The sequence below is a fragment of the Sciurus vulgaris genome, assembly GCF_902686455.1.
Source record: "Sciurus vulgaris genome assembly, chromosome: 9".
Lineage (NCBI taxonomy): Eukaryota > Metazoa > Chordata > Mammalia > Rodentia > Sciuridae > Sciurus > Sciurus vulgaris.
Genome location: NC_136469.1, coordinates 107,981,966 through 108,126,144, shown reverse-complemented (window position 1 = coordinate 108,126,144; position 144,179 = coordinate 107,981,966). Strand labels below are relative to the sequence as shown.

The following is a 144,179-nucleotide window of genomic DNA, read 5'->3' as shown; positions in this document are numbered from 1 at the left end:
ACCAATAGCTAGCTAGGATGTTCACAGACTGACAAGGTAGGTTGTAAATTGGGAGGCAGGGAAATGACTGCAGCATAAAGGGCAGGGGAGCAGCTTTATATTATATTATAACTACCAAGTTCTCTTACTTGAGGTCTAGTGATCATCTATCTGTATTAAGAGCATGTTGCCTTGTTCGGGTGTATAAAATTGTGAGATTCCACTTTGCAAAGAGCAGCTTGCTTGTGATGTTCATCACTTTCAGGATTAATGCTTGCTCAATAATAAAATTGAGTTCTTTCTCTGCTATGTTTATGGAGAGGTTTTCTGGGTTGGCAAAAGACTGGGTTCAATTATATTTTGCCAATACATCTTTCTTTTTAATACATGGGTCAAGAAATACTTGAGCATTTATATTTATCAAGAGGAATCATGATGACTGTCAAAGAAGTTCTTGATTACTCCTTAACTCATGCTTTTATAGTTTTTTTTTTCTTTCCCACTTATAAAGCTGTAGTCACTGACAAGTGTACGATTTCGATAAAGCATTTTTCTGAAAGTGTTGGCAGAGAACTAAATCCATCAGAAACATTTGTTCTTTTGATAAAAAATTTTATAAGTGCATATGATGTGGGGCCCATTTGTTCTTTTGATAGAAACATTTTAAAATGCAGATGATATGGGGCCCACTGCATCACACTTGCCTGAAGAATTTTTTTCTTCTACCTTTGGGGTCAAATCCATATGTGTGCTAGGCCAGTACTACCACTGAGTTACACTCCCAGCCACACACAAGTAATATTTAAATTCAACTTCTGAATCCTCTTCCATTTGATCATCATTAAACAATGAAAACAATGCCTACTTCTTTGCGTTGCTGTGCGGAGAGTACTTTTTGATGTAATAAGTTATTCCACTTTTACTAAGACTGTACCATGACTTTGCTGTTGTTATTCATTTTGTTTCAGTCTTTGTAATCTGTGTTTATTAAAATTTCACCACATCTCTTGCTTTCAGTAAAGACATCTGCTTGCAATTTGCTTGTGAACGTGACTAGACTAAGTCACAGAAAAACTGTCAATTTAAAAAAATTTATAAAAATAAATTTAAATTGTTTTAAAAAGAAATGGCATTAATATTTACAATTCCCAAGAAACTACTTCAAGCCAATAAGAAAATATATTAAACCTATAAGAAAAATAGACCAATAATATGAACAGCCAATTTGTAGAAAAAGAAATCTCAATGGCTTAAAATATATGGAGAAAAATATGTGAATAACCCTACTAGTAATTAGTAGGTCAAATTAGAAACACATATTTCATCAGTCATGCTATCAAACATTATTAGATAAACATCAAGTGTTGAGTTTCATGTGACAAAATATTAACCTATATGAGTTCCCCTTAGTGGAAATGAAAAGAGATACTTTTAATAGTGTATAGTAAAATTAAATATTTATTTCTACATGAGCCAGCAATTCTTCTCCCTATCCAAACATACACAAGAGCTCAAAAGAGAATCTTCCAGAATGTTTACTGCAGGGTTGATTGGTTGAAAGAGAAAGTCAGAAACAATCTAAGTGTGAACCAGTTTCACTGTGCACTGATTACCATGTCAGCCCAGTGCACCTGGGCTACTATTATTACTCAGACAAGTTTGGTGAGATATAACACACACACACACACACACACACACACACACACACACTACAAAGAAGTAATAAAACTTCAAGTTTCATTACTTACAGATAGATAGTAAGGACCAACAAAAACCTAAGATTCATGATAAACTGATCACCTAAGAATCAGGAAAGCTGCCCAGGATGAATGGAGTCTTGTGTGCAAATGTCCCATTGACCCATTTGAGGAACCTGGGAAACAAACTGCATTGAGTTTATAACCTAAGGGCAACATGACACTTCGATCTAAAGTACTAAAGGACGTTATGTTCCAGGAGGGACAGAAACAGAGTGTGGGCTGTCCCATCCAGCTCTTACTTATCTCAGGATATTACATATCCAGTACATTTCTATAGCTATTCTTGAAATCTACAAGCAAGCAAGAAAGAAGAACTTGATGTGTTTCAGGTCACTAGGAAGACTGTCCTGCACCAAGTATCTCTAACTAGAATAGTTAAATAAAATGTTGTGAATATATTCTGTAGAATAGTATGCTGCAGAAGCAATCCAAAACATAGAATAGCATTTATATACTAAAGTGGATGGATCTTAAAAATACAATGTCAAGTGAAAAATTAAATGTAAAAATAGATCTGTAATACAACACAACACAGCATAAGCAGCAATATACAGATTAAAGCCTTCAGACTTCAGAGCCATATTTTCTAGGTGTGACTTCCTACTAGCTATGTAATCTTAGGCAAATCATACAATTTACCACTCCTTTCATCAGATTTCAAACCTCTAAATGTAGAAAATAAGAGGACCTGTACCATAAAATTTTTTCAATGGTTAAATGAGGTAAAAGAAAAACTTCAAAAAGTGCCTGGTACATATTGAGTTGAATATTCTTAGAATTGTAAGATATTAATTTTATTTTAATATATATCTAAAACATGTACATGCATCCAATGACACTGTATACTTTTTAAAAGATCCAAATAGTTTCCTAATGATATATGAAAGTGGCACTTCACTTAAAGTAAAGGTGGGATGGGTATAGTAACACAGCCACATCAATGTTTATAGCAGCTCAATTCACAATAGGTAGATTGTGGAACCAACCTAGGTGTCCTTCAACAGATGAATGGATAAGGAAACTGTGGTAAATATACATAATAGAATATTATTCAGCCATAAAGAAGAATAAAATCATGGCATTTGCAGGTAAATGTATGGAATTGGAGAATATCATGCTAAGTGAAATAAGTCAAACCCAAAACACCAAAGGCTGAATGTTTTTTCAATAAGTGCATGATTGACACATAACGGGGGTCAGGGGTGGGGAATAAGAAAAGAATGGAAGAACTTCAGATTATGTTGAGGGAAATGAGAGGGGGGAAGGGGCAGGGGTATGTAAGATGGTGGGATGGGACAGACATCATTACCCTGTGTACATGTATGATTACACAAATGGTGTACAACCATAGAAATGAAATGATGTACTCCATTTGTGTACAATGAATCAAAATGAAGTTCATAAAAATAAAAAAAACTAAATTAAGCAGGAAAATAAATGAAGTAAAATACAATCTAAGAAAGAAGATTTATAAGTACTAATGATGATATTAAAATCATCCCATGAATTGGATTCCCATGCCACTCCCTTTCTCCTGCTTGCCTGATTCCCAAACTGATTTCTGATTAGGTGTCTGTATTCGAAGGTGATAGACTGCCTTTGCAAATGTGTTTGCTCAAGATTTTTTTGAATTATGAAATATTAGCAACTCCAACAGTATTCTGCTTCTTTATCATGCTAAATGAACTAGGCCAATCCCAAAAAACCAAAGGCGGAATGTTTTCCATGATAAGTGGATGATGATATACAATGGGGGTGGGAGTGGGGAGTGAGAGAAGAAAGGAGGAACTTTAGATTACATAGAGGGAAATGAGGGGGGTATGAAAGATGGTGGAATGAGACAGACATCATAACCCTATGTACATGTATGATTACACGAATGGTATGAATCTACATCGTTTACAACCATAGAAATGAAATGATGTACCCCATTTGTGTACAATGAATCAAAATGTAGTCCGTAGAAAATAAAAAAAAATAATAAAAAATACAATAAATAGCACACATGCCAATGAATGATTTTAAGTCTTGATGTATAAATATAATATGTGGCATTTTTTCAAACAAAAGTAATCATTATCCCCAGTATTCATACAAGATAATACTTGGAGATCTATCCCAGTAAAAGCCAGTTCAATAATACCATAACAATAAAATGTTATTTTATACTGTGTTAAAGTTGTCAATATTAATAACCTCTTTTTATCTCAGTACTTCTTTGTATTTGTTGAAATTTCAAAAAATACATTTTCTATTTCTTCATTGCATAAATATGACTTGGTAATTAGGTTTACCTCATGTAATGTGTCAATTTTAATATGTAATGATATGGTTCAAATAATACTTATATACTAATTGCAATCACAAAAACAAGTATAGATGCTCCTAGACTTATGATGGGACTGCTTCCTGATAAATCCATTAGAAATTTGAAATACCATATATCAAAAATACATTTAGCATTGCCCAATCTAAATGACAACATAGTCTAGCAATGCAGAATGCTGCAGAGCATGAGTTAGTTGTTCATCCTCATGATCACATAGAAACTGAAGCTTGTGGCCCAGCATCTCTAAACAATATTCTCCTGCCTGGGAAAAGATCAAAATTTGAAATTCAAAGTACAGTTTGTATTCAATGCATTCATTTCAGCACCACGATGAAGTTAAAAATTATAAGTTGAGCTGTTATAAGTGAGAATCCATCTACAAAAAAGTAGTAACAATTTTTTTGGTTGAAATATTGAACTTTAGAATCCATCAAAACTGCTCTGGGCATTTCTCAACTTCTTTCATAATGGACAGTAAACTTAACATTAGGTATTGCTATGAGATTTAAATTAGGTACATGCTAATGTGAACCAGTTTCTCTGTGCACTGGTTACTGCCTTATCTGAGTCTGCTGAAAGAATAGACACACACTCAACAAGTTGCATGAAGTACATTTATTACCTACAGATGGGCATCAAGGGAATCATTATGAGCCGGTCCTACAAGGCCCAGAAAAGCTGCTCAGAGTGAATGGAATCTCATTTGTGTGTCCCACTACACTTTAGCTGAGGGACCCTGAAAAGCAGGCCATCCTAGGTTTTATACCCCAGGGCAATGTGAATTGCTATCATAAAGTGATGAAGGACATCATGCTTCTGAGGGAGGCTAGGAATGAAGCGCAAGCTGTTCTGGCTAGTTGCCCCTTATCTCAGGATGTTGCATTCCCTCCACTTTCTACAGTTATTCTGAGAACTTCAAGTGAGAAAGATGAGAAAACTGGGTGAGACAAAGGCCACTCGGAGAACTATGCTGCAGTTAATTAAGTGTGCAATGTGTATTATAAACAACTTGATGTTTACTAAGGTGCCATATCATGTATAAGACAAAATATTAAGCATAGCTTTATATTAAAATATGACAACAAGAGGAGTTTAGTTGTATTCAGTAAAGATTACATTTTTTATAGAAATGGAGAAAAATGTTTGCAGTTTCCTAGTGGTTTTCTTTTTTTTTTTTTTTTTTGATGTTAGCAGTTGACAGCTTGGTCTGTAAAAGCATTAATCAGAGCTTTGGGATTGACATTTCAGTACAAGATCTTCTCCTCACATCCCCTGGGGTAAACATTATTGCTGTTCAAAAAACATAATGACCATCACATCATCCTGCAAAAGAAAATAAATGAAATGACATGATTTTTTTTTCCCCCTGTTGAATTGTTTAATGCAGTTTACATTTGTATTCAGAACCAAGGTCAGAATTTCTGTAATCAGTATGGGTTTTTATCTTTCTTTTCTTTTTAATTGGTGAGCTTAGAAGTATTATCTTTTTCATAGAGCCTTTGTTTCATGTAAAAAAAAGGTTCAGGACAAAGGCTTATTTTTATGCACCTACTTGTTTATTATGCATATAAATTATTTTTCCATGTTATTTAATAAATCATATTGTTTGATGTTTACACAGTATATGTTATCTAAAGATCACAATTCATTTCTCAGGGAACTCAGAGGAAGTTACAGAACCTCCATGAAATAATATACCCAATATTTATGAATAATGACATTTTGAAAAAATACATAGTTGACATTTTTGAATTCCATTTTTGAAAGAATTAAGTCAAATACAATTTCAAGAGGTCAACAACTAGTTTCATATTACTGAAGCCAGATCTATATATCAAATTGGAGTGCATAGTGAATTTAGAAGAAATTGTTTGTGTTGCCAACATATGATGAAAGAGTCTTACCTTTCAATTGTCATCCAAAATATAACAGCCATCTGAATTCCTATCAATTACATAAGTCATCTGGGACCAACAGGGACAAATTAGAACTTAAATATATTTTACCTTATATTGTTTGGTTAAACAGTATGAATGTTGTAACCATATATTTTACTACTTGAAAAATACAGTGTTCTGAACAATTTTGAGAATAGAAGTTTACCCATTGCAAAACACAGTAAATTTTTTCAGGTAATCACATTTAATGTTTAATTAAGCTATTAAGGGAGAGTATGATATACTGCCAAAGAATACGGGTCTGACACCAGATACCTGGAACAGGATTCTGACACTATTACTGTAAATCATTTAATCCCATGTGCATTAGTTTTCTTAAATTTAAAGAAAGGATAATAACAGTTCACAACGGGATGGGTAATTGTGAGGATCGAGTGTAATAATACTGGTAAAGCACATGGAGGAGTGATAATATGCAATAAGCACCTAAAATAATTCTAAATATCAAAAGTCAATATCAAGAACCAAGTGGGATAAGTATTTAGAAAAATATTATATTTGGGTATACTAATATTTCATAAATCTATTTGACTATTTAAAAGATATCCATGAAAAAATATGTAAATATTTAATTCAAAAAGGATAAAAATACATTATTAACAGAAAATAGTAAACCTCCTTGATAAATAAAGCAATTTGTACTGAAAAAAAGTGAAAAAAGGTTTTATTGTTTTCAAAGTAGTTAAGATATAGGAAAATATAAGGTTGCATATAGGGAGTTTACAATGAAAATGACATTCTTTTATAATTTATAACATAAATTTATAAAAGTCATTATATAAATAATTTGAAAATATTTATCATGAGAAGAAACATATTTTTATTACTTGTCCTAAGAATATAATTTTCTAAATTTGCTTTTAGGTCAAAAAATGTTCTAGGCAAAATGATAGTATGACATAATCTATAACACTAAATTTTTAGACCATAAAAATACAAAAGTTGTTGTTAGGTATAATAGTAATTTCAGTTATTAAAATATTTGTGAAGTGTATTTGTTTTAGTAAGCTTTTTTGCTGATGTGACTGAAAGGATCTGACAAGCACAATTGTAGAAGAGAAAAGGTTTATTTGAGGGCTCAATGTTTCAGAGGTCTTAGTCCATAGAAGGTTGTTTCCATTCCTCAGGGCTCGAGGTGAGGTTGGAGAGGCAGGAGAGGGCGGCAGAGGGAAGCAGCTCACATCACAGTGATCAGAAAGCAGAGAGCATCTCCACTCTCCAGATACAAAATATATACCCCAAAGCCACACCCCAATTCCAATTTCCTCCAGCCACACCCTACCATTTCAGTTACCTCTTAGTTAATCCCTATCAGGGGATTAAATCACTGATTGGGTTAAGATTCTTACAAACCAATCATTTCTCCTCTGAAACTTCCTGCATTATCTCACAAATGAGCTTTTGGGGGACACCTCATCTCCAAACCACAACAGTATTATAGCAGGAACTATACTTATCCTGAATTATTAATCTAAAAAAGAATACAGTACAGACTATGTAATATGATCACAACAATGTAAAACAAATAAAATACATATAAACAAATGGCTGAGAGAAATACACCAAGATATAATTATAATTAAATGTTTTACAGATAAAAAATCTTTATAATTATATATATATCTCTATATGTTTCATAATTTATATATTGAGCAGATTATGTATAAAATGAGAAATAAAACTAGTTTGGAAAAAATAAGTAACAAACATTACTGAAAAGAGTATGTGAAATAAAATTTATTAAATGCTTTAGAAAAAATCCAGTTCTCATTTTAATTCTGCACATATATCTAATAAAATATCACGCCACAGTTTTAAAAACACATGCATTCATTTTTGTATGATCATAATGGATCCCATGGATTTTTTTAATTAAAATTAAAATTTTAAATTTAAATTTTATTTACTTGTTTATTTTTAACCCATTTTATTGACCTGGAAGTTGAGATTTAGAATAAAAGGATAATTGACTCCTTTTAATAAAAGGCTAATAACTCAACTCATAAAGGATAGAGCTGGAACACTGGTATTCTGATATTAAACATATGTTTCTTGCTTTGTATTTGTGAAATAACTTCTCTTTTTTTGCAAGAATTGGAGGAATATTCATGGATTTAAAAAAAAGAGTCATCCCCATTTTGTTATTCAGTTAAGGGGCCTTTATTGAACTTTCAACCTTTATTTGTTGTAGAATAAATACTGACTTGAAAATAGGAATGGCTTGAGCTGTTATGGTTTGGAAGTGTCCCCACAGGCTCCTGCGTTAAAGACTTACTCGCTTGATGGCACCCTTGGGTGGTGGTGAAACTTCAAGGAGTGGGGCCTAGTGGGAGGAAGCGATGTCACTGGGGCTTTCCCTGTAGGGGACATGAGATCCCAGTTCCTTTTTCTCTCTCTCTCCACCCACTTCTCTCTCTCTTCCTTTGCTTCTTGGCCACCACAAGGTGGGCAGCTTTGCTCTACCACAGGGGCTCCACATCATGATGTTCTGTCTCACCACAGGCCCAAAGCAATAGAGCCAAACCATCAGACAAAGTAAACCTTTCCTTGTAGGGTTTCTTCCATGTCCAGCATGGGTGAGGGAAAGGGTTTCTGTCAGAAGACTGTGTGGGATGTAGATTAATCGCTAAGAAGTGTATTTAATAAAATAAACGCAAGAGACAATTATCTTTTTAAATCGAAGAGGTTGTGACAGATTGAACCATGCTAAAATCTGACTTCTAACAACATGGAAGAGTCCACCTGCCCTTTATTTATAGTTGTACAGATAAAGTGGGACCAGGAGATGCTTCTGTGAGGAGCAGGATGGGGTGGAGTTAAGGAAGCCACTTACTTTAGCAGGTCATCCAAGTAGAATTAGCATTTTCTCAGTCGGTGGGTGAGTCACTCTGCACAGAAGTCACATGCCCCAGGCTATCTGAAACAGTCTCTCATGACTGCCAGTTCCTGGAAGTCAGACTTCCACATCCCATAGCTCAACCAAGTCTGATTCTGCTAGTCATGGATGGTTTCCCACATTTGCTCTTATTTAGTTGATTTTCTGAGGTATTTTGTCACAGACACAGAAATTTGAACTACATCAAATAAAGAATGAAATTACGGCATTTGCTGGTAAATGGATGGAATTGGAGAACATCATGCTAAGCAAAATAAGCCAAATCCAAAAAACCAAAGGCCAAATGGTTTCTCTGATATGTGGATGCTAATTCATAATAAGAAGGAGGAGGCACTAGGGAGGAATAGAGTTACTTTAGATTAGGTAGAGGGGCATGAAGGGAGGGGAAGGAGCATGGGGGTAGGAAGGATAATGGAGTGAAACAGACATTATTACCTTATGTACATATGTGACTACATGACCGATGTGATCCTATAATATGTATAATCCGAAAAATATGAAATTATACTCTCGTTTATGTATGGTTGATCAAAATGCATAAATGCATTGTACTGTCATGTATAACTAATTAGAACAAATAAAACAAAATTTGAAAATTGAAACAAGAAAAAAAAGATACCAGGCAGTGGGGTTGTTGCCATGACTACATCTAATGATGTGCTTCAAAATCTTTGAAATTGGTTTCCTGGAAGAGCTTGGAAAAGTTTGAATAGGCAGGTTGGAGAAAGCCTGGAATATATGGGCAGAACTTTAATGGGTGTTTCTGTTGGGGGCTCAGAGTCCAGAATGCTGAAAGAAACACAGAAAATAAAGGCCAGCCTCATGAGGTTTCAGATGGAAATAATGACTGTATTGGAACTGGACTAGAGACCACTTATGTTACATTTTGGCAAAGAACTCATCAACATTTTGTGCATGTCCTGGGCTTTGTTTAGTCTGAATACAAAGGTTATGACTAGCTTATCTGGAGGAAGAAATTTCAAGACAACACAGCTTTAAGGCAGTGGCGTGGGTATTAGTGGCTACTCTCAGTCAAATTTACTATGAGCATCAGGAACACAATTCAAAGCAGAAAGATTTGAGAAACTTGCAGTTTGGCTAGAAAGTGAGCAGTGTTTAAAGCTACTGTCAAAGAGGGTGCAGAGAAAAAAAAAATTCAAAAGTAGCCAAGTGCTTTGTACAGAGACAATAGGAAAGATGACTTGACAACATTTCAGGGATCAACAAAATCCCATCCAGGTATAGAAATATAAATTCATATAATGTATTTTCCTTTGAACAGAGAACTTCTGGGCACCTTGATGACTGTGTGTCCTAATGAATTGTTTCTCTGTGATGGATTTCCCTTGTTTAGCTGTCAATGCACTCAAGATTGTTGGAGCCATGGCTGGACCAGGGCCTTGGTAAAGCCATTGCAGCAGCAGAATTGGACATAGTCCACATGATGCTGATTTTTCAGTCATGCAGAATGCAAGATTTATGGGTTCAAACAGGCTTCCACTGAGGCTTCACAGGAAATCCCTGGAGGCCAGGTAGAATGTGACAGGATCAAAGTACCAGCAAGCAGCCCCTTATGGTGATGCATGAAACTGTGCAAGTGAAGCTAACATTACAGCGGACACCCCAGGGAGTTAGAGATGCCAAAGCAAGCGACGGGCAGTGAACAGCAAGTTCAAAAGAGTGGCCATGTGGGTTACAGTCAGCAAGGCCTTAGGGTAGGCTGCCCAGCACTTTGGAACCTATATTATGCCACCATGTGGCCCGGATACTGGACATAAAGCTACAGGAATTTTGAGGTGTTAGTCTTGCCATGGTCTGATCCCTCCTTTCTGTGCTGCTATCCTTCCTCTTGGAATGGAAATGTTTATCCTGAGTACTACCAGTACTGTCTTGAGAGTATATAACTTGTTTGATTTTCCCAGACACTCACAACATAGTTTGCCTTGAGTCTCAGAGGAGACTTTGGACTTGGACTTGGGTTTTTTTGGCAATGCTGGATCAGTTCAGAATTTGGGACTCTTGGAGAAAAAATTAAATGCATTTTACATTATGAGAAAGGAGTTTTGGAGGGCAAATGCAATTCATTATGGCTCAGAAGTGTTCCCGAGATGTTTATGTGTTAAAGTCTTAGTCCCCAGCTGATGGCCCTTTTGAGAGACAGTGGAACCTTTAGAACATGGAGCCTAGTGGGAAGAAGTTATATCATTGGAGGCTTGTCCTTGAAGGGGATGTGGGACTTTGGCCCCTTCTTCCCTTCCTCTCTCTCTCTCCTTCTTGGCTACCATGAGGTGAGCAGCTTGGCTCCACCACAGGCTCCCCACCATGATGTTCTATCTCTCCACATGCCTAAAAGCAACAGATCCAAATAATCAGAGACTGAAACCATGAACCAAAATGCATTTTTCTCCTTTAGGTTGATCCTTCAAGGGATTCTATCACAATCACAGAAAGTTGACTAATATACAACCATAAATCCATGAAGTGTGAAGTCATTAAGGTGAGTTTGAACTCATTATATAAACAAATATAGAAAATACCTTTAAAGATATGTGCCAAACACATGTAAGAAACGTCATCTTAAAAGCATATGCAGAGCTACAATTAAAAGGTAGCTGAAGTGTATATATACCACAGTTTCTTTATCCATTTATCTGTTGAAGGGCATCTAGGTTGGTTCCACAATTTAACTATTGTGAATTGAGCTGCTATTATTATGGTATTTGCAGATAAATGGATGGAATTGGAAAATATCATGCTAAGTGAAATAAGCCAATCCCAAAAAACCAAAGGCCGAATGTTTCTCTGATAAGTGGATGATGATATATAATGGGGGTGGGGGAGCAGGGGGTGAGAGAAGAATGGAGGAACTTTAAATTACGTAGAGGGAAATGAGAGGAAGAGGGGTATGAAAGATGGTGGAATGAGACAGACATCATTACCCTATGTACATATATGACTACATGAATGGTATGGAACTATATCGTGTACAACCATAGAAACAAAACGATGAACCCCATTTGTGTACAATGAATCAAAATGCAGTCTGTAAAAAATAAAAAACAAAATAAAAATCAAAAAGGTAGCCAAAGCACAAGAAACTCAACTTAGGGAGTCAGGGGAAGGCTTCATGGAGGGGTTAACCTAGGAATACCATTTTAATGAATTAAGAAGGTAAAGGAAGAATGCCACATATCAGTTTTCATTTTAGAGGAGCAGCCAGTAATCCTATAAACAGAACCACAGTGTGCTCAAAAGAGAGTAAATGCAGCTGGGAAATGATTTTGAAATATTTTAGGTGATTCAAATGAGATTAAAATATAAGGAGTAGGGGGAAAGAGTATCAAACAAAAAAAGGAAATCAGTTTCTACTTTTCATTACATCAAGCAGGCTAACATTGTTAACCCATTGTTTGCTGAACTCTGTGCTAGTTACAGTTTCCAGCAAGCAGAAAGAACAGATACAAACCCTGTGGCAATAGAGCTCAAGGTCAAGTGGGTAAACATAAATTTTAAAAATATATGATATATAATTTTAATTGCTAAGGAATATTTTGTGGAAGTGGCAGTGAACTAAGGCACTGTACTGGAGGTATGAGTGAATTTGAGTTCTGGCGTGTAGTTTTCAGTAGTTAGATTTAAGGTGAAGGTGATAGTTCACATGAAGCAAAGGATCTGCAGTTATAAGGCTGAGAGGTATACATGAACAAGGGGGTGGCTAGATCCATATAGGTAGAAAATTCAGGGGAGGTAAGGGGAGTTCAAGCTAGACAATCAGAAGTAACCAGATAACAGCCTTGTTGGGGGGTGTAGAGAGTTATTTTAAGGGGAAAGGAAGTCACATAAGGATTGTATAGCATGAAGAATGCATTTCGGACTGATTCCTCATTTATCAGCATGCAGAGTGGATTAAAGAAGACAAGTCCAAAGACAATGATACTGATTTGGTAGGTGTTGTAGTAAACAAGGAAAGCGATGCAGATGCGTCAAGTCGCTAGGGTCATTTGGAGTAGATAAATCAATTTCACTTAACCTCTCTGAGCTTCCCTTTGGTCTTCAAGCAAATAAAGATGTTAACCAGATGAACTGGAGCTACCTTTCTAATGGAAAAAATGACTCCAGAGTGTTAAGTTGATATAGTACACTAAAATGAGCATCCCATCCTTAGGAAGAGAATTCAGAGAGCATGCAGTAAAAATTTGATTTAATACATAGTATGAGAGTTCAGGATGCATGAATTTGAAAGAGAAAGATAAAAAGCAGCCACAAGAGAAAGAAAGGAAAACTAATAAACTGAAATGTCTATCTGCTGGGAACTGCTTCACACAGGCTTATTTGTGAGGATTCCTAGGGGAAGAGAACAAACTAGAAGAGTGTGAAATTTTCATCAGAAAGCTCCAAACCACATGAAAACTGCCTCCTTCTAAGTTTATGCACAAATTTCATACCAAACGGATTTCATTCACATTTGTGGAATGCTTTCTCCTTTGCCTGGTAACCTTTCATCAAAGCAAAAAGGGAGACCAGTTACAGGTCTAGAGAGGATTCTTTTCTCAAGGTCAATTTTTCAGCTCCTTTGCTCTTGTGTGTACAGTTTAACGAGGAGTGAAGATGTATGTATAATTGTTTGGCTGTCTTGTGTTAGTGTATGGAAATTCGAGCAAGGATTTCTTTTTTAATAGCATGTGAAAGAATATCCAGTGTTTTACTCGGCTTTCTTGTCGCTGTGACCAAAGAGACTTGACAAGAACAATGTGGAGGAGGAAAAGTTGATTTGGGGTTCATGGTTTCACAGGTCTCACTTCACAGATGGCTGACTCCATTGTTCTGGGCCTGCAGCAGAACATCTTGGTGGAAGGACGTGGCAGAGGAAAGTAGCTCAGGACATAGCCACCAGGAAGCAGAAAGACCTCTGTCCACCAGGGACAAAATATGCATACCCCCGCAGTGACCTGCTTCTTTTGGTCACACCCTACCTGCCTACAAATATGCCCACTTTATCCTTGTCAGTGAATTAATGCACTGATTAGGTCAAGGTTCTCTTAACCCAGTCATTTTACCTCTGAACTCTGAACTTCTGCACTTCCTTTCCTTGTCTCCTGTATGATCTAAACCATAATATCCAGGTTCCTTCAATTTTTAGCCATAATGGAGAAAGAACTGGATACAACTCCTCATCTGGCCTTATTATTGTATTCCATTCCCTCAATTCTATCTGCCTACATTTATGTTCTTTTCTCCCAAGGAGTCAATACACTTTGTTTCTACATGGTTGCCACAATTTTTTAATTTGAGTGCTCCTGGGGCCAGACAACCCCTGACTTGGGCACTCTTTTGTCTTCTGCACTTGTAATCCATAGTGTAGTTATGATTAGATATATGGGAATCATAAACTTGAAGGCTTTTGGAGAATCAAATAATCTAATATCTTTATGTTGTTGCTAAAGCAACTGAGTTGGAAGTTTTTTGCTTTCCCTACTTTCTCTTCCTGACCTTGAAAATAGGAAAGGGATGCAAAATACCAAGAATCATAATATTGAAGGTGTCTCCATCTATTTCATCCATCCCTCTAGTATTATGGATGCATCATCTTTTCCACCATTCTGAAGTCCATGCATAAAAATTCAATAGTATTTGTGTGAAATTTTCTAATTCACATTTTAGACTTTTCCTGAAATTTAGAATACTCTCTGCTCTTATCATCACAGAATTTTAACCTATGTAATTAAGGTGAAATCATTGATAAAAATTCAGAAATTTATCATTTTAATAAATATTATCATTATTTATGTCCCTATAAAACTTTATTATTTATTTTTCTGTGACTCCTCTAACATTAACACTCCTATGTCATTTCACTCCTAACTTCATTTGATACTATAACTCATCTTGATGCCAGGTCCCCAGTCTTCATTTTTGTATTACAAACATCTAACACAAAATAAGCAAGCAAATAAATAATTAAATAAGGGCTGGGTGGAGAATTGCAGGATGAATACATCTTCGTTTTTAAACTAAAAAGAAAGTGTCACCTCTATTAAAGGCAATTTTAAATAAGCATACATTGGTAGCTGTATCAAAGAATTGCCTTTAAGATATCCTAATTTTACAAGTTTTGTTGCTTAATGAAAGCTGAGAAAAATTGGAATGATTTATGCAACTTCCAAAACATTCAAAATTTAATTATACAAAACCAACAGATAGATAAAGCAGCAAAAGAGGCTAGATAATTAAAGTCATGTATCCTCTCATTTAATGATATAATAATAGTCTTAAGGAACATTAACTAGAACTCATCTCTCATACCCAACAAGAGAAATAATATATCTATCTGGGCTGTGCAAAGAATTTGTGTGAGTTTTCATTTGTGTAAGACAATAGTGAACATGGCCTTTAGCCACAATTATGTATACTAACTTAAATCCCTACATCTTCAACTACTTCTTATTCATTCAAATCTGAAATAAATTTTTCACACTGCAGAAAGAAGTATAGTGAAAGCAACTCTGGGCATCTCCCAACATTTGTCACATTGTAATTCCACGTCTTGATACACCAAATCATTGTTGTTACATAAAGAAAAAGAAATACTTTGTGACTCAGGAGGCAACAATTTGTTTCCTGGATTTGGTTTTAAAATGAGAGACCTTATAAAAATGATTATTAGGTCAGTGACTAGGACTGCCTAATATTTAAAAGAATACAATCTACATTCTGTAAACCAGAGTCAGAAATGAACCCTATTAGCACACTACCCTCCTTCGGATGTTTCCAGAAAAACTGTTCCTTGGATGCTTCTTTTTGTCAAGGCAGCATAAAAATCCCTATGTCCAGTTTGCAATGTGAAAAATCGATATTCCCTTTAGTTTTACACTTCCAGAGCCTACTTCTGCAGACATTATCTAGAAAAACATTTCTCAGAATGCATTCTGTGGAACACCAATTTGATTGGATTTTGTCTATCTTCAGAGGAGAGATATAGAATGTGGCATTTTCCAAATTTACTGACAGAAAATCTTTTCTCAACAACAAAACATCTCATAGGAATAATGTTGCCTTAAAATCACTTAGAAAAATCTCTTCCATGCCAATGGAACTAGAAGCAATAGAATGACAAATTATTAGTTGAGAAAACTGATGAGTTCAAAAGTGAGTCTTTTTTACAGAAAAAAATTCAAGTGATATAATTACTACTTAATACTGATAAATTTAATGCCAACTCAGTGTGTTAAGATTTGTCCTTTCTCTGTTCTGTATACTTATCTATCTATTCTCCTTTGGTGAAAACCCTGACTTCTAATAACATGACAGATTTCAATCATCTTCTCAGTCCTATAATGCACATAGCATAATTCCTACCTCTCTACCTTGAAAGGATATAGAAGCAAAGCAAACCCAGTCATAATGCCCATACCTCACAACTGTGTGATGGGTTCTATTTTTTTTTTTTTTTTTTTATCTTTTTGTAGTACAGGGTATTGAACCCAGGGGAACTTTACCACTGAGCTACATCTCCAGTCTCCTTTATTTACTTATTTACTTTTTTTAAAATCTTTATTTATTTATTTATTTATTTATTTATTTATTTATTTATTTATTTATTTATTTTGAGAGACAGGGTCTCACTAACTTGTCATCCTCCTGCCTCACCCTCCTAAGTTTCTGGCATTAGAGGACCTGGCTTATATGTTAGGTTTTAAATCTGGTTCTCCAAAAGCACACCAGGAATACTTGGAGAAAAGGTGATTTGAGGGAAAGCACTACATAATTCTAGAGTATTTTACTGTGCTAGAAAGTATATAATTGCTCAAAAATAAGGAGCCATATCTAAATGGCACAAGAGCCACTTTAATAAACCTCCCATTGACTGACCTGAGAAAATAAATAAGGATATTTCTGAACTATAACACATTGAAGGTAAAAGAATTCATGAGTCTCATATTGTGAGGGTGAATGTTATATGTCAGCTAGACATGGTCACAGGGTACCCAGGGTCAAACACAATTTGGGGTGGAGGTGAGGGACAGGGGTCATTGTTTCTGGATGATATACACATTTGAAACTGTATATTGAGTAAATCTCATCTCTCCCTAACGTAGATGAGCTTTTTTTTTTTTTTTTTTGCACGGTGCTGGGGATTGAACCCAGGGCCTTGCACTCTACCAACTGAGCTATTTCCCCAGCCCCCTGATGTAGATGAACTTTAGCCCATCAGCTGAAGATCTGAATGGAATGAAGAGTGGACCCTCCCACAAGTAAGAGGGACCTGCTCCCCTCTGACCACTTAAACTGGAGCTTTCTTTCTTTTGTCTTTTTTCCTGGTCCTCGAATTTGGTTCTTCGTTACACCAGTCAACCTTTGGACTGGTATTTATAACATTGACTCTCCTGGTTGTCAGGACTTAGAACTCATGTCAGCAGTAAAAATCAAGGAAATAATGAAATAAGGGAAAGATTTTCCTCACAATAGAATGTCAATTAACAATTATTAAAAAAAAGAAAAGAAAATGATGGAATTGGAAAAAAATACCATTATTCCACCATTGTAGTAAGAATAAATTCAAGCAAGAATATTATAGTGTTTTTCTATATTAACTATATTTTAATTCATCGTAAGGGAAACTGTGAATGATAATTGTCTTACAGAGTCTACACAAATATAAAGGATAAGAATCTGATCTAACTTTCCTATGTGCATATATGAATATATTATAGTGAATCTCACCTTTATGTAAATACACAGGCACTAACTAAAAACAAAACTGTAAGTAAATAGCAGAAAGATCAGTAGAGTAGAGGGAACAGAATAGTGGAAGGAAGGAGGGGAAGAAAAGGGGATGTATTGGGGACTGAATTAGAATTAATTATATTCAGTGCTTTTATAATTATCTCAAAATGAATCATACTGTCTTTTATAACTAAAAATATCCAATTAAAAGCATGTTTTTCTAGAAGAATTCTGTTAACTATCTGGTAGCAATGCTGATTTTTTTCCACTGAAAATATTCAGTATTTCATAATGTGACTTTTAACCAAATATTTAAATTAGATCGCTTATTCTCTACTGCTGTCTCTAATCTTCAGAGTCATTAACTCTTTTCTTGATAAATTCTAATATACCATATGTTCCTTCCAACTTTCACTTTTGTATCTTTTTAACCAACTGTGCTAGGAACAAAGTATAAAATTGACTATTTACCTACACATTTCATGATTCGTAATATTTCTATAGTTGTTTTGGTTACATATATCTTCATTAACCACCTGATATAAAGTACTATTACAATCATTTTGATTATTTAAAAACAGTTATATCTAATAAGTGGGTAAAAATCAATTAGGTAACTTATAAGAAACAATAGGAATCTTAACCTCCTAATTGCACTTTTGTGAATTTATCAGTAGTCTTCAATTTGAACATGTTTTATAATGCTGACTAAAAGGATCATGTATCTTTCTCATTCTAAGTTCATTCATAATATTTCAGCAGACTTTGTCTTCATAATGATTAATAACATTGTAATTCCATAATTGAGGTCTATTTTCTATTTTTTTATATCTTTTTCCTTTTTGAATTTCTAGGAAGATGTAAACATGCATTATAAACCCACAAGATACTTTTGATTTGAGATTTCAAAACTAAATATTGTAATGGAAAAAGCCAAATTAATTTGCAATTTTTTGGAATGTATAACTCACATTTATACATTTGTCTATCACATATACACATATATTATAGTTTTTTATATAAATTTTGAATGTTGTGATTAAAACCTTAGTGTAGTCAAGTTTCCTGTCATAATAAACCTCTATTTCATCAATACTTAAATATCTAATTTGAGATAGCTTTCAATGCTACAGATTTAAAGTGACATTTCAAAGAATGAAAAACGAAATTTAGCATGGATTTAACTGGACCAAATTATAACTGCTAAATCATTGCTTGATTTATCAAACTCACTTTTCTTCTCTGAAATAGGAATGTCAAACATGAATGCATTTGAAATTGATTCTCTGTAACTGAACATGTACTTTAGGAAACATCTACCTAGAGAACCTCATTTTCTTTTTGTAGATTATAGTAACAAGCATTATGTGATGTAGTTGTCAGAACTTGTCACTGCTTTAAAAAGTCCTGTGTTGAAGAAGAACAGAAAAACTGCTAACATTTTCTGTTATATCTACATATTCCCAAAGTCAACTGGATATGAATTTAGTCCTCCTTTTAAAAAGCAGTGTAAGCAGTTCTGTTCTTCATGATAAACCAATTATAGCAAATACAGCATATGTTTAATTCCTTGAAATTTGAATATATTCATCTTATAGACAGCACAAATGTAAGAAAATTTTGCCAGTTAGCTTGGTAAGGTACTTTAAGAACAAACCAGTCTTCTAAATCACCCCAAAGCAATTTTTTGAAAGGGAGAAATTGAAATGATATTATCACAGGTAACTATTGTATAATTAGAAACTGATTTCTGAATTGAAGACTCAGAATCATAGGAAACTTATTTCAAGACAATCAGCTTCTTCTATAAGAACATAAGATATGGATTAATTTTAAATAATACTGTAATATAAGGATGGGTTTATCTGGGATTACTTTATTGATTAATCACAATTAAGATTAGATAAACCAAGTCCTGAAAAGGGTAAATCAAGGAATTTGCCTAATTTACCTTTGATAAAGAATGGCTAACTGAGATCCTGCTATAAAAGGAATAAAATGAAAATTTTCACATAAAACCATGAATGGTTGAATGAATGAAGATGTTTGAGGAGTTTGTTTCACTTGAACAAAATATCTCATAAATTATTTTTGTCCCTATAATAATTACTTTTACACAATATTTTTATTTTGCTGAGTGTATTGACTTTATAAGAACATTAGACTTCATCTTAAGGTGATATTTGAACAGAGACCTAAAGACAAGAAAGAGACTAAGTATGAGGAGAACATTTTCAGGAAGAGAGCCTGCTAAGAGAAGACCTGGCTTGAGTGTGCATACTATGTTTGAGCAAATTACTAAAAAGCCAGTGTAACCAGGGTAGGTAGAATAAGGGAAGGAGTAGAAGTGGATGAGGACCGGAGGCAGCAAGGGACCAGTTCATGCAACTTTATAGGACATTTTAAGAATTTTGGACTTTTTTAACCTGAAAAAGATAGGAAATCACTAAATTGTTCCAAGCAGAGGATTGGAATGATCTGATTTACCTATATTTTAAAAAGATCTCTTTGAATGTGACCTGAAGGTAAGAATATTGAAGGGAAATTTAAGAGTCCATTTAATCCCAGAAAGACATGATAGGAGCTTGTTACTATGGGGAGAGTTTGGGATATACTAAGATGTTATAAACCTGATATAATTTTAGGTAGATTCAACAAGACTTGCTGACTGTGAAGTTTGTCTCAAAAGTAGAATTAAAGGACAATTCTAAGTTTTTTAACCTGAACAACTAACTTGAAGAAGAGTTAAATTACATTAAAATGGAGAAGGCTAAAGGAGGAGCATATCTGAGTAGAAGGAAATCAGAAGTTTGATGACGATTTATTTTTTAATTAATTAAATTTACTTTTCAGTACTAAATACTGAACTCTGGGTCTCACACATTCTAGGCAAACACCGAGATACATCCAAACCCTTTTTATTTTCCTTTGACCCAGGGTATCTCTAGGTTGCTTAGGCTGGCCTTGAACTTGCCATACTCCTGCCTCAGCCTCCCTCGTGGCTGGGATTACAGGTGGCCACCATGCCCAGTGGTGAAAATTTATGATTCCCATTGGCCAACCAAGTAAAGATGTTAAGTTGGAGGCTAGATTTGGGGTTCATGAAGGCGGTATATATCTTTAGATCTCATTTACCAGATGAAATCACCTAGGAAGAGAGTGAATTAGTAGAGAAAAGAATCTAAGGACTGAAATCCAAATACCATTCTCTATGCTCTAAAAATGTAATACAAGATGTGACTTCCTTTATCAGACCTATCAGGTCCCATACTGAAATGATTGAAAATAAAGACATAACTTTGAGATGAAAATAAAGGAACAGTGTTTGCATTTGCTATGAAATGCCATTCATCTTATTCTTCTTTTGGTTTTGTTTTGTTTCATTCTTTTCTTTAGGAATATAGAATATATTTTGGATGCCCAGAAAGAAAATAACTTTTAAAAGAAGTCTGGCTACCAGTTAAAAAGCTATTTAGGAATTTGTGTTATTGCCTGACTTCTGTCAATGACAAAGTCTTTGTCTGGAAGGCCTTGCAGAGGAAAGCAGTCCTCCCCGTCAGACGTGGGCCCAGTTGATGCACTGCAGTCTCTGTGGGAGTTGAAAGACTCAGGCCATTGTCATTGGTTAGATTCTTTCTAGTATCAGGAGTCCTAGTTCCAAAGCCTTCATAACTAAATCTCATTAAGTGGGCAGAGGTCAAGTGTCTCCGCTAAGGCCTCTGTCTTAGTCCATTTTCTGCTGTTATAATAGAATGTCTAAGACTGAGTAATTTACTTCTTATAGGTCTAGAAGCTGAGAGGTTGAATATCAAGGTACCGGCATCTGGTGAGGGCCTGCCTCAAGTCATGACATGACAAGGAGGCCTTAGGTGGAGAGAGCAAGCTGTAAACCCATGCTGCTCTTGATCTTCTGGCAAAGCGACTAATCCTATCCTGGGTTCCCTGCCCTGTGAGTTCATCAAACCCGAATTATATTCCAAAGGCCCTACCTCCAAATGCCACCAACATATAAATTTGAGGATTGAGTTTCTAACACAAGGACTATTGGGGACACATTCAAACCATAGTAGTCTCCTCAGGAGGGAGGAAGGCACAATCATTGAAGGCACTTTCCTCTACTTTTACTCAGATGTCAGTACTTTTCCACTCATGGCCCTTAATCATTGGCCCTCCCTCTAACCTCACAGTTCATAAAATTTCTGAAGCCTTTGTTCCAGGCTCCCTCAGTAACAAGAAGATTCCCACAGTTATGGTCATACACCAATGTGCCGTTCCATGTGGTAAAATGGAAGAGCGTGTAGATGATATCTTTTCCATTTAAGGCTCTGTTTTTACTACCATAGTAAGTATTAAAAGGCTTGACTCTTTCCTTTTTGGCTTATTACATTAATCAACTATCCCAACACCTGGAAGCTCAGTTGAACTGACAATGTAAATTATGCTTTTACATATTTTAGCGGAACAAATTCATTATGTTTTATACCAACCTTGTGTAATTTTAATTTATATTGAAGAATTGTTCTACATTTGACAGGTATTATGATTATGATTTTCTTTTCTTTTCTCTCTCTCTTTCTCTGCTATGCTGCAGGGTTGAACCACAGCCAGGCAAGCACTCCACCACTGACCTTCATCCCCAACCCAGATAGTATGATCTTCTTAGCAATTCTTGATGCTCAGATTGTTATTCTGAAAATCCTATAAATACCGTTAGTGGACAAAAACTGTTCTTCCCTCGTGTTAGTGCTTTCATATTCCCACTAATGACTTGGCGAATGAATGAATGAATGAGTAACTCTTCTAGCAACATTGCTAAATAATTATAGCCCCAATGAATTAATGGTACACTACAAAATTGGTGCTATGGTTTGAAAGTGTCCCCAAAAGCATGTGTTGGAAATCTAATCCCCAACCTTATATTGAAATTATAAAAGGGTGAGTTCAGCTCCTTCTCTTTCTCCCTCTCTCTTCTGCATACACCATAGGAAGATGTAGAAAGAGGATCATTATCAGATACTTTCCCCTTAGTCTTAGAATTCCTAGACTCCAGAGCAATGAGCCAATGCATTTCTGTTCATTACAAACTACCCAGTCTGTTAATATTTTTTATAGCAGCACAAACAAAAACACTTAGTATTGTAATTGTAAATTATCTGAATATAACACCAATTACTTAATTTCCTCAAACTTATTTTTATTGCTTGTTTAATGTTAAAATAGGTAAACAAAGTTTAATCTACATTAAAATATGTATTTTAACATAGAACATGTTTTAATTATTTCTTAAGAAAAAAATACTGAAAATTCTATACATTGCAATGCTATTTTGAATCTAGATATATAGAAAAATATTATTTATGGGTTATCATGGCAAGTGAGATCTTCATCAGAATTTCAACATTATTTAAATTGTCATTAATTATATTTTTAATAATAGGAGTCAAAGAACTGATATGGTTTAAACATGACAAGTACAGTTTGATGAAATTTGTGTGGAATGAAGTTAAGAAAGCTGGTTCAATTTTCATCTCATGAACTTGCTGACTGATGATTTTTATTAATATCCCTAAGTATGAGTCTCAAGATTGTTGTCTCTAAAATTAATCACAATATTATTATGGGAATCAATTAGCTGGTATAGTTTAAAATGACTATATATTGTGTTCTACTGCCCAATCCTGCAGTATTAGTTTTATTGCAATGTCAAATTTGCTAATGAATCATTTGAATGTATTACATGTAACAGGAAGTAGACCATGCCTGGGAATAGGAAGTAGACCATGCCTGGGGAAGTCTGATGCCTTCCCACCTTCAGTGTCTTTGCCCTTTGTTTTCTTAATTCTTATGAAGTTTATGACCACAGATAATCCTTTATCCGAAGAGCATTTGTTCTTGTGATTCTAGTCCATCTTCTCCATCCCCTCCCAAGAAACCTCTCCTTCGAAACTTCTTCCTCCTTCCTCACATCCCACAGGGTTAGATTATCTGAACTCGTCAAAGTGAGAGCTCACAAATCCAAGAAGAATAGTACTGTGGCAGAAAAAGGGATCAAATAAATATTTGGCCTTAATATACTACTTCTTTAACTTTCAGAGAATAATTAGCCCTTATTTCATTAACTGTGTGTACTGGTTAATTTGAATTGTCAACTTGATTGGATTAAGAGATGCCAAAGATTCTTTGTGTGTCAATGAGGGTGTGTCTAGGAATGATTGGCATGTGAAATAGAAAACTGAAGTGGAGAATCTCCCTAAATGTGGGCTGCATTGTCCAGTAGATTGGAGTTGTGGATGAAATGAAAATTGGAAGAACAAGGAGGCAGCAGCAGATGTAAGCTCGATTCTTCCAGAACGGGTTCTTGATTGCTGCTGTGATCACCTGAGGACATCAGACTCTCATTCCTTCACTCTTCCAAATCGGACTCTGCCAGTGATTCTCCAGAGAGCTTCCAGAAGCCTTCCGTCTTGGACTTGGGTAACATCATTAATCCCTCTTGTTCTGAGGAGCATCTCGGACTGCATGGCTACTGGTTCCTGCAGATTGCAACTATTGACACTTCTTGACTGTCTCTTAGCATTATGAAGATCAAATGAATTAAGTTTCCCTGCAGTATCTAGCAAACAGTAAGACCTATAGAACATAAGCCAATATTACAATTCAGATAAACTCTTCCATGTTAGCCCAAAGAAGGCAGTGAAGGCTTCTAAAAACCTCCTCTCCTTATTAGTAGAGTCTGAGTGCTTACCAGACCATTTCCAGAGATGAGATCTCCTCTCCATTGCTGAGTACAAAGTAATGCATAGAGGTCAGGATGGGGTAGGAGATTTCTTTAGTTGGGGAGGAGCTACATCTTTATAATTTGCTGAAATATTGTGATAGTCAGGTATAAAAATATAATGTTAAATTGCATAATTTTTAAAAAGTACATCCAAAGAAGAGATGGTAATAGTAGTCATTAATTTTGTTTATTAGGTGTTTTCAGTTCTCTAAAGTTAATCTTTCTACTGTTGGTATAGTGATGAGAAACACTAGAATTTTGCCCATTCCATTAACCTGAATTCCTGAGTGGTCACAATGAACGTGGATCCCAGACAACGGATGTGAGAAATAAACTCCTATTGCCCCAAGGGGGGGTTGCTTGTTGGCATTGCATAGCCTAGTCTATCTGTACTAATACAATGTTTGTACTCATTTTACAAATGAGAATACAGTATATCAGATGAAGTATGTTACCTGCTAATAGGCATGCAGCTTTTATATAATAGATAGCTGCATTAAATTTAGCTACCTGTAATTAACTCAGTGTGACTGAAACTTGGAGGCCAGCCTCCATCAATAACTGACGGCTGATTTAACACCCTCCTAATGTGGGAACTTACTCAGAGAGAGCTCCTGACAAGGGCAAGTACATTTCCCAGAAAAACTTACAGTGAAGAGATAAGCTAGGATAAAGAGAAGGAAAAACAGATTTGAAAAAGTAACTAATTATTACTCTGTTAAATGAAACTAATAAATATCAGCCAGTTCTCCTCCCTTTTCACAAGATCCAAATTCATTAATTTATGCAGTAATGAATACTGACATGTTCCAGAAACTCTCCTGTGGAAAATTTTGATAAGAAGCTCACACGTGGTTCCTGTCCTTAGGTAACCTAGGTCTTGACAGGATTCAGAATTAATAAAATACATATGGGAAAATTTCATAAATTCTAAAATCATATCCCTGAATAATATAAAAACCCTTTAAAGATAAAGGTATGTCTGTTGTTGTGAAGATATTTCTAAGAGAAGATAACAATAGCAAGAATGGGCAATAAAGAAAGTAATTAGAGGAAAAGAATGAGAGAACTTTAATTAAATGTAAAATCTTAAGGGAAAGTTGTTATGAGGTAAATATTATATGCTAGTTTTCTGTCTGGAAAATCAATACTTGTAACAAGAAAATTATATAGCAGCACATGTGTTATAAAGCAGAAAGCCTGGGATCTACTGACCAAGGTAATTAAAATTTGGCTTGACTCATTTGTATCTATTTATGTTATTATCTTTTTTTTTTACTATGTCACTTAATATGTTTTGTGATACAATATTTATCACAAAATATTTATTAGTTTCATTTAACAGAGGAATAATTAGTTATTTTTTCAAATCTGTTTTTCTTTCTCTTTATCCCAGTTTATCTCTTCACTGTAAGCTTTTCTGGGAAATGTCCTTACCCTTGTAAGACGTTATGACTGATTTCTCTAGCAAGTGCATTGTTCATTATAGACATTTAATGATAAACTACACCTGAATTAGGTTTTCTTGCTTTGAAGACCTAGAAATATCAGATATTTAAAAATAAAAACTTGGGCTGGGTTGTAGCTCAGTGGTAGAGTGCTTGCAGAGCATGTGTGAGGCACTGGGTTCGATTATCAGCACCACATATAAATAAATGAATAAAATAAAGGCCTGTCAACAACTTAAAAAATTTACAAAATTAAAAAAAAATAAAAACTTTTTATTAGTGTTTGGCCCCTTATATTTACATCTTAAAATATTAAGGGATGTGTAAAATATAGATAATGATGACTTAATGAATTAAATATTAACTGAGATCATCTCCAACTAATTATGAATAATTACTTTGTAGGTGTATACATTTCTGTGCAGAATCTTATGAAATATGTTTACTACATTAACAGACATTAGCTCTGACTTCTTTCCCACTTTTTTGTCTGGGTTTGGAACATCTTAACCTATATATATTAGTACTTCAGAAATTAAAATGAATTCAACAAAATTCATCAAGATATCTCTAAAATGGTGCATAAACCTTCTCCAGATAACTTGACTTTAAATATTGATTATTTTTATTTACTTTCTCTCTTCTGCTTCTTCCATCTATTAAACTGCATATTATAGAAATTCATGCCAACCTTTTTTTTATTTTATTTTCATTTCAACTTTATTTCCAATGGTTGTGATAGTTTAGGTCACCTTTTTCTTTTTCTAGTCTCCTCCTAACCACACTTTCTGAGATTCTGTCAACATAATTGGTGTTACATAGGTTACAGATTTGCTTTACAGAATATTTTGCAGATTAAGAATATGAGGAAAATTTGATTAATTAATTCATACATGGCCTTTAAGATCTGTGATTCAAGTTCATGGATATAATTGTTCCTTTCACCTGTTCCAAGCACTGAATAAACTGTACAGTTCATTCCTGTGTGTTGAAAGGTGACTGTTTAGAAATCGGAAAAAGTAAATTAGAAAAAATTGGACAAGAGAATGATTCACATGAAGATTTGCAGCTGTAGGGAAATCTAATTGGATGGAGAGGTTTTCCTAGCAGATGACATTGGTCTTCAGTGCTCCATTATTGAAAGGCTCGGCTACTCTCCCTCCTGTCAACTACTCTCCTCTCCTCCTCATCTTTATGTGTCTTAAATGAATAAATCGCTTTGGCTGTAGTTTCTATTCTGTCTCATTTTATGTTTGTACAAACATTATTCTTTTGCAGACATTTATTGAGTCCTATATGCACATCAGATCCTGTAAGTGCTGGGATACAATGGATAAATGGTATGGTCTCTGTCATGAATATTGCAATCCAACAAATAAATACTCTAAGATAACGTCCCATTTAAATTTAAGAAATAGTTGCCGTGGTGCAATAGGTGAAATCTCTAGTGGGAAAATCTGGTTTAATCTTTAAATAAGAGATTAAGAAAGTTTTCTCTGGGGAAACTGGCAAGCTGAGATGAAAAGAGTATTCAGTTTTACTAATGTGGATTCCTCTCAAAACTAAAGATTGTGGGGGATGATCCCCCAAATCAAGACTTTTTAAAGACAAAGAGAATTATTTTAAAAAGGAAGAACTGCCAGGCAAAGTGGCACATGCCTGTAATTCCAGCAACTAGGAAGTTGAGAAAGGAGGATTGCAAGTTTGAGGCCGGCCCAAACAACTTAGTGAGATCTGTTTCAAAAATAAATAAGTTAATAAAAATAATAAAAACTTTAAAAAATAAAAAAGAAAGAACTTGTTACTGCCATGTACAATTGGGGCTTAATTTTGCTGGGACCTTTTGAGAAAGGTGTGGAATGTCTCCTGTAATTTTTTATCTGAGATTTTATCTCAGGAAGAACCATTTTACCCAATGATTGAAAGTTCACTCAGAAATTTTTAACTGCCATTATTTCTAGACTGTACCTATGCATGCCAATCAGGCTTATACCTGCCTGATTACCATAACATTGTTTGGGGAAAGGCTCAGCGCAGAAAGTCAATTATACAAGTCACAACAGTGAGTTAAGAAACTGTCCTCTAGAAGGGATTCTGTATCAGTTTACATACATTCCCAGAATCCAGAACCAGATAGAGAGATATTGTCTAGAAATAATAAGTCAGCCTCAAGAGATGTTGGCCCACCCAGTACCACTAAAGAATACTTAATGTTCAAGAAATGGAACTTTCAGGCATCCAGAGAACCTGGAGAAAAATGGATAGAGATGAAGGTGGAGTAATGGGAGAAACAAAATGTGTAATGACATTAGTTTCGTATTCTATTACTGAAACAGTAGTAAAGCTCTAAAATGTGCTATACGAGACTTGTGATCTAAATTATGACCTAATTATATGAGGCTTGTGTTCTAAATTCTCCATACCTATTGAAAAAATAGCTAATTTTCTGTGTTTTCTTTAATTCACAGTCTTGATATTGAGAATTAGACTGCTAAGATTTTTTTTTACACAAAATAATATTACCCTAGATAGTAGATCCTGTCATAGTATAGTTGCCCTTGGTTCCTAATCAGCTATATTTGGAGAAGTCCAGGTAGTAACAAGAATTATAATGGCTATGATTGACATTAGATGTATCAATCATATTATAATAAGTACTATAATTGACACCCTAATATCAATTAAGACATTAATAGATTTCTGCATTCTTTTTACCAACTAGATAATAGAAAAATGTACTCCAACACATTCTTATCCAGTCTTCTCTCAAGGCAGAGAGGCACCGCCAATAAGCCATTTGTGCTATCTACATATTATATAGTCAAAGAAAGGGCTTAAATAGTCTATCACTGAAAGTAAGAAAAAGGCAAACATCAAAGCTACAGAATTTGGGAAATGATGAGCAAATTGTGTGGGCTGCTAACCTTTAGTTCTTGAGCCTGAACGGTGTGTAGAGGCCTCGGTGATGCACACCTCAATGGCTGGGAACCTAGTATAGCACCACTATTGAGATACTCAGGACTATTCTAACAGGTGACTTAATGACATCTCACTAACCTTGTTAAATCTTTCTTGGAGCTATGCTGCAGTCTTAGAATCTTCCTATCTGATTAATCCTTCCTCATTTCCTTCACAGATATTAGACACCCATCATGGTCTGTCTTCTCTGGCTCTGTTCCCTTATCCTTCTCTGGCAGTACCACCAATACATTTCTTGCATGCCTATCTCCATGTTGGCTTCTTCTTGAAGAACCTAAGTATCACACCATATGTTTTGTCCTGCACTTCACCACTGCATATGCACCAAGAAATGAATTCCTTTAAAGGATGAGTTTTGGGTATTTACTTCAAATAAGTCACATTTAAAAATGGATATAATATTCCTAGAGTTTGAAATGCAGGAATAAAAAGAAAAATATCAAGCCTTCTGATTTGATGAGTTTATCTTGCTACTCTTCATAACATCAATTGTATCTGAAATTGTTTGATCATTCTTAATTCTGAAAGTTGAATCTCATCACTCCAAGAATTTCTACACTAATTCTTAATACTAATGGATGCCATGCTATGTGTGGAAAAAGTCCCTGAAACAGAAATGAGTAACAGATGTTTTTTCAGGTATTGGAAAGATTCTTGATTTAGATTTTCAAAATGAGGTTCAAAGTACTTGTACTGTATCCAATTGTGCAGTAACTGGTAAATGGGAACTGAGTGGCACAGTTAATGTGACTGAACATTGAAGAGAGCTCTGTTTTTCTCTAACTGAACTTTTTATCTGGTTTTCTATGAAAATGCTAGGGTAATGATTACTATTAGTGGAAATATGAATATTGTTCATAGTCAGGATTTTATAAAACAGACAAACAGGAAGTATGGTTAAACCTGAAAATAGCGTATTCTTGCATAAGCATCCATTGAATTCAGTAGAACTTTTAGTGACGATAGTTCATATTCAAGAGTATTGAACATTTGAAATAATCACTGGAACAAGTCATGGAGTCAAAAAACCTGAGTCGAAGGATTTTGTTTGTTTATGGTAACTTATAACAACTAAGAGACATCGCCTGAGAAATCATATTCAGACTCTAATAAATTGGAATAGGAATTGAAACCACAGTGAGATTCTGCAGTACTTTGTGATTATGGCAAAGGTGTTATTTCCATTTTTGCTGCTTAATGGAAAATTTGGAGTAAGTGGAGTAGGTAAAGATTGTTTGTTACTTTTATGACTTTTTTAAGGCATTATTTCATTAATAGCTGTTCTCATCAGTTTTGAGGGTCTTTAGCTTCAATTTGTTACTATGCTAACGTACTTTTGAAATGATAGTACGTTTGTGTTTTAGGTATTTTGTAATTTGGAATAAAATATTGTTCTAAAACAATATGATTTAGAAAAATAATCCTTTATGTTTGTATTACTATTTGACATTGAGAGTTGCTGTTTCTAATGTGTCTGTTAATGCTTGTTAATTTATTTTGCTTCTAATAGAGTTAGCCACATTTTTCTTATCATTTCCATATAAATTCACGAAAGAAGAATGTCTACACACATACACTTAAGCATATGCATGCATACACACACTGTATTTAATTTAGAGTGAATATTAAATGAAAGAGTAAATAGTATACAGCAAAGAACATGGGTATAGATTTTGCCACTAAGATAATTCAAGTTCAAATCTTACTCTGCCATTTATTACCAACATGACCTGAGTAGATGTCTTTAGTACCAGAACTTTCAGTACCTAATTTTAGAATAATTATTTTCACAGAAGGACTTCTGAAATTAATGTAATGAAATAATGTAATAAGCATTGACACTATTTAAACCCACCCATGTTGACAAGTATCTTCTTCCCTGACCTGGTTCCATTTTTATTTTTGCCCTGTTACCATTCAGGAATTTTTCAAATAGTAGAATTGAAGCAACCATAAAAACAGTTCATAAGCCTTAAAACTGGCAATGAGAAAAAATGTGTTGCATAAAATTTCCTTGTGAGAAAAAAATTAAAGAGGGAGATTGTGTAAATATTGATACTCAACTTATAATTAATTTTTATAAATTACAGAAAATAATATTTGCTAGAACCCCTTTATAGGTAATGTTCTTTCATTACTTTACCTATTTTGAAACTTCTTCAATAATGGTAAAATTGCCTGAAAGAAATAATTAATAAATTGTTTTTGAACTGTTATTAAAGTGAAATATTAAAAGTACATTTATATATAGGCACATTTATTACTGTAACATTTCCTGTAAGTCCTCGAGCTACCAATATTATTTTAAATTGTCATACATCTGAGATGTCATATTAAATATTCAGCCTGTGCAAATGAAAATCTAGCACCAGGAAAAAATGCTCTCTGAAGCTATATCTTTGTGATTTCTGTGAGGCATTGCTAATCACAAAACTCTTGGAATGTCATTTTAGCAGTTCATAGTAATATGTAGCCAGTGATATTCTCTGTCAGCCATGAAAGCATTTTTGCTGAATTTTATTTGCTAGAATTTCATATAAGAACATATTGTCGATACATATTAATGCAATAGGGCTAGTTTTTCTTATTTTTATTTTCTTTATTTTAAAGGAAAATTCTATGAGAGTCATACTGAGTGTTTTTCAAAAAAGTTTATGTCAATTTTGCTCCTTAAAATGTTGAAACAATTGCCTATTAAATTTCTCTTGACTCTGGTGTCTTTCTTTCTTGATTCACACTGTCATTGTAGCTAATGTTGTCTTACCAATCTTGAATATTCCATGATGGCTTGTTAATAGTATTGTGTAATTGTCAAAGCATTTGCTGATGTCTCAAGTCCTTATTAGATATTTTATCTTTCTTAGCTTTTCAACTTTGGTTATACTAGATGTATTTTTAAATTTTTTATTATTTTGCAGATAATTTTTCTATTTTACTCTTAATGACTTGCCTGTCAATATCACCCAAGCGCTATCTTACTTTCTTACATGATCAGTCAACACTCCACTGGTGACACCAGAAGTATAGGAGTATTTCCCCACTCCTGAGAAATCCTCCAGCAGACCACACCAGCTTCAATTCAATTCTGATACAAGCTTCCTGGAGACAGTGCTCACTCTCACAAATAAATGGCTCAATCTCACCCAACTGCCCACTTTTCAAGACACCAGTTGTGAATAGTAAGTGATCAGCTATACCTCTGGCCTGCCGGCTATAAATCAGGGATCCCACTACCCCTTCCTAAGGTTCCAATAATTTGCTAAAACAGCTTTTGGAACTCAGAGAAATACTTTCCTTATGATTATTAGCTTATTAATATAGGATCTAATAGGATAAAAATGAACCAGATGACCAGATACACAGACCTACCTTAAGCATGCTGGAGAACACTTATGTTAGCCTACAAGCGGATAAAATCATCTCACACAAAGTCAGTTTTATAATAAAGGATTGAACACCTGGTATAATTTTTCAGAATACTGTCCTGAAAGAGAAAAATAAAATGTTTGAATAGATATATCCTCACAACATTGTAAAGTACAAAAATTCTCAGCTTAACTGTTGTTAGTTGACTGCTATCTGTTCAAAGGAAAGAAGAGTCTAAGCAGAAATAACAGCTTATGCCAATATTCTGTGAACACCTTGGGTCTTTAAAATGGCAGTAGACCAACTTGCAGATGTTGGCAGAGCCAAATATTATAAGGGTTTCTAGGAAATAGGCAACTGATTTAATTTATATTAAAAACAAAAGCAAAAAAATATTTCAAACTGCTTTGTGAGTTAATGATGGTAGAGAAAAAGGATGGAAGTGGAGAAGTTTATTGCTAAGCAGATTCAGGAGTTCAGGAGAAACAATGCAGATGATATTCCCTACTTTGGAGCAATAAAGTTGGAGAGAAATGAATTGGAAAAGTATAAAAAAATATATTAGCAGGCATGCACATGTACATTTCTCTCAAGATCTCGAAATAAATATTTCTTTAACTGTCTATAGTTGGGACTCATGTTTTTCAATTTGCTACCAGATCCATCAATTCACCAGTATGAGCGAGGATGCTTCAGAAATTATGTATTTAGGTAATTTATTGACCTAATAATTATTTAAATTGAGAGATCAATATATGTTCACCCATTTATGAAACCTGCATGTATTCAGCATAATTGGAGGGACAGTACAATATAAGTGTAGATTACAATAGCATTACTATTACTAAGGAATTCTGGACACTATCACTTAAGGTGCCTTAACTTATTTACATATTTTTAGTACATATTTTTAGTGATTGAACTCGGGCACTCCACCACTGAGCCACACTCACAGCCCTACTTTGTATTTTATTTAGAGACAGGGTCTCACGGAGTTGCCTTAGTGCCTTGCTTTTGCTGAGGCTGGCTTTGAACTCACGATCCTCCTGCTTCAACCTCCTGAGCTGCTGGGATTGCAGACATGACTTACCTTCTTCTATAGGAGAGAAATTGTTACCGCTTAATAAAGTGCCCCAAACTTACTGCATTAAACACCTACAGGAGTAAGCTCAATATTTGTAGATCAAGAATTCAGATGTGGCACAGTGGGAATGGTTTGTCTTGATTTCACCACATTTAGAGTATTGGTGGAGATGATTAGAAGGCTAGGGGCAGCTCAGTGCCTGGGGGCAGGAGTTTTCTGGGCATATCTTTGATCACAGGTTTAGTATTTGATTGTGACTATCAAATGGGACTTTTGTGGGCCTAATGGCTAAAACATTGACACATTGTTTCTCCATGTGACCTCTCTGCATGGACTGCATGGATTCTTTTGGGCTTCCTCATGGAAGGTTGGCTAGAGATAAGACCTAGTAATATAAAAAAAATAATGCAAAAGTTGTGTTACATTCGATAACTTCACCTTGGAACACTTGCTACATTGCTTCCATCAGAGTTGCAATCCCACTTGAATTATGAGGAAGTAGCCTAGGTCTGCTCTGTTAATGATAGGAAGGTCAAAGTCACATTATACAAACATATGCTTTGGGAAATAACCATAAAATAATTTCTGGACATCACAATCTACCTCACATCCAGTTCAGTAACTAACGGACTCAGAAAATATTATAGAGGCATCTTCACATGTATAACACTTTAGTTTAAATGCTACTTTAATTTTCTTCTTGATAGTTTAAGAAATTCAGGTCATGGTTGAAAACTATGCCATTTAAAAACCATTAAGAAACATACATATTTTAGAACACTAGAAAAAGCATTTCAGCTTCTTATTAGCTTTGCCTATGATGAATCACAACATGAATCAGCTTTACACTAGGAAGTCAGTACTGCTCAATAAACTAATCAATGAACTAAGCCTTGAGCATATGGTAAGCCCTTTACTCCCTCCAAGATATTTTAAGCTTCATCAAAATAGTTCAAACCAAATGCATATCCAAGAAATGATTTTTTTCCAATTCCTCTGAAAGCTCTCATAATATATTTGCACATATTCTTGAATGCTTGCTTTCTTAACTGTTCAATAAATCTACCAGAATTTATTGGAATTAGCTCCGAAAAACCCAGGAAACATAGTGCAATTGGCTCTTCATGATCACATATTTATTGACAAAGTTTAAAGGGGTGATAAAAATATTGGATTATGACCTACATATAGATCAGCACCAATGCACTCTTCTTCTAACATATGCTTAGCATGGTAGAATATGAAAGAGAAGGTTATGGGAGGTATATTCAAATAGGCATGCCTGTCTGTTAATAATAATTTGTTCAGGTAAGTGTGCTAAGCTATTCCCACCATTTACTTACTTTAATCTTGCAATATATATATATATATATTATATATATATAATATATATATATATATTTTAAGCAAATACATGTTTTGCTTTGTATTATTTTTTCAATAGATTAAGGGAAGAAATCCTGGGATAAGTCATCTAAGGTTTATATGGTAAATCAGCAGTAGTGTATGATCCATATTCATTTCATACATCCATTTTTGCACCTCCAGGGCTTGTGTCTGAGTTCCAGAGATGAAGACAGAGAAGCCAAAAGCCGACAGCTCTCTAGGATGATTTTATACATCATCCTAGTTTATTCCTTAAGAAAAATAACAAAGTCATGATGAAAACATCTCCCAGGCACTTTCTTACGTGTTGATAATGAGAGTGGATCTTAAGGTCACCTCTAAATTATTAAAAACTTTAGGAGACAAATATTCTTTTTGACTTTGCTTCCATAGTAGAGAAAGACGAGGGTTTCTGTGAAGGCCCCTGACAACACTTGGCAGTGTCTGCTGCACATTCTGTAAGGTCAGTGCTGTGTTGCCATCTATGCTTTACAGTTGACATGAACACAGCTTGGAGAGCTAAATCATTTTCCTAGAGTCACATGTTCAGCCACTAACAGAGCTGGGGCAGAAGCTGAGCTTCATAGACACTTTTTTAATTGCCACACAATACTGCTTTGTACTACTGTCCTGGATCATTGTTTCAAGAAATTTTCCTTTCTTAAGACATGCTTCACATACACTTTAGGAGAAGATGCTTCCAATTCGGACACCTGCAAGATGTCAAAGGTTTCCATAAAAGTTATCTTTATTAAATCATCTGAAGGATATATTAGTTTCAATGATTAAAGGGGAAAAAAGCAAGACTTAGAAATTAAATAATGTGTTCCTGGTCACATATAATGGAAAATTATTATTTGATTCTTCATAATTTCAAAGTTCCTTCTGTTTTTTGCTATACAGCAAGACTTGTGGTTTAAATAACTATAGTGACTATTTCTATTGCACACCACACATGTACACACACACACACACGCACACACACACACACAACACACACACACACACCTCTATGAACTGTAAGAAAACACATAAAGTACATGTATCATCTTAAACACTGCTATAAGCACATTGTTATGTAAAAGATCTAAAAATTTTTCATCTGGAAAAGCATAATTCCTGTACCCACTGAACAACTCATCATTTTATTCTCTTTAGAGCTCCTGGAAGCCACCATTCTGCTTTCTGTTTCTATGAGTTTGACTACTTTAGATCCATCATAAGTGGAATCACATAGTATTTGTCTTCTTAGGACTGACTTGTTTTACTTAGCATGATATCCTCAAGGTTCATCCATAGCATGTGCCAGGATTTCTTTCTTTTTTAAGACAAAATAATATTAAATTATATATATCGACCACATTGTATTTATCCATTCATCCCTTGATGAACATGTAGGTTGCCTCCACTTGAATACTGCGAATAATTCTCCAGTGAACATGGGTGTGCAAATACCTAAATATCTTTTGGAAATTCTGCTATATATATATTTGATTTTTGGATCATTGTGCAAGTAATTTTAATCAATAAAATAATTTAAAACACTAAGGCTGAAGACATCATTTGGAGGTTTCCTGTTTTTTCTTATCTCCTTCATCCTTGAAATCCTGTACTAGAACATTTACCCTGTGACATTTGGTTTTCAGCTATATGAATTAAGGTAGATAATTTATTTCTCTGATTTTCCAAGCCCTTATTTGAATCTTCTGTTTTCAATCCCATACTGGACAAGCAGGTTCTTCTGCCCCTGTCCTCTAATGTTAATGACTACAACAAAATATAATCATAGTAATGCTTTTGGATTTCTGCTGTAAGAAGAGTCTTGGTCTATGGAGATGCAGTTTTGTAGAGCTCTCACAAGAGCAGGTTCTCAGATGGACATGCCTGGGATTCATCCCACTTATACTACTCACTTCTTCTGGTCTTTGGGCGAGTATATCAATGACTCTGTGCCCCAGTCCCTTCTGTATAGACAGAAGATAATAGCAATAGCAATTTCTTAGGGTTATTGTAAGGATTAAATTAGTTGTTACTGAAGTTCTCATGAAAATAACCAGTAAATATTATGCATTGGCTACTACTACTTTTTCTTTTCATCATATTTTTATATTTCCTGTTCATTTCTTTTCATTTTTTTTCTTCTCAGAATCCCCTACCTCCCACAAGTTCTCTTAGAAAAGCATGTCTTTCCCCCACTATAATTAGTTCCACGTGTCACCTTCAATTTCCTGTACTACACTTACTTGTCAAAAGTAGTTTGAATTAGCCTATATAGTATTACAAATATTTATTTCACTACTTAAGAATACCATCAGTACATTTTTGATGTGTGCCTAGTAGAAGAAAAAGTAGGCCTAACACTCCATTATGTTGACTTAGGAACTGAATTTTTTAACAAGACTTCTAAAGCACAAGAAGTAAAATCAAGAATCAATAAATGAAATGGTATCAAACTAAAAAGCTTCTTCACAACAAAAGAAGCAATCAAGAATGTGAAGAGGGAGCCTACAAAAAGGGAGAAAAATCTTTGCCACCTGCCCCTGAGATAGGACATTAATCTCCAAGATATATAAAAAAACTCAAAAACTTGACACTAAAAAAGCAAATAACCCAACCAATAAAAGGGCAAAGGAACTGTATAGATCCTTCCCAGAAGAAGAAATGAATGACTAACAGATATTTGAAAAAATGTTCAACATCTCTAGCAATTAGAAATGCAAATTAAAATTACACAATTTAAATGTTCCACTGTTCTCCTGGGCCCATGACTGAAAATCATATCAAAAACTTAGTGAGGTGAGAATAAATTTTCCTGTGTTCCTCACTCAGGCTCAAGGAGACAAAGGCAGTGAGGACAGGAGGGATCATGCCACATGCAAAATATGGAGGTGGTTCTAATTCCTTTGTAATATTCCATAAGTCTGGGGTTTACATTATAAACAAAAAATGTATAAGCAAAATTTTGATCTTCCTATATATCATAGTGTATAGGTCACCTAGCTTTCTGGCTCACAATTTTGTCTGTTAATTGGAGTGCCTGATATCAGTCCCTCATATTTCATAGGCAATGCTAATATTCATCTGAAATATTAATACAATAAAGCTTATATAGTAAAACAATATACTAATATTAGTAATTAATATTAATGTAAAGAAAGGATTTCAAGTTTTACATTTTATAATGATAGATATCTTTTAAAAAGACAAAGAAAAAACTGAAATTTTAGAACAATGATTTAAAGGTCAGAAATTAAATGAAATTAAAATCCAAATCTGAATAGCAATGTAAGAAAATTGTAGTTGTGCCTTGAATTAATATTCAGATATTTGATTTATGGTAGATGTAAGTATATCATGACCAAACTAGCCTATTATATAATGTTAACTCAAAGAAGGTTGCATATTTTATTTAGTGTGTGCAATTTTTAACAAATTATTCTTAGTGATTATTTGAAATGTAAATTTTAATAATTGAAATGCACATACTGAAATGGAGAGGGAAAGCACATGAGTAATAGGCAAGGTGAATTAAATATTTATTCCAATGAAATTATTCATAAAAGGCTGTTTGGTTTTGGTGCTCTAAAAAGTGTTGGTAAATGCAAGATTATGGACATAATATTAATGAGGAAATCTATCACAAAGGAGAAAAAAATTTAAATTATTCTAATATTTACATTTACTACTTATCTTTTAAAGAATTTTGGGTCATCTTTAGTACTAAAGAATCTTGTGTCCTTCTCTAGATTGACCTCCTTTATCTACTTTAAATAACATTGAAATAAGTATGAAGAAGCATGTGTTTTCATTAACCCAACAGAAGTATAATAATTTTTCATACATTTTTAAAACGAAGGCATAGCTTTGATTACTATATTTTTTAAAGAAATTAAGAGTATGAAGTTCAGTAGAGAGCAATTAATTCCGCTACTTCATATGAAACTCTTCAACCAAGACCTTTTTCTTTCAAAGTTAAGTCTTAAAAATGTAAGAAAACGCATATTTAAAATATGGTCTTAGTAAAGTTTTTCTGGAACAGGCATTTTCTTTCTGTAATGTGTTAGAGAGTCAATGTGAAGGCATTACAGGTCATGTGATCCTGCTGCACATCCTGGGCTATGTTATGATAGCAAAAAAGCAGCCATAGTCAACATGTTAACGTGTCCGTGTCCCAATAACCACTGATATGACCATAGTCCATAGATCCCTTTACTAAAATGTCTATTTTGATTGGATATCAGGAGTACTTTTTAAAAAAGGACTTTTAGAATATGTGAAAGCAGAAAAAAAATCCACTCTGGAAAGAATAAGTAAAGGCTAAAAAAGATGGTGTACTTATGCTATTACTGAATAACATAGTATAGTAATTTTTTTGCTTTAAACGGAATGGAGTGGGTTGGTTTTCAGGTCCCCACTTCCCATTTGACAAGGAATTGCACATCTACTGGAATGAATATGAGCAACCACTTTGCCATTAGAGTAATTCTTTGTAACTGAAAGATAAGTCTCTTTACAGCTCAGACATACCTAAATTTGATTTTAGCTTACAGGTATATGCCCTGGGAATGTATGTGCTACACTGAGCAAAATTTTCCTATCTGCTAACAGAGTCCCTGTCTTTGAAGACTAAATAATTGATATCTAATTCATTTAAGGTTGCAGACAGAAATAGGACTCAAGAAACTGTGTGACTCCCCTCCTTCTATAGCTTTTTATGAAATCAGTATATGTGTTACTTTGGACCTTAACAAAGGATCACCAACTTTTACTTTAACATTGTACTTTAGAGTTAGGGAAGAGAGAAGTGGGAAGACTTAAAAAAAAAAAAAAATCTCATTTTCTTGATTTTCTGGCTTTCAATTTTCCTTTGGTAACTTTTTTTTCTCAAGTGAAACCAGACTTTCTCATAATATGAGTTATTTGCAATGTTCGGAGTGCTTTTCCTAATATATATTATTCTCGTTGATTTACCTGAATAAGATTATAGGACAGTTAATATTAGGAGGAAATCACAAATTGTTGGAATAATCTAGAAATTTATGGTCTGAGTAATGAAACTATAAATATTAATTATCTTTATTTAGCATCTTATAGTTCAATTCCTTTTTAAAACTCTATCAAGGACAAACTCTTACCTTAATTGCCTTAACTCAACAAAATGTGAAATAACACTAATCAGAAATTAACTTCAGTGTTAATGTCATAATCACACACTCTAAAACAATTCAGGAAGACAGCTGTATGTAAACTATCAAAAAGGACACATTTCAAAGAAAATGTAACATGTAAACTCTTTATTTCACAACAAGTTACTAGTTTAGTTTGTATTTAGGATCATGAATGTACAGAACACTTGAAAAAATTGAAATATTTTTGCCACACACTTACAAAAGCTTCTCAAAATCATGAAGCAGAACTAAAGTAGAAGCCATTTTCATCACAAACCGCAAAATTTTATTATGTGAAGTAACTACATACACTTAATGGATGCAAATAGCCGCTATTACAGCAATTTATTGAAATTGAAAATATTTCCATTTAAGTCAATAATGTCCTAAAAGTATGTTCATTATCCCTTTTTGCTTGGCTACATTTCAGTTATCACAGTATGTACTACTCAGAGTCAAAGGGTCCAGGTACATTCCATTGTCTAACAATAAAAAATTCATTTATTTATTAAGTCAAATATTTCAGAAATTGTTTGAGGATCAGAAATCAATTTGAATTTGTCTGGTATCACAGTGGCTTATTTATATTCATGCTTCTCTTCTCTTCCTCTCCTTGTCCATCATAACATATAGGTATATATGATATATATACATATATATATATGATGTGTATATGTGTGTGTCTTGGTTAGAAAAATGAGACTAGTTAAGAGAAAAACCTTTCAATAAGGAATAGATTTAATGAAAATATTAATCTGGACAGACCACCCATGATTTTCACTTCAGGAAAAAAAATAGATTCTTAAAATATAATTACTGGATTAAAATGCAATAGGAAACAAGATTGTAACACAACCAGAATTTCTTTGTAGCGCTTTCATGTCCTTTTACTCTCAGATAAGTATTAAAGAAAGGATTTCCCACACACACACCAGGTCTTTTGGTTAATATTGTTTATGAATCAAAACCTAATGTCTGTAACTTTTTTTTCTTAAGAAAGGCGATCTCTCCCTCTCTCCACTGAAAACTTCTGTCTTTGAGTACTAATCTTTTTTTTAACTTTTCTTTTCTTTCTTTCTTTTTTTTTTAAATTTGTTTTAGGTGGACACAATATCTTTATTTTATTTTGTGCTGAGGATCAAACCCAGGGCCTTGTGCATGCTAGGGGAGTACTCTACCACTGAGCCACAACCCCAGCCCCAAGTACTAATCTTCATCACCTCAGCTTCTATACTTAACTTCCTCATTTTTCTTACTCCCAAGATCATGCACCAATAAGATGAATGTTCTTCAGTTTTAATAATGGCTCTTTTGTATTCCAGTATCTCGGTACACTTTAATTAATAATATCTCATCTCCTGAAGTATGTATTCTTGCTTCTCTACCATAGGAAAAGGGCTGTATTTCCAGCCCTTCGAATGTCTCTATATGAATCTTAACCACCAATTAAAATGAAATTTTCATTTGTGCCTATGATTCTGTTTCTTTATCCAAGTTATCCTCTCACCTGGAATTTGTGATCTCTGTTTTCTCACCTATTAACATATCGAATCCCCTGTTTCTCATTTCTAAACATATATCCATGAAATCTTCCCAATGTAGTCCTCCTTTTCTTGAATTGTATAAATAATCTTTTATTTATTTGACTATCTGTTCCTTGAGAGTTCATCTTTATGTTTTTAAATTACAAAGAACATTACTTTATATAGAGTGCTACATAAATACTTAAATTGGATTACTTTACTTTCAAAATGCAAGCACAGAAAATCAGAGCCAACTTTATGTTTAAATGTGGTCAATGGTGTTTGGAAAGTCCATTAGGAATTTATTTAATAAAGACTTGTTAATGGTTTTCGCAACTTCATAGTGGCATGATAAACCCTTCCTAGCAGTAAAAGACAAAGAATGGTCAACAGAAACAGTACCAATTAGAGATGACCTTCATATAGCATGACACTGAGAAACTGAATAAATTTGATGACTTCAAAAAACATATTTGGTCAGAGATAATTTTCACAATGTCTGTAATGGGACAAATGCTAAACCATTAAAGTATCAATTGGGTCACGTTAACCCTGGTGCTGAGACCAATGCAATAATCATGAATGTGACTTCTTACTCCATTAAACTTTACAAGACTGAGAATAAGCACTGGCATGAAAATTGGATCATTGTAATGCATATATTTACTAATTTGCTGTGTTTATTCAAATACTAGCTGTTAGATTCAATTTTGCTCAAACAAATCATCCTATTTAAAGTTCTTCTATATAATAGAAGTATAGAATGCATTTAGTTATAATACATTGACTTGAAACACAATTTCAGCTTTATAGTTATGGGCCCGTTGGTGTGAGAGTACTACCAGTTATTCTTTGTGATCTTCGGTCATTGTCAAGAAAGCAGTCCTCAATTTTATCCTTGTTCTTAAGGAACGATCTGGTCTGTTTTATGACTACATAGATACCTGAATATGGAAACAAACTAAAGGCAAAAAATCCTGATCATCACTTCCTTATTTACCCATATTTACTGTGCTTTTGTCCAGAATTGATCCATTTTAAAAACATCTTAATGAAATCTATCTTTAACTTACAAGAAAACGCATTCAAAGAATTGTCTGATTTTTGCTTATATCAAAACTTTATATTTAGTTAAACTTCTGGGGAAAATGTTCCCTTTCCCTACTGAATTCTCAGAACTCTAAGTACCTGTATTGTTTTTATAAACAACTCAACACTGTAGTAATTAATTTCAAGTGAGTCTAATTCTGTCCATGCAGTTCAAGGATACATAAAAAGTTACCATGTTATTGTAAATCTAAATGGGGAAAAAATGTGCTAATTGCATTTCTTTTTCAGAACTTTTGCATCCTGGTCATATATTTAGAGGCTAGATCTACATGAATTTACATTTTTATAAAATGATTCTACTAAATCCTTCTGCTTCAGTTATCTTTCTCATCTGTTTTATCCACTGTTTTGCTATAAGTGTTAAAAACTTTTTCTTTTTTTCATCCAGGGAACACAAGTCCCAGTAAATCCAATAAATCTAGACATAAACCACCAGGAAAAAGAGAAAGACTTTTTCAAAAGGTATTTCCCAAAATGGTAAAATTAATACCTGAAAAAGAAAGAAACAAAAACTGGATCGCCTCCCATTTGAAAATAAGTTCTTTTGATTTCTTGTAAAAAGGGTCTAAATGCATTTTGACATTTTCAGTCTTAATTTTAGAAATAATCAGTTTGTATACCTCTTTTTCTGATCTGCATATTTAAATAAAACTGCTCAAAATAATAGTAGCTTTGAAAACAAAGGGCTTATTTTTATATACAAGGAATGTAAATAGAAAATCATCTTTTATATTTTCATCAATTTTATTCTCACTTTTAAATACTGTCAACATTTAAAGTCTAGTTAATAAAACACCAATGAGAAAATGAAGGCTATTTATATCAAGCATTTTAAGTACTTTAAAGTGTAGTCATGCTCAGATACAATTGAAAGAGCCCCAAAGTCAAAACTGCCCCATGATAATGAGCAAGCTGTAGCTTAAAACATGTGAACTAGCCATAAAAAATTTAATGAAGTATTTTATTTCTTCATGGATACTTTATTTTTCATTTATCCTGAAATGAATGTGCACGTTAGGACATCCGCCAATACTCAATATTATAAACCTGAATGCATGAATAATCTACAAATGAATATATACATAGCCAAAGTTTAATTGGCTTTCCATTAAAAAAAAAAAGGCCGTCTCAGTGGACATTTTCATTAATGTTCAGTTCCTGCTACTTTTCTCAGAGTAGAAAAGCAAAGCGAAAAAAAAAAAAAAAAATCAAATTCAGCCAGGTAATACCCAGTGAAATATATTTTGATTAAGAAGAAAAAATCCTATATGTTCCCAAAACATAAGTATAATCATGCCAGAGCCCCACTCACTGACCAAAAGGAGGAACCCCACATTACAAACTCATGTGTCAAATATGTAAGTGATAGCTTCATCATCAACTCTTTTCAGTCCTCGATCATAAAACTCTTAATTATGATTTTGCTCTTGGCATTATAAACATTTTTTAAAATTTATCTTCAAGAAGACTGTGGTAATTCTCCAGAAAATCAGGTTGTATTGAATATATATGGAGCTCATATAAGCAATTGATATGCTAAATGACTAACGAATATGATCATTGAAGCCTAACTTTAATTCCCTTCTTAACCAGAGATAGTTGACAAGTATTGATAGTCTTTACATAGAATGAGACCTTATCAGCACTTTTTCTGCTGCTGTCTGTAGAAATATAGACAGCTGCCACACTAATGTTCATTGAAAATGTCTCTAAAAATTCCACCTTCAACATGATTTTGAGGCTTGTCCCATTTTCTAGAAAAGAGAACAGAACCTTTTATAATGTAGTTGTGAAACTGTACCCAGAACTCAGGAGGAGGAAAAGGCCATTTGTGATACAGACCTAAAGCTGTTTCCCAGGTACATAAGGTCTAACAAATGTTAATACCATATATTCAAGAGCATACCCTCAATATGACTTGCAACTTAATTTGCTAAATAACTTATTAACCATTAAGAGTACATGCAACTACTCTTCCCTAATGCTTGTTGACTCAGGGACTGTAACACTCTTAGCACTTAAAGAAAACAATTATCATTTCCCTTTGCATTTAATTTTAGAGTGGGCAGATTTTAGCATTTCAGTGTTAACATCTTCATGCTTCATAAATATCATTAAGCAGAAAATAAAATGGATAAATGCAACATTTTTCCTGAAATTTTTTCACTTTGCTTTTCAAAAAATGGAGGCTCGTAGTTTCCATTCAAGTTTGCAAATCCTCAGACTAAATATAGTTGAAGTTCTGCTTAATATTGAATCAGGAAATGGACTGGATTAAAGGATAGATACTAACTGGTCATTTCATAAGTCATCTGTAATTGGCAACTAGCTTGATTTAATTATTTCAGATTGTATTCATAGATCATGATATCACTTTCCACCCCATAAATTTATGCAACTATAAGTTGTCAATTCACAATAAATAGTTTTTAAGAATTAAAAAATAATGTCTTCTGGGTAATGAAAACATCTTGGAAAGAAATCCAAGGAAATCATGGATTTGTTTTTAACAAAGTGTATCCCAAATGGGGCAGATAAATAAAAATCAAGAAAAAAAAATCAAGTAAGCAACTTTTTTGGCAAAAAAAGTTATTAAATATTAGGCATTAGTCCTCCATTACAATGATAGTTATAGTTAAGCAAAATACATATTAAATGTATTTCATCTTTAAAATATGTGTCATATAACTTATGAGGCATTCAGAATCTTAACAGGACACCTGTGAATTAAAAATACATATAATAATATTTTAACCTACTGGATCTGACAACTATAAATTTATGTAAATGAAACTAAAAGTGGTTATTTTATTTACCTATGAAGGTCTTAAAATAGTTACAATACTATTCAGATTTTAACCATTGGATTCTTCACATTTTAATTTGACCCTCATATTACTGAAGTACAGCAGATTACATCAGATTTAGTCAGATATCTTATGATTTTTTGTTTAGTAGTAGAATTTATAAGTAAAGATAGCCAACCCAGTAAACCAGATTGAACAGTGCAAAAGCTGTTGGGAAAAATATTCTTGAGTAGGAGTCAATTTTGGCAATGCGTATGTGAATCCTTCCTTCCCTCCAAGATCCTGTTCTGCAGTCTTCAAAGCAGCAGAAGAAGCTGGCGCAATCTTTTCCCTCCAAACACTGATACCCATAATCATCTTCTCCTTGCGGCAGAGAAATGCTATTCATTGGAATCAGAGTGGATCCAGCATGGAGACCAGGGGATAGCTGACAAAATAATAAATTAGTTTTTGAGACAAAAAAGTAGCATAAACCCAGATCAATTTGTTCCTTCAAGAAAAACTCTGGGAGACTTATAAGCAATACAAGTAATAGTGATTTTCAAAAATCAAGTATTTTCAATTTTAATGTATTTTTAGATTACAATTTACAACTGCAACATGTAACTTTCCTTACATTCCAAAGATTATGTACAATACAAATAACTTAAAAGTAAATATATATTTTATGCCTTTAGAAAGTTGGTCCACCAAAATATTGTCAACTTGAATCTAATACTTAAATTAGAATAAACCCTATATTTCTATGGTATGTTACACTAAAATATTTACAATGCAATATATGTTTGAAATATCTTGTTATTTATTTTTGTAATAATGAGAATAAATAACAAAGAAGACATTTTAAAAATGCAAAAAGCATAAGAAGTAAATGGACAAAAAAAAATTGAGAGTTTGTAGTGTATAAGTACAAAGCACTATATTTTGAAGAGATGTACAGAAGCTAAAAACCTAGATTTGGGAACAATTGGTGTTCAAAACTGGTCATTTTACCACTCTAGCTATCATCATAGCTCGAATTATATTAGCACCTAATTTTTGTGATGGCTATGATGAGTAAATTTCATAACTCCCATAGAATGATCAGTGCTTCATCTTACCTGGTAACAATAGCTACCACTATTATCAGGATTACTTGGAAAACATATCAAATTAACATTTCATAATGCCAGTATCTGAATAATACTTAGAGAGAAAAGTGTTTTTGAAAGTATCATAAATCAGGCAATACCAGAATATTATAGAGCAAGAAGGCAAGCACTTTAGAGTTGGACGGACTGAAATTCTAGCCTGGCTGAGCAGAGTTGTATAAACTTGAACAGGAAATACAATTGCTCTCTTGCCTGAGTCTTCTGCTGTGCAAAAGTCACAATAACAATACTGTAGCTCTGTTTGAGGATTAAATGAGATGATGCCCATCAAGCACCAAGCAAAATATGTGAAGCAGCAAGTGTTCAATTTTAAGCAGATAATAATTATTGTTGCTGTTACTGTTCTTTTCACCACTGACTCCCAGTAAGGGCGTATCATAATCAACTATAGAATATGTAACAAGACAAAAAGTGATAAGCAATAATAACAACAAAATCCTGAACTTAAAAGAGTTCCTGGAAAAAATTTAGTAAATTTTTGAATAAAAAAGCATGTAAAATATGCATGAAGACAGCAGTTTTAGTAACTGGTCATTCTGAACGTCTGCCTATTTCAAGGGTTATCTAAGTTGTAATCTAACAACTTATTATAATCAGTGGTTTTATTACCACAATGCTAAATAAAATGCCATTTTATAAAAATTATTTTAACTTGATCTTAATTCTTTCTAATGTGAATGTCTACCAAAATTATTTTAGTTTGAACTTTGAAAAAGATAACTCCCACAGCAAGACAAATTAAATACTTTATGGAAAAGAGTTTACAAATTAAACAAATATAAGAATTTCTTGAAATTTGGACCTATATTCAAAGTCATTCTATTTTTTTTTAAAGAAACAGAATCCAAGCCAGTAAATATTAAAAATTCATGATACTCAAAATGAAGCAAAAAACTGCATGTAGTGATATTTAAAAAAGATGGAAACATGCAGTCATAATATCCATATTGGAAACAAAATGTTCAGCTTGGAGATGAGCATCAATGGCCTAAACACAAATAAATTCATGACTGCACTTGGACATATTGTAATAAACAGAGGTGGCTTATTATGCAGGGTTAACGACAGTTCTTTTGAGGGTGAACCTTGTGGTACTTGACTAGACTCTAACATTTTTGTGGAGCACTAAAATTATGTAAAAAATGAGACCAATTGATATTCATTTCCTTGCCACTTAATACTTAAATAGCATATTTTCATATGCAAATCAGAGTGAAACCTAATTAAAATACAAGTTTGTTAGCCGACACTTTTAAGGTTTATACGGTTGAAGACATATTTCATATATCCCTATGTCACTCAGCACTGCCATAAACAGAAATATGGTGTCAGAAGATATCATTTATGCATGAGAGGAATGATCAAGGATGAAAGTGCAGAAAAATGGAGAAAATCTGCCAGCAGTTCAGTTTATGAATGGACTAATCTGGTGGTCACTGTTATGGAGATTCTCTTTTAATGATACTTGGACAATTTTCTTGTTTCTTGCTACTCCTTTCCTCCCTCCAAAAAACCAAATTGATAAATTAAAAGAAACTGTAGTTCAATTAATAATGAAAGTGAACAGAAATAGACTCTATCTAGGCAGAAAAAAATACCAAAGCTCTGACACAGTATCAATAAAATAAAATACTGCTGACACACAGACTTCTGAGTTGGAAACCACTGAATGATTAATGGGAAGAATATATACATTCCAAACTGCACTTTCTGAAGTACAACTACACTATCCTGGCTGCCCTCCAAGATAGCATACTTTGTAAAAATAAAAGTAAATCAGCTAAAGTGATATAAAAAGACACAACACACTGGAACAAGATTTTCTGTTAGTATTATTATAGCTTAGAGGATAGCCCTTGTTTTATTATTTTCACAGTCACTAAGATTAGAGTTAAAAATAATTTTCAGAAATTCATTCCATTCCCACTACTAAAGATACATACATCAAGTACAAGTTTACTATTATATTAATAATATACTGAAATATATTATTTCAGTATATTATTAAATAATATATAATTTTATCAGTATTAAATATACTGATAAAATAATATTTTCATCACCAAGACAAATGTCAAATAAAGATTAAGAACTAGATAAATCATCATTTAATATAAAATGCATACATTTAGTAGTATGGTTTAGATATGAGGACTCTCCCAAAAGCTCATGTGAATTTAGAGATAATGATTAGAGTATGAGAGGAGAAACCTAATAAGTGGATTAATTCCCTGATGGAATTAATAACTATAGGCAGGTAGAATATGGCCAGAGGAAGGTTACTGGGTGTGACTCCAGGGTCTGTATATGGTCCCTGGTGAGTATAGCTCTCTCTCTGCCTCCTGGCTTTTATGTTCTTAGTTGTTTTCCTCTTTCATGCCCTTTTTTTAAAAAATTATTTTATTTTTTTATTTTTACAGACTGCATTTTGATTCATTGTACACAAATGGGGTACATCATTTTGTTTCTGTTTGGATTCATACCATTTGTGTAATCATACATGTACTTAGGGTGATGATGTCTGTCTCAGTCCACTATTTTTCATAACCCTCCGTCTCTACGTAATCTAAAGTTCCTCCATACCCTTCTACTATGATGTTCTAGCTCACCTCAGGCCCAGCTATGGAGTAAGCACACCATGGACTGAAACACTGAAATAGTGAAACAAAATACATTTTTTCTTCCTCTAAATTGTTCTTGTCAGGTATTTGGTTCACAGTGATGCAAAGGCTAACTAAAACATAAAGTTATGTATTTATTTAATTACTATTTATACTATATGCTAATACCATGCATGTTATTAGTAATATAAACAGCAAATATTAGATAAATTTATTAATGTTATGAAATGCTAATATTACTCATTAATTCTCCTTGTAAAACATTATATGTGAGAATGCCAACCTAAGCACTGGTTTTCTCTACCTCTCTTTTATAAATCTTGTTTAAGCATCAGTCGGAATGTTCAAAATAATTATGAAATCCGTGTCAGTACTTAAAACAGGGGGTGGATTTTGGTGAGGGGGAGTAGTCAATCTGCCTGTTAGAGTTTGTGAAAGTCAAAGACCAAGGCCAATGGAAAAAAATATATCTAAGGTAAAGGCATCTCAGAAATGCCAAGGAAATGGAAACATGCATGTGGAAAATATTTTTTTCCCAAAACTCTAGAGATGTTCCCCTAAGGGAGAAAGAATGGCACATTAAATAGGATGGAAACATGGTGTCAGCTAAATGCCCATCCTGGATCAGCTGTGCTGATTTGAACCAGCCCTTGTACTGTGCATGCCCAGAAGTCGGAGGCTGGCAGATGGTGGTTTGCTCATTGTGGGAACCTCATAACTTTTTGGAGGACAATAATTAATAACATCCCACCATCTCAGGGAAGATTAGGACTCCTTTGGCGGTGTTGGAATGTTCCAGTAATGTCCTCATTGTCCTAATATTTATCATTTAGAGAATGTGTGTGTATATTTGGAAGCAATGAGATGGTATGCTCCCCAACACACACAAAAATGAAATCCGACAACTGGAAACGCGACACTTAGAAAACACACTTGCAGGGACCACTGGAGAATAATCATTAAGAACTTCTGAGGTAAACCAACAATGCAAAAGAAAAAAGTGATATGGAACTGTTAGATATACTGACTCATAAATCAGTAAACAAGAACATAATCCTTGTAATTAGTTCACTCAAAAGTACTTAAGCTGATAAATCCATTATAGGAAAAGCAAAGGGAGAACAGCTAGAAAATAAGACCTCTCAGAAATTCAACATGTTAGGATAAGTTTTAAAATACTCAAAAAAAAAAAAAATCTAAAATAAAATCTTGAGGAAATTCCCCATCCTATACAAGAAAAAAAAACCTTACTGAAAATAATGATACAAAGAAAATCTAGAATGTACAGTTAACCTAGGAAGTATAAAAGCATCTAACAATAGTTTTTAGAGGACAAAATAGAAACCTATTGGAACAAAGAATCAAAAAAATTCACAAAAATAGCAGAGAGGTCTATTAAATATTGAAGTAAAAAAAATATACTGATATTTAAGAAATATTTTACACCATGACAAACACAATGGAAAATGTTAAGAAAAGAAAAAGGTTTACCTACAAATGATAATCAGATTGGCAGTCACAAACATCAAGTCAAAGCTTAACGTTAAAAATTAACCAATATAGTACTATAAATCAAAAATAAAATACCGAGAGAATAAGGTAACGGTAGAAGAGCTAATTACTCTTTGATTTTTTTCTATTTTTGATACTTTAAATTTGGTATACCAAGAATTAAAAGCACAAAATAATCATCAGAGGAATGTGAAAACAGGGTTCATTCTGAGTTGGGACCAAGGCTGCTAGGTAGAGAATTTTATTCCTAATTGTACATTATTGATCCATTTATCTATCTGCTTCAACCATGTACTCATATTACTATTAGTTTAAAATTAGTTGTTTTTTAAATGAGTTTTCCTCAATGATCATTCTTGTTTCTTTCAGATGTAATAGTCAGTGGTGCTTTAAGTAGGAAGAAAAGCATGAAAGGAGTTTATGTGAAAGCCAAAATGGAAAGAAGAGCCGTTGGTGGTATCTAGACACCTGCAGAGAACATCATAAGACCATTGTCACAACTGACATTAAATGATGACCCTATCTGCTGAAAACGTCCCACCATCCACTGACTTTTTACAATTCCTTCAGCAACAATTTTGCTGTATTTCACATTTCACCAATATCACATAATCCCTCCTGGGAGCTTTGCCAAATGCCATTTCAGGGAAAAAATATGCAAAATTTGTGAAATTATAGATTGATGCGTTTTTTTGTGATTCTGATACATACTCTGAAAGGTGGATGTTTATTCATACAGATATGCATCAACTAAAGAAGAATATCTCTTCATTGCAGAGAAGAGTTTGTGAGGTGGGAGCTGGGAAGAAAATCTCTTTATATTTTATCTTCAACCTAATACTTAGGTTCTGGCTTTCAATAGTATAGTACTTCTTGAACTATTGTAATAGTCTCCAAATTTATTTTCCTGACTCATTTGCCATCCAAGTATATACTTTGTTACTTCTAATTTTCTTTCAAAAATATATATGTAAATATACTATCCTACTAAAACGATATGCGTGACTTACCAGTGCTGATAAGACAAAATCTACCTGCTTTGTATTGCACTGCAGGCTGCACAATCTGGCCCAAAACTACTTTTCTAACCTCAGCATGGATTAATTTATTTTCTAAGGTTCCCATTCTCTAAACCAGCTCTGTCCTGATAGAAATGTCCCGAATCCACTTTGTCCAAGAAAGCAGTCACCACATGTGACTACTGAGCACTTGGAATATGCCTAGTGCTACTAAGATACTGAATATTAAAATTTTACTTTAATTAACTTAAATCAACCTAGCCATATGTAGCTGGTAGGAACCAGATGAGCCATCAACGTTTGGGACATAAATGTCTACCTTTTGTTTTCATTCGTAAGCTACACTCAGCTCATATGGTTCTCTCTGTCTTCAATGTTATCCCTACTTGTTTCTTCTGAAAACTGTAACTTATTTTTCAAAAAATTACTTTAGTGATGTCATATGTTCTCTGAAATTTTCTCTACCAAACACACTTTGAAAGAATTAGTTTGCATGCTTTTGGAATGAATTATTTACACTTGAAATTAAAGGAAGCCTTCCTACTTCACTGTGACCCACATTGACATAAGCCTGTTTTCAACGCTGTGTGCCTGATAAATCGATGTTTCACAGACCGTATTACACGGTATCTCAAGACTGCCTGGGATGCTAGGTATTGGCTACATAGACCACGTTTTCAGTGCCTATGTCAACAAGAACAGCTCCTCAAAAAAAGTACATATATATATATATATATATTATTCTTTAGCTTATTTATATTCATTGTAAAAAATATTCTGCTTCTGAAACTGTATGAGGAAATACCCATTTCATTATTAATTCTCTAATAGCTTCTTTCTTTACTTTGGATTTTTATATTGCACTGTTATATATATTTCACTTTATTATCTTATATTTGAATTTCTATTTTCCCACAACAAGATTTAAAGATGTCCAAAAGCAGAGAACATATTTTTAAAAATTTCTATTTATTTATTTATTTAAGCTCTGCAGATTGGATCCAGGCACACTTTACCACTGGGCTACATCCCTATTTTTATTTCTTATTTTTAGACAGGATCTCACTAAGCTGCTGAGGGTCTCACTGACTTGCGGAGACTGGCCTCAAACTTTCGATGTTCCTGCCCCCGCCTGGCAAGGTGCTGAGATTACAATTGCACACCAGCACACCTGGCTCCAGAGAACACATTCTTGTCTCAAAATTACCTCATCCATGACTGAGGAAATACATTTCTATCATTTTATGTTTTAATAAAATTGAGACCCTAAAAATGATTTCTGTTCTCAAATGCGTATATCTAGTTCCCGATAGAGGAATAACAATATACCTAATCACATTCTTAATGAGTGGCAATGAAGAAAAAAAACATATATATTGGATGGGAATGTGGACCTAATCAAATGTCATTAATATGCACAATTAAGAAGGAAGAAGAAAACAGAGAGAGAAAGGAAGAGTGAAAGAAACCAGGTAGGACAAATAAAAGAAAGATTGAAAAATAGATGAAAACGAGAGTGACAAAAGAAGACAGAAGAAAGAGCTCATATGGAGAATAAAGTAGAAAACATCTTTATTAATTCATGTTTTTCTTAAAGGGTTCATAATTGCTAAAAATCTGTGGTGTTCAACTATAATCTCTACCTAAAGAAAGTAAATCAGGACTTTCTAGGATGCTTAGTTCTAAGCAGTTGAAGAGATGTCAAGAAGGGGACTTCAGTTCTGCTTATTATCTCGTCCTGACCATTGTTTCAAAGATTTGCAAAAAAAAAAAAAAAGGGGGGGGGGTAATTCTGAACTTCCAACTATTCAGAATTTTAAGCCTATTAAAGAAGATGTGTCATCCTCCACTTATCAGCGAGATCATTCATCCTTTGGCTTTCTGAGATTGGCTTATCTCACTTAGCACGATATTCTCCAATTTCATCCACTGAAGATGAAGGAGAAAGAGGCAGATAAAAAGAGGTGGTCAAAGCACAAGCAGGCATAAAGACAAGATGCTGCAGGACTCTGAGCCCAGGCTGCATGTTTAATTTTCCTGATTGAAAAAAAGAAACATGTGGATTCCACAAGACCCTTAAGTAGAATATATAAGATAACAACAAACAGAGTTGTCTATTCTTTTTTAAAAATGTAAATATATTTTTTATTTGTTCTTTTTAGGTATACATGACAGCAGCACAGTGACATTAATGTTTATAGCAGTTCAATTCACAACAGCTAAGATATGAAAACAAATTGGGTGCACTTCAACAGATGAAGAAATAAAGAAAATGTGGTCTATAGACAGTGGAATATTACTCAGCCATGAAGAAGAATTAAATTATGGCATTTGCCACCCAAGGGATGGACCTGGAGACTATCATGCTAAGTGAAATAAGCCAATCACAAAAACACAAAGGCTGTCTATTCTTTATAAAAGTACATTCTTATTTACCTGATTAGGAAGTCCATATGACTGAACATTGAACAAGGCAGGGAGGCAGACTTGATTACTAATCCTGGCCTTTCAAGCACAATTTAAGACTAAAAGAGCTCAGAAAGCACATAACTGCACAAAGAAAGAAAGACTAAGGAACTTCAGTTTGGATGACTGCAAAAAATATTTGTGTCACCTAGGCATTCAGTTATATCAGTTGAACTATTGCTGTTTGTCATCATTTAGTGGTTCAAAGCTGTCATTTAATTTCTATTCTTGGTTTTTCTATCTATAGAATTTTGCATCCTGGATTAAATTTTAAATAGTTGATAGATTTATTTTTTTCCTAAATAACTATACTAGAACAGGATCTATGAACTTAGGTCTGAATAACATCACAATTCTAACATTTGCTTTCCACTGTCTCAGCTCTTTGGAGTAATCGTGCTCTCTAGAACTATGCCATGATCTGCAGTCAACAGACCAGCAGCCACCCTACAGCACCCACTTTTCAGTTTTGTGTCGTTAGGTAATAAAATGACAGAACCCATGATCTGTCTTCTTAGAGTGAAATTAGAAAATCCATTTAAGAGTATACTTTGTCTGACTTTTATTATTAGTTTTTTTAAATTATGTCTTTATTTTTCCAGACTGCATTTTGATTCATTGTACACAAATGGAGTACTTCTTTTCATTTCTATGGTTGTACATGATGTAGATTCATACCATTCGTGTAATCATACATGTACATAGGGTAATGATGTCTGTCTCATTCCGCCATCTTTCATACCCCTGCACCCTCCTCCTTCTCATTTCCCTCTACCTAATCTAAAGTTCCTCCATTTTTCTCTCACCCCCGACTCCTCCAGTCCCATTATATATTATCATCCACTTATCAGGGAAAACTTTCAACTTTTGAGTTTTTGGGATTGGCTTATTTCACTTAGCATGATATTCTCCAATTCCATCCATTTATTTGCAAATGCCATATTATTATTATTATTTATAGTTGAATAATATTCCATTGTGTATATACACCACAGTTTCTTTATCCATTCATATGTCAAAGGGCATCTAGGTTGATTCCACAATCTAGCTATTGTGAACTGAGCTGCTATAAACATTGATGTGGCTGCGTTACTGTAGTATGTAGTGCTTTGGTTATAAACTGAGGTGTGGGATAACTGGGTCAAAATGAGGAATCTCCACACTGCTTTCCAGAGTGACTGCACCAATTTGCAACTCCACCAGCAATGTACAAGTGTGCCTTTTCCCCCACATCCACACCAACATCTATTGTTGTTATTTTTATTCTGAACCTTTTCAATCAAAATTTCCAGAACTAAAATTTTGAAGGTAGTAAACACACTATACAAAAAAAAAAAAAAAAAAAAAAATCTAACATGCTATCCAAATTAAATCTAGCCAGATTTAATTAAATCTGGCTTTAGTTAAAGGTACCTTCCTTTAAATAAAGGAAAACCTTCATTTTTCTTTACCTAACAAGTTAGCAATGAATTTTAAAGCTGACATTCTTGCTCTTTGGTGTGTTCCTTCAGGGACATCACTATGTTAAGCTAAAATGATGTAATCTTAAAGAATTACAGGCTCATCGCACAACGGAAATCCTCAAATTTGTATTGCCAGAAATGTGCTTTGCTTTTAGAATATTGTGGGAGTCTGAGAACAAAATATAACAGGGCTTGCCCCTTGGAATATAACATGAAAAGTAAATTATAATTTAAATGTATGGCAAAATTTCATAAAGAAACTAATAAAAACAAAGAGAGGAAAAATAAATCACTGAATCCTGACACTAACTAGGTACTATGGAAAACGCCATGCCTCACTGAATATACAACATGGCAGGCTTTTAACCTTGCACCCATCATAGCTGCTTTATACAGTTCTCCTTTATTTGTGTATTTTGGAACAAATCAGTTTTGAAAACACTTAATGAAATTAATGATGAAGCATCTTTTTGTTAATTTTGGAGAAATAAATGTCTACTTTTTGAATTTCCTGAGAATAGGGAAATATGAAGAAAGGGTTACAAGTTTGAGCTCTGGTACCAAAACAGACCTGAGTTTGAGTCTTGGATCTCTCACTTACTAAGCTGTCCTTCTGAAATCACTGAATTTATTCGTTATTTTATCTTCTGAGAATAAATGAAATCATGAAACACTTAGTGTTAGATATAACTTTCAGATTGATAATTGCCATTATATAAGGAAGTTATGATCAATTATCCAATACTTATGTATATTAGAATCAATAAAATAAATTTTAATATATGAACCAATATAGTATGAATTAAGGTAGATAATACATGATAGGAAAGGAGGATTAAGGGAGTGTAACTATGTAACAGTTTGAATTTATTTGAAATCCAAATTCTAACACAAAAATAGAATCGAGGACAAATCTTAAAAATTATTTTAGGTACCAAAAATATATGCCACTTGTGGAAGATGTTATCGTATTAGAAATTATTCTGCAAGGAGATACAATAGGAATATTGAGGAAATATAAATATAAAAATTGGCAGGCAATGTTGGGCTCTCCAGTTTCATCTTTCTGTGTATCTTGTGTCACAGTGCCGCAGACAATCCCTATTACCTTAAGCAAATAACCACACAAGTATTTGAAACAGCATCTCTGAGTAAATTGGCATTTATGAAAAAATTCTTTTGTGACATACCGAGGGCTTGTTTTTTAACTTCTTGTCTCTAGTAGTCTTTCCTTTTTTGTTGCTAGTAAAATAATGCAAAGTTCCATATTCCATCAAGGCTGCAAAAACAAAAATGAAACACACAGAAACAAAGAGATCCATCGCAGTCACGTAAGAAACCTTAGGTAAAGACTTCCTGGCAATTGTGCTGAGGGTTGTCATAGTCAAAACTGTAGTGATACCTATGGAGAGAGGAAAAAAATAGATTAAAAATAATTTAACTCTAGTTTTTCATCTGATCAGGCAACATTTTGAGCTTAAATAAACAATGGAAACAAAAGAATATGATTACCAGGGATTTACAGAAAGAATTACTGGTAACCATGGCTACGCTATGTTCAATGTGCTCTTTGTGTCTGTGAATTTGAGTCATTTAAATTACTGTGGACTGCAAATTGATGCCCAATATCCATCCGTCTCTTTCTCCATTGTAATAAAATACCAATTTTTTAACTAGTATGTGGTTGCCTGGAAGCACAACTTCGTTTGCCACCTTCTCAGCAGCAGAATATGACCACAGGCTAAGATCTAGCCAAGGGGAAACGAGTCCAGAATGAAAGCAGTCTAAAAGATGGCATCGATGAAGTGGGAAAGGCCTCTCTCTCCCTCTCTGAATGTGTTCTGAGGGAATGCAATGGCTGGAGAGCCTGCAAACATCTTAGACCAGTAAATGATCCTGGGAATTCAGATTACTCACAACTCAGAAGAAAGCTAGGAGCCTGCATGCATCCTACTTCCGTGTTCCATGTGACCTTGTCCTCCCTACCACTAGGCTTGCTCAGGGGCGTCACACACCGTTCTACCTAACTGAAGCAATAGCAGTTGAAGATTTTCTGCTATACGTGGTTGAAATCAATCCAAATGAACATACAGGCTTCTCATCTGATAAATTAACTTAAACCTACTTTTTAACCTCAGTGTTTAAGTATCTAGGCATAATTATACCGAGTGAATGCTTCAGAAGGACTGAGTAAAGATTTATATTTTTAAGAACTCAATATGTGTAACAGGGATGTGTCCAGGAGCCCTACCCCATTGTGTCTGTCTTTGGAAATGACTACCCCTTCTTACCCACTGGCCTTCTTGTGGTTCCTGCCATTAATCTTAGGTCACTGCTATAGTCTGCACATGAACTGTCCTCCCAAAGCTTCTGGGCTAATGCACGGGTGTTTGGAGGTGAAAGAACGGATTGTGAGAACTGTCACCTAATGGGTCGATCCTAGTCTGAATGGGCTGACTGGTAACTGTAGACAGGTGGTTTGTGACTGGAGGAGATGGGTCACTGGGAGTGAGACCTCAGAGGGTACATATTCCGTGTGGCCTCTTCTTTCTCTTTGCTTCCTGGATGCTATGAATGAAGCAACGCTCCTCCACCACATCTTCCCGCCATCATGTCCTGCCTCATCTTGGTCACCTAAATCACATGCCAGACCTCTTCTTGCCTAAACTGCTGTAATTCTCCTTCTTTAGCACACTATATATGGCTCTATGGTTGGAGCATGCCCATCTTTCTAGTTTTACCAGTTCTTAGACTTGGAAAAGAAAATGTCACAAGTGTGTTGGAAGCAAAGGCAGATTTACTCCTTGACTCCGCCTATTAGCTTTTCTGTCTTAAGGAAATTTCCTTACTCCTGTGCCTTTCACCTAAATACTAGCACAGTAATACCTTGCTTGATACCTATAATCAATACATTAAAAAGTAATTAATTTACTTATTCTTAAAATGGATACTTGTAACTGATTTTAAATCTTTATTCCTTTCTAATATTAGTATTTTAAACTATAGTTTCTAATTAAAGTACTGTGTCAGCCTCATACTTCATTAAGTCACTGTTCTAATGCCAGCTCTGCTGAAAGATTTTCCAGACACTGTACTGCATGATAGCAAACATTAGATCCACCTGTATCTCACATCATTTATAAGGTAGGTTCTATTAAAATTCAGTTTGAAATATTTTCTACTTCCCTTTGTGTCTTATTTGACCCAAGGTTATACAAAAGATCATTCTTTTTTAAATTTCAAAACTTTGAGGACATTATTAGTTACATTATGTTTGTTAACTTTAAATTTACTTCCATTTTTAAATTTATTTATTTTTTAAATTTTTGCAGACTGCATTTTGATTCATCGTACACAAATGGGTACAACTTTTCAGTTCTGTGATTGTGCACAATACAGATTTGCACCGTTCATGTAATCATACATGTACATAGGGTAATGTCTGTCTCATTCCACCATCTTTCATACTTCCATATTTGTTAGAAAATATATGCAGGAAAACTTGAATCTTTTCAATTATGCTGAAATCTTGTTAATGTTCCACATGCACTTAAAGATATTATATGTGCTGAAGTTAGGTGCTGTGCTCAGTATACATTGATCAGTTCAAGTAGTTGATAATCTCATTCAGATCTTCTATATCTTGAATGATTTTTTTCTTGTAGTTTTCACACTGAATGAGAAAGGGACTTTAAAATGTCCAATTAAGATTGCAAATATGTCCATTTCTCCCATTATTCCTGAGAGTTTTTGCTTCAATTATTTTGAAACCAAAACTGTATTTTAAATACTTTGTATAAGGTAATTGCTAAATATTTTCAAGAAATGCAAGTCTCCTATTTTCCTCAACTTCCACACTTTTTGGGAGGAAGGTATTAAATTACAAGATCCCCATAACCAGACAAAGGAAGATTTCTGTAACCATTTCTGGATTCCAAAATAAAGTCCCATCTCAATTTTAAAAACCTTAAAGTCAATGTGTGGATGTATTTTAATATCAATGATTATATTAAATGTTGCTTTAATAAAACACTATTACATTTCTGTTTAATAAGGTAAGGAATACCACAGTGCAATTTAGCTTTCAGAAATTTGTTTCTCCAATTTAGCAATTAATATCACAGTTATTAAATTGAGAAGACCATGATGGATTACCTATTAAACTATCTCTGAAATTTGATAATAACAAAATTTGGGGGATAATAAAAGCACAATAAGAAACCAATTCAGATATCATTGTTATTTTCTCCATGCCTTCCTCTGGTCAAGATCCTATGATAATCTTTCATCACAGATGGAAAAAAACCCAAGTTCCAAAAATGGTTCCCAAAGACTTAAATGATCCAAGCACTGTCTGTCCTCCAGTCTCACTTTCTGACACTATTCAGTCAGTTCTAGCCACAGCTGTCATCTTTCTGAACACCAAGTTTATCACGGCAAGGTCTTAGTGCCTGGATTTTTCTTCTACCAAATATCCACCAAGCCCTTCATCATTAGGGTTGCCACTCAAATGCCAACTCCACAGAAGACGCTTGGGACACCACATTTTGCTACAGCAAACGTGTCCACCCACATCTCTTGCCATTTTCTGACCATTTATTTCGCTTCTTTTCATAGCCTTTATCACTCACTGAAATGTAGCATTCTTTTCGTATTTTATCATTACCCTTTTCCACACTAAAAAGTCCCATGCACACGAACACTTTTTAACTTTTGTTTATTGTTAGCAGAGCAGCACCAAGAATGCTCCCTATTTCACAGAAAACATTCCATAAATGTTGAAATGCAATGTTGAGTAAATTACTGCAGGAAATTGTCCAACAACGAGATGTAAACATATGTATGAATACTTAAGAAATCGATTCTATGATTTTATAGGGCCCATAATTGTAAGAGGTCTACTTTAAGTTAGATCTACCTATGCCTATCTTGGCAATACACATGCTAGTATTGAAAAAATATGAATTCATTTAAAAACATAAAATTGGATTCGCTCTTTCATGGACTGGCATATAATTTTTTATACAAATCTACTAGAAATAATCCACTCAAATTCTCTTTGGAAAAATAATATAAAAATAAAAGCAAATATATTATGTTAACTTATAATTGTAGTAGCATATAAAGAACCTATAATAATACATAGACTTTAAAACAAAACAATTTGAAATAATTGAAATAAATAACGCTTATGAGTACATAGAGTCGCAAAGAAAATGCGTTTCTAGAGCTACTTGCTTCAGATATCATTGCTGCTACTTTTATGTGATTTAAAGTTCACTGTATTTTTTTTTTTTAATTTTTAAATTTTTTTTGGTACTAGGGTTTAAATTCAGGGGCACTCGAACACTGACTGAGCCACATCCTCAGCCCTATTTTGTATTTTATTTAGAGAGAGGGTCTCACTGAGTTGCTTAGCACCTCACTTTTGCTGAGGCTGGCTTTGTACTTGCAATTTTCCTACATCAGCCTCCTGAGTCGCTGGGATTACAGGCATGTGCCACTACACCTGAATGCAGTTCACTATATTTATTAATGGAATTATTTACCAGTTATTAGAAAAACCACATGAAAACTATTTTACCATTGAAATAGAAACTGTCTCAAATTTCTTTGTTTTTTAATACATAATTATCATCATAATTATTGATACACAATTAAGATTCATATCTTAGACTGATTTTGAAAATAAATTAATCAATTAGTAAATTTTCTTTGCGTATGAATACATGAATGTAGGTCATCACTTTCTTTTTTAAAAATAAGTGGTAATTAGTCACTGATTTCCCCATATGATTTGGTTATTGCAATAGATTGCTATAGAAAGAGAAAAAAATTTATTTTATCCAGTATGAATTACAAATTACTCTTTAAACAAACACCTTCAAATATTCACAGATTAATTGCACGTTTTATATACTACATAAGCTAGGAAATTTCCTATTCCTTTCAGGCACCTGCCCTTTGGAACAGTTGACTGTTTATTTGCAACACTATGAAAGGAAGGAATTTTAGAGCCATTCAAACATGCACTAGCAAATAAATAATGAATATTAGTGATAAAGTAAAACTTGATTAAAGTCTTGAAAACATTTACCAAAATGAGATTCAGATATTTTGTATGATTTTCATGTATAAATTATTATTGTGAATCTATATTTCCTTTGACCTCCTTTAGCATGTAAAATAAGGAATTTTATGAAATTTCAAGTTCTTTACTATTTTATTTTCCACTTGTCTTTCATACATTCCTTTCAACACGGTATTTCACTAGAATTTCTCTGCATTTTCCCCCTGATTATGATCTAAAGGAATATTTCTAGTATTTGTACCTGTAGATTATTATTTACCACAATGTTTTTAAAAGTCCTTTGAAAATATTTCATAATATTATATATCATACCCAGTGATGTTCTTGCAGGTACTGCATCTTTATTGATCCAAAAAGACACCCAAGAAAGAACAACTGTAAGAATGCAGGGAATGTAGGTCTGAATAGTGAAATATCCCATTCGTCTGCTCAGGTCAAAAAAAATCGTCATGATAATATAATCCCCTGGAAGAAAAATGCATGTTTTACTTTGGCTAGAAAATATATAAAAGTGTACATTTCAATTCATATACTTAAATGCCAAAGCCATTCTGTGCTAGCATCATTCACCAGTTTGTGTTTTCTCCTTACCAGAGATCGTGTGAGAGATTTCAGTTGTGTTCCGTAACCCTACAAAGGCAAACTGATATAATCTCCAGTATTTAGGATCAGCCACTTCCACAGAGGGCTTTTTCCACTTATACTCAATTTCATTTTTAGGATATCCATCTGGCAGGAAAATTAAAATAAAAAATACATAGATTAGCAAATTTCAAAGCTGCTAACATTGCAAAACCAACATTATCCAAAAACCAACTCTTGGAGATTCTTCCCTCATGTGTTTATTATAAGAGATGCCATATATAGAAAAAAATGAATGAAATATGCATGTTTAAAGCATAATCATGTTTAAAAGTTATTTCATCGTCTGTGTTAATGTCACAGCCAACTTATTTTTTAGCCCTTGGTATTTGGGAGTAGGGATACTTCTTCACATGAGTCCTATTTATTCAGCATTTTATATCACAGATTTATGTAAAGATTATATTGTATTAGAATTCACCCCACAAGACTGTCAAAACCAAAGCAAGGAGTTACCATGTTTTGAAAATGTTCTCAGGTCAAAACTGCCTGCAACTTAACCTTCTGGTTTCAACTTTTTATGTAATTGTTTCTTTTCTTTCTTTTCTTCTTTTCTTTTCTATTTTTTTTTTTTTTGTGGCCAAATTTGTTTCCCTATTTTTGATCACTTGTATGTTTTTTGAAATATTTTAATAATATGAAGTTTTAATTGCTTTAGTACAAGGGTTGCTTGACTATATTCTAAAAAACAGAATTCACAAATACTCTAATATTTCCAAAATAGTATATGATTTTGCAGGATATCCTATTGGTAATGCAATAAATTCACTTTCATCTCTGCTGACCTATTTAAGAAAGTTTTCCTTTTTGCTCTCCAGGGTTGTAGTTACATTGTTTTTCCATCCTTCCTATTCGTTATAATTACAGAGGAAATTGAGTGAAAAGTGATAATATATAAGAATGTGGGTATAAATAAACATGATTGTGTAGATATTTAGCCACTCTGATTTTAAAGACATTGACTTTACATTGGGGCTAAAGTAAAATTTTTCACACATCTTTGTTGTGAAATATTAGAGGTAGAGGCTAAATTTTCTATTGGTCCTGTATAGAATGCCTGAAAAAGATACTAAAGATGATTGCAGTGGGTCATTGTCACCCAATTGCATCTACAGGGATGGATTATTAATTGCCAGTAATGCAATCAAAGTGAAGGCAAAAATCACAAGATTTAAGAATGTCAACTAGGGGAGAGTGTACCAACTGCTACATCATCTAGTATTTACATGTCAACTCTTGCTTGACAATTTGTATTAATCAAGTCTCTTGCCCTGATTTGGCTATCTTATACATTGAGGAAGATATGAGATCATTAATATAAAAAGATGTGGTAATGAGATAAAATTCATGAAGATTATCCAAGAAAATCTTTAATAAAGGGCTACAAGAAATATTTAGAATTTACTAAAGTGGGGAAATACTTATGAATAAATACTTAGTTCATAGTCTACTGAGAATAGGTTCCAAAATGTAAACTGTGAAAAAAAAAATTCAATTGTGAAGGTAGGAAAATAGCATTAGATGATTTGTGGATATAAGCAATAGCATTTTTTAAAGTCATTTATATTGCCTAATTATTATCTAGATCAGTATTTTCCTAAGAATATATGAGAGGACAAATATATTAGTAAGTATAAAATAAAATTAATATTGCAATAAAAAATTATAACTATTTTTTCTTGGAATAAAATGTTAGGTTCAAGTTAGTTCTAACCACTGCTGTGTTTTGGTTTTTTTCCTTTAATTAAAGAAGTTCATCTCCAACTCATTAAAGTCTTTTCAAATATTTGCTTTTCATGTAGTAAATATTCTTTACCTAAACAATTTTTGAAACGCGTTTTAAAATCTAAGGCAGTAAATTTAAATGTTGCCTCCAGGAAAATGAATATACTTTGAATCAACTTTTTTTTCCTGACTCTGTAAAAACATTTGAATACAAACCTATCTTAAGTAACCCTTTATTTATTCAAGTTAAGAAAAATATACTTGAATACCCTAAAAGTTGTAAAGATAATTTAATAAAACATATATACATTCACTGCACATTTATTGTCAGTTTTTGATTTAAAAACAAGAAATTCATACATTATTTATAATTATTTTATCTGAGTTGAATATAATCTACTCTTCTAATAAATGTCCTTTTCCTCATTTTGTTTTGAATTTTTTAAAGAAACAAGGTTTGAGACTAAACTTGATGAAATTATCAAATATTTTCTGACTTACAACTTGAAAATTCCAGTGGACAAGAGTGTTCATCCATAGGAAAGTTATGAAGCTGAAGATAACATTCTGCGTTAATCGTCAATCTGTTTAGATGAAAAGATGAGTATTATATAAAGATAATTTTCAGTTGCTAAACTTTCTTATCTAATTATAAAACATGATTTTAGCCTACAGTAATGAAGTCTGATGGATTAGAATGTAATAATCATTTTAAAGTCTCAAATTCTTAAATGATGATATTATAACGTTTTTAGGTGAGTGTGAAAGTTCTAACATTCTCCTTTCCAGCCAACCATGTCACTTCTGTATATATTTTAATGAAATCTATTTCTACTTAAAAAATTCATACTTCACCATGTTTGTATAATTATATCAAAGTAGATTCAATTGTCATGTATAACCCAAAAGAACCCTATACCAAAATAATAGTGATTAAAAAAATTCATATTTCAGGATCTTCAAAAATACATATGCACTTTCCTGCACATGTATGCACACATCAGATTAACAAATTGTATGTGGTTAAGTGTTATGATTTTTTTCATCTTAATTTATCATGAATATTTTCCCATTAAGAATAATTTTTAATAAGCAGATATCTTCAAGGAAATGAACTAAATATATTTGAACCTTACACAGCAACCTTATACATCAATCATTTCTTAAAGAAGTTCTACTACTTTCTTGAGGATGTTTTACTAATAGAGGTTGTTTGAAATTCAGATTATAGAATTTTATAGCAAGATAGGATCCTAGAGAAAAATCTCAATAATTTGCATTACAGGTTACTTTTCACATAATAGTAACTCTGAGATTAAATTGTGCCAAAACATTTTGCCATTTTAGATTTTAGCAGAAGAAAAAGAGCTCCACATTTCCTAACTGCAAGTTTGAAGAAGGAGAAAATGCAAAAACTAATTAAATATTAGATTTGAAAATAAATTAGTGTAACTACAAAATTTTCAAACAGTATTACCTGAGAGTATATAGAACTCGTCCATCATTCCAAATTCGCAGCAGGCGATTAGGAGTTGTTATCCAGTGTGCATCTGATTTTCTTGAGTTTCTGAAAAAAGTGTCAGGAATCCAAATTTTTCCAACCATGTTACTGTTAAGCATGAGCACCTTCATGGTACTATTGAATCTCAAACGACTGTCGAACCAGGTTTGGGCAAAAATTATATCTATTGTGTACTCCTAAAGGATAAAAAGAGTAATAATAACATATTAATAAAGCCACTATTATAGGTGCTTGTTTTTCAAAGGTTTAAATTTTCACATTATAAGGTTCCTACAAATTAATAACACTTAAGTTCAATCTTTTTGGAGAAAAAAATGATGCATTTTCTTAACTCTTTCTTCCAATAATTTTTGTGAATCATATAAAATAAAATCCAAGACTTACAGCAATGTCTGCTGCCCAGTGTTGTTTTGTTTTCTTCTACTTTATAAATTCTATTCAAAGTTTTGTCTTCTTTATGATATAGGCATTAAAGGTAAAAGCAAATTCACACATTTATTTTAAAAAGCAAATTTATAGGACACTGGCCAGGTCCTGGAAGCCCAACAACAAGATCACTCACCAATAGCCACTGATGGCCTCTGATCATCTGCTGTTTGCCCACTTGCCCACCTTTTGCCTGCCCATTACCCACTGCCTGCCATTCACCAGCTGATTGCATGCCAATCACGTACCAATAGCCCATAGATAACCCACTGCCCTTTGCTGCCTGGAAGTCCATTGTCAGGGTACCTACAGGTTTGGTTATATGCAGCTGCCCCCATTCTGGGACACCAGCCAGGGCCTGGGAGTGCAGGGCCGAGGGGCTTGCAGTTTTGCTAACACTACTGCTGCCATCTCAAGGCACAGCCACCTTAGTCTGGGGACATTGTTCAGGTACTGGAGATATAATATTGGGGTACCTCAGGTCTGGTTGTTCCTGAGGTCTTTCTGGTGGGTGTGCTACTGGCCGCCATCTGGCTGTCCTCTGCAGGGTTGCATCAAACAAACCAACAATAGAGCCACAGACAATACAATAAAAGAAATGTCAGAGAAGGAATTCAGAAGCTACATAGTTAGACTTATCTTCAAAATAAAGAATGGTATCAGAGAGAAAATACAGGAAGTGAAAGATCACTTCAACAAAGAGGTGGAGATTATAAAAAGGAATCAAGCAGAAATCCCTGAAATGAAGGAAACAGTATACCAAAATAAAAGTTCAATGGGAAGTATCACCAACAGACTATATCACTTGGAAGACAGAATCTCAGGTAATGAAGACAAAATATATACTCTTGAAAATAAAGTCAACCATAGAGAAGATAGGAAGAAACCATGAACAAAACCTCCAAGAATAACATCAGGAGACCAGAATTATCAAAATAGATGAAGGCATGGAGTTATAAACCAAAGGAAAGTACAATCTTTTCAATGATATAATATCAGAAAATTTCCCAAATTGAAAGAATAAAATAGAAATTCAACTACAAGAGGCTTACAGGACCCCAAATGTACAAAATTACAGGAGACCCACACCAAGGCACATTGTAATGAAAATGACTAACATATATAATAAGGATAATTTTAATGACTGCAAGAGAAAAAATATCAAATTACGTATTAAGCTTCAGAATTGAAGATGAAATAAAAATCTCCCTTGTTAAAAGTTAAAAGAATTCACAACTAGAAAGCCTGCACTACAGAACATTCTCAGCAAAATATTCCATGAGGGGGGGGGGGGGGGAGAAAGAAAACCAGCAAAGGGAGGAACTACATGAAAGGAAGAGTCAATCAAAGGGGAAACTAAGTAAAGTTAAAGACCAAAAATAAACCCAAATGACCAGGAACACAAATCATATTTCAATAATAACCCAGAATGTTAATATCCTAAACTGATCAATTAAAATATACAGACTGGCAAATAGATTTTTTAAAAAGACCCAATAATATGCTGTCTTCAAGACATGCATCTCATAGGAAAAGACATCCACAGAGTGAAGGTGAAAAGATGGGAAAAAACATATCACTCACATGGGCTGTGTAAACAAGCAGGATTTTCCATCCTCATATCAGATAAAGTAGACTTCAAACCACAGTCAGAAGGGATAAAGAAGGACATTTAATACTGCTTAAGGGACTCATACATCAACAAGACATAAACAATCATGAATATATACGCCCCAAACAATGGAGAATTTATGTACATAAAACAAACCCTTCTCAATTTCAGGAATATAATAGACCACAACACAATACTACTGGGTGACTTTAACACACCTCTCTCACCACTGGATAGATCTTCCAAACAAACACTAAACAAATAAACTATAGAACTCAATAATATAATCAATAACTTAGACTTAATAGATATATAGAGAGTATTCCATCTATAAATGAGTGAATACACTTTTTTCTCAGCAGTACAAGAATCCTTCTCTAAAATAGAGCATATGGTATGCCACAAAGCATCTCTTACCAAATACAAAAAATTAGAGATACTACCCTGCATTCTATCAGATCATAACAGAATAAAAGTAGAAATCAATGATAAAATTAATAATAGAAGCTACTACAACACCTGGAGACTAAATAAAATGCTCTTGAATGATAAATAGTTAGCAGAAGAAATCAGGGGAAAAAAAATAGAGGTAAATGAGAACACTGATACAACATATCAAAATCTCTGGGACACTATGAGGGCAGTGCTAAGAGGAAAGTTCATTGCATTGAACTCATTCATTAAAAGAATAAAAGTCAATAAATAAGTGACCTAACATTACACCTCAAAGCCCTAGAAAAAGAAGAACAAATCAACAACAAAAGCAGTACAAGACAGAAAATAATTAAAACCCAGAGCTGAAATCAATGAAATTGAAACAAAAGACAAAAGAAGTGAAAGACCTATACAATGACAAATACAGAACACTAAAGAAACAAATTAAAGAAGAACTTAGAAGATGGAAAGCTCTCCCATGCTCTTGGGTAGGCAGAATTAATATTGTCAAAATGGCCATACTACCAAAGTGTTACACAAATTTGATGCAGTTCCTATTTAAAATCCCAATGACATTCTTCATAGAACTAAAAAAAGCAATTGTGAAATTCATTTGGGAAAATAAGAGATGCAGAATAGCCAAAGTAACCCTTAGTAAGAAGAGTGAAGCCAGTGGCATCATGATCCAGACCTTAAACTACACTACAGAGCTACAGTAACCAAAATGGCATGGTATTGGCACCAAAATAGACAGGTAGACCAATGGTACAGATTAGAAGACACAGAGACAAAGACACATAAAAACAGTTATCTCATCCCAGACAAAGGTGCCAAAAACATACATTGAAGAAAAGATAGCCTCTTCAACAAATGGTGCTGGAAAAATTGGAAATCTGCATGTAGCAAAATGAAATTAAACCTCTATCTGTTACCCTTCACAAAAATCAACTCAAAGTGGATCAAAGACTTAGGCCCTGGAACATAGACCCTGTGCCTAACAGAAGAAAAAGTAGGCTTAAATCTTCATCATGTCAGCTTAATACGTGACTTCCATAACAAGTCTCCTAAAGTGCAAGAAGTAAAATCAAGAATCAGTGAATGCATGAATTCATACTAAAAACCTTCTTCTTGGCAAAGGAAATAATTAAAAATGTGAAGAGAGAGCCTATAGAATGGAAGAAAATCTTTACTACACACAGCTCAGATAGAGCACTAATCTCCAAGACTTATAAAGTAACACCGTAAAAACAAACAACCCAATCAACAAATGGGCTAACGAACTGAACAGATACTTCACAGAAGAAATACAATCAAACAACAAATATATGAAAAATGTTCATCATCTCTCACAGTTAAATAAATGTAAATTGAAACTAAGATTTCATCTCACTCCAGTTAGAATGGTAATTATCAAGAATATAAGCAACAATAAGTTTTGGCAAAGATGTGGGGAAAAAGGTACACTCATACATTGCTGGTGGGAGTGCAAATTGGTGCAATCACTCTGGAAAACACTATGAAATTTCCTCAGAAAAAATTGGAATGGAACCACCATTTGACCCAGTTATCTCACTCCTTGGTATCTACCCAAAGGACTTAAAATCAGCATACTACAGTGACACAGCCACAGCACTGTTTACAGCAGCTCAATTCACAATAGCTAAACAATGGAACCAGCCTAGAGGCCCTTCAATAGGTGAATGGTTAAAAAAATATGGTATATATACAGAGTGGATTAGTACTTAGCCTTAAAGAAGAATGAAATTATGGCATTTGCAGGTAAATAGATGGGCTGGAGAATATCATGTAAGTGAAACAAGTGTGAAAAAACAAATGCCAAATCTTTTTTTCTGATAAGTGGACGCTGATCCATAATGAGGGTGTGGTAGGGAAGAATGAAGAAACTTTGGATTGGGCAGAGGGGAGTGAGGGAAGGGGAGGAGGTGGGGATGGGAAGGACAGTGGAATAGGATGGACATTATTACCTTACATATGCGTATATAAGGTATAAATTTTCAGCCAGAAAATTTATAATTTGCTTAACTGAAATAAAGAGATAAATTGAGAAGGAAACTGTATTTCATCAATGTTTTAAATGAGCAATGTTGCAATTTAGAAAAGCACATGTACACTGAAATCTAAAAAGAGCCCAGATATTATGTAATTGAAAAAGATATGTTATTTAAAATGGTATTATACATATTATATGTAATAATTTAAATATATAACGTATATAACTATGTTATAATATATGACCTATTATGGATGATTTCTCCATTTAATGATATAATGTGTGATTATCCACTATATTTAGCACCTATCGAATGTCGATTATTGTTTTGTATGGATGTAAAGACATGAAGTCTTTGTACACAAAAAATATTTGCATTGTGACCCTCATTAAATTTTATTTGGTTCTCATGCTGATAATTAAAAGGTTGCTTTTTTTATGTTAGTGTGACACAGAATCAAACTGTGCTGACAGTATTTTTGTAACCATGCAAGCTTTGTAAGCCATTGCCATAATCTTGTTGATGAACTGTTTGTAACATGAATAGAGACAAAAACATACGACATAGTAGAAGCTAATGAAGCAGATTTATCCAGTAGATGCTTAATTATCATACTGAGTAATATCAATGGAGCAGTATATAATGTGAGCATGCATTCAGTAGGGCCAATGGATCCCTATATACAAGATCAGTGGTGTAATTCCTCCTTGAAACTTGTTGGACTAATGTCATAATTCCTATTCTGTCCCCCATTCTCAGACTTGATGTCATTTAAAAATTTTTTTGAGTCAATTATGATTTATTTGAGTAGACTCTTCATCTGAAAGAAATTATTAACTCTTCAGAGTCTAACAGTGTGACCATGCTAATGCCAAGACTTTTGGTTTTAGTTGTAAGTGTGAATGAGAGACGACTCATTGTTATGGTTTAGACATGAGGTGTTTCCCAAAAGCTTATGTGTGAGACCATGCAAGAAAGTTTAGAGGTGAAATGATCAGATTATGAGAGCTTTAACCTTATCCATGCATTAATACACCAGTAGGGATTAACTGGATAGTAACTGTATGCAGGTAGGTGTGGTTGGAAGAGGTGGGTTTCTGGGGACATATCACTGGAGTTTATATTTTGTCCATGATGAAGGAAGCTCTTTCTGCTCCTTGATTGTCATGTCATGAGCTCTTTCTCTGTCACACTGTCCTTCGGTGATGTTCTACCATATTTCCAGCCACAGCAAGGGAGGCAGCCATTTATGGACTGAGAGACCTCTGAAACCATGAACCCCAAAGAAATGTTTCCTCTCCTAAAACTGTGCTTGTCAGATCTTTTGGTCACAGTGAAGAAAATGCTGACTAAAATATTCATTCTATTAAATACCCTGGAAAAAACAATTAGTAAATGTTATTTGGCAGAATTGTGTCATGCTTTTGGATGGTATTAAACAGCAGAAACTGCTTAAGACACCTGTCAGGATTATAATTTGGCAACTACCCAACATCGGCTGGTAGAAAAAGCTGCATGTTACTTGGTTGGCATACTTAGCTGCAGTATTCCTGACTAACAGGACATTAAAGGTGGCATCTGAAAACTGATTTATCTAGCGGTAGAACTTCACAAGCAGCCGTGGATACTACTTAGAAGCTATTACAATTTATTTGTTTTATGCATGCATGCATGTATGTATGTATGTTTTGCTGGAGATCTAACCTGGGGCCTTGCCCATACTATCATTTAGCTATTTTCCCAGCCCAGAACATTCTTCAAAACACTTAATTCTAAAAGTAGTCATCACTGTTGGAAGGGCTATGAGTCAAGTTTTCCTTAGCAATGCATCTTGAAGAAAAGTGAAGTTTTCTGCTCACAATTATTCCTTCAATGTAAGATTAAAAAGAGAAAGATACAGAGCATATGTCTTGATAATCCATCCTTCCTAAAGCCTCACAGAGGCTAATATACCCAAGCCCTTTTAAATGGCTAATCTTGAATAAATGCCTCCCTGAGATAAGAAGGTCAATCAAGTCTGTGCTATTTTATAAGTAATCAAAAAGTTCAACTTCATTTAATCATTGCATTAAGGGAAATTTCCAGAAAATGATCAAACTATGTTCTCATGTGTCATTTTTCTATTTAGAGGTTAAAATCGTCTTCATAATAAATAAGAAAAGAAAATATAAAATGGAACTTCTATTCACTCAGAATAACAAGTACAATAGCTCCTAGGATAAACGTTTTGAAATGAGGAACAGTGCATTTAATACTTGAGATCCAATGCACTTTATACACTTTATTTTATTTCCTTGCAAGTTAGTTGACAAAAATAGCATTAGTGCATGAATGTGAAAAGTGGGTCATCCTGACCTCTAACTTAATAAACTCAAACCGTAAGCACAGAAGAATGCATAGTGTCATCTTATTAATACATTGTCAGCTTTGCAACTATGCACTATATCTCACATTTAAAAGTATTAGTTAACTCAGTATTACAGTCTTTCTAGTAATGGAAGAAATTTGACCCAAAATACAAGATCTGCCTAGCTAACTAACATAGATGCACACTTTCATCATAAGGTTTGATTGATCCTGATCTGATTTTCCCACTTTGCATTAATCCCTCCCTAAAGTGTCTAATCACATGACAAAATTAGAATACTAGGCTAAATTATGGTTAGCAGGAAATTAGATTTTAAAATTAGAGCTCTGTATAGAAAAGTGTAGCTAATCCACAGCATAAGGAGTTTTAGGGGTAAATTTCCATAAATATCATCTCTACTTTGCTCAAGTATTTTAAAAACACCAGCTAATTGAGATCATCACAACATAGTAAGTAAAACAAACTTGGAGTTGTTCCATTTTTTGAAAGGAAAAACATTAAGAAGCAAAGAGGTTATAACTCACTGCTTAAATCTTTGGTCATACAGCAAATGCAAAAAAAAAAAATGATGAATCCTGGATTCAGCTACTAATTTTTTGGACTCAATTTAAAAAAGGAAAATCAAAAATTTTAGGCATTATAGTTTTACATAAAAGTGGGTTCATTTTGATCTTTCAAAAATATATTTAATACAGTTTTCTCCTTTTCAATTCCAACTATCCCTTTTCCTTCATCCCTCTCTCCCTGTCACCCCCTTCCTCTTCTCTATTCATCTTCCTTCTTTATGTTTACTTTTTAATTGATGCATCGTAGTTGTATATAAAATTGGAATCACTGTGGTATACTAATGCATGCACCGAGTGTGATTGGGTCAATTTTAGTCCCCAGTTCTTCCACTATTCCTCCCTTTCTCATTCCCCCTTGGTCTGTGGCTTCTGCTCTACTGATCTTCCTTCTATTTTCACAAGATCCCATTTTTTCACTCCTTTTTTCTCTTTAGTTTCTGAATATGAGAGAAAACATTCAACTCTTACTTTCTTAAGTCTGACTTATTACACTAAGCACAATGTCTCAAATTTCATCCACTTACCAACCAATGGCACAATTACATTCTTATTTATGGCTCTACTTTTGTTTCTATGAATGTAGATCAAAAATGCCATGGGTGCTAGAATACCATGGGTGCTTATCCATTAACTTGATCAGCAAGATCAGCAAGTGTTTTCTTATTTTGTTGGTCTAGTTACTTCTACATTGTGCTTGTCTTGCATGGATGACAATGGGACCTCTTGGTATGAATATACATATAAAAATTGGTATTCACAAAACTTAAGAAAGGTATATATAAAGTGAAATCAAAATATAGATTATTTTCAGTTATGACAAATTAAGACAGATTTCATGATGAAAATTGTATTTGACTAGAACCTTGAAGGACGTAGGAACATTCAGATACATGTCCTTAGATGGAAGCAGTCACATCCCTAGTTAGTGGGGGTGGTGGCAGCTAACCTATAGGTACCTTGATATTGGGCTTCTATTTTACAGCCAGTGTTCCACGATGAAAGCTGCCCCAACTAAAGATGGTGGTGGCCGCAGCAGCGGTAACCCAAGATGGCCATGCAGGTGACCTAGGAAGGAAATGACTGCTTTCAGAGATGGGGCTCAAGGGCAGGACATGTGGTGGCTTTGGGTGACTTTTAGATATGCAGTGCTGTGGTGGGCTCTGTTGCAGCAGGCTGTTGCCTCAAGGCCCTGTCTGTTGTCCTAGGGTGGGTGCTACCAAGTGGGGAAGAGGGTATGGCATGCTGCAGTCTCCCAAGATGGAGGCCAGCCTGAGGAGCCATGGGACCACAACACTGGCGCATTCCTCTCCTCCTTGCAGGGCCAGCTCCTGGAGCAGGAGACAGGTATTCTTCTCCCTGACATGCAACTTTTGTTAAACATTCTAAGCATATTGAGAAAACTACAGAACAGAGGGAAATTTTTCTTCATATTGTTTTTCATTGCAAAACCACATTTCTCCATCATGGTTCATACGACTGGCTGTAATATTTCATAGGTTGATCTATCTCTGTCTTTTTCTTACTCTTTCACTGTATGTCCTTTCCTCACTTCCTCCCAGAGCACACTCTCTCTCTATTTTGCTGCTTTCTAGATTTAAGGAGACAAAGCCTTAGGCATAACTTTTCTATATGATAGAAGAGTTTTTATTCATTTTACTGTATTAATAGGAAACAATCACTCCCTGCTAAATACATTAACTTGAAGAATTAGGACAGCAAAATCAACAGGAAATAAGATTTCTTTTCCATTCTAGATAACAGACCTACATCTGCTGCAAACAAGAAAGATTTGAGACTTCTTGGAAGTAATGAATTTCAAAATGTAAAGTAATGCAATTATACCTTAAAATTTTAGGTTTATTTTCTAAGTTTGTATATTTTAATAATTTTAATTTTTTATTTCTGCATGTTAAATTTTCTTTTGTCACTTTATATAAAATCTATTTCTTTTGACAGATCTTATTTTAAAATTATGAAATTTAGTTTCTTTTTTAGTCAACAGTAGCAGAGATAAAATTAAAAAACAGAAACGTAAAAAATTAGCTTCTAAATATTGAAAACTTATAAAAATAATAAACATCAGGAGAGAGGCGGAGAGGGGAAAGGGAGGTACTAGGAATCAAATTGGAGTAAATTATATTCCCTGCTTGTATAATTATGTCAAAATAAATCCAAATAATTTATTTATATCTAAATATATATGTATATGTATATATCTCTTTGTTTAAATTACATTTAAACATTTTATTTTTATTTCATGGACTTGTCATATTTATTTACCCTTTATGTTGTTGCAATTAGTGTATTTTGGCTTTTAAGTTAGAAAAGATAAGGCCTCCTTTCAGATAAGCATAAAGCCTATCAAGGAAGATGAGAAAAATAATTATACTAGACTAAATAAAAGGGAAAGGTCAGGAAAACATCTGTGCATAATTCCCTGCAGATTTTAAATTATACATGATGACCTAATGCTGTATTTAATTTTGTTTTTAATTAATTAATTTTAGTACTGGCAATTGAATCCAGGGGCACTTAACCGTGAGCTACATTCCCAGCCCTTTTTATTTTGTATTTTGAGAGACAGGGTCTCACTAGGATGCTTAGGGTCTAAGTGACTGAGATTGTCCTTGAACTTGTAATCCTTCATCAGGTTTCTGACTCATTGGGATTGCAGATGTGTGCTATGGTTATGGTATCCTGCAATGCTTATTTTCTAAAACAGAATTTCAGAAAAATAGTGTTTTTCTTGAATCCCATGAAAATAGAAGAGAGATCAGTGGAGTAGAGAAAGGGAATTATGAGGGAAGGAGAAGAGATGGGAAAAGGGAAGAATGGTGGAATGAATCTGATCAAACTTTCCTATGTACATATATGAATATACCACTGAATTTCACCTTTATGTATTTTCATAATCCATTAATTAAGAGAAAACTATAAATAAATACAAGAAAGATCAATAGAGGAAAGGAAACAGTGGGAGAGAGGTGGGGAGGGAAAAGGGAGGTACTAGGAACTGAATGGAATAAATTATGTTCCCTGCTTGTATAATTATGTCAAAATAAACCCCAATAATTTATTTATATGTAAATATATATATATACATATATTATGAAGTGATTAAAAATAAGAAATACATATTTACTGTAGGAAAAGTAGAAATTACATTTAGATAAAGGAAAAAAAATTAAAATATCCTGGAGTATCCAGTGGCCACTATTCTTACTACCCTTTTAAGTAATTTTATGTACACAGCTTTACCAAATGTTTTAATATTATATATATTGTTTTAAGACATTGCATCTTTCTATTTATTGTATTATGAATGTCATTCCACTTAATTACTTTTTAGATAAGCATAAATCTTACATAATATTAGAGGTTGTATTTGTACTATGATATATTTAACAACCTATTATTTAACATTTGATTGTTTCTAATTTGTTTGATTATGCCTGTTGTTTATTAAATCCTTTTAGCCACCCATAATTATTTCCTTAAGGTATCATATACATGCCTGAAAACTATGACGATGTCTATTTTGAATTTTTCTAGTAACAGTTTTCAAGACAGAGTCCCAATTTAGCCACAGTCTTGAGTCCTATGGGTTAGAGGATGCAGAATAGGCCTTCACAGCAAGGTCTTTCTGTTCTCTGGCTACAATTGAGGGAGAAAGTGGTGGCAGGATGAAAGCCTTGTTTATTTCAGCTTCTGACTTTTCATGCAGGTCAATTAAAGCCTGGTTTTAGCCTTGCTTTCAACTTTGCTGCTCCAAGTCACTACCTCATATGTCACGTGTTATAGTTGATTCAAACATATACTGTGATTTCTTATTTTTTAACCCCTGTGATTAAAATTGAATGACTTGAACTATGTGATAATTAGCAAGGACTTTCAATGCTGAACTGAGTTATTACATAACCTCTTTGTTCCATTTCTTAATATAAAATGAATTTATAGAAGGAGAGTGACAAGTTAACACTGCTAATAATATAAAAACAGTGCAAAAAATACACACCTAGGAAAAAGGAGTAGTGGCATGGCCTTAGATAACTTCAGACAACTAACATTTTGCCTCTTGGAGATTACAATCTAAAATTATGTATAGGTTCATGTATTAGTTGAATGTTGTAAACCAAATGCACTCTTAATGCATTCTTAATGCAACCATTCTCATATAGCAGTTAATATGGAGAGCTAGTATGTAAAGAAGGTAGCCCACATGATTCAATTTGAAGAATAGTGACCACATTTTCCCATTTATGATGTTACCTCTAAAATTAAAGTCTGAAAATTATGCAACTAAATTTCAGTTATTGAAATTAAATTTTAATTGATTCAATTTCTTCCTTTGCTATTCTTTCCATTATTTATCCTCCTCCTCCTTCTTCTTTCTCTTTATTTCTCACTTTTCATTAATTTATTTCTTCTTTGTCAGAAGTCTATTACATACAAAAGGAATTGATGGAATCATAACGCAAAATTTTCAAATCTTCATAATCTCAAATTATAGATCAGAAAATCATAAGTGTTTTCTTTAAAAGAAAAATCCAAATTCTCATACACCACTCCTGCAGATTTTGATTTAATATCTGAGGCAATAATCTGGATTTATAATTCTGAAAATGCCTATGAACAAATTTAATTAATTAAGCTTGCCAGCTGCTATGTTTTTCTTTTCTTTCTTTCTTCCTTTCTTTTTTCTTTTCTCTTCCTTCCTTCCTTTCTTTCTTTCTTTTTCTTTCATTTTTTCTTTTTTCCTTTCTTTCTTTTTTTTTTTTTTTTTTTGACATGGTCTTTCTATATTGCTTAGGACCTAAATTGCTGAGATTGGCCTCTAACTTGTGATCCTCCTTCCTCACCCTCTCAAACCACTGGGATTACAGACATATGCCACTGTGCCCTGACTGGCAACCACTATCTTAAACCATTTTTAACTATAAATTTAGAGGGAATTAGGGTTAAATGAATGTGACAATGATACATACAGATGGGAAGTATTTTTATGAGGAAGCATAATTGAGAGATACTATACTCAGTTTTTATCTCCACTTAGACAGTTAGTACATTTTTAGAAAGTTAACTTCCAACATTTACAATGCTTCAGTGGTAAGTCAGATTGGGAAAGACCATAGTAATGATCTTGCCTGTTTCCCACATTTTACCAGAGAGAGTGGGCGGGTGACATGGTCAGCACTGTACTTTAACAATTGGCTGACTCAGAACTGGGACATGGTTTGCTCACTCCATCCAATCACTGGTCTTTGCAATGTACACAATTTCTCACTACTGCACACACCTTTGAAACATTCAGCAATTGTCTCACTGATTGCTTGTCTAAAAGTTATTTAAAATTATGTACATAATTAAAAGACAATGCCGAATCCTTAAGTCCATGTGATTTAAAAAAAAAAAAATCTATATTTACAAAGGTTTTAAATAACTTACTAAAGTTTTAGATCTTCAGTTGGCAATGGATTTGAGTCAACATTGGTTGTTCCGCAGTTTAATTAAAATAGGAGATAGCTTGTTTGAATGTTTCAACTTTGGACATTATAATTGAAGTTCTGAAAAATTGCTTATGGAAATACGTTATGTATTATATATTATATAATGTAAAAATTATAACAAGTCTTGGAATTTCTAGTAGAAACACCCAGTATTGTGATATGCACAATGGGATCCAAACTACAGGACTGAGGTAAACGCAGGAAGTTGACTTCTAACAGCAGTGGCAACAATGCCCTCCCGGTAGCAACCTACTGACAATGTTGGGAAATTCTTGATTTTCTGAATTGAGATTATGGATAATGGTAAGAAATCCATAAATTAGAAATAAAATGAGTAATTGATAATATAAGCTATGAATTTCTTCTAAATGTATCATTTCAAATATAGGGTTCTCTTAAACTTAGGTAGGTTAGTTTAGGCAGCAACAAATAATGCAATTATGAATATAGAAACACTTTTCCTACAGAACATAGAGCAATTAATGTGGTTATCTAGCACTGAACCAAACTATCACAGATGTTGCACATCCATATGGAAATCACAGTTGTCAGTTGGTGATGAGGCTTTTGCAGGAAGAAGAATCTTAACCTGAATATGAAGAATCCACCATAGAGAATCCTTTATTGTGCTTTTAACTGGGGGTACATCTTGTAAGCAAGGACAGTTTCTATGTACATATGTGTTTGCTGTCTGTTTTAGTCAGCTTTGGGTTGCTTTGAACAAAATACCTGACAAAGCAACTTAAAGGGAAAGTTATTTGGGGATCATGGTTTCCAAGGTCTAAGTCCATAGACAGCCAACTTCATTGTTCTGGGTCCAAGGTGACTTAGAATATCATGGAAGGGGGATTGTGTGGCAGAGCAAAAGAAAGCTGTTCCCCATGTGGAATCCAGAAAGCAGAGAGAGAGGAGACAGGGAAAGGGCTGCAGGGAAGAATGGACTTTTCCTGGGCACACCCCCTGTGACTCACCTTTTCCAGCCATTCCCCACATTCCTACTGGGAGAACCGATTAGATTACAGCTCACACAATCTGATTATTTCACCTCTGAATAGTCCTGCATTAACACAGGAGTTTTTTTCTTTTTTTTTTTTGCTCTAGTGGGGATGGGGTGCACTTCAAAGCCAAACCAGAGCACTGCTATACTATATTTTATACTTAGGAAGTATGCTTCAAGCAGGTTGAATGCATTCATTCATTCAGATATTCCACAATGATAACAAGGATATAAATGTCAATAAAGTAGAAAATATGATAAAAAAAAAGAACTATGAAATAAGTAACCAAAACTCGTCATTAGGAAAATATGAATTTCATCTCTCTGGATTCCAAATTTATGTCTCATGGGGATAATCTGTGTTATAGTGAAAAGGTTCAAATTGTGAGATATGCGATCCAAATTTCTTACTTGCTGTATGACCTTGTAAGGTTATTTCCTTGTATCAATTAGAGTGGGGAAAAATCAGAATAGCATAAGATAGAACTTGAAAATGTGATCGTTTTGCAAAAACAATTTGATGGATGGACTCTAGAAAGCAAATGAGAATGCTGTGAGGAAAATTACTTTTAGCTTTATCTGCTTAAATGAAAGATTACCAAATGTATATTTGAATTTAATTAAAATCTTATGAAAACATTTCTAATTTAGTAAAAGTAGTAGACTCCAAGTGAATTTCATGCTTTTGCTTGTTTTTTTCTTGTCTAGAAATGAAGCACGTGGTGGTTTTTATTAACGCTTTTTGAATCCATGAATGTTCATCCCTTCTGTTATACATCTATGATGGTTAATTTTTGTGTATCACCATGGGGGTTCTGATACTCAGATATCTGGCCAAACACCACCCTAAATTTTTCTGTTAACGTATTTTTTTAACATATGATTAACATTTTTCATTCAGTGAGATGAAGCTTAAAATACTGACATCCCAAGAGGAAGAAAGATATTTGGACTTGCCAGCCTCCACCATATTACAGGAGCCAATTCTTTAAAATAGACCTAGCTACTCTCTCTTCCATCTGTCCATCTATCTTACTGGTTAAGTTTCTCTGGAGAATCCTGGCTAATATAAGTTTGTAAAGGTAGCTCCTATTGCAGATTTCAGAGTACTTATTTTATATATCTGGAAGCTGACCCTAACCTCTCTATTATGTTATAAATGTCTTATTGATATGAAGTTCATTTTTTTATCTCTCTATTTTTTGTGGGGCTTACTTGTTCTGTGGTTATACCATTTGATGTGTTCATCTTTGAAATTATATATGGAATATTGTAGAAAATATATCCAGTAAGAAATGTATGACAAAGTATGATGAAGAAAAGTAACACATAGTGTTTTAGAATTTTTAGCAAGAATTTTATATTCAGGAAAAGTAAGCTTCAGAATTGATGATGAAATAAAAACCTTCCATTACAAACAAAAGTTAAAAGAATTTACTACTAGCAATACAACACCACAGAACATTCTTCACAAAATATTCCATGAGGAGGAAATGGAAAACAACAATAAAAGAAAGGAAAGGGAGGAACTACGCTAAAGGAAAAGTCAAAGGAGATACCAAGTCAAGTTAAAAACCAAAAAAAAAAAAGCAAAATGACTAGGATTACAAATCATCTCAATAACCCTGAGTGTTAATAGCCTAAACTTATCAATCAAAAGGCACAGACTGGCAGATTAGATTTTAAAAAGACCCCAAAATATGCTGCCTTTAGGAATTTTCCAATTCATAGGAAAAGACATCCACAGACTGAAGGTGATGGGAAAAAACATATCACTCACATGGACTGTGTAAGCAAGCAAGGGTTTCCATCCTCATATCAGATAAACTGGACTTCAGGCCAAAATTAGTCAGAAGTGATAAAGAAGGACATTTCATACTGCTTAAGGGACTTATACATCAACAAGACATAACAATCATGAATATATATGCCCCAAGTAATGTACAATTTATGTTCATAAAACAAACCCTTCTTGATTTCAGGAATCTAATAGACCACAACACAATACTACAGGTGACTTTAATACACCTCTCTCACCACTGGATGGATCTTCCAAACACTAAACAAATAAACAATAGAACTCAATAATAAAATCAATAACTTAGACTTAACAGACATATATAGAACATTCCTTCCATCACTGAGCAAATACACTTTTTTCTCAGCAGCACAAGAATCCTTCTCTAAAATAGAGCATATGTTATGCCACAAAGCAATAAACTTAAAGACAAGAATCACATGATTATCTCAATATATGTAGAAAAGGCATTTGATAAAATACAACACTTCCTCATGTTCAAAACACTAGAAAGCTCTCGACACAGAGCCAGCCACAAGTCCCCAAGACAGCAGAGACCTCCGACCCGCAAGCAGCTTCTGGGACCAGGGCTGGGCAGCCAGAGACCTCTCCAGGCAGCCTTTCCCACCTCCAGCTGCAGGCTTTTTCCACGGGGTGATCCAAGATGGCAGACTAGAGGGAGACTGCATCTCCAGTTACTCCAGAATCCAGAATTCAAGAAGGGGAGGCATTGAGAGACTGGGACTAAAATAGAACCATGGGGTTAGTCTCCCCCACCTAGTGAAGATCAGTTGCGCAGCAGGCACGGATTTGAGCAGCTTATTAGAGTAGGACAGGGCAGATACAGTCTCCCCCAGGCAGCTCTGTGCACTCTGGCAGTGGGCTCCTTCCACAGGGACAGATTCTCCAGCCTCGCGGAGCAGGCCCCCCAGTAAGAGCCTTTATGCACAGAGGCAGTGTGGCCAGCTCCTGGCCGCCCGCAGGTTGCTTCAGAGACCAGCACAGGGCGCCAGGGACTTCTCCAAGCAGCCCAGCCCTCTCTGGCAGGAAGCACCTCTCTAGGCTAACTTCTCAGGGCAGACGGCCCAGTGAGAGCCTGTCTACACATGGCCAGCTACAAGTCCCCAAGCCAATTGAGACCTCTGACCTACAACCAGCCTCTGGGACCAGGGCTGGGCAGCAAGAGACCTCTCCAGGTCTCTCTCCCTGGAATCAGTAGTGGGCTAGGAGCAGGGTTCTTTGGAAGCACTACATTATCAAGTTAATCCAAGACTTCAGGCTACTGAAGGCTGGTAGGTGATACACTGGAAATCTACAGGGACACTATAAGCCAATAGAGGAAATCTACAATATCACAGAGTCCCACTGACATCTGACCAATATGAGAAAACAAGGGAAGAAAATGTCCCAAACAAACCTAGATACTATATCAATAAAACCCAGTGACAGCACAGCAGAAGAAATATCAGAAAGGGAGTTCAGAATGTACATAATTAAAACAATCAGGGAAGCAAACGAGGAGATGAAAGAACAAATGCAGGCATTAAATGAACACACCAATCAAGAGTTAAAAGAGCAAATTCGGGAAGCAAAAGAACATTTCAAAAAAGAGTTAGAGATACTGAAAAAAAACCAAACAGAAATCCTTGAAATGAAGGAAACAATAAACCAAGTGAAAAACACCATAGAAAGCATAACCAATAGGACAGATCACCTGGAAGACAGAACCTCAGATATTGAAGACAAAATATTTAATCTTGAAAACAAGGTTGACCAAACAGAAAAGATGGTAAGAAATCATGAACAGAATCTACATGAATTACGGGATATCATGAAGAGGCCAAATTTAAGAATTATTTGGATTGAGGAAGGCTTAGAGAAACAAACCAAAGGAAAGAACAATCTATTCAATGAAATAATATCAGAAAATTTCCCAAATCTGAAGAATGAAATGGAAATCCAAGTACAAGAGGCTTATAGGACTCCAAATATACAAAATTACAACAGAACTACACCAAGGCACATTATTATGAAAATACCCAACATACAAAATAAAGACAGAATTTTAAAGGCCGCAAGAGAAAAGAATCAGATTACATTCAGGAGGAAACCAATAAGAATATCAGCAGATTTTTCAATCCAGACCCTAAAAGCTAGAAGGGCCTAGAACAACATTTACCAAGCCCTGAAAGAAAATGGATGCCAACCAAGAATTTTATACCCAGCAAAACTTACTTTCAGATTTGACGATGAGATAAGATCCTTCCATGATAAACAAAAGCTAAAGGAATTTACAAAAAGAAAGCCAGCATTACAGAACATTCTCAGCAAAATATTCCATGAGGAAGAGTTGAAAAACAATGATATAAATCAGCAATGGGAGGAACTAGCCTAAAGGAATAGCCAAATAAAGGAGAAACCAAATCATGTCAAAAAACAAAAATGAGTCCAATGACTAGGAATACAAATCATATCACAATAATAGCCGTGAATATTAATGGCCTGAACTCATCAATCAAAAGACATAGACTGGCAGATTGGATTAAAAAGACAAATCCAACAATATGCTGCCTGCAAGAGACTCATCTCATAGAAAGAGATACCCATAGACTAAAGGTGAAAGGATGGGAAAAAACATACCATGCACACGACACAGCAAAAAAGCTGGAGTATCCATCCTTATTTCAGATAATGTGGACTTCAAGCCAAAACTAGTCAGAAGGGATAAAGAAGGACATTACATACTGCTTAAGGGAAGCATAAATCAGCAAGACATAACAATCATAAATATCTATGCCCTGAATATTGGCTCATCCATGTACATCAAACAAATCCTTGTCAATTCCAGAAATCAAATAGACCACAACACAATAATACTAGGTGATTTTAACACACCTCTCTCACCACTGGATAGATCGTCCAAACAAAAATTGAATAAAGAATCCATAGATCTCAATAACACAATCAACAATTTAGACTTAACCGACTTATATAGAATATACCATCCAATAAAGAATGAATACACTTTCTTCTCAGCAGCACATGGATCCTTCTCTAAAATAGACCATGTTTTATGGCACAAAGCTACTGTTAGCAAATACAAGAAGATAGAGATACTACCTTGTACTCTATCAGATCATAATGGACTGAAATTAGAAATAAATGACAAAATAAAAAACAGAAACTTCTCCAATACTTGGAGATTAAATAATACACTATTATATGATGAATGGATAACAGAAGACATCAGGAGGGAAATTAAAAAATTCTTAGAAGTAAATGAGAACAAAGACACATCATATCAAAATCTCTGGGACACTATGAAAGCAGTACTTAGAGGAAGATTTATTTCATGGGGTGCATTCAACAAAAGAAGTAGAAATCAACAAAGAAACGACTTAACACTACAGCTCAAAGCCCTAGAAAAAGAAGAGCACAGCAACACCAAAAGTAGTAGAAGACAGGAAATAGTTAAAATCAGAGCCGAAATCAATGAAACTGAAACAAAAGAAACAATCGGAAAAGTTAACAAAATAGTTGGTTCTTTGAAAAAATAAACAAAATTGATAAACCCTTAGCCACATTAACAAAGAGAAAGAGGGAGAAAACTCAAATTACTAAAATTCGGAAGCAATAAGGAAATATCACAATAGACACAAGTGAAATACAAAACATGATTAGAAGCTATTTTGAAAATCTATACTCCAAGAAAACAGAAAACCTCGAAGACATCAACAAGTTTCTAGAGACATATGAATTACCTAAACTGAAGGAGGAGGACATACACAACTTAAATAAATCAATTTCAAGCAATGAAATAGAAGAGGTCATCAAAAGCCTACCAACAAAGAAAAGTCTGGGACCAGATGGGTTCTCAGCCGAGTTCTACAAAACCTTTAAAGAGCTCATTCCAATACTTCTCAAATATTCCATAAAATAGAAGAGGAGGGAACCCTCCCAAACTCATTCTATGAAGCCAATATCACACTGATACCTAAACCAGACAGAGACACATCGAGGAAAGAAAATTTCAGACCAATATTCTTAATGAACATCAATGCAAAAATTCTCAACAAAATTTTAGCAAATCGCATACAAAAACATATTAAAAAGATAGTGCACCATGATCAAGTGGGTTTCATCCCAGGGATGCAAGGTTGGTTCAACATCAGGAAATCAATAAACGTAATTCACCATATCAACAGACTAAAAGTTAAGAATCACATGATTATTTCAATAGATGCAGAAAAAGCATTCGATAAAATACAGCATCCCTTCATGCTCAAAAACACTAGAAAAAATTGGGGTAGTGGGAACATTCCTTAACATTGTGAACGCAATCTACGCTAAGCCCATGGCCAATATCATTCTAAATGGTGAAAAACTGAAAGCATTCCCCCTAATAACTGGAACAAGGCAGGGATGCCCTCTCTCACCACTTCTATTCAACATTGTTCTTGAGACTCTAGCCAGAGCAATTAGACAAAAAAAAAGAAATTAAAGGTATACAAATTGGAAAAGAGGAACTCAAACTATCCCTGTTCGCTGATGACATGATTATATATTTAGAGGAACCTGGAAATTCCACCAGAAAACTCTTAGAACTCATAAGTGAGTTCAGTAAAGTAGCAGGTTACAAGATCAATGCTCATAAATCCAATGCATTTTTATACATAAGTGATGACTCTTCAGAAAGAGAAATTAGTAAAACTACCTCATTCACAATAGCATTGAAAAAAATAAAATACTTGGGAATCAATCTCACAAAAGAGGTGAAAGACCTCTACAATGAGAACTACAGAACACTAAAGAAAGAAATTAAAGAAAACCTTAGAAGATGGAATGATCTCCCATGTTCATGGATAGGCAGAATTAATATTGTCAAAATGGCCATACTACCAAAAGTGCTATACAGATTCAATGCAATTCCAATTAAAATCCCAATGATGTACCTTACAGAAATAGAGCAAGCAATAATGAAATTCATCTGGAAGAATAAGAAACCCAGAATAGCTAAAACAATCCTCAGTAGAAAGATCAAAGCAGGGGTATCGCAATACCAGAACTTCAACTCTATTACAAAGCAATCGTAACAAAAACAGCATGGTATTGGTACCAAAATAGACAGGTAGATCAATGGTACAGAATAGAGGACATGGACATAAACCCAAATAAATACAATTTTCTCATACTAGACAAAGGTGTCAAAAATATGCAATAGAGAAAAGATAGCCTCTTCAACAAATGGTGCTGGGAAAACTGGAAAACCATATGCAACAGAGTGAAATTAAACCCCTATCTCTCACCCTGCACAAAACTCAACTCAAAATGGATCAAGGATCTTGGAATCAGACCAGAGACCCTGCATCTTATAGAAGAAAAAGTAGGTCCAAACCTTCAACTTGTTGGCTTAGGATCAGACTTCCTTAACAGGACTCCCATAGCCCAAGAAATAAAAGCAAGAATCAACAACTGGGATAGATTCAAACTAAAAAGGTTTCTCACAGCAAAGGAAACTATCAGTAATGTGAAGAGAGAGCCTACAGAGTGGGAGAATATCTTTGCCACTCATACTTCAGATAGAGCGCTAATATCCCAAATCTATAAAGAACTCAAAAAACTCTACACAAAGAATACAAATAATCCAATCAATAAATGGGCTAAGGAAATGAACAGACACTTCACAGAAGAAGATGTACAAGCAATCAACAGATATATGAAAAAATGTTCAACATCTCTAGTAATAAGAGAAATGCAAATCAAAACTACCCTAAGATTTCATCTCACCCCAATTAGCGTGGCGATTATCAAGAACACAGCAACAATAGGTGTTGGCAAGGATGCGGGGAAAAAGGTACACTCATACATTGCTGGTAGGGTTGCAAATTAGTGCAGCCACTCTGGAAAGCAGTATGGAGATTCCTCAGAAAGCTTGGAATGGAATCACCATTTGACCCAGCTATCCCACTCCTTGGCCTATACCCAAAGGACTTAAAATCAGCATACTACAGAGATACAGCCACATCAATGTTCATAGCTGCTCAATTCACTATTGCCATATTGTGGAACCAACCTAGCTGCCCTTCAGTTGATGAATAGATAAAGAATCTGTGGCATATATATACAATGGAATATTACTCCGCCATGAATAATGACAAAATTATGGCATTTGCAGGCAAATGGATGAAATTGGAGGATATCATGCTAAGTGAGATAAGTCAATCTCAAAAAACTAAAGGACGAATGATCTCACTGATAAGCGATAAGGACATATAAGGGGGGGTAGGAGGGGTTAGCGTTAAGGTTAGGGTTAGGTTTAGGGTTAGGGATAAGGAGGGTGGTAAGAATGGAGGAATGAAGGACTGTATAGAGGGAAAAGAGGGGTGAGAGGGGTGAGGGGAAGGGAAAAAAATAACAGAATGAATCAAACAACATTGCCCTATGTAAATTTATGATTTTTAGTTAAAATTAAAAAAAAAAAAACACTAGAAAAATTAGGGATCATAGGAACATACCTCAACATTGTAAAAGCTATCTGTGTTAAGCCCAAGGTCAACATCATTCTAAATGGAGAAAAATTGAAAGCTTTCCCTCTCAAAATTGGAACAAGACAGGGATACCCTCTTTTACCACTTCTATTCAACATAGTCCTCAAAACTCTAGCCAGAGTCATCAGACAGATGAAAGAAATTAAAGGGATATGAATAGGAAAAGAAGAACTCAAACTATCATTATTTGCTGACAACATAAATCTATATTCAGAAGATCCAAAAATTCCACCAGAAAACTTTCAGAACTCATAAATAAATTCAGCAAAGCAACAGGATATAAAATCAATACCTGTAAATCAAGTACATTTCTATACATCAGTTATGAATCCACTTAAAGAGAATTTAGGGAAACTACTCCATTCACAATAGTCTCAAAAAAATAAAATAAAATACTTGGGAATCAATCTAACAAAAGAGATGAAAGACTTCTACAATGAAAAGTACAAAACATTAAAGAAAAAAATTAAAGAAGAATTTAGAAGATAGAAAGATCTCCCATGCGCTTGGGTAGGCAGAATTAATATTGTCAAAAACAGCCATACTACCAAAAGTGCTATACAGATTCATTGCAATTCCAATTAAAATCCCAATGTCATTCCTCATGGAAATCGAGAAAGCAATTATGAAACTCATTTGGAAAAATAAGAGACCCAGAATAGCCAAAGCAATCCTGAGCAAGAAGAGTGATGCCAGAGGCATCACAATACCAGACCTCAAACTGTACTACAGAGCTATAGTAACAAAAATGTCATGGTATTGGCACCAAGATAGACAGGTAGACCAATGGTACAGAATAGAGGACACAGAGACAAAGCTACATAAATACAGTTATCTCATCCCAAAGGTGCCAAAAACATACATTGGAGAAAAGAGCCTCTTCAACAAATGGTGCTGAGAAAACTGGAAATCTATAAGCTGCAAAATAAAATTAAATCCTTAGGTGTCACCCTGTACAAAACTCGCCTCACAGTGGATTAAGGACCTAGGAATTAAACCAGAGATCCTGCACCTAATAGAAGAAAAATCAGGCCCAAATATTCATCAAGTCAACTTAGTACCTGACTTCCTTATCAGGACTCCTAAAGCCATAAGAAATAAACCCAATAATCAACAAATGGGATGAATTCAAACTAAAATCTTTTTCTCAGCAAAGAAAACAATCAATAATGTGGAGAGAGAGCCTACAGAGTGGAAGAAAATCTTTACTACATACTGAGGTATAGCACTATTCTCCAGAATATATAAAGAACACAAAAAAATTAACACCAAAAAATCAAATAACCTAGTCAATACGTGGGCTAAGGAACTGAGCAGACACTTTATAGAAGGTATGCAATTGATCAACAAATATATGAAAAAATGTTCAACATCTCTAGAAATTAGAGAAATGAAAAACAAAACTAAGATATCATTTCACTCCAGTCAGAATTGCAGTTATCATGAATACAGGCAAAATTAGTGTTGATGAGGATGTGTGGGAAAAGGTACACTCATACATTGCTGGTTAGGAGTGCATATTAGTTCAACCACTCTGGAAAACACTATGGAAATTACTTAGAAAACTTGGAATGGAACCATCATTTGACTCAGTCATCCCATTCCTCCATCTATACCCAAAAGACTTAGAATCTGCATACTACAGTGATGCAGTCACATCAATGTTTATAGAAGCTCAGTTCACAATATCTAAGCTATGGAACAAACCTAGATGCCCTTCAATAGATTGATGGATCAAGAAACTGTGGCATAAATACACAATGGAATATCACTGAGCTCCAGTCTTAAGGGAGAATATAATCATGGAATTTGCAGATGAATGGATGGAGTTGGAGAATATCAAGCTAAGGGAAATAAACCAATCCCATAAAACCAAAGTCCAAATGTTTTCTGGGGCAGCAGAGTGGGAAAAATGGTGGAATGAGATTGACATCATTAACTTAGGTACTTGTATGGTCACATGTATGGTATGGATTCTACATCATGTACAACCAGAGAAATGAAGAGTTGTTCTCCATGCATGTACAATGAATCAAAATTCATTCTGCTGTCATGTATAACTAATTAGAACAAATAAAAATTAAAATATAAAAGTGTGTCTCTTATAAATTATGTTTCAAAAAAGTTGCATGTCTGTGTTTATTATCAAAATGAGACAGAAAAAGTAAGATAAAGTACAAATACTTGAATGTTAGTCTTCAACATTTTCAAATAGCTTCCTTAACTTTACTTCCTCCCAACCCAAATCAACTTTTATTGTTTGGTCATTCCATTTAAATGAATACAAAACAAAAAACTACTACCGAGAAAAATCCTTTATTACCATTCAATAATGAATAATGTTTGTGACTTTTGTAACTCTACATATACTTATTTTGTGCCTTTTGAAAGGAGCAATTGTATTTTTCTTTTCAGCTAAAAGGAGTCTGAAAAGGGTTATTTTTGTTAAATATTTATTTTGTTAAATATTTATATTTAAGCCAGTATATATTTATATATAGTTATATTATAGCCAGTATAAATTTATTTCATTTATTTACTAAAATTACTCATGTTTGTAGCCCTTTTTTGCAGGCAGTTATTTTAGAGGATAGCCCAGCTGGTTCTCTGTAACTTTTTAAATTATCCTCCTCATAGCTGGTACCCCTGTTTCTCAGTCCTATTTGTCTCCTTTACCAAGACCAATCAGCATTTCTAGCAGAAAGAATCTATCCGGCTTCAGAGGCAAATTCTAGGACTATGTGACATATCACTTTTATAATTAGAATGGCGTGAATTAAGTTCTGCATATGTGAACTGAGCTCTCATTCTTCATCAATTTTTATAAGTTGTTTCTCTCATTTCTCGTTTTCAAAGTTCCTGTATTAGTCATCTCTTCAATGTAGTTGTAAGGTTTACCAGTTCCTATAAGTAAACCCACATCTAAATCATATCTGGAATTTTCCATTATAGCTATATTTGTACTTACTAATCTTGTGCTATAGCCTCTTTTAGATACCCATAATATCATCTTGAACTTCCTAGTGCTGTCATAGATCTTGACTTACCTTGAAGAATCTTTATAACCCTTGAATGTTGTACTTGCTAATAAGTAGTTAAGTTTCTATGGTGAGACAAGTACTAAAAAGGCTAAAACATAACTCTCAACTTGTAAAGTTAAGAGATTAAAACATGCTTCTAGTCTAACTTAATACTACTAACACACTCTTGCCCCCAGTTGTAATTACTTATGTTTTCTACTTACATGTAAGATAGATTCAATTGGAATGTATTTAAAGTTGAACTCCTTGATTCAGTTTTTTTCAGTGCATGCTATTTATTTTGACTATAAATTCTTAAAATGAGGATTAAAGAAATGATCTATTTATTGACTGATTCACCCATCATTTAAGATGTAATTATTGAATATATTTTTGATAGGAACAGTGAGACTGAAAACGTCAATGTAACTCTGAAACAGGAAAGAAAAACAGATCTTATTGTAGAATAATGTTTCAGGTTTATAAGTAATTTATACAAATGTTATTTTATACAGCCCAGCTTCAAAAGAAGCACCCATCTTGCAACAAAGTAAACTTTGGCTATTTTAAAAAAGAAAACAGTTAAGCCAATACATTATTTTTTTTTCCTTCCAGTTACTTAAATTGTATGAATGGTTAATGAGAGAAAAAAAAAAAATACTACTCTCCTGCTTGCTTAATTATGCTCGAGTTTGCTTGCTTGATTACATTCACATTCAAAGCAATTTTGTTCATTTTATGAAAAGTGAATTCTAATTTTCCTGCATTGTTTAGTTAAAATAGTCTTTCATGTGAGCTTCTTATTAATCCCTTCTATGACAATGCTTTTCTTTAATAAACACTATAACTGTTACATAGGGTTTCTCTAACTTGTTTTACTATCACTATTTTCAATAGCAATTTCATTTAATTAGCTTTTTTTAAAAGTATCACTGTCCAAGGTTACAAGTGTGTAATTTGCCCTACTGGGAAAGCAAAACCTTTACTAGCATGAATCTTTTATAGAGGAGGAATATCATAGAAGCCTCTAGGTACCCATTCATGTCGAAGAGTTTCCAGATTACTGATACAACTTTGAATCTTATTTCTGTCTATTTTAATGACTACATTTTATATTTAATAAATTTTGGAAAACTGAAAAGAAAATCTCAAAACAAAAAGAAAGGCAATCAGGAAAATTCAATAGGCTTATCTTCTCCAGGTATTCGTTACCTAGAATCAGAATATTTTAGGATTCTTTTCAAGAGAAAAATTAACATATAATTAATGCATTACCTTAGGAAACTCTTTTTTGCATGATGTTCAAAATTTAGCATTATTACACACAGATACATAAAATGTTTTCTCTTTATAAAAATCAACAGATCATATAGGAATTTGGGGCAAAGCTCACATTAAAAATCTCATTGAAACTTTACCCTTTGTTTCTTGTTGGCATTGTTGTCTTCATTTTCTTGCCAAATCTGCTGTTTAATTTACTACCTCAGCTCTCATATCCTTAAACGGATGGGTTCCTAAGGCTTGCTACACATCCCTTTTTTCTCTTTCTTTTTTGTTAAGGCTTCTTTCCCCCAAATTGCAGACGTTTAGCAAATCTTTTACAAAGATTTATTTCAGCCCCATCTTTCCACAGTATGAGCCCTAATTTAAGAGCAACTTTTGGGCTAGACTGTCAGGATATCCCAACATCTTCTCAAAATCAATCTATCCACAGCCAATTCCTGTTCATTTGCATTATGGTGACAAAGATGTCAGTTACGGTATGGTCCAGATGCTGTCACATAGCCATCAGTGCAAATAGCTGTTAAAGTGAATGCCAGTTACATACATGAACATCATGTTTAAGAAGAGAAAAATGGAGTGTGGCTGTATTACTAGAGGAATAAGGAGAGACAGGCAGAGGTTAGCATATTAGGACGGTTTTCAAGGTATAAAGTGATTAAGTCCAGCAATAAAGAGATAATTTGACTCTTGTAATAAGTAAATAAACCAAGTGAGGAAGAAAATCAGCAAAATGTCAGAGAATTATCTTTGAATGTCTTATAGCCTGAATTGTGTTATCCCCCAAATCCACACATTGGAGCCCTAATGTTCAATATCTCAGAATGCCACTGAATTTGGAGATAGGGTCTTATAAGAAATGATTATTTTATTTTTTAAAATTTTTAAATATTTTTATTTGTTCTAATTTGTTGCACCTGACAGTAGAATGTATTTATACATTTTATAGATCATACATAAATGGAGTATAATTTCTCATTTTTCTGATTATACATATTGTAGGATCACATCAGTCATGCAGTCATATACATACATGAGATAATAATGTCTGTTTCACTCTAGTATCATTCCTATCCACATACACTTCCCCTCCCTTCACTACCCTCTACCTAATATAAAGTGACTCTATTCTTCCCTATCCCCACCCACTTATTGTGAATTAGCATCTGCATACCAGAGAAAACATTAGACCTTTGGTTTTTTGGTTTTGGCTTCTTTTGCTTAGCATGATGTTCTCCAATTTCATCCATTTACCAGCAAACTCCATAATTTCATTCTTCTTTAAAGCTGAGTAACATTTCATCGTATATATATATATATATATATATATATATATATATATATATATATACACACATACACACACACACACACATACCATATTTTCTTTATCCATTCATCTGTTGACGGGCATCTAGGTTGGTTCCATAGTTTAGCTATGATGAATTGAGTTGCTATAAATATTGATATGGCTGCATCACTGTAGTATGCTGATTTTAACTCCTTTGGGTATAAACTGAGGAGTGGGATAACTGGGTCAAATGGTGGATCCCTTCCATATTTTCTGAGGACTCTCCATACTGCGTTCCAAAATGGTTGCACCATTTTGCATTCCCACCAGCAATGATTATTTTAAAATGAGGCCTCTTCAATTTGACTTGTAATAAGAAGAGAAAATTTGATACAAAGAGATATCAGGGATAAAAAATCCCACAGGAAAAACCATGTGAGGACACCGTGAGGGGACCATGTAACAAGCAATGAGAGAGGCCAGCCATCACTCTGAGCTGTTGCTTCAATCTCACAGTCTTTGCTACTTTGTTAAGGCAACTCTAGCAGATTAATAATACCCACAGTAAAAATCAAAGGAGATAGTATAGTATAACATTATACATAGTATAACACATTGAGTCTATTAAATAGGACCCAATAATTTGAATCACGAAAAGGGAATAATAGGAATTGAAATTGAACATTATACAGTCTATTTTTTCTGTTGTTTACATTAAATTATGTCCTTCAAATAGTATCACAAATAGTAATAGAACATTATGTATAAAAGAACATGAATAGCACACTTTACTGTTTTCCTTCTTAAATGGCCCTCCCTTGACATTTTCTCGTAGTCTTTATTTCTTTTATTCTCTGTACCTTTTCCACCCCAAATCAGTTTTTTTAAGTTTTAACACAACACATGATAATCATACATAGTTATGAGCTACGTGATGAGCTATTTGATGACTGAATATTTATATAAAATTTATCATGATCATAAGATTTCCATCTCCTTAAACATTTATCATCTCCTTAAACATTTATCTTCTCCTTATACTGAGAACCTTTGAACTCTTCTAGTGCCTTATGAAATGTATCATAATTTGTTGTAAACTGTAGCCATCCCTTGCTGCATGACACTAGAACTTATTCCTCTTATCTGTCTACTCCTGTACTCTTATCCTCTTCTAGGCCAAGATTTTTGAATTATTTGTTCATAAAATTAAATCCACAATCCTACTCCCTCCTCAGCACCCTTAAGCCAGTTTCTGATTACATAACTGTCCTAGCAGGACCCATCTGTATCTTCAGTGCTCTGGTGGCACTAAGAGTCAATATGGGACCAGTTCTGAGGGTGGAAGATGATGATCAGTTTGACTGTTTTCTTTTCCCTACCTTCACCATTTGTAATGGTTAATTTGGATTGTCAACTTGGATTAAGAGATGCAGAAGATTAAGAGACTTCTGGGTGTGTCAATGAGGGTGCATCTAGGAATGATTGGCATGTGGGAGAGTGAAATGAAGTGGAGACTTTCCCTAAGCATGGACAGCACCATTTGATAGGTTGAAAGCTTGGGTGGAATGAAAATTGGAAGAACAAGGAAGCAGCAGTGGATGCAAGCTCAATTCTACTTGAACAGGTGCTTTTTTTTTTTTTTTTTTTTTTGGTACTGGGGATTGAACTCAGGGGCACTCAACCACTGAGCCACATCCCCAGCCCTATTTTGTATTTTATTTAGAAACAGGGTCTCACTTAGTTGCTTAGTGCCTCGCTATTGCTGAGGCTGGCTTTGACTTTGGACTCATGATCCTCCTGCCTCAGCCTCCAGAGCTGTTGGAATTACAGGCGTGCACCACCAGCCCAGCTTGAATGGGTTCTTGACTGCTGCTGTGATCACCTGAGAATATCAGACTCTCGCTCCTTCACTTTTCCAAAGTGGACTCTGCCAGTATTCTCCAGGGAGTTTCCAGAACTCATACTATTCAATCTCATACTGGGGTAGCATCATTGATCCCTCTTGTTCAAAGACTTGAGCATCTTGGACTGATTCCTCCAGCTTTCTGCCTGTAGATGGCCATTGTGGACTATCCAGCATCTGATTTTGTAAGCCAATCTAATAAATTTCCTTTTTATAATTGTACTTTCTGTTGATTCGGTTCCTCTAGAGAACCCTGACTAACACACCATTTTAACAAGTTTCATCTAACAGAGATAATTACCACTAATTGTTAATGCCAGTAGGCCTAATTTAATCTATTTCTCATTGAATTTAAGGTACATGGGCAATTCGTTATTATTCCTCTATTCTTCAACTTTTTTAATCCCTCAGATTATGATACATCTTCTCTTCGTTCTTCTACTCTTCTGACTTTCCTGAATATGCCCCCTTTCCGAACTTCTCTTTCTTCCACCTGTATTTTACATACATTGATCTCATTATGCAGTCTGATCCTCAGACCTGTGCTTTTCTTAATCTAATTATCCTCTTGAATTATCCACATATTCTTGTGATTTTAAGATAAATTGTATGCTGGTTGCCCCATTTTCCTTCCTGATTTATGTTGATAATCAGTTCTAGCATCTTCCCTGAAGAGTAGGCTTATCATACAAATCACTGCTGGACAACTCCTCCTGAATGTGCCTATTGCATTTTGGGCCTGGATTTCCTGTCTCAAATAACATCACTACCATCTTCAAAATCATCCAGCTTTATATCTTGCGGTCAGCCCAAGTACAACCATTGAGTCATCAAATCTAAAAATTCACCTAATATTTCTTAAATGTGTTATTGTCTGCTTTAGCTTAAATGTTACTGTTTAAAGCCTTGGAGATCTATTGCCCAGACTAATGCAGCAACCTCTTAACTGGTGTCTCTAATTCTTATCTTGGTCTTTTATATCCATCTTCTATACTGTTATGAGTAACATAATGAGAATATCAATCTGCCCACAACAGTTGCCTGCTGAAAGCTTCCGGACATTTCTCTTACTCCAAAAGATACAGTGCATACAAATAATAACACAATGCATGAATTTCCTATTATTATGGTTTACAAGATCATACTAAAGAAGGCCCTTAATTTTTTCAGTCTGAGTTCCTTTATATTTCAGTTAACACCACATTTGTGGAAGTTCTCCTCATCTTTTTAGGCTGTTCCATTTCTCTGATTTTGGGCACTCTGCTTTCTCTGTCATGAAGTCCCTCTCCACCTCAACTGACTGGTTTTTTCTCAGGCCTTTGAATTTTCTTTTTCCAGGTTTCTTCAGAGATCCATTCTTGACAGACCAGTGACAATCATCTGTGTCCTAGAATAGTCTTACTAAATTTAGAACACTGGAAGAACAAGCTAGATTTTGTGATGGGCTGATAGATCTGGCTCCATGAGAATGTTACAGGCCAGACTATGAGGGAATTGACTAAACAGACTCCATTTTGCTCTGACACTCCACGTTATGTAGGAAATAAGTTTCTCCCATGGGAACACCTCGCTTCTGTGCCCACCATCAGTTACTTGGTGTGACGTGTTTAACAATATAAAACAACAATTACTATGTAATGAAAAATTGCTCTCTTTTGATCTCTATTGCTCCTAACCAATGTATCATGTAAGCTAATTGTGTGGTTATTAGTAATCATTCTTTAGTTTGTACCTAGGTGACCCCCTCCCCCCTCCCCCCTCTGTCGATGATCTCATGATGTTAATGTGTAATTTCAAATCATAGCACCAGACACTTAGGATTGATGTGATTTTTGGTTCTTATACCTATGGTCAGGGCTATTCTCCCAATAGTCATATTTTTTTGGGCATTGTGTGAGACCGTCAGCCGGCTGGCTTAATAAAGACTCTCAAATTTGGACTTCTCAGTGGTGATCAGTGTATTCTTAAGTTGCGCCCCATAACGGTTTTTAGATAAGGGATATGTTAGTTCCAATTGCCAATACCCACCACAGAGTATTTGCATATGTTGATCTGAATTTATTCTGTATTATCTATCAAAAATTATATATTTATTGTATTATGAAGGCATACAGTCAAGATATCTATATTTTAATATGAATTACTCACCATATTTATGGGGTCAACTGGTCCAATGCTGTTTACATAAACATCAGTTTCTATTACTGTGGGCCTCACTGCAAAACACCATGAAGAGAATATTATCAGAAATTATCTTAAAGAAATCATCATTTTAAATAAATCCTAAAAAGTCAGTTTTGTTATTTCAATCATAAAATATTCCTTATGATTAAATGTAGACACATGGTCCATTTCAAAAACATAAAGTTTTTCAGTTCAAATATCAATGATTCATCTAAAAATTAATGTTTTTAACTAAAAAGTTCCAATGTGAAAATAATTTAGATATTTAAAATATCTAAATCTGTAACCTAAGATAAGGTGTCCAGTGTAAAATATAATTTAGATATTTAGAGCTACCTAAAATAAGAGAGCTAATTCAACAAAATATTTGCTAGATAATTAACTTGTAGAATTTTGGAATTAGGATGTATGCTAGAGTCTAAATAGTACATAACTCTACCTGTTGCCTACCAGTAATGTTCTGCTAAATGCTTAATGAACTTGCTGTCAGAGAGGAGAAAAATGCACTAATTTGTAGCTTGTGCTGATTTCAAAGTTGCAAATACTCCCACAATGTCTGATTAAACATACCAATGTGAAATCACTGAATTCAAAACTGGACTAATATGTTGTATCTATTGTGAACCAGTATGAGCCAATTCTAGCACACATTGGAACTTGTAATATAGCTATTAGGATTAGAGGACATAATGTCTATTAAGAAAGTACCTCCAGATCTGACTCAAAGGAACTTAATAAACATTTGTGCATACTCCTTTCCTCTCTTCCTTGTTAGCAACATTCCTTTAAGACTGGTGAATGCCAGCTTCAAGTTTCCAATGTAAGACATCTATCTACTTAATTCTCACAGTTATTGTATAGACATCCCTATGGACCTTATTTATTATGCATTGTATGTAACCATTAGTATTTTTCCAGTTAGTCTTTAAAAAGTACATTCAATATTTTTATATTTTATCAAAATGTGTTGAACTCATCAGCTTTGTAAACATAAATCAAATGATATAATTAACAACTATCCACAGCAGTGCCTTATTTGATGATGAATTAGATGTCCCAATTCCCTTTTGGTATTTCCTTTAATGAGATTTTGGGTTTTGTTATGGTTTACAAGCAAGTTGTCCTCCAAAGTCTCATGTGTGAGACAAAGCATTAATCCACTGATATGGTTTAACTGGGTGATAATAGGTAGGATGCGGTTGAAAGAGGTAAGTCACTGGGTGTATGCCTTTGGGGTATATATCTTATCCCTGGTGAGTAGAGCTCTCTGCCCACCTTGGGGTCCAAGGAACACAGTCAACCATCTATGGACTGAGACCTCTGAAGCCATGAGTCCAAAATAAACATTTCCTCTTTTACATTGTTCTTTTCAGGTCTTTTGGTCACAGTGCTGAAAAGACTGACTAAAACAGCTTCCTTTAATGAAATCTACCAGAGCATGGTGATTTAGATAATACAAATAAAAGTAGGCTATGTAATTTATAGAGGATTTTACAATTTAACTTAGGTTGATGATATTTTTTGAGATGAGTTGTTTTAATTATTTGCCATTTATTTCTGACAAGTTATACATTTTGGCCAATTAATATCATATAATTAAGCTAATTACAGCTAGTGTTTTTTTTCCAAAAGCCAATTAACAATAATACAATAGTATTTTTAATTCCATTTACAAAGCAATTATAACTGGTGTAAGCACATAACCATTCTTACATAGATTTTTTTTCAATTATACCGATGAATCAACAGATATTAAGTAAGCTCCTGACTTTATTGCACAGTACTCAGGACTGTTTATACTGAGAAATAAATGATTCTTGAGAAAATTTTTTAGTTAAAGGACATGCTTGTCACATTTGCAATGCAGAAAGTTTTGAGTATATTAGTTATCCTACTTTCCTGATATCAAAATTTCTTAACCAACTATAGGATGAATATATCTGGCCTTAGCATATGAGCTACATGGCGATGGGGACATAATCAACATGAAGCAACTGCACCTGGGATGGGACAGTAAGTTCAAGGTAGAGCACAGCTATCAACAAAGAAGATACTTCATTAGCAACCTTTAAATAATATATATTTTCAAAGTATGAATTTTGTAGTTATTTTGTAGCTCATTTTACAATTTTATGCTTCTGATGTTTGATCTAGTACTTTAATTTGCATGCCCATAAATTGAAGAAGAATAAAGCCAAAAGTGAAACAAACTATCTCAGATTAATCTTAAAACTACAGCTGATGATTATATGTGACAAAATGTGTAATTAAGAGAAAACCAACAGAAATCCGTAACTGCTCCTTCATAATGAGTCATTACCACTTCGATTGACTAATGCTATGAATAATACTATGGATAAAACTAAAATTAAAACTTCTTAGAAGGTGAGAAAATACCTTTTCTTAGTATGATGCTTTTCATTTTTTTTAAGTACAAAGTTTGTTCAACCTCAGCATCTTCATGATGCTCAAAAAGGAAAAACACCGCATTTCAATATGAAACTTGAAAAATGCAACTGAAAAGGAATTGTCATTCCAGAACTATTTAATGATGTCTTGAAAGTAGGCATAGATTATCTTCAATTCATTAATACACACTAAGATCCAACATCTTACTTTGCATTAGTGTAACAATGAGTCAGAAACCCATGTACTGTTACAGTGGATTATATTTTTTTAATATATAAAAGGCAGGTAGAGATGACATTGGGTTATTTTTGCAAGGCCTCTTTCTGTGTAGTGATTTAAGTACTTTGCTTTAAGTAGACCACCAGAATATAAGTAGGTAAACTCCCAGGGAGTTTACAAAGATTCAAAGTAACTTGAGCAGCCGCAGAATAGGAAGAGGAAGAAAAATTTAAATATCTAAAAAGAAGAAAAATGTGAGACCAATAAAATTTCCACATTTGTTTACTAGGTAACTAAGGCAAAACTGAGTACAGTCAACCATTGATGTGAATAATTGGTTTATCAATAAGAAAATATAAACTAAAATGAAATACTCAAAATATTTTTTCCTCAATTGATTTTAACCATGTTTTCTTAGTCACCATACCCCAAGCTTCTTAAGAAATTTTCAACTGGTTATGTAGATTTTGGTAACATTTATGTTTTAAAATCAATGAAATCAATTAATATCTCTAATCCTGAGGAGCAGTTTTACAGGGTTTTTCTTTCACCTTCTCATGCAAGAATAGTCATTAAAAATAAATAAAACAATAGCCCCACTGATATAGATATTAGAGTTATTTCTTCAATGTATGTTATTCCATTCAACTGATATATTGAGAGAGATTATTTAATATCTTTCAATTCTTAAAATGTCTCAGTCTGGTTTAGTTATCAGAATTATACTGGCTTAGTGAAATGAGTTGGGAATCTCTATTTTTCTATTACTAAAAATTATTTTATAAGATTTATATTACTTCTTTCTAACATATCTGATAAAATTCACTAGTGAAGAAAAAAGGTGTAATGACTATTTCTGAACTATTTCAGGACTAAAGCATTCTGAAAATACATTCTAGGGTAAATGGAAATTGGACATGAGTATTCAATGGTAGTAAATATAACAATATCATCTTTCTGGTTTTGATGGTTGTGCTACACTTATATGAGGTTAAAATAAACAAATTTAAAATAGATATAATAACAATAAAAGTTATCTTGAAAATTCCCCAAATATTTAGAAATTAAGCAAGTATTTAAAATAATCCATTGGTCAGGAAGAAATTTAAGGAAATAACTTTTTCAAAATAAAAAAGAATGAAAACCAAGTTATGAGATAGTAAAACTGACCAAAAATAAATAAACAAATTAATAAAAAAAGGTAGAAGAAATATTTATTTTCTTAAAGAAAGCTTGCATTTATTAAGAAAATTGAATTTATAACCTAACATCTTCCAACAAAGAAAACTCCAGGCCCACATCACAGTTTACAATCATCTCATTGGACTGGAGAGAAACACTGGAGTAAGGGCTGGAAGGAAACAAGACATTTAGTTGAACTTTCAACAGGCAACTTCCCCTGAAGGTATTTGCTAATCCCTAAAGTGTTCATGTGGATGAGGTGATGCCCACAAACCAAACACAAGCTGTTGCTAAGCATTTACAATAACGTGGGGGAATTTCAGCTATTTCAGGAACCACCAAGGTGCAAGGCTTCTGGTACCAACCTTAAACTCACAGTTGAGACAACTCAAATAATTATTCCTCAGGAGAAGGGAAGCTTTAGAAAGAGCATGTTCTCCAGTCGCAACACAATTAAATTACATATCAACGATAAAATATGACAAATAAAAGTCCAGTTATTAAAACTAAGCAATATTTATGTAACTAATCCATGTCCCCAAGAATAAATTACAAAGGAATAAAATATGAATAGTTAAAGCAGTGCTTAAGGAAATTTTTACAAATTTCTTACACCCCATCTCCAAATATTCTTCCAAAAACATACAAAACAACAAAAATGGAAAAATAGTAGTGGACAAAAATTATGTCCTCAGCATGGTTTGAAGGCAGAAAGTCCAAATATCCAAAAGACCATACAAAAGTGAAAAAAAAAGAAAGAAAATCAAATACTAGCAAGAACTCTGTCTATTCTACAGTACCACTTTTTCATCAACACTGTAGACTGAAATAAAGTGTATAGAAGAGAGAAAAAGGGAGTCAGCAACAAGCTTGTGATAGATCTAAAAGGACCACTGAAGAGAATAAGCATGTCACCAATTTGAAAATATCTGGAAATGTGTTCCAAGACCAGAACAAGAACTAAGAGAAAAGAAGTCTCTAAACATATGTGATGTGAAAAAGTAGTCTTCAAAACAAGTTGTTTCAATATGATGTTGGTAATAGGTTTGCCATATATATTATTATATTGAGGTATGTCCTTCTATATCTAAGTTGTTCAGAACTTTTACAATGAAGGGATGTTGAATTATATAAAATGCTTTTTCTGCATCTATTGAGAGGATCATGGGACACTTTAGTCTTGATCCTATTTATGTGATGTATTACTTTTATTGATTTGCATATGTTAAACTATACTGAAATCCCTGGAATAAAATCAACTTGATCATGGCATGTGATCTTTTCAATATAATGTTGAATATGCAACATTTTGTTGAAGATTGTTCCATCTATGCTGATTAGGGATATTGGTCTACAGTTTTCCTTTACTATTTTGTACTTGCCAGGGTTTAATACTAGTTAATGTTGGCCTTATAGGATGGGTTTGGAAGGGTCCCCTCTCTTTCATTTCTAGGAAATAATTTGAGGAGCAATATATTAGATTTTCATTAAACATTTGGTTAAATTCAGTGGTAAAGACATCTAGTCTGAGTTTTTTGTTATTGTTATTAGGAGACTTTTTATTACTCATTCAAAGTCTTTGTTATTGATCTATTTAGGTATTTGATTTTCAAAGGCCCTATGCATCCAGGAATCTCCATTTCTTCTAGATTTTCCAAATTATTAGCATATAATTTTTCCAAGTAATACCTAATGATTCCTTGAACTTTTCTTGTACCAGTTGTAATGATGTCTCATTTTTCATCTCTAATATTATTTATTTGAGTCTTCTCTCTATTTTTGGTTAGTCTCAATAAAAATTTGCCTGTTTTTTTGTTTTTGTTTTTGTTTTTTTCCCCAGTGATGTGCATCAAACTCAGAGCCTTGGATATATCTGGCAAATGCCCTACCACTGAGCCACATTCCCAGACCCAATTTTCTTTATCTTTTCAAAGAACTCACTCATTGTTTCATTGTTCCTTTTTGTGTTCTTTTAGTCTCTATTTTATTTATTTCTGCTCTGCTCTTTGTTACTTATTCTCTTATGTTTATTTTGGGTTTTGCTTGTTCTTGCTTTTCTAAGACTTGACATATATTCATTAGGCTATTTATTTGAAATCTTTCTGTTTTTTGATGTAGGCACTCACTGCTATAAACTTCCCTCTTAGCACTGTTGTTTATGTACCATACAGGTTTTGGAATAAAGGAAAATGGATGAAACTGGAAGGTATCCTGTTAAGCACAAACTACTACCTACAAGTAGAAAAGGGATTACTAGAGTCTAATCCTAGGTATTAGGGGGACAGCAGAAGTCAAATGGGGAGAGAGACAGAAGGAAGAGGAAGAGAGGAGATGAAGAGTGATGGACATAATGCACAGTGCATTCATGTATGAAAATACAACAGCAAATCCCACTAATATATGCAATTAATATGTGAGCACTTATAATAAAAACTATTTGTTCCTCAGCAGAGAAATATCAAAAAGAAAAATATAAATCCACTTTAGAAAATGGATGGTAATGGGAAAAAGAAGCAAAGAGAGGTGGATTTTATGCCCCTGCAAAAATATGATGTCTACCCCACTAGAGAACAAGCACCACCACAGTAACATATCCATTCAAAGTATCTGGGTTTTGTTATTATAACATAAGAGGACAATCAATCAACTGATAATCTGATAAAGCACCTACAAACCACAATATAAATGATAACACTATTATTGCAAAATAACAAAACTAGATCCAACACAAATCAGTGGTAGAAAAATTCCCAAAACACATTTCTCAACCGCATCCTATGGTAAACTACTTCAAATAGTTAAATGTATTCAAACATGTACTTAGGTACAGGAAAAAAATAACTTCAACTTAAGTTTGGAAAGCAAGAAAGAAGCATGCACTCCCTGACCTCTTAAACAAAAAGGCAGAAATGAATAGAAAATTGATTAAACTTAGGAAAGAAATGGAAGAGAAAGATAAAATTACAGATGACCAACAATCAATACACTAAAAAATTTAGTAATAGGCACAAAAAAAATCCAAAATACATAAATGTGAAAAACAGAAGTCAGAAGACCAGAGAACAAGTGGTGCAAATACAAGTAAGAGTGTGATTAGCATAGTTTTTAGTGGAATTCACGAAGGAAACCAATATTGTAACTAATATTCTACACTGTAATGTAGAATAAATCAATAAATCTATAAGTAAACCTTTCCCAGAGTAGAAAGAAAACCTAAAATTGCATTATGAAAAGAATTATCAGAAATTTGGGAAAAAAATTAACCAAGCTGAACAACTTTGAAACATATAACTGTAAAACTCTTCAGTTTATATATAAAGAAAAATCCCAAAGGTAACAGAGCTAAAGAATTGGATAGGTATCAGACTTCTCAAAATTATTCAACAAAGCAAGTCACCAGTGAAATAACCTATTGAAAACAAATTCAATGATAAAAAACATGAACCAAGGATTTTGTATCCAGCCAATTTGTCCTTCAAGGATCAAGTTAACAGAAAAAATAAATTTTCAGCATATAAAAACAACTTGAAAAATCTAATCAAGGTAGAAATGACCAGAAGAACTTTAGGAAACAAAGACTAATGAGAAAAAATTTAAACCTATTGACAAGAGATTAAAACATAAATATTACAAGATGTATCCCCACAAGTTATAAATTCGATTTGCAAATATGTATTCCAAGAGAGAACAAGAAAATATGCAAGAGAACTATTAATAAATATTATTATTGGCACTAAAAATATCCATTTATCCATTTATATATATGCTATTGTTATGGTTTGAATCTGGAATGTTCCCCAAAGGCTCCTGTGTTGAACACTTGATCATCAATGCAGCTATGCTCAGAGGTGGGGCTTCTGGGAAGTGATTGGATCATGAAGGTTCTGACCATAGCAGTAGATCAGTCCATGACAGGTTAGTAATTTGACATCATTTGTGGTAGGTGTCGAAACATGTAGGAGGTGGGGCGTAGGTGAGGAAATAGGTCACTAGGGATATTCCCTGGAAGGGTACATTTTGTCCCCATCTCTTTTCTTTCTCTTTTTGCGTCTCAGTTACAAGTTAAGAAGCTTTTCCTCCATACCCTTACATCATGATCTGCCTCATCTCAAGCCCAAAGTAAAGGAACCAGCTGACCACGGACTGAAACTTCTGAAACCATGAGTTAAAATAAAACATTTCCTCCTTTACCTTGTCAGGTATTTTGTTCACAGCAACAAAAACTAACAGAGGTATGACAATATATTTTTGAAAACTCAGAGAATTAATAATTAACAATAAAAAGTAAGTATTAGAATATAAAATGAACATTTATCAATCAATAGTCCTTGACATATGGACAAGAAAACATTACTTTTAGTGGCAAAAGCAAAATTTAATACTTGAGAATATCATGCTAAATGAAATAAGCCAATCCCCAAAAACCAAAGACTGAATGTTTTCTCTGATAAGTGGGCGAATCAAAATGCATTCTGCTATCATGTATAACTAAATAGAACAAACAATAAAAAATTAAAGAATACATTTAAGAAATGTAAGAATCTGTGTGAATAAATCTTTTAAACACTGCTAAAAAACACAAAGTAAATATGAAGAAAGGTAGTAAATATGAAGAAAGATAGTAAATATGGAAAAACAGTCTTAGTTCTTATATCAGACAACGCAATGTTATAAAGATGTCTGTCATCCCAAAGTTGATTTTTCAAAATATAATACAATTCCAATAAAGATACTTTATTCTAAGGAACTAAACGTGGTATAAAAATAATAATAAATAAAAATAAAAGTTGGTATACAAAAATACACCAGGATAGCCAGAATAAAACTAAAAAAGAAAATACACCATTGAATCTCTACCACTAAATATGGTGTCACAAATAACTCATTAAAATATCAAATAACACAGGGTAAGATTGACTTTTTAATAAATGATGCTGAGTCAACAGAGTAATCATTTGGAAAGGATAAAATTAGATTTGTATTTCACATTGAGCACAGTAATAGATTCCAAATAGATCATGGAACAAAAAATAAAAGCATATAAATACTAGAAAGGAACATGGATGAATCCCTTTTTAAACTCAGTATAGGGAATGATTTTTAATATGACTAAATATCCAAAACAATAAAAGATTGACAAGTCTGAATAAATAATAATAGAAAAATTACAACAAAAACCTACTATAAACAACACCAAAAGAAAACTGATAAACTAATGGAAAATATTTGCACACTATATCACAAAATAAGGTCAAGCAATCCTATATTGTTTTCTAAGGTTGCTGTTGAGAATTATCAAAAATTGGTGGATCAAAACTACACCAATTTGTTCTTCCATAGTTCTGGATACCAAAACCCAAAATCAAGGTGTTGACAGACTGCACTCCCTTTAAAGGCTTTCGGAGAAAATCTGTTCCTTGTCTATTCCAATTGCTTGTAGTTGCACCAATTCCATTTCTCTGCAGTCCACTTTTATATCTCCTCCTCTATGTGTCTGTCTTTGTGCATCTCTTTCGTTCCTTTATGTATTCTATCTGATAAAGATTCTTGTAATTGGACTTGGGACCCACTAGGTAATTTTGAGCGATATCCTAATCTCAAAGTCTTTAATTCCATTATATCTGCAAAGATCATCTTTCCAACTAAAGTTACATGCATTCTGGGGATTATGACTTGGCATCTTTTATGGTGCCCACTACATTCCCTTATGTATGTATATAAAAAAAAAAAAAAAAAAAAAACAAACTCTTAAAAGTTAGGGATTAAAAACCCAAATATCCATTTAAAAATAGGAAATAAAAATAAACCTAAAATTTCCAACAGTGATATTACATTGAAACTCAAACATAGAGCATTCTCTCTCACTTATAATTAAAGAAAACACAAATTAAAACAGCAATGAGAAACCACTTCTTAGCTATCAGGATTGCCCAAACTAAAAGTTAGGCTATCCTGATGTAAGGACTACTAGGGAACAGGACTCCTCATGTATTACTGATAGAAATTAAAAATGGCGTAAGTCTTTCGGAAAAGAAGTTGTCAAATAATACTGAGAAAAACTAAATATGCATATATATTTTGACAGATCTCCACTGTCTAGAATTTCACCATGAATTAATTGATCAATAACATGAAAACATATACATACTTTCTTGGTATTTGAAAACTATTGGAAAAAATCATTCATAGAAGAATGATTGAATAAGTCATAATTCCACTACAATGCATATATCAAAAAATAAAGATCTAAGTGAAAATCAGTAAAATGCAAAATAATAGTCTGCCTTTCATGTAAGCTAAAGGGTAAATAAGAAAATAGAGCTGTATTTGTTTGTTTGTGCAAATGAATACACAGAAGACTACAACCAAATGACCTTAGTTAGCTCTATAGAAATGGAAACAAGGCAGAATTTAAGTTAGGATAGAGACATTCCACAGATTATATATTCACTTATGATTGTGACTATAAGAACCATGATAATTCCCCATGCACATAAAAATAATTTAAAATAACCACAATGTGGGATGAGCTGAAAATTGAATATCACCAGAAACACTTGGATCAAACTGTGTTAAAAATGAGGAACATAATAACACTGGAGGAAAGTTGAAGAAAGACTAACCTAATTAAATTTGGGAAATAGTATTCTGATTATATTCTGCAAAACAAAAGACAAGAAGAATTGTATATAAATATTTTATTTATTATTTAATTTGCTTTCATAGATATGTACAATATACACAGATACATTAAGTTCTAAAACTACATTATGTATTTACTAGAATTGAGCAAATAGGATACATGAGAGTCAAGTTCTCATGTTGGAAAAGGGGAGTTACAAATAAGGAAAAAATGAAGGCTGGAATGAATCGTGTGGTGTTTAACATGGAATCAGAGTTATCAGTTCAAATTCATGATTCATGGTGTACGTTCAAAGAAAAGAGAATTATAGATGCATGTGGATGTGTGTAGAGCACATTTTATTACGTAATTCTATCCACCGAGAAGGTCACAAAGCAATGACACTCAGTTTTAATGAGTGTAACAAGCTCCTAGATCTTGAATTCTAAATATCATTCTTAAATTGGGGGGACAGAGTCTGAGTATTCTAGGAGGAATCGTGAGCTCTATTGATGGGTCCAGATGGACCTGGAGTGTCTGATGTATTAGAAAGAAAGCGGGAACTTATAAAATAATGGGATTTGTGCAAGGACATAGGAACTAAATTGTAAGAGGCTCCAGTGGCTAAATCTCTAATAATGCATAACAAATAAATGATGAGATTAATGGCTTATAAATTATAAAATAAACAAGTGTCTCTGAGTTTGTACTGATGCCAGTAAGTGAATAAACAAGTAAATGGAGGAGAAAGAACAACTCTGTCTTATGGCAGAAGTACAATTAACACACACAGAAGGAATGATGGCAATCAGCACAACAATAAAGGTCACATATAGGATTCACTGGTGGACACTAGAGCATTCGCCAAGAGTACACTGAGAAACATTTGCATAGTTAAAACACGTTAAAAAACCAAAAAGGTGAAAATAAGTACTTTCCAGTTGAGAAATTCAGAAGAAGCCATCCATAAACACATAAGCAAGTTAACATCACAAGTACTAAAATATTTTAACACATGGACCTACTGCAGTAACACTCTGAAAGGGCAGAATATCACAACTGTATTCTTGGTAAAAGGCATAATCTCACCCTAATACTAAAAACTTCAGGAAAATTCAAATTCAGAGGCACTCAACTGACCAGTACACTTCAAAATTACATTAGTCATGAAAGAAACAGAAAAGTTAAGGGGATATGGGAATTTCATGTACAGACACCACATTACTAAGTATAGAATTTATTTTCAAATAAAATCACTTAAACAGGGGCTGGGGAGATAGTTCAGTCGGTGGAGTGCTTGCCTTGCAAACACAATGCCCTGAGTTCGATTCCCCAGCACCGCAAAAAAAAAAAAAAAAAATCACTTAACAATCTAGTGAAACATAAAATTAAGTGAAAAGAGATTAGCATAATAAATCAAACATCATAAAACAATGAAATTTAAGAAAATAGTTTAACACAGAAAATTGACAAAGTCAAAATTGATTCTGTGACAATACTAAGATTAGGAAAAATCAAGATTAATGCACAAATGATGGAACAGATTACTAATAACAGATAACAAAGGGAAAACTCAAAATTAAAACTATCACAACAGATAACATAAAACAATTCAGTACTAGAAAATTTGAAATTTTAGGTTAAATTCCCTGTGAAGTTCAACTTATCAAAATTGAGAAAAGAAGAATAGTAAGCTCACATATATTTACATCTACTTAAAACACTGAAAAGTTAAAATTCTTTCCCCAAAATCACTCTAAGCCAACATGAATGTGACAAAGAATTCTTTTAAATATTCAAGAAAGAAATAGAATCCATCTTAGATCAATTCAGGGATAAAAAAGGAAGAAACACATAACTCATTAGTAGATGCTAGGACAATCTGATTCCTTAACTGAAAACACATTACAGAAGTAAAAGTACAGTCAATATCCCTCACAAACATATAGAATTCCAAAGTAAAATTTTGACAAATTGAACCTACTGATAAATTTTAAAGGTAACTATATCAGAATCAAATGTGATTTATGAAAGGAAGAAAAACTTTAAAAAAATTATTTCATAAGTAGTAAATAGAAATAACATGCAAAATATGAACAATATGATTGCTTCAATATTTGAATGAAAAGTATTTAAAACATGAGGGTTTGGAGTGGAGGGACACTAACAAAATAAGAACAGAAAGTAATCACCAAAGGATGGTTTTAAAAAGAAGCCCACAGCAAACATCATACTGACTAGTAAAATATGGATTGCTTTCTCTGGTATAAGAAACGAAAATATTCAACCTTGTACTTTAATCTTACTCAGAACAGTATGGCATGAAAATGTATGATTTTTAAATAAAGAAGTAAAATATTCATTACTTGCAAAAATAATCACTATTTTCTATCTTACATAAAAGCAAGAGGAAGAGCTGGGCAAGGTGGCAAAGGTTTATAATCCCCAGCTACCCCAGAGGCTGAAGCCTGAAGCAGGAGGTTCACTAGTTCAAGGTCAGCCTGGGAAATTTAGCAGACCTCTCTCAAAATGAAATTTAAAAAGAATCTGGGATGTACTCAGAAGTACAACATTCCTGGGTTCAATCCCTAGAACAACAACAACAAAAAAGAAAGAAATCCAGAGGAACCTAACAATAAGTAACTAAAATTAATAAACTTAGCAAGGCTTTTGGGAACAGAGTAAATATGAAAATAGTCTACTGTAATCATGAATACTGAAAACTAAAAATTAGAATAAACCTTTTTTAAAAAATACATTCATTCTTGCATCAAAATTTCCAAATATATAGAATTAAATCTAACAAAAACGATAACATGTATTTATGAGAAAATAATTTAGAAAAGTAAACATATTAATAGAGAAAAATACAGTGTTCTGGAATTTGACATGGTAAGAGTTCAGTATAGTAAAGATTTCAATTTTCTTTTGTTGACTACAAATGTAATCCAATCGCAAAAAAATCTTTGTTCATTTATGTTTGTCTGTTATAAACCATTATAGTTGGAAAGTTACAAATTAATCATGCTACTGAATTTTTACCAAATCACAAGGAACCAAGAGTAATGGTCTTGAATAACTAGTCGATTACTTCCACTTAGGGTGTCATTAAGACAGTGTTAATCAAAATAGCATAGCGGCTGGGTGTGGTGGTACACACTTGTAATCCTCAAAAGAGGCCCCAAGTCAACATAAAAGTTAAAAAGGATTGGCAAAGCACTTCTGTGTTCAATTTTCAGTACCAAAAAAAAAAATAAACAAACAAAGCCCACAAGAATGTGACATTGGCACAAAACTAGAATTCCCAATTATTTTCAAATATGTTTATGAAATACTGCTCAGTCTTTCAGGTCACTTTATAAAAACTCTGAAGTAGTACTTTTAAGACAATAGTTGTAAAAAAAAATTACAAAATAAATATTTGTCTTTTGTCTCACCTCAGACTGTGAACTTCTAAAATAGTGACTATTTCAACCAATAACCCTCAAACCCAACATGGACTCTGACATACACCAGATATTTAAAATAATTTAAGATAAATGTTTGAAATAGCATCAGTGAAAATATTTTTCATATTCTCCAAAATCCCAAAAGGAAAACAAACTTACCTCCTATGTCTGGACGAAGTTTATTGTCATAGCCCTGAAGCAATGAGTTGAGAATTTGTGTGATATCTCCTTCATGTATTTTTGGTGCCAAGACCCATGTTTTGTTCACTGTTAAATCCTCATCATCTTCGTCATCTGCTTTATCAACACTAAATAATTCAAAGAAAAATTGGGGTGATAGAAATTGTAATCAAAAATTTTATATAAAGAATAGTTTAAGATTATTATAACAGCATAAGGAAGTAGTAATGGGGAAAAGAACATTACATAAATATTGCTTCCAGTAGGACTAGTGCTTTTATCTTGAGAGATATCTGATATAATAATACTTGAAAATTAACAATTTGGGGCCAGAAATATAATGTACAATATTGATTTCAATGTTATTATTTAATAAAGTGAATCTTGACTACTCCCCAAATTACTATTAAAATTCATACAAACTACAGGCTAAAAATGTGAATGGTGACCCCTAGATTTGTGTACTACCTTTAAACTACCACACCCCAAAACAAAGAGTAAAAAGTAAAAATTACAGGACAAGTCATAATAGCCTACTAGAAAATATATAAAAATGCATGTGTATAAAATATTAAGGAAAAATGTAGGAGGAAATATTTGAAGAAAGACAAGGAAAAGCATTATACACTCTCATGTTCCTCTCCTTTAGTTTAAATGGAAGAAAAAAAAAACGAGATATCTTATTCCAAGAACTTTGTCAAAGATTATGTGATCATCAAGTCACGAGTGGATGACTCACCCTCTGCACATATTTTCTTAAGGACAGGAAGAACATATTTATCAAATTATAAGATTAGAAGGAGGAACCAAGAGATCCAATTACCCCCTGCCTTTATTTTGTAATTGAGAAAACTGAAGACCAAAGGACAAATCTAAAATTGAAAATAAATGTTACTCCCCAGTTAATATTCCCTGCCACACCTGTGTGCTTAACAAGTGTAAAGATTCAGCTTAATTCTGACTTGTGGTACAAATATACAGTAATGTAGATATTCATCTAGGAGTCATAAAATGTAGCAAAGTTTTTTTTTTTTTTTAAACACACTAGTAATCTCACCCTCGTCTGAGGAATATCATCATCCTAGACTTAAATTTTTAGTAAGTTTCTAGTGCTCCAGTGAAAAGGGTTCCAAAAGACTAAATGTGAACATAGGGAGAATAAGTAAATCTGTATTCTACTAGGTTGTTTACATACATTTGGGAGATATATTCCAGGATATATTCCCATAGTAAATATCCCACACTTTATCTTAATATCTTTAGTTGGTCTTCTATACTATCCATTCAGATCTCTTCTGATGTGGACCTGTTGATGTGGACCTCTTACCAAATGCAGCCCCATCTCCTTTGATCCTTAATGGATATTGCTATAACTTGGATCTTAAATGTCCCCCAAAGGTTCATATGTTAAGACTTGGTCCCCAGCCTGTGGCACTACTGGCAGGTGGTGGAAGCTAAAAAGGTATGGTCTAGTGGGAGGATGTGTAGGTAATTGAAAACATGCCCCTGAAGGGGATGGTGGGACTTCCTTCTCTCCTTCTTCCTCTCTTTGCTTCCAGGCTGCAATGAAGCATGAAGCTTGCTGCCATGTCACTAGCCCAAAAGTAATGCGGTCAACTGATCATGAACTGTAACCTTCCCAACTGTGAGCCCAATAAACCTTCTCTGTGTGTAAGTTGATTATCTCAGATATTTAAGTAATGACAAGCTGTCTAACCCACGTATTAACAAAGTAATTAAAACATAATTTTAAAGAATTTACTCTCATTTCATCTTTACGATAATTCTATTGATAATTATTATCAACAAATAAGGGTATGTCTTATTTTTTCCATGTCAGTCTTGTCCAGGAATTATACTTCTCACCCCACTAACTTCTAACTGGGTGGTGTTACCTATAATGCCCTTTTCTGTAGGATTGTTCATCCTTGACCTGTTTAATTCAGGTGTGTAACTGGGGTGAGCTTTGACTTATGGAAAATAAGTGACACATGTCACTACCACGTAGAAGGTTTAGTGTATTGTAGTTGATTGTGTCTCTTTTGTCCTTCTACCTAAAGACCAATGATGCTGAAAGGTTACTCCATTATTTCACTCCTAGAGTAAGGGTGACATGAACAGTCCCAGGTGAACCACAATGAACATGTAGCCTGAATGAGAAATAAATATTTAGGGTTACAAGTCGCTGAAGCTTGGGAGTTGTTTGTTATCACAGTTTAACAGCCTCTGTACAGTCCCTTTTATTTTCATCTAGTGATTGATAAAACAAAATGACAGTTTTTAAGTAAGACATACCTTTATTCAACTACACCAAAATTTCATCATTTCCCCCCACCAACGCCACATGAATTAAACAGATAACCTTGGTAAAACCTCTCCTAAGATATAATTCCAGTAACGAGGATGTGCTTGTTATCCAACCTCAGGAAAGCTCTCTGGTACCGCCCAATGCTAACCATCAAGAGCCAGCGTCTTTCATATGATTATATTCCATGGCTTTACAGATAAGGAAACAATCTATGAGAAGGTATTTAACCTGAACAAAGTAACATTGCTAATATAGCAGGTCTGGTTTTCTGACACTTGTCATACACAATGAAAATGTAATACTGTTTCAATGTAAGGAAAATTTATAAATGAGCATGAAGACTTTGACCTCACTCTTCTAAGGATGCACTAACTGTTAAAAACAGTGCAAAGATCAACTTTGGTCTCATATTTAGTTAAGACCTTTACTTAAGTTTTCTCTTACAGGAATTCATTTGATGTATTTAACTTGGTGAAGCATATACTATTGAAACATTATATGATTTTCTTCAAAAATTTCTTATTATTTTCCCTACATATAACAGTAAATATACATACATATAAAACAGTAAATATATGTATATATATGCATGTATGCATACATATATATGTATAGCATATATAAACCAAAACATTGAAAATACTGAACTATTAAGAATCCCTGCTGGTGTGTTTTCTTAACTAATTAGCTTTGTTGACAATAACCCAAATTTTAGGTTTCCATTCAGCCCTGAATCCCAGTTTTATAGAATGAAATATCTGATGAACACAGGCAGGTCATGGCACATATAAAAAGTTGATTTTTTTTTTTAAACTACATATAGTCAAATGGAAATTTCAAGGAAAAATATTTTTTTTTCTATTTTGTACAACAGCAATACAACAAACCACAAGCTTATAATGATTTATATTCTCCTTTTCCCAGATAGCAGCAGTAACATGAAAACTGTCAGTAATAATATCACAAAGCCATCTTTCCTCATTTTTGCCAATAACAGAAAATTTCATTTTAATTTATCTACAACTTCCCTCTAAGCAATCAAAATTACCCTCAGAATATTTAATTACTTTAAGTACCCTATTATTGTTATTGTTATTATTATTATTATTATTATTGTGGTTAAATAGTACTTATAAATTCTGTTAGAGCACAGCTTATACCTTGATCTCTTTTAGAGGGCTGGGAGGTTTTTATAACTTTTAATATTTTGGATAACTATTCACTTGATAGGAACAGGTATAATTTTTTTCTTCTTTTAAATAAATTAAATTAGTATTATTGCTTCCTAAATGGAAATACTTTTAGATTCTTGATAATGTGAATTTACAAAGTGATGTCTTCACTGTTGTTATACTGTATGTCTGCAATGTACCATTAAGGACCTAGTATGTTTCAGAAATTGTGTGTCAGTTTCTTTTCACATATTATGATATTTAATCCACATTAATTCCATGAAATAAACACTTATATATGTATCTATTTTATGGATGAGAAAAGATAACAATTTCCATGATATACGACTGTCAAATAATACAATAAAGATTTAGAACAAGATTGCTTTAATTTGAAGACACATTTCTCTTCCCTTTGGAGCTTCCCTGGTACCATCTCATGTCATCTTTACTAAATAATCCAGAGGGTGGATTTTGTATTTCAATTCAAAGGAACACAGAAACTGTCATGGTATGTAATTGGGAATTACTTGGATTGTGTGTGACTAGAATGCTCAGTCTCCCAGCCCTTGAGTTCTGGGAAGGTAGAATAGTCATCTCAATGAATCACACTTCTGATGAAGACTTTCTAATGCAGTCAGTCTCTGACCCAGCATTTTAATTCACTTATGGAAAATTACCATGTATTAAAAATGCATGAAATGCTGGGAATACAAAGGCAAATAATACTGTATTCGACTTAAATGATCATATTTTCTAATAAAGGAAAAAAATTATTCAAACAATAGAGAAAACATCATACACAATGAGAAAACATCATACCATCACATTAACAATTTAATGTGATGGCAAAATTTTTAAACAATAAGAGTATGATTTCAAAAAATGACACATTCACATAACAGAATGTACACATCCATTCGAGTGGTGGTAAGAGTCTGTAAAAACATAAAATTATGTTCATAAGTTAATACTGCATGAAAAATAACAAAATAATCTGTTTCTTTCATCTATGTATAAAATATCTTTAAATGTTTGATGTGAAAACAGTATGATGTACAGACATTATGAAAAATTTATTTTTTTCTGTATGTTAATAGTATCCAACAATTTTCCTGGATTCATTTTATAATATAAATACAATATATAATATAAATATAATATAAATAATTTGACAGGAATGCCTACCTTAAAATAAATTGCCTCTTTTTGTATATCAGAAAGTACTCTGAAATAAATGTCTAATCATACAAAATAAATAATTAAATAGAGACTTTTATGGAGAGAGACAGAGCATTATACCCTGTCAAGAAAATTATCATGGCAGCCCTGAAAATTCTCCACTCAGTTCTCTGGACTGGGAACATTAGCTGCCTGCCAGCCTGGCTGCCAGTACTCAGGATTGGCAGAGTCTGTACAGAGCCAAGCTGCCCCAGGCTGCTTTCCGGCAATAACTGAATGTGAAGGGAGCATAGTGCAGATCCATTCCTGAGTAGGGGCTCCTCTAAAAGTCTGCTTGCCTTGGAGGAACCCCACTAGCCTGGCAAGACTTTCTTAGAAGGGCACTGCACTCTGAGACTCTCAACACAAACTCCTTCTTCCCCCTCTACTTTCATAGATGTCAGACATGCATGTTTACCAAAGCTTCTCTTCTCTCAAGCCTGCTCCCCCTTCCTCTGTCTACTTTTCCTAGACATTTTTTTTTAAAAAATCCCTTGCATGTCTAATTTCATGTTGACATCCGTTTCTTAAAGGCCTCTGCTTCTACATTCTGACATTATAACCTGTAACGACTTATTAAAGAAAGTTTTGAGTCACATATATAATTGTTTACTTCTTTTTGTCTTAGATATTACTCTAACACATCATACAACATCAAACAATTTTTTTTTCAGATGATATAAGAAACTATTGCATGTGAAAAGTACTTTTTTTTTTTTCTTTTGGTACCAAGGATTGATCCCAGGGGTGCTTAACCACTGAGCAACATCCCCAGCCTTTATCATTTTTATTTATTTATTTATTTATTTATTATTTATTTATTTATTTATTTATTTATTTACTTGTTTATTTATTTATTTTAGACAGGGTCTTACTAAGTTTCTTAGGGGCTTGCTAAGTTGCTGAGGCTGGTTTTGAACTGGCGATGCTCATGCCTTGGCCTCCCTAGTCACTGGGATGTAAAAAGTACTTTAATGACTATATTATTCTTATGTAACAAAGTTTTGAGTTAATACTAAGAGATGACTACATAAAGACAAAACATGAAGAGGACTATGCCATACTAACATGAAGAAGAACCATCTTTAGTGCTAGAAGGAAAATATGTCTAAAGCAAGTCAATCAATTACTATAGACCATTTTTCATGCATAAGATAAATATTCACCAAAGTTTGGCTCAATCAATGCTTTATAACTGTTGTCCTAGAATAGTTTTTAATAGAACCTTCTCACCACAAAATGACCTACTTTGTATGATAAATTATATAGTCACCCTGTATATAGTTCACATAAAAGTGACTGCAAATATTCTGATTCTGACACTTGAGGGATCCTCTTCCATTAATCTGCTAATAAATCTGAGATGAAACCCAGAGTAGCTTAATGAATTGTCTAAGGAATCTGACTAAACCCGGAAGGAATACTGATAGAATTTTTCCTCCATAGTTTGAGAAAACATCTTATAATTGCAAGTGAAATGCACTGAGGATGCCATTCATATATTTAACTGGAAAAAAAGAACAATTGCTGCTTCTTGTACTGAGTAGATACATGGTAAAAGAGGACTGAGGAAAAATATAATATGTACCTTGTGACTTTTTACCCACATTTTGACATTTTTATATTAATTGTTCATTATATCATCAAGGGAAAACTTTTTCTTTGCTTATTACAAAGAAAATATCAAATTTGTTTCTTTACATTTTTAGTCTTTGAAGTTACCCTACTTTTATTCTCTAAAAATTGATGTTAATAAATATTAATAACAAGATCATCAGTTAACTCACTTAGTACTGACGTAATAGCTACATACACTTGGACAAGGAATCTGAATCTTACACTTCTTACACTTAGAAAATAAATAAATATAGTCACAGAAATCATGATTACCACTATCACTCTTATTTTAATGCCATCGAATATAATTAATTAACTAGGATATTTTGCTACTACTATCATTTTAATATTAATAGACAACCAGATTGCTTTGATATCATCATTACTGTTTGTTATTTGCTTGAGAAAAAGCACACATAAGTGGTTATACTGGGAACAAAAGTATGGATATAATCTTGAATTTGCTATTTTCTATAGAGTTTAAATTGTTAACATTCACACTAAGCATCTCTAGGAACATACAATGTTCTAAGTGCTCACAGGATTAGAACCTGTTGTGGCCTACTGTTTACATAAAAAGTAAATAAATAAGGAAACTGGAATTCTGAACAGGTAAATTATTTCAGTTAGGTCTCACAACTACTTAATGACAAAATAAGTTTCACATAACTATCATATTACATAAAGAATGAATATAATTAAGTAATTCAGATGTATCAATGATTATACTTACCAGGTTCCTTACTAGTTACTTGGAAGAATATCTTCTAGTTAAATGTGCTTGTGTAGGTTGTAGCAGAAAGAGGTTACTATGTAACATTGTAGGAACTCCAAAACAGTAGTTGATGCAATCATCAACTGCCTATGAAACCAACTCCCAGTATAAAGAGTAAAAATCTCTACATTTCTCTCCCTTTCCAAATGATTATAAACTGTTGCAATGAATATGGTGCAGTGTTATAGTAAATCTAATACTTAAGTGTCAGTAGTTAATTAGTACATTTCTTGATATTCGTGTGGATCCCTAAATGACACAAATATACATATAACAATAGTAAATTATTAAGGCATAGTCACATAATTCATTTGTCCAATCTAATGGATATGAAATAGTACCTAATTTTTATATCATCACATTTCCTTGATTGTCAGCAAAACAATACTGATAATAATTTGTGAGTACAGAATAATGCTAAATGAATAGCACCTACTTGTATATATTGGTCATTGGACTTATGTGAATTATATTCCACTTAGTTTTTTTTCTTATTTTATTAAATTTTATTCAACTTCATTTGAAAATATCTATTAGGTGATTATTGTGTACCATGCATTTTCCTGCATGTTGAGGATACAAAGGTGAATAAAACAATCCCCAGAGGAAAGTTCATAGATAGAAGATGAAGGCTTAAACTCTATATTAATATTAATCTTTTAATGATAGTGTGATAGCGTGTCATAAGTCATTAAATATCTTTGAGACAGTTTTATCATTCAACTTTTAGAACTTAGAGCTTTGTAAATCCTTAGATGGTGAACAAATATCAAAAGCTTTTGTAACAGGTAATTTAGGACTTCATTCTGAAAATGGTAAAGTGGACATGTTATCATTTCTTTCTCAGAAATCAACCAAAAGTAGCAAAGAGAGAGAAAATAAAGTCCCAATTACCATCATTGATAAACAAGAAAAACAAGAAAATCCGAATCGCAAAGTTAATGGGATGGCTTTGATATTTGAGGGAGCCAGAAGAATGGCCCTTTCTGAAGTTAGGGGCATAGTTTTGAACAAAGTAAAAAAAGAAAGAAAGAAAAAGAAAAGATGCATGTTTTGCAGATGTGGGTCTTTTCTAAAACCAGCTTGCTAGAAACAAAACAAAGTGAAATGAAAGCCAAAGTCAATCTGCTGAGATTGAAGGAAGAATAACCCAGAATAATATGTCTATATGTGCACACAGCTGTGTTTTTCATTGAAGAAGAAAGTTTCTGCATTTCAAGTAGTCCTATAGCTGTCTATCTTGGCTACTTAAACATTGAGGTGTTGTAGGAAGAGTTTGGGAGTATGCGATAATTAATGTAATCAAGGGAAATGTTTTGTAAAAGGTAATTGTTAACTTGAGGGAATATTTTAAATTTAAAAACTTAACGTCCTATACTACACAAAAAGAACTTACTTTGGACTATATGAATGTAGTCATTATAAATGTAAACATCAAATGTGACTTGATCAAAATCATATTGTCTATCTTGAGATAGATATTTCTGATTTCAGAAAGTATTTCTGAAAATACTTTCCAGTTAATCTGTATATGATCATTAAAAACAAAAGTGATTCATAAAATCATGAGCAAGAAATGGACCAAAATATTTTGTCTCAAGGTTCCAGTAGCTCTGTGCTTTCTTGTCTCAAATGGCTAGTTTTATAGACACTTGTGAGTATAATTTCCTATTTTACTTTAATTTGAATTTATCTAAAAACAACCCTCAAGCATGTGCCCTGTTTGTAGCCTGAGGGACCCATATCTCAGGCTAACTTGTTCAGAATAAGGTAGATACATTATCCCCTAAGTGAGCCAGTCATTTACTCCTGCCCCTGGAGAATTTTAACCAAGCAATGCAGAAACTGCTAGTCTGTAGTGCAATTCAGTTAAAGGCTTTACTGAAGAAGGAAAATGCAGGTATTTCTGCTACCTGGACCTCAGGACTTTCCTGTCCCCAACTTCCCTGATGCTTGGTTGATCAATCCTTCACTGGAGCTCAGATGATACCCTGTAGTCAGTCATTCATGTATTCGTTTATTTAGTTATTTTGCTTAAGCACAATTCTATTATTTAGGATAAAAAGAATCTTATACTACAAAAGATCTTGATAAATAGACTTAGAAAAGGGAAGATATATGTCGCTTGTTTCATTTTATATTGGTAGGGAAGAGGCAAGATGACCAGGGAGAATATTCCTCCACTCACCATCAACTGCCTGAATTCAACATATAGTGAGGCACAGTTCTTCAGCAGAAAGTAACCTTGTCTACCAACAAACAACATTTTAAAGGAATAGGTTTTATTAACTGAAAGTATAGTTTATCAAGAACATTATTACTACTTCCAATTTACATAAAAGCTCATAAGATCATAACTGAAAACTAAATGAACACTTGGTCTTACTATGCTCAACTGAATTAAGCTCAGGATGGCCAATATTTTTAATGCAGTTATTAGGTATATGAATTTATTTTGCTATGCTGAATACCTCCTTTTATTATTATCTAACCTTGGAAACATTTTTAAATAAGATTTTGTAAGTCAAACAAAATAACTTGACATAATTTTAAACAATAATTTTTCCAAGTTTGTCACGAGGCTGGATGCAAAAAGAAAGATGGAGGAAGGATGATGGTACTTGATCACCTGGTTCATCTCTTCAGTTCCAGTGTAACCACTTTAATATCATTATTTTGAGTATGATTTCACAATCATCCACTGCTACCCTCTGCCTTCTTGAATATGGTTTCCTTATTTTTCATTAATTAGAATTTATTATAGCTCATCATTTCTCAGCTAAATTTTAAATATGTGTTATGTAGTATGAATAAAAGGATTGTTATATGTTTCCCTGATAATACATGATAACAATGTGTATAATAAAATGTTTTAACCCGATTGTACAAGTTGCTATTTAGTAGCTCAATGCAGTGGTTCTAAATTTCACACACACACATATATGAACAATATATACATGTACACCCTTCTCATTGTCAGTTACTTCCTTTGTTCCCATTCTTTTCTTCCATCTTTCCTTCCTTCCTCCCCTCATTCCTTCTTTCCTCTCCTTCTTTCTTTCAATCTCCCCTTCTGTGTCTCATAGGAGGAAATATGACCATGATCCAAAATTGTACAGTTTGGATCATTGAATAGAAATGACAGTCCCCTTGGCATTGGGTCTGAAATATCAGCCATCCTAACCTATTTTAATTTATGTTGTCTAGATATACTGTACTCTTATTAATTTGTTTTCAAACTACAAAATTCTTATGTTTTACAATCTTTCCAATTGGGCAATATTTCTACTAAAGGTTTTGACCTTCAAATGATTTGTAATTATGATCACTATTTTGTTAATTGAGCTATCATTGGAATCTATTCTACAGGTGGTGATAGAATTTAATTTTAACAAGAAAGAATAGTAATAAAATAAAAATTTAATTCCATATTTGTTAAAATATTGATGTATGATAAAGAAATACTAATGCTAGGAAAAACAGGACTCTAAACAACATAATGGAAATCCAATAGGTTTCCTAGGCACATTCTGAGCATTTGTTAAATATTTAAATATATATAAGAAGTATCATTAGAAAAGTTTCTTTTTCATTCCATTTGAAATACTTGGGGAAGATTCCCAATGGAAGATGATGATAATAGTGCAATGAAAAAAATACTCAGAATCATATAATATTGGAAAAACAGATGGAAAAAAGAAATGAGTTTATACATTTTTCATATGTGTCTCCTAAGTAGGAAACCAAGTTGGTCCTCCTTTCTCAACTAAGTTAAGCTCAGGATGGCCAATATTTTAAAGTTAAAGATTATTAAGTAAATGAACTTTACTTACATTAAGTTCTTATACAAAGAAACAATTTGCCTACCAGGGTTAAGTCAATTTCTAAGATGTTCTGCTCTGTCAATGTATGTAAGATTTCAGTAGTTAATTTAGATATATCACCAAATCATTTTGTGAAAAGTGATATTTTGTTAAATCTCTTCAACTGAAAAACAATTTTGTTCAGTTTAACTTGCTTAATGCGGTCCAGGCATGCATTTATCAAGTAGAAGCTAAATGTGGAAATTCTGCCATCACTGATCTTAAATTTGTTTAAAATGAAAGAAATTCACTCTTTCACAATAATCTTAAAAAAAAAAAAAAAAAAAAAAAGCTTTTTTCTAGGGTTCTCAACACATTGTGTTAGTTTTCACCATGATCCATGAATGTGAGAATTTTCTTTTGTTTTCTGATGCTACATCGTGCCTAGAAAAGTGCCTGGCACAAAGTGGGCACACAATTATTTGTTGCAGAAATGAGTAAATGAACATGTATCCTGTAAATTTTGTAAGTGAAGATAACTGAATTCCTGAGAAGTTTAAGTGACTTGCACAAATTCTTACTTCTAGTTAATTGGCATAGGTAGGATAGACTAAGAAGATCCAGCGCATTGCTTCGTAGTTAACTATTTATTTATTTATTTATGAACAACTCTAAGCTAATGTAAGGCAGGGCCTAGGGCATTACATATATCACTAGCACCCACCTGACCCAATGTCTAACACACTCTAAGGGTCTAATAATATTTTAAAACTCACAGAACAAGTGAATGAATGGAAAAGATATGAGAACTCATGGTGCTATTTTCAGGTAAAATTAAGGTGAATCTAAAACACAGGAAATTTTATCTATAGGGTAAAACAGGAGAATTATGATAGCTAATGTTACATAAAACTATTTAATTTCTTATTTTCTGATATTAGTACTAATTCATCATAATTAAAACATAAGTAAAAACAACTGATTTATTTCACAAATGAAATACAATTTATGAGTTAATGTAACAAGGAAGATATGAGTCTTACGTGAAGAAAACTAAATGAGTCAACTGAAGAATATAATGACACAAAAAGTGAAGACAAAGTAAATATGTGGCTATAAGTTGTTATAAATTTCTCATTCCCAAATTGTTTAATTCAGTTTTAACCAGAATCCTATATTTTATAACAGTTTAAAATCTATTTAAGTATAACAATCAATATGACAGTTTATAGGAAAAAAAAAAATTGGTAGATGATGGCATTTGTACTGCCAGAGTTTATATATACTATGGTTAAAACCTTTTTATATATACCACATACTATAGTTAAAACTGTACTGTAACAAAACAAAGATATCAGTGAGAGCCACACATGGTAGTTAGTGTAGGTCTGCAATCCCAGGCATTCAGAAGGCTGAGGCAGGAAGATCAGCCCAGGTGTCTTAGTGAAACCCTGTCTCAATATTAAAAAATAAAAAGGACTGGGGATATACCTTAGTTGAACCCCCTGGTTTCTATCTCCAGTAACACCAAAAAAAAAAAAAAAAAAAAAAAAAAAAAATCAATGAGAACAAAATTAAGTATCAAAATCAGATTCCACAGCTGAATTATTCAGTAAATTTATTGAAATACTGATTAATTCAGAAGAAATCAAAATAATATTCCTAACTCACACAGTATAATGAAGAACAAGATACAATAAAGTATAAAATAATTAAAGAAGGTATTGAAAATGGTTTTTGTCTTTTGGGGTGAGGAGACCATGAGAGGTAATGGATAACCACAGTAGGAACAGAAAAAAAATTTAAAAGAATTTATGAATGTCATGGGTCACTTTAGACAATGTTAGAGACAAAACATCAACTGACAGATATTTATAATATAGTTAGTATACAATAGTTCAGAGGGGAAAAAGCAAAAAATACATTACATTTTGCTAACATTTACTGCTTGCAAGAGAAAATAAATAAAAATGTGACAAAAAATTTACTCATAGTGACAAAATTCTGTGACCCAATTTTAACCACATTGACAAAATATTTAAAGATTTATTACATTAAGGAGTGATAATGATATGAATGAATGCCACTTTATAGCTATTAATAGAATGTGAGACTGGCTTTATGATAAGTAATTGGACAATATTGATACATATTTTGAAACAAAAGGCATGTATAGACATACACACAATTTTCACACCAGACAAAATGCAAGAGAGATAATCTATTATGGAATGATTTCATAAATTATACCTCTATAAAGCAGAATGTTGCACCATCATTAAAAAGGAGGTTAAAAAAAGGCATTTACTTCTAGAAATGTATCTATAATTTTAGCACAGTGTTTCATTGGTTTCAAAAAGGATTTGGTGAAATTCCTAAGCCTAATGGAGCATAGATCATCTAGTTAGACATAAGAATGTAAAATTCTATTCACTAATAAAAAAGGGATTGTGTAATACCAAAGTAGTATTTTTTAAATTAATAGATAAAGTGGCATATACTTAAATCATAAAAAGAATTATTAAAATGTTTTTCTAAATGCCTTTGGTTATAGATTTGAAACATTTGAAGTCTATTAATTGATCCTTAGTATACCAACAAGTGCTACTAATAAAACAACACTCTTTGCCAAATTCTGAATTTTTGTTTTTGTTTTATTTACTTTGTTTGGCAGGTCAACTTTACTATTTAAAGTGGAGTGTAGAAAACTAGCAACCATGCATTCCATGACTAATCTTCAGGGGTATGGTGAATATCCAGGGATAATAAATGTTCTTTTGGAATCACTTACATATGAATATTTTTAGAGGAAGAGAAAAAAATTTTTCATTATAGTATATTTTTTAAAATCATCTGTGTCCTGTTTTTCTATTTTTAGTTTGTATCCATATAGCCTACTAGCACATAAATTAGATTAAGAAATGATTCAACCTTTCATGACATTCACATTTTGTAAATCTTTGATACATTTATGCACCAGATAAATGTTTTAAGGCTGCTAAAATTTTTGCAAAGTGAAATAATCATATTGAAACTTTAAGTTATGAAATACATAACAAAACCTTAAAAGTGAAAAAGATGGAAATTAATACCTCTGAATATAGAAGCATATTTTTTCCTCAGAATCTTAAAAATCAGACTGAAATATTTTCATTAACATAAGATCCTTTTGGACCATTCACTTGAAAAAGGAGAGAATAAAAATAAGTGCAAAAGAAACAATCAACCTTTCCTTCTAATCTATTCCAGTTACTACCACAACTGATTTTTCAAAAAAAATTATTACTAAGGAAATTTCAGAAATAAATATATGTTCATAAGTCACCTGCACCCAATAAAAACATCATAGAATACAGAGATATGAGTAGCACTGAAATCCAATCCAGCCAACATGGCTACTTCACTAATCATAAAGCTATTTTGTGTAATAAGTACTCCTTACTCCAGACATTGTGCTATATGCTGAAAAATAATTTTATAATGGTACATGTCAAGGATGGTTGAGAGGTGAGCATGTTCCTGTACTTAGGCAATTCACATATTGTATAATTATAAATGATGGTCCTAAAAATCTACCCAACGATTAACTTGGAGACCAGATCAATTCTAGAGGAGGGTTTGTTTATTTGTTTTGGTATTCTGGGTATCAAGCACAGGGTCTTATACATGCTAGACAAGTGCTTTACCATTGAACTACATACCCAATCCCATTCTACCAGTCTTAATGCTATCTGGAGAACCAAATCCAACCAATGTTAAAATGTTTGTATTAAACCAAATGTATTTTGATAATAGATTTTCTGATCTGCCCACTCCATCTACACACTGAAGAGCAGGATCTATCTAATTTAATTCCATATCCCTATGGCTTCACATAGTCTCCATTACTTTGTCACTCAAAATTTGTCTAAAACTAAACAGAAATTTTAAAATTTTATAATACATATTTCTGGGGAGAAAAGGATTGCCACAGTTCAAAATTTACCTATTAAACTAAATTATATACCCTTTAGTAGGATGTCACTATTTTAATGCCACAAGATAGATGGCCAGAGAAGAAAGCTTTCAAAAAACGAACGAACTATGAAACCAGACCAGTGGTCACAGTTATGTTATCTGTCTCTCTACACCCTTCACTAATAGTCCCTTGAACTTGTGCATATGACAACTGACAGCATATAATCTTTTCCCAGAGTTGCATTGATGGCAACCTCCTTAGTATGTTCACTGCACCTCATCTAGAGCTCTGAGTAGTGGTTACAACACTTTATCTCTTTTACTTCTTTCTATTAATGAACCATCTCAACATAAACTACCAGTTAAGTTTACCAGAAGCAAGGTCTCAGATTTCTCTGTCCTGTGCTTCCTACATATATATATGTATGTATCACATATCCTGAGCTTCTTACAAATATGTATATATATATGTATATGTGTGTGTATGTATCACATATATATTCTATTTATTTATATATATATATATATATATATATATATATATATCCTATTTGTACTTCACCAACACAAAGGGCAAGGACTTTATCTTGCTTTACACTTCATCTGCAGGTCCTCAGACCCTGATTACATACAAATGCTGAGTAAATAGTTGCTGAATGAATGATGTTTTTAATGTATGTTCACAGAATGTATTAGCAGCTAAGACTATTTTCTGAAACAGGACTTGAGTTTGCCAAACTATTTTAGTACTGAGACAATTCAATTCTGAGACGTTTAAAAATAGAAAGAAAATTATAAATTTATCTGCCTGCTACAGGGTACAAGAAACTGCTATCCGGCTTCTGTTTGAATAGACCTAGTGATTAGGCATCCATTATCTTGTTAAAGGACCTCTACATGGCATGAAAATCTGCCTTCGAGTAATATTCACTACTTGGTTATGGTATAACTGCACAACTATGCATCATAAATTCAACTGTGGTTTTGTATAAAATCCTTGAAAATAAAGTAGCCATTACTCAACAAAACTTATCCACACACAAAAAATTCTTGCTTTTAATTCTTTATCCTATTATCATCTTTTCTTGATCAAGGAGTTCAGGGTGTTGAAGTTTTTCCTAAAATAATTTCTCTAGCAGTGCACATGATATCCCAGAAAGTACATAATACATGAAGAGTAGATTTTTCTACTTACTGTGCTTCTCTCATTGAAAGGACAATTACACTATCTTTCTTTTCTTTTTCAGCCTTCCCCAGAATGGCCTTTCTTTCTCTTACCCTCTGTCCTCACTATGTCTCTTCTTTCCTCCTTCCTTCTCTTTCTTTCCCTTCCCCTTTATCCACAGTTGCTTTGATTTATATTGTATTTGTAATCTGAGTGGTTTGACATTTAAGAATGCAGGCTTTAGCTGAGTGTGGTGTCACATGCCTGTAATCCCAGCAGCTCAGGAGACTGAGGTAGGAAGATAGGGAGTTCAAAGCCAGCCTAAGCAAAAGTGAGGTGCTAGGCAACTCAGTGAGACCCTCTCTCTAAATAAAAAAGACAATATAGGGCTGGGGATGTGGTTCAATGATTGAGTACCCCTGAGTTCAATCCCCAATAATCCCCCCCAAAAATATTTTTAAAATAATGCAAGCTTTAGACATAGAACATTTGTATTTGAGTTTTGAATCCAACACTTACCACCAAAATGACTATTAATAAGTTTGCAAAAAATCTCCGTGCCTGTTTTTCCATTTGTAAAATGGGCAAGTAACAGTATCTAAACTTTATTCTCCTTTCCTGTTTAACTGGCAATTTAATTCAATATCATCATCTAGGCTGGATATTTGTCATCAGAATTTTGGAGACATTTTCTCCATAGTCTTCTGATACAGCTGATGAGAAATATTATGGCTCTTCAGTTTTCTTTTCTTGATCGTGATTTGCTCTCTCAACTTCCTCTAGTCTCAAAAATTTAAATCCTGGGGCTATGTTTACTTATTTTGATTAAAAGTTTTTTGTTGTTGTTGTCGTTGTTTTTATTAAAACTGGAAATGTAGATCTTAGCAGATAGACAGGCTCCGTATGAGTAATATTCCTGTCTATTGTATTCACCACTATAAACTTACCATATTACTCTATGTTCCATATGCAGCAGGTATTCAATAAACATTTGTTAAATAATGAATAGGTGATCTTTCCCAAACCTAAAAGGTATTGAATTACACACAAGGATCTAAAGACTTTATTCTACTGGATTTAAAATTCCTTTAACAAGGATCAATAATACTGTGATTTACTGTGATTTTGCAGAATAGATGTTATTCTGTCTTTCTCAGACAAAATAGTAAGTGCTAGGTTCTTTGCACAAATTTTCTTTCTTGGTCTTAAAATAATCTAGAAATAGAGATGACAAATGAAAACTCTCTGTCTCAAAGATTTGTCTGAAATTATTCCAATAGGAAATGGCAAAGCTGAAAATATAATTTAAATTTGATGGTAAAATCCACTTGGGGCCAGCCCATGTGAATCAGTCTCCTACCTTCTGCATTTATACCCATTCCACCTCTTGCCTCGTGACAGTCATGGACTGTAAGTGATGACATTTTCTCAAGATCTCAACAGCCACTTTTCAACTTTCTATCCTTCCTCATCTATCCTCTTTGGGCCTCCATCTTCATTCTTATATCCCAAAGCAATTTTAATCGCATTTAAGAAACTATAAAATATTGTATTCTTCTATTTAACGTTTGAATGAAATGTCAAACACTTCCTTTTATTACTTAGTCAAATGTGCATGTCATAGTATAGAATGGGATGGAATTGAAGAAGGGTATTGTTTGTATAACCTAAAAAGACTCTACACACAAGGGACTTGTCAATTATGACCTTTGCACTTTATCTTCTAAATCACGCTGTCTCTCAGTTCTTTAAATATGTAATTAACATGGAGCATCATTATTTTTTTTTTCTCAAGCTTTCTTGGTTATCTTCAGTATGTTATTAGAAAATTAAACCAAAAATCTAGACAACTAAAGAAAACTCTTTCATTCACTACCATGCCCATAGAAATAACTTTAAAGTATATTTTAAATGCAATTATATTTGAATATTTTCATTTGGGAAACTTAATGCTACATTGTATGATTATTGACCCATGGAAAATTTTTTTATATAAAAATGAGTTATTTTCCTTGAGCTTTACTCAGAATACAACTTGTTGGTCAAGGCTTATCACAGTTTGTATTTCAGAACAGATAAAATCACAAGGTGCTTTTTCAAGTCCTTTTGAAAACCTGATTATAGCTAGATTTTTTTCAACATTATAAAGAAGCTAAAGGAAGCTGAGTAAATTTAAACCAACTTGAACAGAGACCACAGGGTTTCCTAGTGAATGAAACACAGGATCCATAACTACAGCTTTTAGTTATAAAACAAGGATCAGTGTTTACAGTTTACCAATACAAAAATCAATACAATATTTCTCCTTTATGCTGTTAATGAAAACTAATAAAGAGAGAAGGTATTAATGAAAGGTTTTAGCAAAATTTTTAATGAAAACTAATAAGAGGAGAAGGTTTTGCTTCTGATTAGATATAAGAAACAATAGGGAATGGAGATGTGGTTCAGTGATAGAGTGCTTGCCCAACATGCAGAAGAAAGAAAGAAAGAAAGAAAGAAAGAAAGAAAGAAAGAAAGAAAGAAAGAAAGAAAGAAAGAAAGAAAGAAAGAAAGAAAGAGAGAGAGAGAGAAAGGAGGGAGGGAGGGAAGGAAGGAAGGAAGGAAGGAAGGAAGGAAGGAAGGAAGGAAGGGAAGGAAGAAAGGAAGAAAGGAAGAAAGAAAGAGAAAGAAAGACAGATGGAAGGAAAGAAAGTTAGATAGGCATGGTGGTGCCTCATCATAATCACAGCTACTTGGAGGGCTGAGGCAGGATCATAAGTTTGAGGTTAGCCTGTGCAAATTAGTAAGATTCTGTCTTGAAATTAAACAAAGAACTGGGGATGTGACTCAGTGGTAGAGTACTTGTATAGCACGCACTTGTAGGAGATTCTGGGTTTGATCCCCAACAGAACAACAACAAAAGCTGGCTAACAGTGGTAATCCCAGCTACTTGGGAGATTGAGACTGAAGGATTGAAAGTTCAAGATTAGCCTGGGCAATTTAGTGAAACACTGTCTCAAAATTAAACAAAAAAACAAAAAGGGCTGGGGACATGACTCAGTGGTAGAACCCCAAGTACCACACACACACACACACACACACACACACACACACACACACAAAAGCTTCAAATTTGGTAAATTCCAAAATAGATGATTTGAGATGATTATGAAGATTAATTTATTTATTCTGACATCAAAATACTTTCAAACAAAACTACCTGCGGTCAGTTTTTCAAAGAGCCCTCAGAATGAGAAAGAGAAGAGTAAATATGATCATACATGGTTTATGCATTTAACATCAATTATCTCTAAGTAAGTATTAAAAGCAAGAAAAGTTCAGCACAACTTTAGCTACTTTAAAAATGGAAGTCATAAACTTTCATGAGGCTCTAAGAGCTAATTATAACAACAGATTTGTTTTTAATGTATATTCACTGAGTGGAATAATACAGATTATCTGTACTATTATGATAAAATGAATTATTTATCAATTTAGCTGTATAGCATTTACTCATACACATGGTAAAAAAAGTATATGGCACCCACATTGACAAATTTCCCTTTTGGGAACTACTAAGAAAAACTGGTGAAGCAACCCTTGAGTCATTTTATGTGTCAATTCAAATCTTATATGCATTGAATGTCAATACTGGAAACAATCATAAATGCCTACTGCTATCCTTCATTTTTTAGATTAAGCAACTGAATCCAGACAGGTTAAAGATGCTCGACATGTATGATTGTGTGTTTAGATTGCTAAACCTGTGCTTTGTCCACCACACTATTGAGTTCTTTAACTCTGAGAAACTGGAGTTCAGGAGCCAATTGCAATTACTATAACATAAATAACCTCAAAAACAAAATACACCTATTTAAAGGATATCTTGAATGGACAACATGCTTTTTACTATGTACTTTGCCTATAAGGTTGAAAGAGAAAGTTGTCCTTACAACTACAGAGGAGTATACAGGTTGTTACTTCAGAAAACCACTAGGTAAATTTGCTTTTACTCTTGTAATACTATGAAGATATGTGTTCTACTTAAATATCTTCTATAAAATTCTGTAATATATCCAAAGAAATAAGCCAATATGATACAACATATACAAGGAATAATTCATTGATAAGCACATTTGTTATGATATAGAATATTTGCCATTCTTAGGGAAATGAATAAATAAAATGAAACTGTGAAACCAGAAAAAAACAAATGACAAAAATTTTCTGGCAAGACTGAAATTACTCATACTTTAATCCAATCTCAATTTTCTTAGAGAAAATAAATTTGTTCTATCTGCTGGTAATGGCAAAAGAAAATACTCACTCTAGCTATACAATAAAATTATGATAATAATTCATTTTAGCAATGCTACAGTTTTTAAGGCACGTTTCTATCTTCATAGTTCTTTACTCAAGTTCTAAAAAGAATTATATAATACTATAATGCATCTTTAAAAATGCACTTATTTAAAATGAGTTACATGATTTGGGTAGTGTGGCCCAGACATATATAGCACCTACATTTTTTAATCAATATATTTTAATTCATTTCACCCTTTATTCTTTCACATGATCTAGGCATGATATCTGAGCATTTTATTTTCCTACCAGAATGATTTCAAAGTTTCATTGAAAGGTACTGCCGCCCAATCTTATTCCTCTAAGGCTGGAGGCTTGTGATTGGTAATATCATGCACACATACAGCCAAGATACTCATTATCACCTTACGTTTCGCTAGTGGACAGTCAACCAAAATAAAAACCACTCAAAACCGGTTTCAATAAAATACATAGGGTCATTTCTGTCTTAGAAATTGCACATTTTCAACCTTGATAGAGATTTTAGCCAGATTTATAATCTTGTAAAACACTGGTTTATTCCAGAAAGTTACTAAAGAATAGGAGGGAAAAAACCCCACTGTATTAGTATAAAGAAAAGCATCCAACAAACCATGCATGCTGTTAATAAGAAGTTTGTGAGATAGCTCTGTCTTTAAAATGCAGAATCATCCAGAAAGTTCATCAATGGCATTCATTCACTAAATTTAGTAGCAAAGTCATTTCTACTCTCCTACAACCCTTCCCAGTAACTGAACCTTCACTAGTTTGTACTCTGCTTGAAGTAAGAAAGCAACTGAACTGATCTCAATGCTTCAGAAATAACCTAATTTCATGCTGGGAATGAATAGATACAATGGGAAAATAAAGTGATGGTAAATAGTACACAAGTTCCTCAGGAAATGAAATTTATTTAGAATGATTTAAAGAAAGGGAAACACGGGGGGAAGATTTAGATATCAAAGAATAGTTTTGAGTTTTTTAATTTACTCACCAGTTTCCCAAATGCAGGGTCAATAATAAGAACATCAACCTCACCCCTCTACTTTGACTCCACAGAAGAAAAGGGGAGAAGAGAAAAGCATTCCAAGAACCCATCGGGATCTCTGTTTCTGTTGGTACTGCACGAGCCCAATCTCCAAACCAGGACTTTGCCTCCCACCTCAGCAGCAGCCCAGCGAGTAGGAGCAGGGAGTGTGTGGAATGGCAATACACCTCCTAACCAGGTAGGATGCGACTCCCAGCGGAACTAAGCAGGCAAGCCAATCAAATCCAGAGGATGCTGGCATAAATTATCTTAAAAAGAGTTGGACCAATCAGCGGCCCAAGGAGGCGGGGCTTCTCCTACTAGAAACCGAGCCCAGTAGGGAAAAGGGCTCCGTTTTTCTAAAAGAAAATAAACCTCTACTTCCTCCCAGTCGCAGAGAAACGTTTGAGTGGCCTTGACAGATCCGCTCCCTAGGGAAAGACTGCCTCCCTCTCCTCCACGTCCCGCCCCCGGCCTTCCCTCCTGTCTCAGGGAAAATGCCTCTTTTCCTCCCCTGGGTTTGGCTTCCGAATCTGTTTTTCAAGGGAGACCAGGGAGAAGCAGGCAGCTTCTGTTTTCCCCCAGGCCCCGGAGAATTCTGTTCATTTTGGTTAATTATCTTTTGTTTATTTTGAAGGTGAGCGGTGCCTCGTTTCTCTTTGCACACCTCCTACCTGACCCAGTGCTCTGCACAAAAGAGCTCCCGGGAGATGCTGAATCTGTGACCGAATGAATGAAGGAGCGGGTTCGTCACATTCCGGGTAACAATATTTCCTCTCCTCTCCCCGCCTTTCCAGCGAGAGGGTTTACAGTCAGCTTCTCCCGCCAGGCACCAAAGACGACACTAATGAAGAATGGCAGGCAAGAACGATCTCATTTCAAAACACAAAAACACAACTCTGACTGTGGAAAGGTTCCCTTAGCCTCAGGAGGGTGGTCCTTGTTCTCTTCTTCCTCCCCAGTTGCCTTTGCATTTACTGAGCTCTAGTGTGTGGCACCTAACTTCAGAGGGTCTGCTCTGAGTTCCCAGCAGAGCCTCAGAGTTGCCAAGGCAACCAGAAAGCCTCTGGCAGCTGGAACAACTGTACCAGCGAAGACGGTGGTGGTGGAGAAGCAGGCTTGGTGCCCAGCCATCTTCTGCCTTTACGCCTTGCTAAATCCCTGCTTCCCACGGAAGTCGCCTGAGGTTGGGGTCTTTCGCTGCCTCATTAATCACTCCACAACCACCTGGAATTGGCCAGATTCAGGGCTGAACTGAAATTTATCACCTAGTTACTTGAGAATATTTGTCTCCCAGCAAACAGTTCAAGCCAGAAGTAACAGTGTTTGTGCATAGCGGTAAGGGAACTGTTGCTACACTACTCACTGAAATCTCTTAAAGGAACTGAATGGGAATAACAAGGTTAGGGTTTCTTTTTCTTTCTTTCTTTCTCTTTCTTTCTTTTCTTTCTTTCTTTCTTTCTTTCTTTCTTTCTTTTCTTTCTTTCTTTCTTTCTTTCTCTTTTCTTTCTTTCTTTCTTTCTCTTTCTTTCTTTCTTTCTCTTTCCCTCCCTCCCTCCCTCCCTCCCTCCCTCCCTCCCTCCCTCCCTCCCTCCCTCCCTTCCTTCCTTCCTTCCTTCCTTCCTTCCTTCCTTCCTTCCTTCCTTCCTTCCTTCCTTCCTTCCTTCCTTCCTTCCTTCCTTTTTCTTTCTTTTCTTTTATTTCTTGCCTGGAATAACAGATGTTTTGCAGGGTTACACTTTTCTGTCCTCTCGGGTTCACCATCCTTTTACTTTTCTGAAAATTCCTGTTGAACCTCCTTGTTTCTGTTCTCCCATTTCACATTAATTAAGCAGCATCTTTCTCCTCCATAAAGCATGTTAATCAAAGCAGCACATATCAAATTACTTATATAACAGTAAAGGTCCATTTTAATAGACTGTGATAAATAAATTTAGGTTATTTAGGTAAAAGTTAATGTAAATGTAAGTCCTGAGTTTTGGGTTTTCTTTTTTTTTTTTTTCCCTATTTCAATTAAAAATGTGCTTTGGAAAATTATTTAAATGTTTCATTGGATGCACACACTAATTCACTGATCTGATAAACAACTCAGTAGGAATTAATTCACTTGAAGTACCTTGTGAATAATAAATATTTGTCTAATTACCCCATGCATTTTCCAAAAATTAGGTAAGGGTTTGTCACATATTGATGGGAATATAATAGCAGCTTATGTTATAAAACAGTGTTGATAGTCCTCCCATCAATAACTCTTAAGGAGGTTTTGCTCTTACTCTTCTCAAATGTAACTGAAAGATGTGAAGAACAGTTAAAAGAAAGTAATGAAGAAGAAAGGTGAAGGATATGTTCTTAGGTAGTAACAAACCACCTTCTTATTCTCATAGAAGATAAAGAACTGGAAAAAGAAAACTTCCCTGTATTTTCCAAAAATCTTTATTATTTTTCTAATTTCGTGCCGAAATATTTTCCAATATTTTTATTCATGTACATTTACTTGATTTTTTAGTCCTATGTCTCTTCATCTGATATATATTTTTCTTTCTTACATGTTTTCTTAGAAATGGATCCTACTCTGCTGTCACAGTTAATTTCCCTATAAACTGTGTACAAGGGATCTAATCTTTCTGGAACCTGATAAAAGCAATGATACTTTGTATATCAGCCATATCTCGATTCTAATAGTCTGTCCCCTTTGATTTGACAAACCAGCTATATTTGTGGGATGGAATGGAATAGAAATTGGAGAACCTACATACTGTATGTTTGAATAAAACAAATAAGGAACATTGTGTTGAATCAAACAAACCAGCGTTTCATAGGAGCACATATCTAGGGAAACATATCCGGTATCTTACAAGATTCTAGATTGGAATTACAAAAGTTGTTAAGTAGGTAAGGAACTGGAGAAAGTTCTCTGACTTCCATTGTGCAAGTAGTTTTCACCTGGAGACCATTTGGCACTTTGGTAATGTCTGGAGGTATTTTTCAGTTGTCACAATTTTGGGGTGGAGTAAGCTACGGATATCTAGCAAATAAAGGCAAAGGTCATGGTTATATAACCATAAATTCACAGAAAAGTTCTCCTACAATGAAGAATTACTGTCAAACACAATATTGCCACCACCAAGAAGCCCTCTGACATGAGTAAAGAGATTAGATAGGCAAATTCCTTCACAGGTAACTATTTTTTTTTTCTTTTTTTTTTAACTATCATTGAACTTTCTCTTACCTCTTCCTTTGGATGACTGGGGTGCTACCAATTATCAAATGCCTCTGTATCTAACTTTAATAACTATCAATTCACAGTGCACATCAATATTTTTTTCTCAAAGTTTCTCAGAAATCAACTTAGAATATTATACTTGGGCTGCATACTAAAATGCAGGTTCATGGGTTTTATTCTGGATCTCATGAATGAAAATTTTTATCAAGAATCTCTGGAAATTTCCATGCATCAGAGCTTGAGGACCATTGTCCCACCATCATCTTTCAAAATAACCATCAAGACAGCTGATCCTGAATGTGCAACCCTGGTCCCAGTAAACCCTAATCCAAGCTTCAGCATGATTTTCATTTGAAAATGTATTAAGAAACTGTGATGTCAGTCACCATTCCTGACATAAGAAATACAAGGGTAACCAAGAATTACTGCTTTGTACCATTGTTTCTTCATCTAAAATAGAAGATAAGAATTCTATTTTGCCAGTAGAGTTGTTTTAAGGATTTAATGAATTAATGCAGGGAGATTACTTAAAATAGTACCTGAATGATAGAGATTACTAAAAGACATTATTGTTTCTATCATGTAGATGATAGATTTCAAATCTAAATAACTCAACCAACCCCTAGTACAATACAGTTTTAAAATGTGCATTCTAATACAGAGGATAGAAGGAACAGACTTTCTCATTCCACCCTCAATATTACCCAAATATCTGGCTTCTTCAGGGAAAGGGAACATTCTGAATTATGATCTGATAGCTCAATATGTCCTGATGTACTTTTCTTCTGATCTTTAGGATCTTAAACTTCTCACTCAATATCCTTTTTGTTTTATCACATGCTACTCCCTTAGCCTAGGGACCCTTCCCTCTTCATCACCTGCCTAATCATTTCTCATTCTTTTTGATGGTCAACAGATATGTGGAAAAACTTCTCAACACTTCTAGCAATTAGAGAAATGCAAAAATTACAACTACACTGAGATTTCATGTCACTCCAGTCAGAATGACAACAATCAAGAATATGAGTCACAATAAATGTTGATTAGGATGTGGGGAAAGAGTATACTCATACATTGTTGGTAAGGCTGCAAATTGGTGCAACCACTCTGGAAAGCAGTATGGAAATTCCTCAGAAAACTTGGAATGGAATCACCATTTGACCCAGTTGTCTCACTCCTTGGTATATACCCAAAGGACTTAAACTCATTATTCTAGTGATACAGCCACATCAATGTTTATAGCAGCTCAACTCACAATAGCTAAGTTATGAAGCCAATCTAGGTGCCTTTCAACAGTTGAGTGAATAAAGAAAATGTGGTCTATATACACAATGAAATATTACTTAGCCACAAAAAGACATTGTGACTTTTGCTGGTAAATGGATGGATCTGAAGACTATTATGCTAAGTGAAAAAAGTCAATCCCCAAAAAACCAAAGGTCAAATGTTCTCTCTGATATGTGAATACTAACACACAACAAGGGGAGGAGAGAACACAAATTCAGTAGATTAGACAAAAGAGAATGAAGGGAATTAAGGCGGGACAGAAACAGGAAAGAGTGGAATACATCTAATATAACTTTCCTATGTACATATATGAATACACCACAGTGAATCTCCACATCCTGTACAACCACAAGACTGGGATCCTAATTAGAATAAGATTACTCCATGTTTGTATAAATATGTCAAAATATACTCCATTGTGATGTCTAACTAAAATGAACAAATTTTTAAAAGTTTAGGGTCATTGTTTTCTAAGAAGTTTTTATTAATTGATTACTATATACAAGTTCATAGTACAGGCATGACCTGTAATAATAGTTACTATTTTTTGAATGCTAATAATTATGTATCATCAGGTATGGTGCTTGACTGTCCTAGATTGTGGTACATGTAGTAGTCTGTCCCAAAGCAATTGTTTCATATCTGTATCATAAAAAATTACATTTTCAGAAATTACTGTTTTTCTATCCAAAATGCCAGTTTTGTTTTTGAATTTCATATATGAAGGATTGATACTGCTTATCAAACATGATACCATATTATGTGTTATGATTATGTGCAGATTTGATTAATATTTTTCTCTCTCTAGAATGTAACCCCATGAACACAGGCACTTCACTTTTATTTCTTTTCATTTTTACTATGAACCTATTGTCCAAAGCAATGGTTTATATGTAACAGGAATTCAATATATATCTCTATAATGGTAAGAATTCAATGCACAATTAAATGAATAAGCAAATGAAAGATTTTAATCCTCTTCTATATTTCTGTAGCTATGGAGAGATCTCTATTCCTAATCTTAGGTCTTAAGTGCCTATCTCCAAGTAGGCAAATTCCAGATCTTGCTTCTTGATTTATTCCTTCTCATCAGACTACAAGGATTACTTTTCTGACTTATATGTGTATCTAAGACCCAAATTAACAAACTATGCTACTTCAGTTTATGCAAACAGTTTATTATTTGAGTCAAATGGGGTCAACATACAGAGATTTCAAAAGACTGAAGGTGTCTACTCCGTCTGTGTCAATCTGTTCAGTCTTCTTAATCCTGCACCTGTCCTCCAGAAAACAGTCAAGATGAGTCCAGAAGATGGTGCTTGATGCTCGATAGCAATGGATCTGTAGCTTCTGACCCACTAGCCACCTGAACCAATACAAACAAAACAAAACCACACACAAAAAAAAAGAAAAAAGAAAAGTAAAAAAACTAGAATGACCTAAGGGAAAGAAGCTACAGAACATCCATCATTGCTTAACATCAAAGACCAGATTCTGGACTCCTATTGGCTGTACTCTGGAGGTCAGGGTAAGATCTATAATTACCATTGTAATTCATGATTCTGTCACTAATCATCTCCATTTTTTCCTTTCTACTGATTTTCTGACCAACACACAAGTATGCTCTTATGTCTAACATTAAAATATACATATGCCCTATTAGCCTCCTTGACCTCCCTGTCTTCCATGCCTTTAGTTTCATCTTCTTTTATAGCCATCCTTCTCTGCTTCTTTACCTCTTAGTCCTTCTCCAAACTCTTTGCTCTGGCATTTGCTCCTTTGCCATGAATGCTGCCAAGTTGCTAAACCCAGTGGAAGTTTTTAATTCTCACCTTGTGAGATCCCTCATCTGCCTTTGTTCCAGTAGACCATCCCCTCTTTTTCAAATGCTCCTGTATATTTTGATTAGCCATTAGCTATTTTTTTCAGACTTCTTTATATGCTTGTTTTATCTTTCTAAACTCAATATTTTGTGTTTCTCACATATCAGTTTATTTTCTTTTGTATTACACTGTCACCTTTGGCAACCCCATCTATTCCCGAATCTTTATGAATCATTGTAAAAGCTTAAGCGTATCTGCTCAAATCAAACTGGAAGTCAAGGAATGTCTCTGGGCTTCAGGCAATTTATACCAGTCAATTAGTCAATGCAGAGACCTCAAAGTTATTTTCCTTGACATGTATATTTTCTACTCTATTACCAAGTATTTTCAATATTTTCAAATATTATCTTTGATCTCTCCAGTGTAAATGGATTATAGTAACCATGGACTCATGAGTAAGATAGGCTGTGTTTAAATCCAAGATCTTCTACTTCACTGTGTATTGATAGAAAACTCACTTCTCTTTGTAATAGCTTAATTTCCATATGGTTTCTGTGAAAATTGAATTATTAATGTATATAAAATACTTAGAATAGTGCCTGACACATACTAAACGCTAATATTAACCATTCTATTTTAATTGTCTTCTTTCTAACTCTACTACCAATTAATCCAAGTGGGCATCATCCCTCACTTTGACTGCTTGTTATGGTTTACTAGGTGTCCCCCTAAAGCTTGTGTGTGAGTAATGCAAGAAAGAAAAAATGATTGGGCTTTGAATTTTTTAACCTAATCAGTGCAGTAATCCCTTAAGAAGGATTAATTTGGCCATAACTCTAGGCAGAAAGGGTGTGGTTGGAGGAAGTGGGTCCCTGGGGACATGCCTTTGGGGTTTATATTTTGGCCTGGTGAGGAGACCATCTCCTCTCCCCCTCTCTCTTTCTCATTCCTGAACCACTTTTCTAGACCACACTCTTCCACCATGATATTCTGCCTTGCTTCAGGCCCCAAGGAATGGAGTCAGCCTTCTATAGACTGAGACCTCTGTGAGACCTCTAAAGCCATGAACCCCTCAAAAACTTCCTCTTCTAATTGTTCTTGTCAGGTTATCTGGTCACAGCAGTGACCAATACTGCTACACTGCTACAATCACTTTCCATTTCCAATGTTGTCTATCTCTTATTTATTCTTTTCAAAACAGTGAGGATGATCTTTTACAAAATGACAACCTAAAACAACGTTCTGCTTAAATCACTCAGTGACTTCCTATTGCACTTAGAACAAAATGAAATACCACTTACCTGATTTTTTTCTACCTTCCAGCTTCTGATCCCTTCCTCTCTCCTGCTTCATCCTCATAACTCTCTCTTCTCCAGGTGTTCCAGACAGGATGCCTTCCTTCAGTTTCTTCGCTGCCATGCCTCATCTTTCCTTATGGATTTGCAGACAGTTCCTCTCTGCCTGAAACACTTCACCCACTCTCTCATCCTTCATTTGGTGATCTTCTTGTTTGCTCTTCAGTCTCAGCCTAACTGGCACTTCTCAAAGAAGCCTTGGTTTCCCAATTGAAATCAACTCCCCAATTATAACTTAGAATAGCACTCAGCACATTTCCTTCCTGACACTAGTTCTATTTTATAATTACTGATTTAATTAATATAAGAAATACAGAAGCACCTGGACTTCAAGCAGTCTTTTACATATCTAAGATATGAAAATAAACAAGAAAGACATTCTATTGCATCCTATTGAACTTTTTATAATATAAATTGTTTTTTGTTCCTAAAATATTTTTATAATTATGGCTTTAATTTCTCTCTCTTCTCTAGGCTCTCTCACTCTTCAACGGCATAAGACTTTTCCTTCATTTTTTTCTTTTCTAATCTCCCCAATGTCTGACAGAGGGTTCCTCATAGCAATTTGTTAATGAATAAATGAAAGAAGGAATGGATCACAACATTTCTACATCACTATCTCTATACTGTGAGCATCATACTTCAGTCTTTTTAATTTGTTCTTTTTAGATATACATGTTTCATATTTTACATACATGGCATATAACTTATTTGGGTTAGGATCCCATTCTTGTAGTTGTACATGATGTGTAGTTTCATTGACTCTGTATTCATGTATGAACATAGGAAAGTCATGCCTGATTCATTCTATTGTCTTTCCTAATCCCATCTCCACTCCTTTCCTTCATTCCCCTTTATCTAATCCAATGAACTTCTATTTTTACTCTCCCCCCACATCCCTTATTTTGTGTTAGCATCCGTATATCAGAGAGAACATTCACCCTTTGGTTTCTAGGGATTGGTTTATTTCATTTAGCATGATATTCTCCAGTTCTATCCGTTTACCAGCAAATGTCATTTCATTCTTCTTTGTGGCTAAGTAGTATTCTATTGTGTATGTATACCACATCTTCCTTATCCATTCAACTGTTGAAGGACACCTAGCTTGATTCCATAGTTCAGCTATTGTGAATTGAATTGCTATAAACATTAATGTGTCCATGTCACTGTAGTATGCTGATTTTAAGTACTTTGGGTATATACCAGGGAGTGAGATAACTGAGTCAAATGATGGTTCCATTCCAATTTTCTGAGGCATCTTCATACTGTTTTCCAGAGTGGATGCACCAATTTTCAGTTCCACCAGCAAGGTGTGAGTGTACCTTTTTCACTCTTATAATTTAAATCTCAATTTGCACTATAACATAGTGAGATAATGTATATAAAATGTGTAATATATAATATGCCTCTAAAATTGGCAAGGATATGAAGTCCACAGGTTAAAACCTTGTAAGCATCATGAATCATATAATTATTATACTTGGAAATAGAAGAAGATATAGGTAACATAAATTTATAGCCCATCTGCTCTGATCATTTTTGTGATTTTGGCAAATTACATCTCTCTGAATCTCAAATTTCAGAATGGAGATGACAATTATTGATAATTTTTAATTGATTCTTTTTAGTTATACGTGACAGTAGAATTCATTTTCATGGAATTACACAAGCATGAAATATATCTTATTCTAATTAGGACCCCAGTCTTAAGGTGGAATTCACTATGGTGTACACATATATGTAAATTGGAAAATTATTTAGGAATCATTCCACTGTCTTTGCTTTTCCCATCTCCCTCTTTTCCTTCATTTCCCCTATCAAAATGTATTTTATAATGTCAAAAATACTCTTTAGCCTACCACTTTGTAGACTAGTAAGTGATATAGAAATATTATGTGTTGATATTATTTTCATGAATGTTGATGATCTGTAAAAAAAAAATTTAAAAAGACATGATACAGAAATCCAATTATCAAGAGCTCATACTTACATAGTCCCCATTGCTTACTAAATGCATATCTTAATTGATTTGAATAGCTTAGCTGATCAAAATCCTACAATGACCCTGTCTACATTCCTTTATTTTTAAACCAAAGCAGCTACAGAACAGAGATTTAGGAATCTTCTGAGTTCCTGCATTACATAAGGAGCAGAGGTGAGATTTGAACCTAGAGCATTAGGTTTCAGAGTCCACATTTTAAATTGCTATGTGACAGTGTCCTTTGAATAGCAGATGAATTTTAATTTACTTCTGCCAATGACAACTTTTCCTTCTCAGGTTAACTAACACAGTTATTTCTGTGACTACCTACCAGGGTATCATCATCACAAAAACCTTTCATATTTCACTCTAAAGAGCCATCCCATAAAAACGTCAAAAGTGGAAAGAATTTTTGAAGAATGACCCTTAAGCAACCATGTTTCACAGGTATATAGTCCTGTTCAAGATACGAGACACTTACAGGAAAGAGGTCCAGCACTTGAAGATTTATCGTAGCCTGACATTTAATGAAAACCCTCAAGGTTTTGATGGAACTTTATTATATCAATTACTCACTCACCTCATATATAGCCTAATATATTTTATTTTAAAATGCCTTGCTAGCAGAACTGCTATTGAAATAGTAGCCCCTAGGGCATCTTTGAATGGGTTGTATCCAATACCTAACTCCCTACTCATCCAGTTTATAGCCCATAATGTGTCTACTTACGTGACCAACTAGCAGCTAAAGAATAATATAATTTCCTACAACCATTAGATTTCAGAAGGAGGGAAAGAGAGCACCTCCTTCTACTTGTATATTTCTTCCCTCCTTTGTCTCACCATAACTTTTGGTCCCCCAAAGAATGCACTACAACTACATGTTACTATTTGGAAACCATAGTTCTCAAGTCTCATTTTGTCCTCAGAAGCAGGTACCAGGCATACCCAAAGAGTCCCCAGTCTATTGGCAGATATCTAAGGAGCTTATATGAAAATAGGTTCTAAGTATGTTGGATGAGGGTAGAAGAATTATAGTGTCAGATTGACAAAATGCATGGAAATGAGTGAATGCACTAAGCAAAGACTCTGAATTTGATATTTTAAATCAAAGAAGTATGAGTACCTGTAACAGTTCACTTTTCTGGTTGACAAAACCTTTACCAAAAGTAACCTGCAGTAATGAATTTGAAATGACCTTGGCACTACCAAGTACTTATCCAGTTTTAGGAAGGAAAGAATATTAGAATGGCTTTGTCCAGTAAGATCTGCTAATCAACCACAATCTGTGTCCTTGAATTTGTCCAAGTATATTCTTTAAACCTTAATGAATCCACGAAGGAAACTCCAGTAGCCTTCAAGAGTTGTGTTGAGGCTACTGCTGATAGGCCAAGAATGACACTGGTAAATATTGCCATCAAACAGATTCCCAAATTTCAATATGGATAATGGATTTTTCCAGGGAGTTTCTGTATTCAGTGAGCATGGTGAAATTGCAAGATGGCGGAGGCCAAGTGGCAGACTAACCAGAGGTAAGCTGAGTGTGGTTGCAATAATGGACAACAGAACCTACATGGTTATCATCAAGATGTGACCTGCAGAGATTCTCTGTAATTGTTATAGCATTTA

General features: G+C 33.8%; 1 protein-coding gene across 1 annotated transcript; it reads right to left on the bottom strand.

Moving 5' to 3' along the window:
• Window positions 1–39,964: 39,964 nt before the first annotated feature.
• On the bottom strand, window positions 39,965–133,083 carry GABRG1 (gamma-aminobutyric acid type A receptor subunit gamma1). Its single transcript, XM_079154859.1, has 9 exons — window positions 132,849–133,083; window positions 111,496–111,644; window positions 97,420–97,487; window positions 65,463–65,683; window positions 64,487–64,569; window positions 62,210–62,347; window positions 61,931–62,083; window positions 56,718–56,929; window positions 39,965–45,722 (listed from the first exon to the last, which is right to left on the bottom strand). The coding sequence occupies exons 1-9, from the start codon at window positions 132,950–132,952 to the stop codon at window positions 45,453–45,455; spliced, it is 1,398 nt and encodes a 465-aa protein (XP_079010985.1). The 5' UTR covers window positions 132,953–133,083; the 3' UTR covers window positions 39,965–45,452.
• Window positions 133,084–144,179: the final 11,096 nt, after the last annotated feature.

Excerpts from the sequence above, each read along its gene's own strand:
- GABRG1 (XM_079154859.1), bottom strand. The coding sequence starts at position 132,952 with ATGGGTTCTTGGAATGCTTTTCTCTTCTCCCCTTTTCTTCTGTGGAGT. Across the intron at positions 111,645-132,848 it reads ACCCTGCATTTGGGAAACTG|TGTTGATAAAGCAGATGACG; the intron begins GTGAGTAAATTA and ends TGAATTATTTAG. Across the intron at positions 56,930-61,930 it reads ACCTGCAAGAACATCACTGG|GTATCACTACAGTTTTGACT; the intron begins GTATGATATATA and ends CTCTCTCCATAG.